The 107,752-nt window shown below is 44.7% G+C and overlaps 1 protein-coding gene, 4 long non-coding RNA genes, 1 other non-coding gene and 3 pseudogenes across 14 annotated transcripts; 4 read left to right on the top strand and 5 right to left on the bottom strand.

Moving 5' to 3' along the window:
• Positions 1 to 4,384: 4,384 nt before the first annotated feature.
• LOC122208237 lies at positions 4,385 to 6,242 on the bottom strand (annotated as a pseudogene).
• A 9,820-nt stretch (positions 6,243 to 16,062) lies between these two features.
• Positions 16,063 to 16,192, bottom strand: LOC122209244 (annotated as a pseudogene).
• A 9,343-nt stretch (positions 16,193 to 25,535) lies between these two features.
• On the top strand, positions 25,536 to 26,638 carry LOC122208240 (annotated as a pseudogene).
• Positions 26,639 to 28,488: 1,850 nt separating this feature from the next.
• Positions 28,489 to 32,932, bottom strand: LOC122208275. Its single transcript, XR_006197169.1, has 3 exons — positions 32,104 to 32,932; positions 29,975 to 30,215; positions 28,489 to 28,887 (listed from the first exon to the last, which is right to left on the bottom strand). It is a non-coding gene; the product is annotated as an uncharacterized LOC122208275 (long non-coding RNA).
• A 1,500-nt stretch (positions 32,933 to 34,432) lies between these two features.
• Positions 34,433 to 39,397, top strand: LOC122208289. Its single transcript, XR_006197185.1, has 3 exons — positions 34,433 to 34,567; positions 34,690 to 34,807; positions 37,420 to 39,397. It is a non-coding gene; the product is annotated as an uncharacterized LOC122208289 (long non-coding RNA).
• Positions 39,398 to 49,666: 10,269 nt separating this feature from the next.
• Positions 49,667 to 49,830, bottom strand: LOC122209242. Its single transcript, XR_006197522.1, has one exon. It is a non-coding gene; the product is annotated as a U1 spliceosomal RNA (small nuclear RNA).
• Positions 49,831 to 54,210: 4,380 nt separating this feature from the next.
• Positions 54,211 to 85,488, top strand: ZNF599 (zinc finger protein 599). Of its 7 annotated transcripts, none has more exons than XR_006197154.1 (6): positions 54,211 to 54,536; positions 57,214 to 57,340; positions 57,691 to 57,786; positions 65,887 to 65,995; positions 74,503 to 74,629; positions 85,352 to 85,488. XR_006197154.1 is itself a non-coding variant. In XM_042919061.1 (5 exons), the coding sequence occupies exons 1-5, from the start codon at positions 54,519 to 54,521 to the stop codon at positions 74,510 to 74,512; spliced, it is 360 nt and encodes a 119-aa protein (XP_042774995.1). In that variant the 5' UTR covers positions 54,211 to 54,518; the 3' UTR covers positions 74,513 to 74,635. The 7 variants fall into 7 exon arrangements, 5 of the variants coding, with proteins under 5 accessions (XP_042774995.1, XP_042774991.1, XP_042774992.1 ...); XR_006197155.1 differs by lacking the exon at positions 85,352 to 85,488 and adding an exon at positions 75,048 to 75,309; XM_042919061.1 differs by lacking the exon at positions 85,352 to 85,488 and having other exon boundaries at positions 74,503 to 74,635.
• Positions 71,240 to 89,042, bottom strand: LOC122208277. 2 transcript variants are annotated; one of them, XR_006197171.1, is made up of 5 exons: positions 88,857 to 89,042; positions 88,220 to 88,545; positions 86,490 to 86,614; positions 84,490 to 84,570; positions 71,240 to 74,606 (listed from the first exon to the last, which is right to left on the bottom strand). It is a non-coding gene; the product is annotated as an uncharacterized LOC122208277 (long non-coding RNA). The 2 variants fall into 2 exon arrangements; XR_006197172.1 differs by lacking the exon at positions 84,490 to 84,570.
• A 6,307-nt stretch (positions 89,043 to 95,349) lies between these two features.
• On the top strand, positions 95,350 to 100,246 carry LOC122208287. 2 transcript variants are annotated; one of them, XR_006197183.1, is made up of 4 exons: positions 95,350 to 95,626; positions 97,530 to 97,680; positions 98,903 to 99,029; positions 100,081 to 100,246. It is a non-coding gene; the product is annotated as an uncharacterized LOC122208287 (long non-coding RNA). The 2 variants fall into 2 exon arrangements; XR_006197182.1 differs by having other exon boundaries at positions 97,502 to 97,680.
• The last annotated feature ends 7,506 nt before the right edge of the window (positions 100,247 to 107,752 follow it).

Below are 107,752 nucleotides of genomic sequence, written 5' to 3'. Positions count from 1 at the left end.
TTTATATTGAACAACTTCAAAAACACTACAAATAACATCATACTTAATGGTGAGCAGCTAGAAGCTTTCCTGCTAAGATCAGAAACAAGGTAAGAATATGCTTTCTCATCATTCCTTTTCAGCATAGTATGGGAAGTCCTAACTCAGGCAATAAGGGAAGGAAAGGAAATAGAAATATTTAGGTTGGGAAGGAAGAAATGAAAATCTTTGTTTGTAGGTGACTATATTGTCTGTATAGAAAATCCTAAATAATCAAGAAAAAAAGAACTCCTGGAATTAATAAGTGATTATAGCAAAGTTTCAGAATATAAGTTAATATTCAAAAGTGTTAACTGCTTTCGTATATACCAGCAATGAACAATTGGAATTTAAAATTAAAAATAAAACCATTTATATTAGCTTCCCCCAAAATGAAATACTTGAGTGTAAATGTAACTATATATATAGATATATATAAGATGTTTGTGAGTAAAACTACAAAACCAATGAATGGAATTAAAGAACTAAATAAATGTAGAGATACTCCATGTTCATGGATAGGAAGATTCAGTATAGTCAAGATGTCAGTTCTTCCCAACTTGATCTATAGATTAAATGCAATCACAGTGTAAATCCTAACAAGTCATTTTGTGGATATTGGCAAACTGATCCTTAAGTTTAAGTTTGTATGAAGAGGCAAAGGATCTGGAATACCCAGCATAATATTGAAGGAGAACAGAGGACTGACAATACGTAGTATAAAGCTATAGTAATCGAGACAGTAGGGTATTGGTGAAAAAATAGACAGATAAATGGAACAGAAAAGAAAGCCCAGAAGTAGACCCACATAAATATTGTCAACTGATTTTTGGCAAAGAAGCAAAGGTAATTCAGTGGGAAAAAGATAGTCTTTTGTATAGTTGCTGCTGGACAATTGAACATCCACATCTAAAAAAAAAGTAATCTGGACACAGACCTTATACCCTTCACAAAAATTAACTCAGAATGGTCACAAACCTAAATGCAGGAAACCAAACCAAACAAAAAACCCACAAAAACTCCTAGAAGATGGAGAATTAAAGTGACCTTGGGTTTGGTGATGATTATTTATTTATTTATTTATATTTATTTATTTAAAAAAATTTTTTTACATTTACTTATTTTTGATAGAGACAGAGCACAAGTGGGGGCGGGGCAGAGAGAGAAGGAGACACAGAATCCGAAGCAGGCTCCAGGCTCCGAGCTGTCAGCACAGAGCCCGACCTGGGGCTCGAACTCACAAACCGCAGATCACGACCTGAGCTGAAGTCGGACGTTTAACCGACTGGGCCACCCAGGTGCCCCTGGTGATGACTTTTTAGACATAACATCAAATGCACAGTTTGTGAAAGAAAACATTATTTAAACTTTATTCAAATTGAAAACTCAGGATTTGCAAAACATGGTGTTAAAAGAATGGGAAGACAAGCCACAGACTGGGAGAAAAATCTTTGCAAAACACATATATGATAAAGGACTGGTATCAAAAATATGGAAATTTCTTGGGGCGCCTGGGTGGCTCAGTCGGTTAAGCGTCCGACTTCGGCTCAGGTCATGATCTCACAGTCCGTGAGTTCGAGCCCCGCGTCGGGCTCTGTGCTGACAGCTCAGAGCCTGGAGCCTGTTTCAGATTCTGTGTCTCCCTCTCTCTCTGCCCCTCCCCTGTTCATGCTCTGTCTCTCTCTGTCTCAAAAATAAATAAACGTTAAATTAAAAAAAAAAAAAAAAAAAAATGGAAATTTCTTAAAACCCAACAATAATAACACGAAAAACTCAATTAAAAAGGGTATAATAGGTCAGAATAGACATGGTCCCAGAGAATATATACAGATGCAAATAACCTCTGAAAAGATACTCAACTTCACGTGTTATTAGGAAATTACAAATTAAAAAACAATGAGATACCACTACACAACAATTAGAATGGCCAATATTCAAAACAGAAACACCAAACAAAGGAAGTGTGTGGAACAAGAGGAATCCTTCATTGTTGTTGGGAATGCAAAACAGTACAGTCACTCTGGAGACTGTTTGGCAGTTTTTTTTACAAAACTAAATACACTATTACCATCCGATCCAGCTGATATTTACCCAAATGAGTTGAAACATATGTCCCCATACAATACTTCCCATGAATAATTTCCCAAACCTGGAAGCAAGAAAGATGCCCTTCAGTAGATGAGTGGAAAAACAAACTGATACAACTATAACATGGAATATTATTCAGTGATAAAAAGAAATGAGCTACCAAGCTACTAAAAGACATGGAAGAAACCCTTAATGGATATTGCTAAGTGAAGGAAGCCAATCTAAAAAGCTGCACACTGTATGGTTCCCGCTACATGACATTCTAGAAAGGAAAACCATGGAGACAGTAAAAAGATCAGTGTTTGCCATGGGATCAGAAAGAGGGAGGGAGGGATGAATACACAGGTGGAGCACAGAGGATTTTTAGGGCAGGTAAAACTATCCTGTATGATACTATAATGGTGAATACATGTCATTATACATTTGTCAAAAGCTAGAGAATATACAAAGAATGAAACCTAGCGGAAATTGTGGAAGTTAATTAATGATAATATATTCACATTGGCTTCTCATTTGTAACAAATATACTAATGCAAAGGATTAATTATAAGAGAAATGGTATAGAGAGGGAGAAGGGGAGTTGGCTATGGAAAATCCCATGTTCTGTCACTTTTTTTTTTTTTTTTTTTTTTTTGTAAATCAAGAACTGCTTTAAAAAAAAAAGTCAAGTGGGTGATGGGCATTGAGGAGGGCACCTGTTGGGATGAGCACTGGTTGTCATATGGAAACCAATTTGACAATAAATTATATTTAATATATATATATATATATATATATATATATATATATATACACACACACACACACACACATCTATATCTATATCTATATCTATATCTATATCTATATCTATATCTATATCTATATCTATCTATATCTATATATGAGAAAAGTGTATTTAAAAAAATGTAGGAAACCAGAAATTAGACTGTGTTTCATTTTCAGCTAGGTGGAAGGGCCGAGAAGTGCCCCTTGAGGCCTCTGGCTGGACAGAGGTCTGAAAGGATGGAGAGGCCAGTTCTGGGACACTCTCTCACTCTGGAGTTCAGGGTAGACCGTGGACCAGGAAGGGAAGACCTGGACTGCAGGACCTGCTCTGCAGCCACAGCTGACAGTCAGGCTTCTGTGATCCTATGAGAATATTTTCATCTTGGGGCACCTGGGTGTCTCAGTCAGTTAAGCATCCAACTCGTGACTTCGGCTCAGGGCATGATCTTGTGGCTCCTGAGTTTGAGCCCCGTGTCAGGCTCCCCACTGATAGTGCGGATTCTGCTTGAGATTCTCTGTCTCTGTCTCTGTCTCTCTCTCTCTCTCTCTCTCCCTCCCCTGCTCATGCTCTCTCTCAAAAATAAACAAACTTAAAAAATTTTTTTTCATCTTGCACTGAGAGGAAAACATTTTTCCTGAATTATTCTTGTGTAGAAATAAGTTGATCAGTGTTGACACAGAAAAACATACAACTTGAGAATCAGAGCCTTTAACAGTTGGAAAGGGCCCTGAAATTAGTAAAGTTTGCTGCCAACAGAAGAGAAATAAATGTTGCTCCTGTGCAACTTGCCTCTGCCCTTTGTGTATGAGGGGAGAAGCAGGACCAAGGGGGATGCCAGATTTCATGACACATAAGAGCCTTGTTGAAGGACACCAATATCACTTTAAAGTAAAAACAACAGGTTCTCATGAAAATTAAAAACTTCCTATTATCATCTACACATAGGTTTACTTCAGCTAAGAGGACACTGGCAAATCACTAGTAAATTGAAACTGACACAGAAGCAGTCAGCAGGGGAAGGGGAGGCAGAGAGATCTATTTGTCTCTCGGACAGCTGGCAGTGTTTGGGGATAGACAAGAAGCCAAGCACCGGGAAAGGATGTCTTTTTTGGTGTCACTTTCTTCTTTTAGTTTTAACAAGGAAACTAAATGGAAGGCTTGGGGGCATCTGCTTGGCCAAGGCCAGAGCAGGCCCGTGTGTGACTTTGTGCCACAAGAGACAGGAGACTTTGTGTCTAGGAACCTCTTCCTTGTTTTGGAAAAGATCTTATCTCCGATCCCTGATATGTTAGGACAAGGTGAGACCACCCACCTCCTCCATCCTGAAAAGCATTGGGAGCACACAGTGAGAATTTAAAGTTGATGGCAACTCAGGAACCATGCTTGAATTCTGGAATCAGGCCTGCCTAAGAGTGTGTGTTTGGTGTATGGTGGTAGGGGAGGACAGTACAAGGAGTGCCTACATTTGGGGAGATGGTGGGAGGCATTAGCAATTTTTCTCAACCAGACAGGAAAAGGAAGAGGGGTTATACCGTTTCTGGGTAAAACTGGTTTTAATTTAATGCCAGGAAGAAGATGAGGGCTGCCTTACCATCACCTCAGTCCTTTCTAGAAGCTTCCTTTGATAAGTCTTGATTTCCTGGTGCTTCTTCCATAGTCACAAATCCAATGCACTTTATGTTGGAAGACAAGTTTACTACCTGCTGATCCCAGGTATTCTGCAGCATGTTGTGATTCCACAGGTACTCAGGACCTTGGAGGGTTTGTGGTAAAGCAGATACTCGTTCCGGTGGCTCTCACCATGCCTCGCGGCCTTGACGTGGTTGGCTTGGTTGGCTATTTGTGCCTCGTGGCGGGCCTTGCTGAGCCTGTAAACCTCTGGCACTGACCCCCCAAAAAGGCCCCTGTGTAATGAAAGTCCCCCTCATCTTCAGGAACATGGGCTTGTGACTGAGGCCAACGTTCATAGGGGAAGTGGGTCCGACTGAGCCCACGGTAGCCAGGATGCAGGGTGCGGAACAAGGAGGAGAAGATCTCCACATGGTCGCTGAACTTCATGTCCGCATCCACACACACAAGGTAATCCGCTTCCTGGTGGAAGCGCTGCTGGGGAAAATTATCTCCGTGCGGTGAGTGGAGATGTCCTCCCAGCAGGCATGGCTCTGGACCTTGAGGATGATTGTCTGCCTTCCTTTTTGGATGTTAATGTGAGGAACGTGGTCTGGCCGGTCAGTGAAGACGTAGTAGTTCACCCTGTGTCCCGCCATGAAGTACATCTCTGCAGTTCCAGCAATATCTTCAGGTGGGTTTGGGGTCTTTTAGCAGGAAACGTGATGAATCCAATGGTGGCATTCTGGAGCCGGAACTGCTCATTCAGGATGTCAGTTTTGAAAGTCCCCTCCCAGAGGATGGGAGCCAGCCGAGGGGTCATGACAAGGACATTTTCCCAGAGGGTGTCAGAACATCTGGCTGGAGATACGTCATCTTTGATGATTTTATACTTTCCAGGCCATGGATTTTGCTAATAACCTTTCTTGTCCCAGCTGAGCTGCTTCCTAGCATCTGGTTTCTTGGATTCAGGTAGTAGCAGCCAAAGAAGGCCAAGGCAAGAGCTATTAAAAGAAGGAAGCTCACTCAATGAGGCGAGTAACATTTTACGTCCTCTGAGAATATCCTCAGCAGCTGAGCCATGACCCCACTTTCAATATTGCACCCTAAGTCTCCTGGATGCTGCTAAGGACCTGCACCTCCTCAAGGCTCCACTCACAGCAGCCTCCCCTGGGCAAAGTGAGGTGGAGCGCATTGACTATGAGGTGCTCATGCCCTCTGCTTCTCCTGAGGTCCCACCTCCATGCAAAGGGCCCCTGGAAGCTGGGAGTTCAGGGTCACCGAGCGAAGTAAGATTCCTAGACTGGCAGAACATTGATAAATTCAGTTCTGATTTGAGGTTGTATCAGATAACCAGGTAGCAGGACTCAGTCAATGGGCCACTAGAACCTCCGGGCCAGCATGTAGGAGGGCAGTCCAGACTCCTGAAACTGGCTCATGGAGGCCACTGAGCAGGTAAAAGGCAGAGATTGTGATGAAAGCAGGGCAGGGCAGTAGCCACCAGAGAGCCTGAACAGGAGGGTAGAGGGCTTGTGCTCCAGCCTTCCCTTGACACTTACTGGCTGTGAGGTCTTTACATAAGCACAAAATTTCCTGAAAGTCAATAAAATTGAGAACAGAATGTCTTCAAGTTCACATCCAGGCAGGCTCATGTGGGCCATCATTCAAGAGGCCTGATTTGGTAACCATGCTGCAAGAGAGAGGATCTACAGATCAAGGATTGTTTTCCTTTATTCCTCTAAATAATCACTTAAAATTCCACTGAGCCCTTACTCTGCAGATTCCAGGCCTTATACTGTGGTCAGGATTAGGCTGCTAAACCTTATGGGCATTATGTTGCTGACTCCTCAAATCAAGGCCAGGGGCTGGATGGTACACTACCCTCAAGGTCTAAGTGGAGAGACACGCTCAGAGAGATGGGTGAACAGCCCATGACCGCATGGCCAGCTGGCAAGTGTCAACTAAGCAGCCAGACTCCAGGACTGGGTTCTTGGCCACCCTGTACTCTGATTCTCTGCCTTGCCTGTGTAGACTTTGAAGTTTCCTTTTTCCGGGCTCTTTCCCCCATCACGTTCCTTTGGTTTTCCCCCTTATGCTTGTCATGTCCGTTGACCCTAGGCAGGGCCCACAAGGTGGAGAAGGGAACTTGATCCAGGGCGATTTTAGACTCAGGGCTTATTGTACTCTGCCCACACCTGTATCCCCCTCTGTGGTCCTAGGAGTTCCAAGCTTATGTCTCTTGGAAAATAAAACGTCTGGCACAGACTTCTGCAGCGCACTGTGGGACTAACAGTTGGTATAAAAGAGTCCCATGGCGGGTAGGGAGCACTTGCCATCTGCACCCTGAAGCTGGCTGGCGTTCTTGTGTTGCTCTGCGACACCTTGTTTCTGCCTCCCACAGAAGTAGGTGGCTGAAGACATGGTTTTTCCAGGCTTTCTGAAATCTTCTTAGGGTAGTTCTGAGCATGTTAGGAGGAAGGAATGAGTGACTTTTGGTGAGTGTCTTAAGGGTCTGACACTTCGCCCTTGTGGTCCAGATAGTGACATTTGCCTAGCTGTGCATAAGAACGTTTGTGTAATCTTTTTTAAAAAGATTTTATTTTTAAGTAATCTCTGTACCCAACGTGGGGCCTGAACTCACAACCCCGAGATCAAGAGTTAGATGCTCTACTGACTAAGCCAGCCAGGCGCCCCAAGAATGTTTGTGTAATCCTGATTGTCACCCCTAGTCAATGATGCTAATGTAGTGGAAAAATATCAAGACAACCCTGTGATGTTGCAAATGCCAGAAAACTGAAACACTGCTTTGAGGAAAAAATGGCACCAGAGGATAAGGAGCATGTGCTTGACATGCTTGTGGGTCTAGCCGTATGTGTCTGTGGCTCTGGTGCCTATCTGGGGACTCTGCTCATCCCAGGGCAGGCTCAACCCATTGCCCTGCTCACCATGGCATTTCCCTGGGAACCTTGGAGATTCAAGAACCTCACAGAATAAAGAGGTAGAAGGGATGGGGCAGACACTGGCGATGTAGGAAAAGACCAGAAAGAGACCAGTGTAGCCTCTGACCACTCGGGCAAGCTCTGACTGCTCGGCAATGCCAGGCCACTGGCCCGAGAACCTCCAGGCTCGCCTGTCTCCATGGCACCACCTGGCCAGTGTGTCAGGCCCTGGGCTCTGGCCTTCCTGACTCCAGCCTCAGCAACACAAGTGCCTGGATCCTCTTTAGACTGTCACCACTGCCACTGGCCACTTACACTGTCCAGACTTTATCCTAGCACCCCCAACCCTTTGTCCATGCTTCCCTAATATCCTCATTTTACCTCTTTCTGTAGAATCCAGGGGGTTATTCTGTGGCTTACATGCCAGGACACATTCTCCAAAGGGCCCCCTGCTCCCTAGACCTGTTACACACCAAGACAAGGACTAGAACATATCCTCTCTCAATTGCTGTCATACCCGATGGGGACAGGGCCCTGCTTCAAGCTGCTAGTCCCTGGAAAAACAGCAGGAGGAAGCTGACCTGGAACAATAAATTGCTGCAGGTTCATTGCAGCCCCCATCCTCTCCCAGATGAGTCCCATAGACTCATCTGGAATACTGGCAAGACCTCCTCAGCAACTTCATTCTGTCCTGCCCCAGAATACCCACTCCTATCCCTCCAGATGGGACAAGTTACCCCTTCCTCCTCTTTTTGCTATATTGGAGGGAGCCTTAAGAGAGCTTTTCAGGCATACCTTTGGATACTCTTATGCACGAGATTGAGAGGAATCCACCTTTACTTGCTCAGATCCAAAAGCCACACTCCAAACAAGGTGTCAGGCCCCTTTCCGTAAGTGTCCAATGATTTTGCCATGCAACTTGGTGTCTCTTTCTCCTTGAGGCCTCATCGGGTTGTAGGACCTTTTCTTTTTAGGATGCAGCGTACTCATGTCCTTTGTGTTACTGGAGCCATCCTGGCCGGGAGCCCTAAATAAGCCATTTGCCTGATATAGGTAGTCTCAGCAACCCACCACGTCCAGATGTCTGACTGGAGGATTCCCATAAAGCCTTGCAACTCTGCCGGCAAGTGCTTACCCCCTGGGCTAGAGGTTGGGCTCTTTGGGGGGATACTGCACGGACCACACCTGTGACTTCTGGCTGGGGCTGGATGTGGATGCCCTCAGGATGCGGTTCCTCAACTGAACTTGTTATAGGGTTGGGAAGGTGGGGAAGACGGCAATCACAGCAGCTAGAGTGTCTGAGCACTTCTGTGGACCAGGACCCACAGGTCACATGCATTATCTACCAAAGTTCAGCCTCTCAGCCACCTTGAGAAATGGGAGTAATCCTCACAGTCTTACAAGTGAGGAAATGGAGGCTCAGAGAGAGAAAGTGTGTGAAGAAATGTTGATGGCTCCTGAGGAGCAGAATCTGCTCCTACCGCCCCCTGTTGGAGAGACAGGCTCGGTGAACTCACTTGTGTCTGCATATATTATAGTCCTCTGGGCCTCTGATATACATCTAAAAAGTGGGAAAAAGTACCTCCCATTTCCATGGCTGTGGTGAGTGGAAAGTAAAATCATTGGTACGAAGGGGCTCCTGTGTCCCAAGCAACTGACACGGAGAAAAAGAACAAAGATGCGGTTCTTGGTTGCAGGATAAGTGCTGAGCCTGGCCAGGACCAAGAAACCGCCTCTTACATTTCAGTTTTTTTTCTGTGGTGGACTGAGCTGCCTCCACATACTCTTACTACAAAGTGGGTCTTATATACAGAGCTGGGTTCCTGGGTCCCAGGGCTTCAGAACTCCTCCTGTGGCTCTGCTCCGTAGGCGTGATTCTGGAGCTCTCTCATGTCTAACTGCCCCACTCTCGCCTAGTTCAGTGGTGGCCCACTGAGAGCTGCCTGAGGGAAGAGCCTGCGAGGCCTTCACCACCGGGACCTTCTCAGGATGAGTGTTCCTATGATCCTCGTGGCAAGGAGCCTATGGGATCCTCCCTAAACTGGATACACTGGCAGTCACTCATCTTCTTGTGATGTGTGCTCTGTTGGTGGCAATGGAAGGCCACCTTGCTCAGGATGAGATGTGGCCCTGGGGCTGCCTTCACCCCTCAACACCACTCCACATCATGGGTAGAGGCTGCTTCTAAAATGGGGTACGAGCCTCTGTCTCTGTGGAAGCTAAGGGGAAAGAAGGTGACACAGGGAGGTTGTGGGCAGAGAATCTACACTCCAGCCAAGTGTATGTGAACCAGGAGTTAGGTTCCACTGCTCACCCATTCCGGGGGCTTACTGGAACGGTGCTAGCCATCCAGATGAGTTGGACGGGTGCAAGGTCTCAGATAAGTACTCTCACCTATAGATGAGCGTACAGGTATGATGGGTGCCTTGTCTAAAGACGAGGAGAGATGATGAAGGGTAGTTTGTTCTCACAACACAGACAATATCTTGGCTGTTGCCCAACTTCCACAGAACTGCCTGAGGACTACTAGGCATCAGTAGCACGGGTGCTTTCCATGTGCTGCCTCCCCTCTCACTTCCCTCTTCCAAACTACAGAATCTTTATCTAATCTGGTGTTGGGGAAATTGTCATGACAGGACATCCTTCTAAATCTCTGATACCAAAATTTAGGATTTGGAGGTGAAAGCCACAATTTGTCTTTTCATGTCTGCTGCTGACATGTCATTTCCTCCATTAATCATGAAGCCCCCCCCCCCGCCCCATTTTCACCTGCCCGAGTTCACGTGCAGCGATAGTGGACAGCTTCCCCCGCCCCCCAGCAGACATGGTGCCTCCTCAAATACTTGTATGTCTTCTTACTGCTTGGCAGCTTTCTCCGCCACGTGGGAGCTTGGCGGGCCATTGTCAGGCTCACTCTGAAAGTGCAGGGGTACTTAATATCCATAGAGCAGCCTTTAAAAAAATACACACCTCCTTGATCTCTAGCGGATCAATTCTGAGATACGTCGCATACTGTCTCTGAGAGGGCTGGCCGCAGGTTTGAGACCTAGTTGCTAATAGCGGCGGCTTTTCCCCCTCCCAGTTTCATACCTGTTCACCCTGAAATCACACCCCAAATAAACATCCTGTCCCCAGAACTTTGTCTCAGAATCTGCTTTGGCAAGAACGCAACTAACATAGTGAACCAGGTACAGCTTCTTAAGCAGGAAGGGAAGGCAACCAAATAGAAGGCCAGTGAAGAGTGGGGGTGAAGGGTGGGGGCAGGGCATGGCTGTTGATCTTCCGAGGGAACCTTGGTTGGGTAGAGAGGTTTTCTCTTCTCTTTTATTTATCTAGGGGCCATGCATTGTAGATGCCCAAACTGTCCTGGCAACATGTTCTTATGGCACCCTCCTTGCCTCAGCCCACGGGAATCCTTGGGATTCCAGGCAGAAGGATGCACTAGCCACTTGCTCAGGGCCTACGACCCCAGCAGAGAGAGAATACACGGAAAAAACTCTGGGTGCCTCCCATTACAGAGGCAACAGAATTGAGATATGTCCCTCAGAAGAGAAAAATCCTAGATCCATTACCCCAGTTATACACAGTACTCGTGCCAGGTCTTGTGATGAAGATTGGCATTGGCAAATGCACATTGGCATTGGGTTTGCCGTTATCTTACCGGAAGATTCTCTTTGATGTCTTTTTTCTTTTCAAAGTATAAAAGAAGGATAAACTTATTATTCAACAGAATTCTTTTTGAGGTCACCTGAGGAATGCCCAGAAATCCTTCATCCTTACCCAGAACACTTCCCCAATTACCCTCTGATGCAAAAAAAAGCAAACTTTATGTTTTCACTCTTGGTCTGTGCATCCGTTTTGTTACTGTGTAAACATTCAGGTATGGGAGACACTTGAGGCTTCAGGCATCGTTTTATTCATTGTAGTAAAATATTCAGAACACAAAGTTTGCACTCTATTTTTAAGAGACAATTCATTGACATTAAGTGTATTAACATAAATGTAACCATCACCACCATCCATCTCCAGAACTTTTTTCATCTTCCCAAACTGAAACTCTACCCATTAAACAATAACTCCCCATCCCCTTTATCCCCTGCCCCTGACAAGCACCAGTCCACTTTCCGTCTCTATGAATTCAACTGCTCTCTAGTTACCTCATATAAGTGGAATCATACAGTATTCGTCCTTTTATCACTGGCATTACACTTAGCATAATGTCTTCAAGTTTCATCCATGTTGAAACGTGGCAGAATTTCCTCGCATTTTAAGGCTGAATATATAAGCCACATTTTGCTAATCCTGTCATCCTTCAGCAGGCACTTGGCTCACTTGCACCTTTTGGCTATTGCGAATAATGCTACTATGAACATGGGTGTACAAATAACTTCCAAGTCCCTACTTCTTTGGGTTAGTACCCGGAAGTGGAATTTCTGGATCATGATGGTAATTATATTTTCAATTTGGGGGGAGGGGGAGGTACCATACTACTTTTCATAGTTCTGTCCCGTTTTACATTCCCGCCAGCATTATACAAGGCTTGCAGTTCCTCCATGTCCTCACCAAAAATTTTTTTTAAGTTTTTATTTAAATTCCAGTTAGTGGGGGCGCCCGGGGGGCTCGGTCGGTTAAGGGTCTGACTCTTGATGACGGCTTGGGTTATGATCTCACGGTTCACAAGTTTGAGTCCCGCATCAGGCTCTGTGCTGACAGTGCGGAGTCTGCTTGGGATTCTCTCCTTCTCCCTCTCTTTCTCTGCCCCTCCCCTGCTCGTGCTGTCTCTCTCTCTCAAAAATAAATAAATAGCCTTAAAAAAATAAATTCCTGGTAGTTAACACGCAGTGTAATAGTAGTTTCAGGGTTAGAATTCAGTGATTCAGCTCTTCCATACAACCCTTGGTGCTTGTCACATGTGTCCCCTTAATCCCCGCCACCTATTTATCTGTCTCCACCCATGTCCTTTCTCATAACCATCAGTTTGTTCTTTGTAGTTAAGAGTCTATTTCTTGGTTTGCTTCTCTCTTTTTCCCCCCTTTCTCATTTGATTTGCTTCTTAAGTCCCACCTGTGAGTAAAATCATATGGTATTTGTCCTTCTCTAACTGACTAATTTCACTTAGCATAATACTCTCTAGCTCCACCCACATCATTGCAGATGGCAACATTTCATTCTTTTTTATGGCTGAATAACATTCCATTATATATATATAATATATTATATATATATATATATAATATTCCTATATATGTGTGTGTGTGTGTGTGTGTGTGTGTGTATATATATATATATATATATATATATATATATATATATATAGACACCACATTTTCTTTATCCAAAATTTTTATTTTCTGTTTTTGGTAGTAGCTGTCCTAAGGGTAGTGAAGTAGTATTTTTCACTGTGTTTTTGATTTGCAATTCCCTAATGTTGAACATCTTTTCATGTCCTTACTGGCCATTTGTATATCTTCTTGGAGAAGTGTTTATTCAAGACTTTTGCCTATTTTTTAGTTGCCTTGTTTTGTTGTTGTTGTTGTTGTTGTTGTTGTTGAGTTATAATTCTTTATATGTCCTGGGTGTGAACCCCCCTTTTTAATGTTTGTTTGTTTGTTTATTCATTTATTTATTTATTTTTGAGAGAGAGAAAGAGGGAGAGAGAAATCCCAAATAGGTTCCACGCTGTAAGCACAGAGCCTGACTGCATTGTATTATATTATTATACAGAATATTTAACTGTTCTCAAAATCTGTGCTTTGCTAATTTATTCCTCCTCCAAACCCTGGAAACCACTTTTTTTTTTTTTAACTATCTCCACAATTTTGCCTTTTCCTGAATGTTAGACCATTGGAACCATACAAGGTGCAGCCTTTTTTACTATGAAAACTAATTGAATTTTATCTTCTTTTCAACTTGATTGAGATATCATTGACGTATACTATTTTGTCAGCTTAAAGTGTGCGACCTGTTGAATTGGTACTTATATATTGCAACATGATTGCCAACATAGCGTGAGCCAAAACCTCCAACTCATCACATAAGTTACCATTTCTTTTTTTGAGGTGAGAACATTTAAAATCTGTCTTAGTAACTGCCAAGTATATAATATAGTATTATTAACTATAACCACCGTGCTGTACATTAGATTGCCAGAACTAATTCATCTTCTAATGGAAAGTTTTTACTTTTTGACCAACATCTCTTCATCTCCATTTCTCCCACCCCCAAGCCCCGGGAAAGCCACCATTCTTTTCTCTGTTTCCATGAGTTTGACTTTTTTAGATTCTACATATAAGTGATATCATACAGTATTTATCTTTCTTTGCCTGACATGTTTCATTTAGCACAATGTCCTCAAGGTGAAATCCACATTGTGGCAAATGGCAAGATTTTCTTCTTACTTACTGCTGAATTAAATATATTGAATTAAATACATATTTAGAATTCCTGTATATATATTCACATCTTCATCTCTTCATCCATTGATGGACACTTAGGTTGTTTCTACATTGTGGCAATTGTGAATAATGCTGCAGTGAACATGAGAGTAGAAATGGCTCTTCAAGATCCTATTTGTATTTTCTTTAGATATATACCCAGAAATGGTAGTTCTGTTTATAATTTTTGAGGAATCTCTATAATGTTTTGCATAGTGGCTACACCAACTTAAACACCCACCAGCAGTGCACAAAGATTCCCTTTTCTCCACATTCTCACCAATACTTGTTAATCTCTTATCTTTTTGATGACAGTCGTTCTGACAGGTGTGAAGTGATATCTCATTGTGATTTTGATTTGCATTCTCCTGATGATTACTGACTTTGTACCTTTTTGTGTACCTTTTGGCCATCTATACATCATCCTTTGAAAAATACCTATTCAGACCTTCTGCCCATTTTTTAATTGAATTGTTTGGTTTTTGTACTATTGAGTTGTGTATATAGTTATATATTCTTTATATTTTGGGCTCTTTATATATTTTGGATATTAACCTCTTACCTGTTACAAGTTTGCAAATATTTTCTCCCATTTGGCCTTTTCATTTTATTGATGATTTCCTTTGCTGTACAGAGTGTTTGTTTGATGTAGTTCCACTCGTTTATTTTACTTTTTGCTGCCTTTGATTTTTTATTTTTTTAAGTTATTTTATTTTTTTTAATTTTGAGAGGAGAGAGAGAGAGGGAAAAAAACACAAGTGGGGGAGGGGCAGAGAGAAGAAGAGACAGAATCCCAAGCTAGGTGCTGTACTGTCAGCACAGAGCCTGATGTGGGACTTGAACTCACCAACTGTGAGATCATGACCTGAGCCAAGATCAAGAGTCAGGGGCTTAATGGACTGCGCCACCCAGGTGCCCCTGCTGCTTTTGCTTTTGATGTCAAATACAAAAATTATTGCCTAGGGGCGCCTGGGTGGCGCAGTCAGTTAAGCGTCCGACTTCAGCCAGGTCACGATCTCACGGTCCGTGAGTTCGAGCCCCGCGTCGGGCTCTGGGCTGATGGCTCGGAGCCTGGAGCCTATTTCCGATTCTGTGTCTCCCTCTCTCTCTGCCCCTCCCCCGTTCATGCTCTGTTTCTCTCTGTCCCAAAAATAAATAAAAAACGTTGAAAAAAAATTAAAAAAAAAAAATTATTGCCTAGACTGATGTCAAGGAGCTTACCCCCTATGTTTTCCAGGAGTTTTATGTTTTCAAGTCTTATAGTCAAATCTTTAATGCATTTTGAATTGATTTTTGTGCATGGTGTAATAGAGGGGTCTAGTTTCATTCTTTTGCATGTAGTTTTCTGCTTATCCTAGAACCATTTATTGAAGAGAATATCCTTTCTCCATTGTATATTCTTGGCCCCTTTGTTGTAAATTAATTGACCATGTATGAATGGGTTTATTTCTGGGCTCTTTATTCTATTACATTGGTCTCTGTGTCTTCTTTTATGCCAATACCATACTGTTTTGATTACCATGGCTTCATAATATAGTTTGAAATTAGGAAGTGTTTATTTCTTTTTTTTCCAAGTTTTTATTTTTATTAAAAATTTTTTTTAATGTTTATTTTTATTTTTGAGACAGAGACAGTGTGAGCAGGGGAGATGCAGAGAAAGAGGGAGACACAGAATCTGAAGCAGACTTCAGGCTCTGAGCTGTCAGCACAGAGCCTGATGCAGGGCTCAAACTCACGAATCATGAAATCACGACCTGAGCCGAAGTTGGAGGCTTAACCAACTGAGCCACCCAGGTGCCCTTTAATGTTTATTTATTTTTGAGAGAGAGAGAGAGTGAGAGAGAGGGAGAGAGAGCAGGGGAGGGGTGAAGAGAGAGGGAGACACAGAACTCAAAGTAGGCTCCAGGCCCTGAGCTGTCAGTACACAGCCCAATGTGGGCTCGAACTCATGGACTGTGAGATAGTGACCTGAGCTGAAGTCAGAAGCTTAACTGACTGAGCCACCCAGGTGCCCCTCCAAGTTTTTATTTGAATTCCAGTTAGTTAAAATACAGTGTGATATTCGTTTCAGGTGTAGAATTTAGTGATTCATCACTTACATACAACACCCAGTGTTCATTACAAGTGCCCTCCTTAATACCCATCACCTATTTAACCCATACCCCTGCCCACCTCCCCTCTAGTAACCATCAGTTTGTTTTCTATAGTTAAGAGTCTGTTTCATTTCCCACATTTGGGAAAATCACAGAGATCAGTACATTCAGAGTGCAATGGGTAAGCCTTGCCCCAGGAAAACCACCTTCATGATCATGGTATCTCTCCTGCCAGGTAAGTACAGCTTTGTTATTCCTCAAGATTGCCTTGACTGTTTGGGGTCTTTTGTGATTCTGTACAAATTTTAGGATTTTTTTTTTCTGTGAAAAATGCCATTGGAATTTTGATAGGAATTGCGCTGAATTTGTAAATCACATTGGGTAATACAGACATTTTCATGACATTAATTATTCCACTCTATAAGCACATAATATCTTATTAAGCACATAAGCACATAATATCACTTATTTGTGACTTCTTCAGTTTCGTTCATCAATTTTGTGTAGTTTTCAGCATATAGATCTTTTACCTTCTTGGTTAAATTTATTCCTAAATATTTTAGTCTTTGTGATGCTTTTGTGAATGGGATTTTTCATAATTACTCTTTTTGTTAGTCTATAAAAATGCAGCCAATTTTTATATATTGATTTTATGTTCTGCAACATTACTGAATTTATTTTAATGGTTTTTTGATGGACTCTTTTCTGTATTTAATATGTCATCTGTAAATAGAGAAAATTTTATTCCTTCCTTTCTTATTTAGGTGTCTTTCATTTCTATTTTTTATCTAATGATTGATCTAGGACCTTCTACTATGTTGAATAAAGTGGAGACAATCGGCATCCTTGACTTGTTTCTGATCTTACAGGAAAAGCTTTTAGCTTTTCACCATGCAGTGTAATGTTACTTGTGGTCTTATCATACGTGGCCTTTATAACGTTGAGGTACATTCCTCTGTACCCAGTTGGTTGAGAATTTTTTCACAAAAGGATGTTAAATATTTTCAAATGTTTTTTCTACATCTATTGAGATGATTTATGATTTTTATCCTTCATTTTGTTAATATGGTGTATCACATTGATTAATTTGTGGATGTTGAATCATTCTTTTTTTTTTTTTTAAGTATTTTGAGAGTGAGAGAGCATGCAAACAAGTGGGGGAGGGGCAGGGAAAGAAGGAGAGAGAGAATCCCAAGGAGGTTCCACACTGATCGTGCCAAGCCAGATGTGGGGCTTAAACTCACAAACCATGAGATCATGACCTGAGCAGAAACCAAAAGTTGGATGCTTAACCAGTTGACCCATCCAGGCACCCCACGTTGAATCAGTCTTTTTTTAAAAAAGATTTTTTTTAACATTTATTTAATTTTTGAGACAGAGAGAGACAGAGCATGAACGGGGGAGGGTCAGAGAGAGAGGGAGACACGGAATCCGAAACAGGCTCCAGGCTCCAAGCTGTCAGCACAGGGCCCGACACGGGGCTTGAACTCACGGACCACGAGATCATGACCTGAGCCGAAGTCGGACGCTCAACTGACTGAGCCACCCAGGCGCCCCAAATCATTCTTGAATCCATGGAATAAATCTCACTTGATCATGGTATATAATCCTTATGATGTACTGTTGAATTTGTTGTCCTAATATTTTGATGAGAGTTTTTGAATCCATGTTCATCAGGGTTTTGGCCTGTTTTTCTTTTCTTGTAGTGTCCTTGTCTGGTTTTCTTATCAGGGTAATGCTGGCCTTGTAAAATGAATGTGGAGGTGTTTCCTCCTCTCCTGTTTTTTGGGAAGTTTGAGAAGGATTTGTATTATGTCTGACCCTTGAACAATGTGGGGGATGGGGCACTGACACACCATGGGGGGTGGGGCTATGCATAAAACTGGGGGAGGAAAGAAGTGGGGGATCCAATGAGATTGGCTCTCCAGGAATAGCATTTCTAGGACTTCTGAAATGAATTACTGCATGTCCTCTTTGCTCTGTGATGTAAGCTTTGGAAGGAACCTAACCTAACCTAGAAGATTAGGGAACGAACTTTCCTCCTTTCATTTCAGAAGGATCACTAATCTCATGATGCTTATTTTTCAGATCTCTCATTACTGAGGAGTGGCCCTTTTTAAATGTAGGGAAACCCTGGGGGATCCTGAGATCTTTTCTCTGTAAGACCCATCTGCAAAATAATGTATCTTTTGACTCATCTACTGTTGACTGGAAGCCTTACTGATAATGCAAACAGTTGATTAACATGTATTTTGTAATATGTGTTATGTACTGTATTCCTACAGTAAAGTAGCTAGAGAAAAGAAAATGGTATTAAGAAAACAATAAGGAAAAGTGGCTGCACCAGTTTGCATTCCCACCAACAGTGCATGACGGTTCCCCTTTCTCCACATCCTCACCAACACCTGTTGTTTTAGCCATTCTGACTGGTGTGAGGTGATATTTCAGTATGGTTTTATTTATGTTTCCTTGGATGATGGGTGGTGTTGAGCCTCTCTTCATGTGTCTGTTGGCCTCATGTGTCATTATGTCGTCTTTGGAAAAATGTCTATTCATGTCTTCAGCCCATTTTTTAATTGGATTATTCATTTTTTTGAGTGTTGAGTTTTATAAGATCTTTATATATTTTGTTTGGATACGAGCCCTTTATCAGATTTGTTATTTGCAAATATCTTCTCCCATTCCGTAGGTTACTTTTTAGTTTTGTTGATTGTTGCCTTTGCTGTGCAGAAACTTTTTATTTTGATTAAGTCCCAATAGTTTGTTTTTGCTTTTGTTTCCCTTGCCTCAGGAAATACATCTAGTAAGAAGTTGTTATGGCCGATGTCAAAGAGGTGTTCTTCTCTAGGATTTTGATGGTTTCCTGTCTCACATTTAGGTCTTTAATCCATTTCGAATTTATTTTTGTGTGTGATGTAAGAAAGTGGTCCAGTTTGATTCTTTTGCATGTTGCTGTTCTGTTTTCCCAACACCGTTTGTTGAGGAGACTGTCTTTTTTCATTTGGATATTCTTTCCTGCCTTGTCCAAGATTAATGGACCATATAGTTGTGGGTTCATTTCTGGGTTTTCTATTCTGTTCCATTGATCTATGTATCTGTTTTTGTGCCAGTACCATACTGTCATGATCACTACAGCTTTGTAATATAACTTGAACTTCAGAATAACGATGCCTCTGGTTTTGCATTTCTTCTTCAAGGTTGCTTTAGCTATTTTAGGGTCTTTTGTGGTTCCAAACAAATTTTAGAATTGATGGGAAAAAAAGAATTGTTTATTCTAGCTCTGTGAAAAATGCTGTTCATATTTTTGATAAGGGATTACATTAAATGTACAAATTGCTTTGCGTAATATAGACATTTTAACAATATTTGTTCTCCCAATCCATGAACATGGAATGTTTTTCTATTTCTTTGTGTTATCTTCAATTTTTTTCATCAATAGATTTCTATACGTTGATATTGTATCCTGCAACATTACTGAATTCGTGTATCTGTTCTCATTGATTTTGTATCCTGCAACATTACTGAATTCGTGTATCTGTTCTAGCAGTTTTTTGGTGGAGTCTTTCAGGTTTTCTATATAGATTATCATATCATATCAAAATAGTGAAAATTTGACTTTTTCCTTGCCAATTTGGATGGCTTTTATTGTTTGTTTGTTTGTTTTTTTTGTCTAATTGCTGTGGCTAGGACTTCCCATAAACTGTTAAATAACAGTGGTGAGAGTGAATGTCCCTGTCTTGTTCCTGACTGTAGAGGATGGAACTGTGTTTTTCCCCATTGAGGATGATATTAACTGTGGGTTTTTCATATATGGCTTTTATCATGTTGAGGTATGTTCCCTCTAACCCTACTTTGTTGAGGGTTTTTATCATGAATGGATGTTGTATTTTGTCAAATGCTTTTTTGTGCATCCATTGAAAGGATCATATGGTTCTTTTCTTTTTTTTAATGTGGTGTATCACATTGATTGATTTGTGAATATTAAACCACCCTTGCAGCCCAGGAATAAATCCCACGTGAAGGTGGCGAATGATTCTTTTAATGTATTGTTGGATTCAGTTTCCTAGTGTTTGGATTGAGAATTTTTGCATCCATGTTCATCAGGAATATTGGCCTGCAGTTCTCTTTTACAAGTGGAGTCTGTATCTGTCTGGTCTTGGAATCAGGGTAATGCTGGCATCATAGAATGAATTTGGAAGTTCTCCTTCCTCTTCTATTTTTTGGAATGGTTTGAGAAGAACAGGTATTAACTCTTCTTCAAATGTTTGATAAAATACGCCTGTGAAGCCATCTGGTCCTGGACTTTTGTTTGCTGGGAGGTTTTTGATTGCTGGTTCAGTTTCTTTCCTGGTTATTGGTCTGTTCAGGTTTTCTTCCTGTTTCAGTTTTGGTTGTTTATATGTTTCTAGGAATTTATCCATTTCTTCCAGGTTGTCCAATTTGTTGACATATAGTTTTGTATAATATTCTCTTATAATTGTATTTCTGTGATGTTGGTTGTTATTTCTCCTCTCTCATTTGTGATTTTATTTATCTGGGTTCTTTCTCTTTTCTTTTTAATAAATCTAGGAAGGGGATTATCATTTTTATTCATTTTTTTAAATAACCAAATCAGCTCCTGGTTTCATTGATCTGTCTTTTTTTATTAAAAAAAATATTTTTTAACGTTCATTTATTTTTGACAGAGAGAGAGAAAGAGAGAGAGAGACAGAGCATGAGCGGGGAGGGGCAGAGAGGGAGACACAGAATCTGAAGCAGGCTGCAGGCTCTGAGTTGTCAGCACAGAGCCCAACGCGGGGCTCTAACTCACAGACCGCGAGATCATGACCTGAGCCACAGTCGGACGCTCAACTGACTGAGCCACCCAGGCGCCCCTCATTGATCTGTTCTATTGTTATTTTCATTTCTATATAATTTATTTTCTGCATCCTAAAGATTTTGGACCATTGTGTTTTCATTTCTTTTGTTTCCATGTACTTTTTTAAAAAACTTTTTTTTAATGTTTATTTATTCTTGAGAGAGAGAGAGAGAGAGAGAGAGAGAGAGACAGAGTGTGAGCAGGGGAAGGGCAGAGAGAGAGGGAGACACAGAATCCAAAGCAGGCTCCAGCTCTGAGCTGTCAGCACAGAGCCTGACGCGGGGCTCGAACTCCCCATTCACATGAACTGTGAGATCATGACCTGAGCTAAAGTCGGACGCTTAACTGGCTGAGCCACCCAGGTGCCTCTGTTTCCATGTACTTTTTAATTTCCTCTTTGATTTCCTGGTTGACCCATTCATTTTTTAGTAGCAAGTTATTTAACCTGCATGTATTTGTGGTCTTTCCAGATTTTTTTTTTCTTGTGGTTAACTTCATAGCATTGTGGTCAGGAAAGATGCATAGTATGAATTCTATCTTGAATTTGCTGAGGTTTGTTTTGTGGCCTAATATATGATCTATTCTAGAGAATGTTCCACGTGTACTTGAAAAGAATGTGTATTTTGTTGTTTTAGGGTGGAATGCTCTGAATATATCTGTTAAATCGATCTGGTCCAGTGGGTCATTCAGTGCCATTGTTTCCTTGTTGATTTTTGTTTAGATGATCTGTCCGTTGATGTAAGTAGGGTGTTAAAGTCCCCTACCATTCTTATACTGTTATTGATTAGTTCCTTTATGTTTGTTATTAACTGCTGGATGTATTTGGATGCCCCTATGTTGAGTGAATACATATTTACAATTGTTATATCTTCTCACTGGATTGTCCCCTTTAATATTATATGGAGTTCTTCTTTGGCTCTTGTCACAGTCTCTGTTTTAAAGTCTATTTTGTTCAAAGTAAGTATTGCTGCGCCAGCTTTCTTTTGACATCCATTTGCATGATGGATGTTTCTCTGTCCTCTTACCTTCATTCTACAGGTGTGTTTAGGTCTAAGATGGGTCTCTTGTGGGCAGAATATAGATGGGTCTTGTTTTTTTTTATCCATTTTGTCACCCTTCTTTTGATTGGAATTTTTAGTCCAATTATATTCAAAGTAATTATTGATAGTATATGTATTTATTTCCATTTTATTACACGTTTTGTGGTTGTTTCTAAAGATTTTGTCTGATCCTTTCTTGTCTCTCTTTCATGTTTTGCTGATTTTCTTTAGTCATATATTTGGATTTCTTTCTCTTTATTCTTTGCATATTTATTAGTGGTTTTTGATATATGATTACCATTAAATTTGTATATAATCTCTTCTGCGTATAGCAGTCTATATGAAGTTGATGGTCATTTAAGTTTGAACCCATTGTTTTCTCCTCTCCTCCCCATGTGTTAGATATATGTTATTATACTCTATGTTCTTTTTTTGGTGAGTTCCTTTACTGATTTTTTACAGAAATATTCATTTATACTGCTTTTGTGTTTCCTACCTTCATACTGTCACTTTTGGTCTCTCCTTTCCCCTCAAAGTGTCCCTTATAATATTTCTTGAAGAGCTGGTTTAGTGGTTATGACTCCTTTAGTTGTTTGTCTGGGAAAATCTTAATCTCTCTTTATATTCTGAATGATAGTCTTGCTGGATAAAGTATTCTTGGCTACAGATTTTTCCCATTCAGCACTTTGAATATATCATGCCATTCCCTTCTGGCTTACCAAATTTCTGCTGAAAAACCTTCTGCTAGCCTTATTGGTTTTCCCTTGTAAGTTAATGACTTCTTTTGTCTTGCTGCTCTAAAAATGTTTTCTTCATCACTGTATTTTGCAAGTTTCATTGCAATATGTCTTGGTGTGTGTTTGTTCTTGTCAATTTTGTTGGGGGTTCTCTGTGCCTCCTGGATCTGGTGTACTGTTTCCTTAACCAGATTAGGAAAGTTTGCCGCTATTATTTCTTCAAATAAAATTTCTATCCCTTTTCTCTCTCTTTCTCTGGGATTCCTACAACATGAATGTTATTGTGTAATGGAGTTACTGAGTTCCCTAAGTCTATTCTCATTCTACATAAGCCTTTTCTCTTTTTTGTTCAGCTTCATTCCATTCCATTAGTCTATCTCTAGGTCACTAATTCATTCCTCCACTTCTTCCATCCAGCTGTTCATTCCATCAAGTACATTTCTCATTTGGTTTAACTGTGCCCTTTATCTCTTCTGTGTTATTCCTTCTCTGTGTTAAGGATCTCACTCATGCCTTCCATTCTTTTCTCAAGTCCGTGAGTATCCTATGATCATTGCTTTAAATTCTCTATCAGGCATGTTACATATATCTGTTTCACTTAGATCTCTGGCTGCGGCCTTGTCCTGTTATTTCATTTGGGGTAAATTTCTCTGTCTCCTTATTTTGTCTGCCTCTGTGTGTCTCTTTCTCTGTGTTAAGAAAGTTAGCGGTGTCTTCTGCTATCGAAGGTTGTGATTTTATGAAGAAGAGGTCCTACAGCACCTTGCAGTGCAGTATCCCTTGTCCACCCAGACCTGGCACATCAGGAGAGTATCCTTTGGGTGTTGATTATGCCCTGCTGTTGTGTCTGAGTCACTTTTCCTTTCACTGCAGTCATCTGCATGGACTCTCTGCCTGTTATGGGCTATGCTTGTTCTCTGTGGTGTTAGTGGGACCCAGGCAGGTTATCTCCGAGGAGGCAGGCCTGCTGGGGGACTGTGAGCAGGTCAGAGATGTTGGAAAAAATTACGCTGGGCCACTAATGCTATGCTGGACCCCCTGAAGTGCTGTGGCGGAAGGGTCGTGAGGCTGGCGGTACACTGTCATTCTTATGCACACCCAGGCAAATGTCATGATCCACACCACAAAGAGAAGATGACTGCAGTAAAAGACACTCAGAACACTCTTCCCTCCCTCTTCCAACACAATAAGAACTGTTCTAAGAAGACTTTTTAACCCCTGAAAACCCACATCTCCAGCCAGCACTTCTTTTTTTTTTTTAACGTTTATTTATTTTTGAGACAGAGAGAGACAGAGCATGAACGGGGGAGGGTCAGAGAGAGAGGGAGACACAGAATCTGAAACAGGCTCCAGGTTCTGAGCTGTCAGCACAGAGCCCGACGTGGGGCTCGAACTCACGGACCGCGAGATCATGACCCGAGCCGAAGTCGGCCGCTTAACCGACTGAGCCACCCAGGCGCCCCAAGCCAGCACTTCTGCATGAAAGCAGGAGCAAGGTGTCACAGAGAGAGCAAGGTGTCCTGAGAGCACCAGCCCACTTCGTGGTGCAGGTGGCAGGTGCTCCTTCTCCACCAAGGGGCCCTTTTTCACCTGCTGTTGGCTCCCCAGTGTGGCATCAGAAGTCTGTGTCTGAGGCTTCATTTTCTAGGAGGCACATGTTTGGAGTTTCCCAGGACATCAGCGGGAGGAGGTGTATGAAGTGGCAATAGAATAAGCCCTGCGTCAACAAAGGGTTGTGTCTTGAGGCCTCTGTCTGAGGAACAGCTGACATGTGAAGGCTCAGCGAGAAAACCAAAGAACCTGACTTTAGAAAGAACCCAATAAGGGAAACCTTGAAGACACAAGTGAGACGAAGGGACAGAATACAGAATATTCTCAAATCGGGCTGCTAAGGCAGCTTCAGCACTTACCCGCCAGCCATGTACTTGTGGGCCAGTCACCCACCTGTACAACGTGGGTAACATAGCACCCATCCCCCAAGCTTATTGTAAGGATTGAACAAGATAATGCACATTAAGCTCAGCAGCCTAATCCTAACAATGGTGTGAGGTCTGTAGCATAAAAAGCAAATGCTAGTGGATTTTAAGTAATTATTAAGAGAATGAAGGAAAGCATTCCTAATCTGTAGGTTTTCTGTTCCCTCCACCATGGCTTCCAAATCAGGCCTCCGAGCAATTGCCCATGTTAGCTGTATGGATATGATCTTGAAAACAGTCTGATCTTGACCTTGAGGATTTTTTCAGGAAACTCGGTGCTTAGCTCTCAGCTGTTAACAAGGGAGGGCCACACCATAAGTCCTGACCAGGGCATCACTGGTGACTACTGCCCTGCCTTGCTTTCGTCACAGTCTCTGGCCTTTACCTGCTCAGTGGTCTACCTTGAGCCAGTCCCCTGAATCTGTTTCGGGGGCCCTGACTTGTCTTCTTCCTGCTCGTCCTTAAGTTCTAGCTGTCTGTTGGCTAAGTCCTGACACCTGGTTTCTTTGACAGCACTTCAGAAGGAACCTAAATTTATTAGGGTCTCCTCGGATCCTTCCTTTCTCCAAGGGCATCCAGGACATCCCTGTGCTCAGGTACTCACTTGCACTGGTTCAGGCCTCAGGGGAACGTGGGCTGCTGGAGTAGTGAGCAGGAAGTGGGAGTGTGGGTGCTTTAGGGTCGGGCGATCAGCTCCAACTTGCCTCAACCACCGAGAGGGGAAAGTTAGGAGAGACAAGTACCCTTGTATCTTGGAGGAGACAAGAGCTGCATCCTTGGGTCATGCAGACATGGCCCAGCTAATGCACATACTGGCTGCAACACAGAAATGCCATTCACTTCATCGAGTGACCTTTCTTCTTCTCCTAGCTCTTATCATCATTATCTTCAGGTCTAAGGGTTACCTGAACCCAAGAAGCCAGAAGCTGGCTTCTGGTCAGGTTGATGCAAGCATCGCTGTTAGAGACCAGAATGGTCTGAAAAGTGTAAAATTTACCAAGGATGGTGTATCAACAGCCACAGGTGCTAACACCCTCTAGGAAGGATGTCCTTGTCATGACCCCTCGGCTGGCTCCCATCCTCTGGGAGGGGACTTTCAAAACTGACATCCTGAATGAGCAGTTCCAGCTCCAGAATGCCACCATCGGATTCATCACGTTTCCTGCTAAAAGACCCAAAACCCACCTGAAGATATTGCTGGAACTGCAGAGATGTACTTCATGGCGGGACACAGGGTGAACTACTACGTCTTCACTGACCGGCCAGACTACGTTCCTCATATTAACATCCAAAAAGGAGGCAGACAATCATCCTCAAGGTCCAGAGCCATGCCCGCTGGGAGGACATCTCCACGCTCCGCACATCAATTTTCCCCGGCACGCTTCCACCAGGAAGCGGATTACCTTGTGTGTGTGGATGCGGACATGAAGTTCAGCGACCACACGGGCGTGGAGATCCTCTCCTCCTTGTTCCGCACCCTGCATCCTGGCTACCGTGGGCTCAGTCGGACCCACTTCCCCTATGAACGTTGGCCTCAGTCACAAGCCCATGTTCCTGAAGATGAAGGGGACTTTTATTACACAGGGGCCTTTTGGGGGAGGGGGGTCAGTGCCAGAGGTTTACAGGCTCAGCAAGGCCCCGCCACGAGGCACTAATGGCCAACCAAGCCAACCACGTCAAGGCCGCGAGGCATGGTGAGAGCCACCGGAACGAGTATCTGCTTTACCACAAACCCTCCAAGGTCCTCTCCCCCGAGTACCTGTGGAATCAGCAGCTAACGTATTATTTTAAACCACAAAAATTTAACTTGTCCAAAATCATAAAGTGGAGAAGATTTAAGGTCTTAGAGATGAATTACCAACTGAAAGACTGATGAGCAGAACTTCTAGGAAGGGCTCGGAGAGAGGTAATGCTTAGCTAGCCTGGGTCTTCCTTCCTTCTGGCATGGTATTCTTCATTAAACCAGTTTTAGCACAAAGGGTGTGACTCTGCTTTTCCTACCTGATGGAGGCCTAGAACCACCTCTCCTAACGTAGGCCTAATACCATCCCCTCCCCACCCCTCCTGCAACCACCGAAAGCACACACGTTTAGGCTGGCCTGATTCTTGGATTCAGGCACAAATTCCCAGGGTTTCCACCACCTCTAGCTTCTCACTGTGTGATACCACCACCCCTCAGGATGGAGGAGGTGGGTGGTCTGAGTCTGTCCTGACAAAGGATCAGAGGTGAGATCTTTTCCAGAACAAGGTAGGAAGCCTTCAGACACACAGATCACCACAATAAGGTTGGTCAACATCCCTCACCATACATAGTTACAAAAATTTTTTTTTCATTTTTTTCTTGGGGTGAAGATTTTTAAGATCTACTCTTTTAGCAACTTTCAAATATGCAATACAATACAAATTATAGTCATATGCTGTGCATTATATCCCCATGAATAATTTCTAACTGGATGTTTATAGTTTTTGACCCCTTTAACCGGTTTTGCACACCCTCCAATTCCCCCTATGGCAATCACCAATGTGTTCTCGGTCTCTGTGAGTTTGATTTGTTGTTGGTGTTTGTTTTGTTTTTTAGATTCCTGATGTACGTGATATCATACAGTATTTACCTTTCTGTCTGACTTCATTTAATTTAGCATCATGCCCTCAAGGTCCATCCCTGTTGTTGCAAATGGCAAGATTTCATTCCTTTTAATGGCTGAGGCATAGTCCTGTGTGTGTGTGTGTGTGTGTGTGTGTGTGTGTGTGTGTGTGTGTGTGTAGATATACCAAATCTTTATCCATTCATCTATGGATGGACACTTAAGTTGTTTCCAAATCTTGGCTATTGTAAATGATACTGCAGTGAAGCAGGGTAGAGCTGTCTTTTGGAGTTTGTGTTTTCATTTTCTTCGGTAAATACCTAGAAGTGGAATTGCCAAATCATATGATAGTTCTGTTTTCAATATTTTGAGAAATCTCCGTATGGTTTTCCTTACTGGCTGTACCTGATGGAGGTAAATACCCACCAACAATGCCCAAGCGTTCCCTTTTCTGCAGAGCCTGGTCAACATTTATTATTTCTTGTCCTTTTCATAACAGCCATTCTGACAGATGTGAGGTGATATCTCATTGTGTTTTGATTTGCATTTCCCTGATACTGAGTAATGTTGAGGAGCTTTTCATGTGTCTGTTGGCCATCTGTATGTCTTCTTTGGAAAAATGTCTGTTAAGATCCTCTGCCTATTTTTTATTCGGATTGTTTGTTTGTTTGTTTTGCTATTGGGTTGTAAGAGTTCCTTATATGTTTTGGATATTAACCCTTTTCAAATATTTTCTCTGAGCAGTAGGTAAAAGTCTTCGGCTTTAAGCCAAATTATCACCTCATTTCAGAAGCTGAAAACAACCTGTGAAGTTGAAGAGTCCCTTTAGGGTACAGACGGGAGGGGACCACGAAGCCACACCAAGGTCCCCTTTCCTCACGTTTGGTTTCTTCATTCCACAGCGCTGCTGTTTGTCCAGTGGAGCAAAGCAGGTCTCTCCTGGCTTCCCCCACCCCCTCCCTGCTTGCCTTGCCCCACACTCAAGATAGCAATTTAGTAACTTTTGGGGACTTGCCAGTTCCCTATTTTCTGAAAACATATGTACTTTTAGATGATAATTGTCATGGAAACCTCTCTTATTTAGAAGGGATTTCACTGCCCTTCATCCAGAGCCTGAAATCCTGCATTTCCCTGACCTGCTTTTTCCTTCTCACATGCAAAACACAGAGGGAAGTCACCACTAGCAATCTTTATTTCTCTTCTGTGGTTGTTCAGTTTTCCTAATGTTAGTGGCTCTTTCTTGCTTTTATTTTTTATTTTTATATTTTTATTATTTTTTAATTTTTTTATCTTTATCTTGCTTTTAAACTCTAATTCTAAATTGTATGTTTTTCTGTGCCACTGCTGAGTAACCAATTTTCCATAAGAACATTCGGGAACGTATTTTGTCCCTGTTGTAGGTCGCGATCACTTATGAACTCCGGACAGCAAAAACAGGATCAAAACAAGTTTATTACGGCCAGGCCAGACAGGGAAATACAACAGGTCCTGAAAATCTGGCCGGAACAAGCTTTGGGAATGTCTTATAAAACCTGTATCCACCAATCGGGTTGCAAAGGGTGGCAGTTTGAAAGGGCAGGCACCAATCACACAATGTTGTAGGTTTTTAAAATATAAGGCGGGCACCAATCACACAGTCCTGAAGAATTTTAAAATATAACTTGATGACTCTAGCTAGTTGAATGCTGAATCATGTGGTTTACAATATTAGTCTTCTATCTAGTTCGAACAGGATGCCCTGCCTGAAAATGGGGAAGGGTGATTACGCCGAGCAGGTTTACAGAAGCTCAAACAAGCAGTTAAGAGGAAGTTTTATTTCTCAGTAACTCAGCAAATGTGGTTTTAAGCAGAACTAATATTTAGGGAACAGGAACTGCACTTCTATGAAAGCCCAAAACAAACACTGGTTCAGCATCTCATACTCGGGGGTCCTTCTAAACTTACAGAGGTCATAGTTAGACACCTAAGATACGGTGGGGCAGTGATTTCATGACTTTTTACATGTTGGTCTTGCCTAGGCCAGATCTTGGTAGAAGGGGTGGGGGGAGCGTTTTGCAACCTAAGTTATCTATTTAGCAAGCAGGCGAAGTTACAGAAGGGAAATAGGGGAGATAGGGCTGTTAGTAATTTCCGATAACCCTAATAGGGAACCACATAAGCTTTTATCTCAATTATTCATGAAAGGTGAGTTTAAGCCGAACTTATATACAATAAGCTTTCTGATATCTCATAAGTTGACCTATTACAGTCCCTAATGCAAACTTGCGGTGTCCCTGTGGGGCTAGTGGAGCTTCAGACCCTGTGGCAGCAGAAGGAAATCCTGCTCTCAGGCCTTCCTGTCCCCTTCCTCCCTCTGCCCTGCAGCCACATCTTCAGAGTGGAGGGGGTTCCCAGAGCTGGCCTCTCAGACCTTTCAAGCCCTGTCTACCCCCAGAGGCCTCATGCCCACCTCTGACCTCGCAACTCAGCTGCAAAGGAACAGGGTTGTGGCTCTATCCCTTCTCATTGCTCATGTTGGGCTTTAGCCAAGACATCGGTTGCTTTTGTAAAGTGTGACCATCTCCCGTTGAAAGCCATCTATTGTTTACAATGTAGACTCTACCGGAGCGCCTGGGTGGCTCAGTCGGTTAAGCATCCGACTTAGGCTCAGATCATGATCTCACGATCCGTGTGATTGAGCCCCGCGTGAGGCTCTGTGCTGACAGCTTGGAGCCTGGAGCCTGCTTCAGATTCTGTGTCTCCCTCTCTCTGACCCGCCCCCGTTCATGCTCTGTCTCTCTGTCTCAAAAACAAATAAACAAAAAAAATTTTTTTTAATGTGGACTCTACCTGGAATGATCTGCCTTCACCATGTTTTAAGTTTGAAGAAAGCAGGTCTAATGTTCTGTGTACCTTGGCCATTGTTCCGTTGTGCCAAAGGCAAACTAGCTCTGAGGAACAGGAGAGAAGGGGGTCTATCGGGGGGCTGTGGTTGCTCCTCTGAGGGGATTGGGAAGCCCTGCCCAGGGCCCAGGGGACGCTCACGAAGCACCTCTTCCTCCTCCTGTTTCCAGCTTCCAGGCCACATTTACTGATGTGGAAAACAAAGGCAGAAGAAAAACAATTGAACAGCCTTACGACTTACAGCCCATTGACAAGTCCTTGAGACGACAGACAGTGACCTTCTAGGAACTCAGCTGCCTGCATGTTAGTAGTTTGCTAAGGGCAAAAAGCAGTCTTAGCTTAACATTAGTCCAACCTCCTAGATCCTGTAAGTCTCTTTTAACATAATAAAAATTCCCTTGGAAACTTCCTTTATCTCTACCCACCCTCCCCCAGATGTATGTTAGCAATCATCCTCCAAGCATATGGTCCACTGACATACATCTGAAGTATCTCATGACTGAGGTGTTTCTAGAAAGTAATAAATGACCTTTTCCTAACACCAGTGAGCACCTGGAGGACCTGGAAACTTTCCTTCCCAATTCGTTACACTTCTGCTATCCCTAACCCCCTCCCGACTTGAAAGTATATAATGGGCCACTTCACACAACCCAGTGCAGCTCTTTCTGCCCAACGGTCCTGTCCCTGTGCTTTCCTAAAACCTCCCTTTTTGCACCGAAAACCCTGCAAGAATTCTTTGTTGACCATTTGCTCCGGACCTGAACATTTCACATCATTACCACCAGCAAGGAAAGCATCTTCATGACAATGATGGCCACTTCCTAAATAAAGCCCGAGAATGTAATCTAACTCAGCAAAAAAAGAAAGCCACTTAAAGGTGAAATGAGAGGGGCGCCTGGGTGGCTCAGTCGGTTGGGCGTCCGACTTCGGCTCAGGTCATGATCTCTCGGTCCGTGAGTCCGAGCCCCGCATCCGGCTCTGTGCTGACAGCTCAGAGCCTGGAGCCTGTTTCGGATTCTGTGTCTCCCTCTCTCTGACCCTCCCCTGTTCATGCTCTGTCTCTCTCTGTCTCAAAAATAAATAAACGTTAAAAAAATTAAAAAAAAAAAAGTGAAATGAGAATGGTGGAATATTGAAAATGTTTTTAAGAGCATTTAAAGACGTTATACATATAAAATGAAAGGTAAATTTTAAAAAAGAATGTGAATTTCTTATTGTTCTTGTAATTTGTCTAAAAAGGAATATATATATATATATATATATATATATATATATATGAGAATATATATGAGATGGGGGAGCATAAGGCAGGATGAGGGCAACATACAAGCTAGCACACCCCTCCCCCACAGGTGGGATCTGTGTGATATCCCTTAGTCACTCCTGGCTGCCCAAGACCAAAGGAAAGGAAAGAAAACAAATGGTTAACTGATAGAGATCACGGTCCTGCAGGACGGGGCGGGGCGGGGGGGGGGCAGTCTTCATTAGTTTACACATATCTTAGTAAATTACAAGAAAAAGGCAATCTTAGCAACGGCCAGCCAGCCGGATCTCCAGAGCCCTATAGACTCAGTTTCCTGGAGCCCCAACCTCACCCTCCCCTCCAGAGTGATGTAGGGAACAAAGGCAAGAAGGGAATGGCAGACAGTGTTGAATTTCCTTATAACCTGGGGCCCACTGACAAACACTTGAGGCTGGCAGAGGAAACCATTTCTCCAGGGACTCCCTACCTACTTGATGTTAATGCTTTGCTAGAGGAAAAACAACCTTAGCTTGGCAACAGCAGGCCTGCAGTGATCTCTGAGTCTTTAGCATATGAAAGTCCTTGGAAACTTCCCTTTTGACTTTACCTCCCTCAAGTCCATGGGACATAACCAGCCTTTCTACACAATCCCACTGCAGCCCTTCCTGCCAACACGGGCCCGGTCCCGTGCTTTAATAAAATCACCTTTTGCACCAAAGGTGTCTTCTAGAATTCTTCCTTGGCTGTCATCTCCGGACATGTGATGAGGTTTTGGAGTGTCCGGAGATGACACATATACCTGACCCATGGTCTGGAATTCATCTACCCTTACCACAGAGTATTCTTAGAAATGGAGGTTTCCCTTGGAATCCAGGAGTTCACCAGAAAGATGTGGTCTCCAAGGACTTAGACGTGGATGGAATGCGCTCCAGCTCTGGTGTGGCCCGTCTCTCATCATCCTGCCACTGCCACTGCCACTTTTCATCCTCGTCCTCACCCTTCCAGGTGTCTCTCAGGTCAGCCTCCTTTGGACGAGGGTCTGGGAGAGTGACTGGGACAGCAGAGCTTCATAGAAGTTCCTCTCCCCCGGTGGGGCAGGAGGGCTGGCCGAGGAGAGTATTTGCGCCCTTGGGGAAGGATCTTTATCCTTCCTGAGCGGCCAACACACTGGAGGTGCCAGCAGACACAGTGGCTTCTCTCTGGGAGTCCCGCCTGCAGAGTCCCCACAGAGCAGGCACCCCGAGGGGAGCCGCGGGGCCAGATACGTCCCCTGGGGGGCGACCCAACAGCGAGGGGTGCAGGCCCAGGAGGCTGCAAGCATCCGAGGTGAGGGGCGGGGCAGGGGTGACCCAGGATCCATGGGGACACTGGGGGGCACCGGCGGGCGGGGGAGCTGCCTGCACAAGGTGGCACGAAGAGCTGTCCGCTTGCGGGCGAATCCCTGGACTCTGTAGAAAAGTCAGCGGGTGTCCTAGCTTGCGACCCCTCGGCGGCCAGCGCGCCCTTCGTCCCAGGCTCGCGAGGGCCACCGGGCCGGGTGACAGAGAACGGGCGCGCAGCGGGCCACGCACGGGCTCCAGAATAGTCGACGAGGGCAAAGGGCGAGGCCAACGGTCTGGCCCCGCGGGACTCGCTAGCCTCTGGCCGCGCGCACCGGGCTGCAGTTGCAGGGACCAGGCGTCGCCTCGCTCGGTGGGACCGGCCACGACCGCGGCGTGGGCGCGCAACCGCCGCCTCAGCGCCCTGGGTCCTCCGCCCTTTCCCTTGGGTCCCCGAGGGCGGCGCCTGTCGCACGCGAGTCCCGGCAGCCGGGACCCTCCGATGGGGGACCGGGCTCAGCGGCGGGGCCAGCCAGGTTCGGCCGGATGCGGGGGACGTGGGGGAGCTGGCCCCGGGAGGGAGAGCCCCAGGTCGCCGGGCAGGCGGCAGCGGGGCCAGCGTCCAGGTGCTGAGCGACACGGGACAGAGCGGCCCCGGGCGCCAGAGCCCCCGGGCGCGTCTCTCCAAGCGCCGCCGCAGAGGACAGCAGTTAGGCCGGCGCCCCGCCGCCGCGTGCGGGTAGCCCAGGGCCCGGGACAGCCACCTGCAGATGCTTCACGGGGTGGCCCGGCATCCCGGAGCCGGCGGCGGCGCGGCCGCCCGGGGAAGCTGAGCCCGCGGCACCCGCGGCCGGGCCGCCGGGATCCTGAGGTGGCACCCAGGTGCCCCGACCTGCCCGCCCGCCGCCCCCACGTCAGCCGGTCCCGGAGGGCAGGGCCTCTTCACTTAGCTCTACGCATGTGGGCGAACGGTCTTCAAGGCCCAGAACTTGCCTCGGCTCGCCCAGGTGGTGGCGGCCCTGCCAGGGCTTGACCCGGGCTGCCTGGCGCTCCTGGAACCATCAGATCCTGGCGAGTCCTCGTCATGCACACGTCACGAATTACTTCGTGGTGTTCTGTTTCGATGGTCCTTAGGGCGCTCGGCGCCGGGGCACACGAGTGATGGATGAGCGCCCCGGAGGGCCAACTCGGGGGCACTTGCAAGTGCGCCTTGGGCACACCGGGCCTCCGTCTCTCAGAAGATGAGGGCGGGGGCCACGCGTGGTCAGAACATCTCGGTGGCAGATTGCTCCCGAACTGAGTCGCGCAGCAAACCCCGCGGCTGTCAGTGAGGCGTCTTCTCCCAGGTGCAGGGACAGGGGTGCACATGGGGGAGGGGGAGGGGCCCAGGGTCCCCTGCCCCGGGAACTCCTGCCCGGAAGGCACCGACAGTTCTTAGAATCAGTCCATAGACCAGGCTTCGGAATCCTAGTCCAACTCGGCAGTTTACTCACGCTAACTTATCCAGGCGGCAAAGATGCTGTGTATCTCCATCTCTTCAGGGCTTTGGAATTTTCTCTCGGCAATATTTGGTACTAGGATAACAGTGAGGCCTGTGGGCTAGATTCCACACATGGCCTGTGTTTGTAAGACCCCAGAGCTAAGAACCGTGCTGGCAACTTTAGTTGTAACACCCCTGCACGCACGCACACACACACACACACACACACACACACACAGAGAAATATGTGACAGAGATCTGTCATCCACAAAACTATAATATATATGTATTATCGGGCTTTTTTCGAGAAAGTTTGAAGACACTGCTCTATGGTTTGGGGACTGTAGGTCTTCCAGGGCTTTTGCCAATTTGTAAGTACTCGATGGGGTTTGTGAATTTCATTTTTCAATAGTCCATTGGTGGTTTTCAGGAAATACTCTCTATGATCTTGTGGCCTGGGACCTTGCGAAAATCACCTCACTTCTGGTAGTTTCTCTGTAGGTTCCTTAAGATTTTCTACAATGTTTCCTATGAATCATGATTTTATGAATAGAGCTAGTTTTCCTTCCGTTTCAATCTGCACGCCTGGTATTTCTTTTTCTTACTTTTACCTTTGCAGAGAGCAACAGCTGTCAGCACGGCACCGTCAGGCTTTTCTTTCCAATGAAGACACACCGCCGACCACACAGCTGTCTGTGAATGGCCCCGCGGGTACAAGGACAGGCGATACACGGCAGGTGGGTGCAGGGTCTCAAGCCTTACCCAAGGGCACCCACATCACTTACAGTAATTCCATAGACCGGCTGTCAGGGTCCTGACTGAAAATGACAACTTACCAATATTTCCCAGTGACAAGTGTGATGTGTGCATATACACATATATTGTGCAATGGGCCATATACACGTGGTGGTCTTGGCTGGTACACAGACAAAACAATTGCCTGTTGTGTATTGGCCTTTCTACTGGAAACTCAATTCATTGCTCAATTCATTGCGTGCTTCTTGATAGTTTCTTTGTACGTGCCATTGGATTTTCTACATGGGCAATCGTGTGTTCTATGCCCAAAGGCACTTTTCCTTCTTTTTTTTTTTTTTTTTTTGAGTTTATAGATTTAATCTGAGAGAGAGAGAGAGAGAGAGCAAGTGGGGAGGGGCAGAGAGAGAATCCCAAGCAGGCTGTGCACTATTGGCACAGAATTTGATGCGGGGCTGGATCCCACGACTGTGGCATCATGACCTGGGCCCACATCAACTGTCTGATGCTTAACGGACTGAGCCACTCAGGTGCCCCTGTAATTTTCTTCTCTTTTGCGATTTGGACCTAGAATGACTTAGCAAACTTTCCTTCTCTCCTTTCTGAAAGGATTTGTGTCACATTGGTAAAATAATGTCATTTTAGGTTGTATAGAGTTCATCCGGGGGGAAAGAAAACCCTTGGAGGTGGAAATTTCTTCCTTGAAAGGTGTTTATCATCTCTTGTTATCATTTTCCTGTCTTGCAGATGGCCAGTCGGACCCCCTTTTATATTGGTAGTATTGCTAATTTGAATTTTCTGATTTCTTCTGCAGTCTAAGTAGGTGTTTATAAATTTTCATCAACCTTTTAAAAATTCCTCCTTTAGCTCAGTTTTAGGGGCTGTGTAATCTCTATTTCTACTCTTAATTTTATTATTTCTTCATTTCCACTTCGTTTGGATTTAATATACACTAGCTCCTCTTAGGACGGAATCTTGAACCATTGTTTTTGATTATTCTTGTTTTTTAATATAGACACTTAAAGCTGCAAAATTCTCTGAAGCATTCTGCTTAGCTGTGTTATTTATTTCACACAGTTTTATTTCGTCTCCTTTAATTATCATTCAGTTAAAAATATTTCCTGGGGCACCTGGGTGGCTCAGTGGGTTGTGTCCGACTTCGGCTCAGGTCATGATCTCACGGTCTTGAGTCCCAGCCCCATGCTGGGCTCTGTGCTGACAGCTCAGAGCCTGGAGCCTGCTTCAGATTCTGTGTCTCCCTCTCTCTCTGCCCCTCCCCAGCTCACACTCTGTCTCTGTCTCTTTCTCTCTCTCTCTCAAAAATGAATAAACATTAAAAAAAATGAAAAAATTTTTTCCAATTTTCCTTATTTTTCTTTGACACATTCGTTGTGAAAAAGTGTGTTTTGTATTCTTTCTGAATATTTGAGAATTCTTACTCATATTATTATTGATTCTACTTTAATTATATTGTAGTCGCAGAAAACATTCTACCTGGTGTCCACTGGGTCATGATTGCTCTTCCTTCCCTGACTTTTCATGTGGTATTTCCCCGACCTGATAGTAATCCGTGTCTACCTGGCCACTTCCTTCTTCTTCTTGAGGGTGTAACTGATGTCCCATCCGTCCCAGACTTCGTTTTACGTCCTTCCTACCTGCTCCGAAAACCCCACCACTGCCCCCTCCCGTGTGATATTTGGTTGATTCATTCGACTCTCACCATATTGTACATTCCTGTGCAGCAAGGGACACCTGTAAACTCTGTATCACTAGGGCCAACCGCGATGTGTAGGACAGAGTCACCACCAGACAAATGTTTAATAACATATACGTAAGAGACTGAGGGACGTGCCGGCGTTTTTTCTTTCCCCCATCTTAAGCTGGTTTCCGTGGGTTGGAAATGTGTTAGAAAAGATTCTGTTTTCAGCAGTAAAGTCTAGTGGCCACACAGCATGACTCTAAGGTGAGCCAAGCTTGAGTGACTTTGTATATCTTGCAGTTTGATATTTCCGTGGGTCAGAGGAGGGGAAGACTTGTCGGTTTTCCAAATAGAACTTATGCAGTTGTTTAACCTGAAAAGACAACCATTTCTGATTCTTTAAAGCAGCACGAGCGCAATGTCTGTATGTTGACCCCCGACTTAAATTTTACAAAATTATAAAGCAGGCATGAGTCTTCCTTTTTCCCGCCAAGCCCGTACTCACTGTGCAAAGTGTGAACGCGTGGGGATTATTGGCAGAGTCAAAATTTAAGGAAGACTCATGTCTAAGTGAGTCTAAGATTCTAAATGCTTCCAAGACTATTTCTAAATGACTAAAGTTGAACAGGGTGGTTTGTTTGATGAGAGTGACATGGCCTCCAGTGGGGGCAGGTATTCGGAGAAGCACAGGAGGAAGAGGAGAGAGAGAGAGTTACGCCCTATCTCCCCCGTCTGCACCTGGCTTTCTCCTGGGCTGCTGTCCCTCACACTCACCGCGCAGACTTCGGAGGGCAGCTCATGCTGTCAGTAGTGGGGCACCTCCACCCCCTGTTTCCTGGGCCCCGGAGCTTTGCAGACTCACCCCATCGCCACCTCAACCCATCGCCACCTCTACAGGTCAATTCTTCCTCCCTCGTTGAGTTAAAGCCGCCAAATACATAAGCGGAGGACAAATGGACAAGAACGACATATGTGTAAGGATATTATATCTGGGAAAGAAGGTAAGGACCCGTTGAAGCCAATGGGTAAGAGGAGAGGGACAGCTGTAGGCAGCAGTGGGTGTCCTGCCAGTTTTGAGACTAGAGGAAAACTGGCCTAGAGCTGGATTCTTCCAAGCCAACAGTCAAAACCAGAGTGTTGCACGCTTGATATTCATAGATCTCTCCCTTCTCTCCACAGTGTTGACCTCTGGTCACTCTCAGCGGAATCCACAATCTTCGATACCTACACAAACACTGAGCTGGTGGGGCTCCCGCTTGCTCTAGGGAAATGAAACACAGGTTAAGATTGTTTGACATAACTAGTTGGGCCTGAGACTGTTCCCAGCACAGAAAATCCATTAGGCGGGGACGGTGGTTGCCCGCCATTTGGAGAGGAGGATTTTGCTTCTTGGTTGCCGAGATCCTATTCTTGCCCGAGAAGACAATGATTGGGTTGCTGCCCCCACGCTTGTGTCCCCAAGGAATCCCTGGGCAGGTGACAAGGATACCCCAAAGCAAGGCTGCTCCTGGCTGGACCCACTGAAGAGGCACATATGACCTGCTCAAAAGTTCGTAAAAAAGTGCCCGAAGCACAGGTGTTTTCTCCGTGGTGGTGGCTTCTACGAAGTCAAGGAGGGGGATCCTGGCTGGGAAGGCCCAGGTGTTCCGACTGAGGGCGAGACTGCAAATGTCTTCCTAAAAGTGATGTTGTCCCATCTGACTGCAACAGATGTGCTCTGGCCATGAGCCAGCTGCTCTGAGCGATGTTGGAAACAGAAGTGTCCCCAAACCCTACGGTCGTCCTGTCCCACTACTACACTCCCCGTCCTGTGGACCTGTGGACCCCAGGCGCCCTGACTGTATTCATGGACAACAGTTCCTCCAGCCACACACGTGGTGCCCTGGCCAGCCGGTCCTGAGGAGTGACAGAGGGCAGGGACAGAAGTATCTCCAGACATGTGTTTCTTCTCAGTGGTGCAGGCTTCTCCAATAGTGACTGGTTTGCTGTGGTCATATGGGGCCCGAGGGTGCTGGCCGGCCGCAGGAAGGATGACTGATTCTCCACCACAGTTCTTGTCCCCGCCCCCCTCACTGGAAGTGTCCCTGTGCTCCGGCCAGGTGGAACCCAAGTGCTCTGATTCCACGTGGGACTAGGAGAACCTCCACACGCAGGTGCGGCGCTGCCCTCTTACTGCAGTGATGCGTTTGCACCAGATGGTGGTCGGGTGCCTGGAACACAGGAAGGAACAGAAGTGTCGTCAGGCACGTGTGTTGTCAATGATGGCGTCTCCTCCAGTAGGAACAGGTGTGGGTGCCTGGGGGTTCCAGGTGGTCTGACGTGGGGCAAGAAGGAACGTGTCTCCCAGGGGAGCCTTATTCTCTGCAGATGAAACAGAGGTGCTACCGGCTGGCAGGACTCTGATGTTCGGGCCTCGGACTCCCCGGCAAGGCTTGAGGTGCCCGCTGTCGCCCTCAGGCGTTTCCTAAAGCTGAGCGCTTCAGACATGGAGCTGGGGCGGGTGGCGGACACGCTGGCCCCAGAGCGTCCTTACCCAAAGGAGCTGCGGGTCCCTTGCAAAGAAAGGGGCCTGGAGTGATGTTAGCCAAAGCTGAGCCGTGCCTAGTGCTGGGCGTCCTGATGATGGCTCCAGGTCACGGGGAGCATGACCTGCTGGGTCATGTGCTGGGGAGCAGCAGCTGTGCAAATGGAGACAACCCCGGAGGTGCCACCAAAGCCCGGCTGACAGATGCCAAAGGGGGAACGTGGGCGTGTCAGGCGTGCAGAAGCTGACCGAGCTGTGCTCCCACTGGGTGCCTGTGCGTCAGTAGAGGTTAAGTCTGGAGCTTGTGCTGGGACTGCCAGATTGCCCATAGGGTGAGAGCTAGCAAATCTATCGGCGGGGAGGGGGGGGGGGGGCGGGGCATGTCACATGGACCCTGGGAGGGGTTTGTGGCCATATCAGTTTCATCAGAGGCAAAGGCAGGCTTGCTTGGAAGCCCGGGTGGCTGAGGTCCTGACAGCTGGAAAGCAGGTAACTGCGAAACCAGTTACGGATCGACTGGTAAAGATAGACACTGGGGAGAGTGCCTCTCTGCTACTGCCCATCAGGGCCTCCGAATGTGACCGAGGGGTGGCTCCTAGGCTCAAGGAAAGGCTCAGAATTGGGGGTAGGGCTCCTGGTCGTAAATGCAGTGGACTAGTAGAGACTGGATGTGTTGCACACTGAATTTTCCTGCATCAGGAGGAGATAACTCACAGCGGATCCCGGGGGAATCAGGAGGTGAATGCCTGGAAATGGGGAGCCGAGCCCGTGTTGGTTACGGCCAATTGCAAAAGAGGCTGGAGGTCATGTTTGAGGATGCACTGACTGCTTCAGTGGAAGTGACAGGGAATCTGTGATGGACTGGCCAGTGAAAACTGAGGTATCGGTAGAAGTGAGGCAGGAACACCGGGACTGGACGAATGGGTGGGTGCCAGCTGGTCAGGGGACAGGAGCTGGGTTGCGGAAGGGCAGAAGCTTGCTTTAACAAATTGCCCACCTAGAGCAGCATGTTCACGTCTGCTCCCGTGAACGAATATACGTAATTTGACGTGTCTCCCAACTACCGCCTCTCCCGAGGCAAACCATGCACTGTTCAGCCTGATGCTGGTGACTCCTCCCTGGAATGTGTGACAGAGAAAAGACTGGCCAGGATGAGTGGAAGAAAGGGCACCGGAGAGCAAAAAGGCAGGGCCGGTGTCCCTTCTGCAGTCCCTTTGGGATATCCGCACCTGGTTGCAGGTGTTGGGGACCAGATGTGCCCCTGCACTCTGCGGGCACAGCTCAGGACTGCAGATGCTCCTTGCCAGCGGCCCGGGGACCGCCGGGGCTTGGGGTCTACAGCCCCCTCGGCACCTGGCCCAGGGCCGTAGCTGTGGCCATCCCTGCCTCTGGGTCCACTGGCCATTTGTCCCGGGGTCAGAGGAAGCAGAGCCTGCTCAGAGCCCAGCACTGGGGCAAGCTGCGTCTTGCTGCGGTGGGGGCCTGGCTCGCTCTAGGTCAGTGTAAGAGAGAACCTGACGGAGGGAGGGTATGAGGTTGGCTCTTTCCTAAGGAGACTGGTGCAAGTCCTGGAGCAAGACAGACCTCCTTTGTGGCGGTCCTGGAAAAGCGTGAGTCCCAAGCATCACAGGCCGGGTTGCAAAATGTCCTGAGGTGGGGGCGGATGGAGTGCCCTAATGTGCCCAGATGCCGTACCCCACAATATCCCTTCCATGCAGGCGGGTTCTCTTCACCTCTTTTTACAAATTTTACAAATTGCAAACAGCATTTAACCCTTAGAACCTTGCTCAGCTCCCCCATGTGGCAGTGCAGCCAGGATTTGAACCCAGGCTGCCTGATTGCAGAGCTCACGCATTCACCACCTGACTATGGTGCCCCCTCATCATGTAGGCATCACGGACGACCATTTTTATAGTCAGGCGCTCAGCACCTTGGCACTCCTCTAAGCATCATACACGCTGCCTACTAGGTCTGAATTGGTAGCACTCATAAGGCACCCACAGGCTACCCTGGGCTCCAGTGTCCTCAGAAGGTGTAGGACAGAGATCAGCGGTTGCCAGCATATCCAGTGGGGCATTTGTCTTAGCCTTGTGGCAAACCACACAGCTGACCGGGAACATTCTCTCCCGGGTGCAAGGACCCAAGCTGCACTGCAGTTGGGCGCAGAATCCACTCTGGCTTAAAAGTCTGTGTCCCAAGGCATAATCTCTTGTGGTAACTCCTTAACCCTGCTTTGCCTTGGGATGAAGGAAATTCCCTCCGATTCCTACCGTACCGAGGGATTTTTTTGAAAGCTATGTTAAGCCTCATCAATTACTTCCCCCACAGCTTTGAGATGTGCATATTCTCTCAATGTGGTGAATTACACTGATTGATTTTAAATATTAAACCAGCTTCGAATTCCTGCTACAAATTCCATTCGGCCATTCTTGGTTACCTTTTTGCATTTGACAAGTTTTGATTTCCTAAAAGATTAAAGATTGTCATATCTGTTTTCATGAGGTATATTAATCTGTACATTTCTTTATTATTATGTTTTGGTATGAAGGTGGTATTAACCTCATAGAATGAATTAGGAGAGTCTGTCCCCTCTCTATTTTCTGAGAGTTTGTGGAACACGGGTAAAATAGCTTATGTGTATGATGAGATTCACCAGGAAAACTATTTGCCTCTGCAATTTTCTTCCTGGAAAGGTGTCTATAATCACTTGTTATCCTTTTAACAATTCCTGGTCTGTAGCAATGCCTCCTTTTGCCCTGATATTGGTAGTAATTTGAATTTTCACTTCTGATGTTACGATTAGTCTCAGTAGACATTTATCAATCTTATCAGTCTCTTAAAAATCTAACTTTAATGTTGTTGATTTCCTGTGCTGTCTATTTTCTATTTCTGATTTCTGTCACTTCTATCTTGGGTTTAATTTGCTTTCTGTTTCTCTGGTTCTAGGATGGAAACTTGTTATATCTTATTGATTAATGTAAACAGTGGAAGCTGTAACATTCTCTTAGGCCCTGTTTAACCACATTCCATAAAGTTTAATTTGCTCCACTTTGATTACTATTCATTTCAGACTGTTTTCTAATTTTTTGGTTGTTTCTTCTTTGACGCATTGGTCACGCAACCATCTGTTTTATGTTATTTCTAAATAATTGCAGATTTTGTGGATACTTTATTAGTTCCTGCTTTAATTCCACTGTGTTCAGGAAAAAACCCTCCCTATATGTGTTCAATCCTTGGAAATTTGTTGATACTTAGTTTTTGGCCCCATATAGGCCAACTTTATGAACACTCCACGTTCACTACTATTTCAGCTACTGTTGGATATAGTGATTTACAAATGCCACTAAGTCAAGATAAATCTTCTGAACTCTTACTTGCTTTCTGTCTACTTGGTCTGACAACTAGTGAGAAAGAAGCGTTAACGTCCCCAGACACGATTGTAATTTGTGCGTTATCCTTTAGTTTGGTCAGTTTTGGCCTTACGTATTGAAAGCCTGCAATTAAGTTCCTGGACATCTTTATTTATATCTTTCCCATGAACATTTTTTTTTTTTTTTAATTTTTTTTTCCCAACGTTTTTTATTTATTTTGGGGACAGAGAGAGACAGAGCATGAGCGGGGGAGGGGCAGAGAGAGAGGGAGACACAGAATCGGAAACAGGCTCCAGGCTCCGAGCCGTCACCCCAGAGCCCGACGCGGGGCTCGAACTCACGGACCGCGAGATCGTGACCTGGCTGAAGTCGGACGCTCAACCGACTGCGCCACCCAGGCGCCCCCCGATTAACATTTTTAAGTGTGCAGACTACCGCGGTACAAAATGCACTTTGTGTGCATCAGAGCACATGGACTGAAGCTCACGGCAGCAGTGGTTATAACCAAATAACCAGTGGGTGTGTTACTGGTAACAGGGCGGTACAAAGGAGCATCAGCAGCGGAATGAATAAATCGCTAGCTCAACAGCAATGAACATGGATACTGCACATACACCCGAGATAACATGGGTGCATCTTATGTTTACTTTGACCAAAAAGAGCCCATAAATTATAATTCCCTTCACATAGAGGTCAGTAACAGCCACGACCAAACCATATTCTTGGGACTCCTACCCAATAGGAAAACCTATCCAACAAGGAAGGTAATACCGACGTTCCAAGTCAGGATATGGAAATCCTCTTGGTGTTGGGGGAGGAGCACACGGTGACTGGGATGGAGTTGTCAGGACTATGGACATGACTAATATTCTTTGCATTGCTTTTGGTGGTGGTTGCATAGGTATCAACTGTAAAAAGATTCATGAAAATCTACATAGATAGTTTTAAATTTCTTTTTTTTTTTTAATTTTTTTTTCAACGTTTTTAATTTATTTTTGGGACAGAGAGAGACAGAGCATGAACGGGGGAGGGGCAGAGAGAGAGGGAGACACAGAATCGGAAACAGGCTCCAGGCTCCGAGCCATCAGCCCAGAGCCTGACGCGGGGCTCGAACTCACAGACCGCGAGATCGTGACCTGGCTGAAGTCGGACGCTTAACCGACTGTGCCACCCAGGCGCCCCAATAGTTTTAAATTTCTGAGAGCTATGCCATAATTCACAACGTTACGGACTGAATCGTATTTCCTCAAAATAAGTTGAAGGCCTAGCCCCTATTACCTCAGAATGTGAGTCTATTTGGAGATAGAGTTTTTGAAAGGTAATGAAGGTAAAAGGAGCTCATATGGGTGGACCCTAATCCAATATGACTGGTGTCCTTATCAGAAGAGGAGATTAGGACACAGACAACACGGACTGAGGGACAACCCTGTGAAGACACAGTGACAAGGTAGCTTGTCTGCAAGCCAAGGAGAGAGACGTCAGAGGAACCCAAACCTGCCAACACTTTAATCTTGGAATTCTAGCCTCCAGCACTGTGAGAAAAGAAATCTCTGTTGTTTAAGCCACCCGATCTGTGATAGTTTGTCACGGCAACCCCAGCGAACTTATGCACATACTAAGAGTTTCTCTAAGAGAAACATGGGACAAATAGAAGTGTATTCTTACAGAAGTGCAACCGTATGGAATCCAACTTTTTCATTCACAAATATGTGAATTTTAATGCAGCTAAGAAAATACCTGACTGATTGCACGGAAACCAAGAACTAGAGTTACGTAAATGTAACACTTAAAAAAGAAAGCCTGGATATTGGGCTTCAATCCCAGGTCCTTTACAGATGAGATCTCTGTTGTCACGGACAGGGGTAAGACGTCAAGCCAGGATTCATTCCTCACAGACCCAGCATGTAAGCCTCCAGGTGACTATCAAGTGAAACAGAGAAAATACCCATATAGGTAAGTAAAAACGTCTCCAAAATGATTCACTTGCTTTCAAAAACCAGGGAAAATCTGCATTATTTAGAAGCAAAGTATTATGATTCAGGTCTTTGTTTGGAACTTAGACAAACCATAATGGGAGTCAAGCTGTGCTGTGTAAAGGTGCCTGGCATCTAGAGCCTGTAACAGTGACGTGAAGATACCCGTTAGCTGAGTTGTGTGGAAAATTATTACATACAAATAATTTCAGACCTGCTATTGGCTCCGGTCATGATCTCGTGGTTCGTGAGCTCGAGCCCCGCGTCGGGCTCTGTGCCGACAGCTCGGAGCCTGGAGCCTGCTTCGGATTCTGCGTCTCCCTCTCTCTCTGCTTCTCCCCCACTCACACTCTGTCTCTCTCTTTCAAAAATAAACGTTAAGGGGCGCCTGGGTGGCGCAGTCGGTTAAGCGTCCGACTTCAGCCAGGTCACGATCTCGCGGCCCGTGAGTTCGAGCCCCGCGTCAGGCTCTGGGCTGATGGCTCGGAGCCTGGAGCCTGTTTCCGATTCTGTGTCTCCCTCTCTCTCTGCCCCTCCCCCGTTCATGCTCTGTCTCTCTCTGTCCCAAAATAAATAAAAAAAAAAAACGTTGAAAAAAAAAAAATTTTTTTTAAAAATAAAAAAAAAAAACAAAAAAACAAAAATAAACGTTAAAGGGGCGCCTGGGTGGCTCAGTCGGTTGAGCATCTGACTTCGGCTCAGGTCACGATCTCGCAGTTCGTGAGTTCGAGCCCCGCGTCGGGCTCTGGGCTGATGGCTCAGAGCCTGGAGCCTGCTTCCGATTCTGTGTCTCCCTCTCTCTCTGCCCCTCCCCCGTTCATGCTCTGTCTCTCTCTGTCTCAAAAATAAATAAACGTTAAAAAAAAAAATTTAAAAAAAAAATAAAAAAAAATAAAATAAACGTTAAGAAAATAAATAAATAAGCATTAAAAAATTGATAAAAAATTTAAAAAATATATATATAAATCTGCTAAAGAAGCTGTAGATATATCTATATGTTTTGATATAAACAAATGTATACATCAAATGGAACATGTAGATTGAATTTTGAAACCCATGATATTTTGCCCCAGGTGTGACTCCCATGAATGCTGTGTTATGTGGCAAATGAGATTTTGTATATGTCAGTAAATTACTAATCAGTTGATCTTCAAATAAGATTTGCCTGGATTATCTGGGTGGACTTATTCTAATCTCAGGAGCCCTCAAAAGCAGAGTAGTTTCTTTGGCTGGTTGATCAAAAAGGAAGTAAGAGAGATTCAGAGCATGAGAGAAGCCCTCGACCCACTGTTGTGGCTTCAAAGTCAAGGAGGACGCATGGAAACCCTGAGCAGGACACGAATTCTGAAAATAAAAACAAAACCGTGATTGCGGAAGATGGCCCAGGGCCCCAGATGAAAACTGTAGCCCCTGCCAATACCTTGAGTTTGTCCCTGTGAATTTTTATTCAGAACGTCCAGCAGAGCCCTCGAACTTCTGATCAGGAGTTCAAGTGCTCAGAGACCGCAAGGTAATAAATCATGTGTTTTCAACCACAAAATTTGTGGTCATTTCTCTTTTAGAGCAGTGACCGAAAACAAATACAGGGATAGACCCGCGACAAGAGGAAAGAACTGAGACAGAAGAATGATATGAGGTGGGACCAACGTGGATAAGGAAACTGCTTCACTTTCTGTGGCAAAATACATTAGGTTAGGGTATAATTTACACAGGACGCCTCATTGCAAAATCACTCCTGTGTGAACCGGGCCAGCCACAGCAACTACAGAGAGCCAATAATCTCTACCATACCTGGCATTAAAAACGGTTTTGCGGGGCGCCTGGGTGGCTCACTCCCGCGTCGGGCTCTGGGCTGACGGCTCAGAGCCTGGAGCCTGCTTCCGATTCTGTGTCTCCCTCTCTCTCTGCCCCTCCCCCGTTCATGCTCGGTCTCTCTCTGTCTCAAAAATAAATAAAATGTTAAAAAAGAAAAAAAAAATTTTACAAAAAAAAAAAAACGGTTTTGCTTTCAGCTCCTATTTTTTTGGCTAGTGTATGGGTTTGCTGCAAACTTCCGCACCTGTCACGGAACACTGGGACTTCTGTCCCCAGGAAAGGCACTTCCAGTACATGGGACTTTCAGTGCTGAGATCAAGACAGTCTGGTCGAACGAGGGTGTTTGGTTAATGCATCTACACAAGGGGAGCGCGTGTCCAAATCTGCTCTGTTAAGGCAAAGTCTCTTTTTAAATTTTAGGCCAGTTATTTGCTCTGCATTGGTAGCTCTCTGATGGGTTTGAAAATATAGAGTCACAAATTTGATGTTCACCAAGCTTTTTTGTTGTAGAAATGTTCTCTTCCATCCTGGAGCAGAAGCCCGAATCTGCATCTTTTGTTGTCTGAGAGCTATATTCTCCCACAGATGTGTAATCAAATTTCTCTTTTATACAATAAAAGGACATAATTTTTCTGTGGGTAGAGGAAAAGTACTTATTGCAACGTGTTGTCATTTTAAAATTCTGCTTCATGTTATTATGACCCATTTTTACTTTTATTGTAGGTTAACTTTTTTTATTGTAGGGTAATTTTTGTTTGCTACATTTACCCAAGGCAAAAATTGTAAAACAATGTTGATTCCAAAAGGTTTGTCTCTCAAATGTGCCCCTTCACTATGTTCAGTATGTCCTCTCTCTTTCCCAATATATTAGGTTTTAATTTTATTTGTTTTTGAAATGTTTTCTTTTTATGTAAGGACACTCCCAAACACGTTATTTTCTGCTTCTTTAGAAGAGTAGTTGCAAAATTGAGAGACTGTACTGGAATATATTAACAACTCCTCCTCCCCCTCCTCCTCCTCCTCCTCCTCCTCCTTCCCCTCCTTCATCTTTTTCTTCTTCTTTCTCTTCTCCCCCTTCCCTTCTCCTCCTTTTGTAATGGCTTGAAGCTACTGTACTGAGTCATATACTGTGTGAATGAGGCTTTGTTTATTCAGCAAATTCCCTGTCATTGAACATTTCTGTGGTTTCCCGTTTATTTTACTTTTGAGATATTACTTCAATGAACAAGTATTTGTATGGTTATAGGACATATTATCAATGTTAATTTTAAATGGGAGATATGAGTTAACTATGAGGGGATAAGGAAGAAGTTAGTATGTCTATTTTGATTTTTCTCTAGATTTCAGTGAGTACAATTAAAACCCATATCCCCTAGATATTAATGTGATAGATTTGACCAACTTAGAAATGTGGATTATATTCCTCACTTGGGTGAAAGCTGGGGGGCACCTGGGTGGCTCAGTCAGTTACACGTCCCACTTTGGCTCCGGTCATGATCTCTCGGTTCATGAGTTCGAACCCTGCGTTGGGCTCTGTGCTGACAGCTTAGAGCCTGGAGCCTGCTTTGGAATCTCTGTCTCCCTTTCTCTCTGCCCCTCCCCTGCTCATGCTATGTCTCTCTGTCTCTCTGTCTTTCAAAAATAAACATTAAAAATTAAAAAAAAAAAAAAAGAAAGCTGGCATCCTAAAAACTCCACCCTCATTTTTTCTTTATAACATGAGTTTGCTCACTAGAGACAACCTCAGACCCATAGACCATATTCTTAACCAACGGGTCTTGGCTGTTCTCCATTAGGATCCTTCAGACAATGGAAACTTTGGGAATGAAACATTTTCTGGTTCATGTCAACTTGGCTTCTACTGACAGAGGGGGATGGGTGTTTTTCCTATGAAGGGGGCCATATGGATCCATTCTCAGAGAATTGTGGTTGTGCGTTTTGACCCAACTGCAGCTCTCTGAGGGTTCGACACAGGAGTTTATTTGCTTTTCTTTTGGCAGCCTTGGAATTTTCTCAAGGCTGGAGTAGTCTTCCAAGCAGCACTTGCCAAAAACAACTAAAAGCATATACTAGCCACTGGTGCCAGGGGATTGGGATAACAGACACTGGAAGCAGTAGACAGACCAGAATGTCTAGAAGAAGCCTGTTGGAGGAGGTACGAGGAGGACTAAGGGCTTTGAAAAGCTCCCACATATACCAGAGAATCTAGAAGGCCATGTACATTCCCAGGGCAAGTATGTGCTTAGAAGACACCTGAAAAGACCCCAGGGTTTCACCTCTTGATGATCTTTAGGCTCCACATAAAGAAAATGAAGGCTAAGGCCGAAATGTAAAAGGCATGACTAAGCAGTGAAGGAGAGGCCCTACTCCAAGAAATTTATAAAGGATAGGAGAGTATATTTTTGTCTTTGTCTCCAGGCATTTAAAGAAGTCCCTATCAAATAGCTATCTGACCATTAAGCTAATAAAACAGAGACTTCAGTGACCACCCACAATAAATAATAGAATTAAAACTTCATCAGAGAGCTTCAACAGCAGATTTGAGGAGACACAAGAAATGATCCGTGAACTTAGAGATAGGTCCATTGAAATTAAGCTGTCTAAGGAGAAGAAAGTAAAAGGAACAAAGAAAAATGAACAGAGCCTTGTGTATCTGTGGGGCAACATGAAGGATACCAACATAATGGGAATCCTAGAAGGAGAGTAGAGAGAGTGAGAGAGGAGGCAGAAAGAATATCCTAAGAAAAAAGGCTGAATATTGGGGCACCTGGGTGGCTCAGTCAGTTAAATGTCCAACTCTCGGTTTTGGCTCAGGTCACGATCTCATGATTTTGTGGGTTCGAGCACCACGTTGGGCTCTGGGCTGACAGTGCACAGCCTGCTTCGGATTCTCTCTCTCCCCCCCTCTCTGCCCCTCTCCTGCTCACACTGTCTCTGTCTCTCTGAAAAATAAATCAATAAAAAGATTTTTTAAATGGGTGAATATTCCCCAGACTTTAGAAAGACAGGAATCTGAACACCAAAAAACTCAACAAATCTCCGAATGGGATAAACTCAAAGAGATCCACACCCAGTAACATTATAATGAAATTGTCATAAACCCAACACAGAAATTGTGAAAGCCAAGAGAGGAGTGGCTCATCATGTAGAAGGGATTCTTTTTTTTTTTTTTAATTTACACCCAAGTTAGCATATAGTGCAATAATGATTCCAGGAGTGGAAGCCAGTGATTCATCACCTACATATAACACCCTGTGCTCATTCCAGCGAGTGTCCTCTTTAATGTCCCTTGCCCATTGAGCCCATCTCCCCCACCCACAACCCCTCCAGCACCCTTAGTTTGTTATCTATTTTTTGGAGTCTCTTATGTTTTGCCCCCCCCCCCATTTTTATATTATTTTTGCTTCCCTTCCCTTATGTTCATCTGTTTTGTATCTTTAAAATAATTTTTTTTTTTTGTTTAGGGGAAAACACAAACACAGTCCCCAACTACCACAAGTTATGCAGTCGAGTGTCCCACATTTAGGAAAATCACAGGGGTCGGCACATTCTGAGTGCAATGGGTAGACCTCGCCCTGGGAAAACCACTTTCGTGATCATGGTATCTCCCCTGCCAGGTAAATGTTTTGTATCTTAAACTCTGGATATGATTGAAGTCATATGATATTTGTCTTTCTCTGACTGACTAATTTCACTTAGCATAATACCCTCCAGTTCCATCCACGTAGTTGCAAATGGCAAGATTTCATTCTTTTTGATTGCTGAGTAATACTCCATTGTGTGTGTGTGTGTGTGTGTGTGTGTGTGTGTGTGTGTGTACCACATCTTCTTTATCCATTCATTCATCAGTGGACATTTGGGCTCTTTCCATACTTTGGCTATGTTGATAGCTGCTATAAACACTGGGGTGCATGTGCCCCTTTGAAACAGCACACCTCTAACCCTTGGACAAATACCTAGTAGTGCAATTACTGGGTCGTAGCGTAGTTCTATTTTTTTTTTAAATTTTTTTGAGGAACCTCCATCCTGTTTTCCAGAGTGGCTGCACCAGTTTCCATTCCCACCAGCAGTGCAAAAGCTAGAAGGGATTCTCACTGAGACCAACAGCCAATTCCCATCAGAAATCATGGATACCACAAGGCAGTAGGATAACATCTTAAAAAACTGCTGAAATAAAGAAATCAACCCATAATCAACCAACTGATTTTGAGTGTTGGTAACACCAACAATGGACAACCCATAATGGATTTAAGAGAACAATTTCATTTATAAAATCATCAAAAAGGATAAAATACTTGGAAATAAATGTAACCAAAGCTTGTATATGGAAAGTCACATACATGCTGAAAGAAACTAAAGAAGACTTAAATAAATGGAAAGACATCCATGCTCATGTGACCATGTTGTTAAGAGGGCAATACTCCTTAAATTTATCTACAGATTCAACTATCAAAATCCCAGCTAGTTTCTTTGTAGAAATCGACAAACTGATTTTCAAATTCATATGGAAATTCAAGGAACCAAGAATGGCCAAAACAATCTTAGAAAAGGAAGAACAAAGTTGGAAGGCTCATACTTCCTGATTTCAGAACTTGTTACAAATGGGGGTTCCTGGGTGGCTCAGTCGGTTGAGCGTCCGACTTCGGCTCAGGTCATGATCTCCCGGCCTGTGAGTTTGAGCCCCGCGTCAGGCTCTGTGCTGGAAGCTCGAAGCTCACAGCTCGGAGCTTGGAGACTGCTTCGGATTCTGTTTCCCTCCCTCTCTGCCCCTCCCCTGCTCATGCTCTGTCTCTCTCTCTGTCTCTCTGTCAAAAATAAATAAACATTAAAAAAATTTTTTTTTTAAAAAAGAACTTGCTACAAATGTATAGTAATTAAAACAGTGTGGTACTGGCAGTAAAATAGGAGAGTCCAAGAATGAACCCATATATATACATATATATGTATATATATGATCAATTGCTTTTTGACGAGATGGCCAAGACCATTCCATGGGGAAAGAATAGTCTATTCAACAAATGGTGATGGGACAACTGGATATCTACATGAAGGATATAAAGTTGGAACTTTACCTGACTCCGTATAAAATGTTCAACTCAAAATGGAGCATAGATCTGATATATGAGGTAAAACTACAAAACTCTTAGAAGGAAGCATAGGGGTAAATCTTCAACCTCGGACCTGGCAATTCAGTTCTTTTCAGGAAGGGACGGCCCAGAGCTCAGATGGCATCCATCTCCCCCCTGCCTCTTGAGGCTGTGGGCTGGACACAGCGGTCAATATCACCATGATGAGAGAGTGGGCACCTCTCATGGGCCTGAGACGGCCTGAGTGCCTGGGCCTGAGTCGGCCCATGTTCCTGATTTGGGGATCTGGGCAGAAGCATGAGCAGTGGGTGCATGTGGAGGGTAGTACAGGGTTCCTCAGGAGAGAGGCTGACCACTGGCTTGCTAGTCTCCATCATGGCAGGACCATGTGATGTTTGAGGATGTGTTTGTGTCCCTCTCCTAGGAAGAGTGGGAGTTTCTTGATGAGGCTCAGAGACTCTTCTACCATGACATGATGCTGGAGAACTTTGCCCTTTTAGTCTCACCTGCTAAGGCCCTCACTTTCACCCCATCCTGGCCTGGGCTCTTCACTTCCCCTTTTACCCAGAGACTATTCTATCCTTCCCACAGTCAGACCATGGGAATGAGGACTGCTTCATTCCCAGATTCCCTATGTTAAGTGTTGTGTCAGGGATAGGCTATTTCCACTGTTTCCTCTCCCAAGCAGCCCTGCTGTCTGCTGCCTGGAAGCCCAGCAGAAGTTTTAGGAGTCAGAACTCTTCCAGTCTGCTCAATGATTCCCACCCAGCTTGGCCTCTCTCTAGTCAGGTGACTGTGTCCGGATGTGCGGCACCTCTCTACCCCAAGTTCTTCCCCCTCCCTCCGCCTGATATTTCTGAGGTCTGCCTGTGCCAAGAATTTGGGCACTGACGTGGTCAATGCTTGTAGGGACTGCCAGGCTATGCCTGAGAGATACTTCCTCAACAGTTCTCTATGTTAGTTGTAGTTCCCACGTTCTGTGTGTGCTAGGTTGTTCACCTTCCCTATGTTTCCTTAGGACTTGTGTGTCCTCCAGGTCCCGTTTAGTTTCCCGACTGGCGCAGGGTCAGGCGGAAGCCCCCAGCGCTTGGCCAGGCAGACACAAGTACAGCTGCAGCCAGGGAAGTTCACAGCGGGCCAGGTCCTGCTAAGTGGGGACCCGGGGAGGGTATAATGTTAAGGCTTAGTTCAAATGTACTGGCAAACTGCCCCATGTTTACCATTTGTTTCATATCAAAGTTGCAACGGACAGTGGTCTGGATCACTGGGCGGAAGAACCAAGCAGCACTCGGAGATCTTGGAAGGCAGGAGGTTTATTTTACACCGGTGGGCTCAGAGGAGATCATTCTCCAGAGGTGTGAGCCCAGAGCATCAGTAGCGGGGACAATTTATAGCCTGTTCCAGAGCGAGGCAAGCGGGGTAGGAAGAAAAACCCGGAACAGGAGTCTTCGGGCAGGGACTGGAATTCCCCTATCAGTCCTTGTTGGCCATCTCCTAACAGATTTTTCCCTATCAAAGTCACTAGCCACACCACATTTCTACCTTTGCTTCCCCATTTGCCAGCCTGTCATTTTTACTCTGACTTCTGGTCCCTGTTGAGTCCCCCACCTGTCTGGCCTCCATCTCTCACCTATTCTCCACTGTTCTCTCTGCAGCACTGTCCAACATTGGCCTACACATGATACGACGTACATTTGCATGTGCCCCTAAATAGTCCCTGGAAACCAGCTACAGTCTATTCGCATTTTCTGCCATAGCTTATGTTCTGTAAAGTCACCCCAAACACTGAATTAGTGAATATGGAATCACTGCTCCTAGGGGAACTGGAGGGTTAGGATCCTGTAAGCCCCTGCACAACATTTTCATCAATAGATCAATGTTTAATGTCATTTTATATATGTTTCTGTTTAGAGACACTTTATTTAATATATATTGTTGATTCATTAGCATTGAACTCATAGCTGACAGCTCTGTAACTCATGCCTGAACACAGTTTATCTAACACACGTGTTTTCTCCATGAGGCACATCACAGCCTTCTTGTGCTTTGGGACACCAGACAGCACTTGAGCACTGTGTCTACGGCCCATTTTAAACAGCAACATCGCCAACTAAAAGCTCAACCTCACTAAAAATGTGGCAGTAATTATATCATTCACAGGACTCTTATTTACAGCATTGAGCTGAAATTAGAAGGCAGAGTCTCATCTTCTTTGACCTCAGCTGGGAACATGCTTATGGAACCCCCAAGCCCAAGGTCCTGAGTTTATATGGAACAGTTCCTATGTCTGGCAACCAGTGGAAAGTTATCCCAGGCAAAGGTACCAGCGTGTCCAAATACCTGGTGAGGCTGAGCTGGGAATGTTCAGAGAATCACGGCTCTCTTTTCTTTCTGGCAGATCAGGAGAGTAAGAGTTGGGTGTGGAGTGGTAGCCTGAGAGGTAGGATGTGTTCCTGAATGTGATGGGAACAGTGAAGTTATGTGGCCTCTCTGGCTGCGGAGTGGAGAACAGATTCTGGGAGTAAGGAAGGAGGCAGGAAGGCAAGGGATGAGGCTATTACACTAGTCCAGGTAAGTTTTGGTGGTGGCTGGACTAGTATGGGGGCCATGGAAGTGGGAGAAGTGGTTGGATTCTGGATCTGTTTTTTATGTATGGCTGAAGGGCTGCTGAACTCTATGTGCTTCTCCTTCAACCTCTTAAAAGCCATAGCCCTGTCTTTGGAACTTAAACACCACGTTTCTCAGAGAATGGGAAGTACACTCCCCATCACTAAGAGTCAGTCAGAAACTACATTACCCAGCAGGGAGTGTTTCTGACGTCAGAGGCGGGCGCTCAGCCAATGACGGAGAGCGGAGAGGGGCGTTTCCTGCCCCAGAGTGGGCGGGACTTCTGGCGTCCTCTCTAGGACCTCATTTGGTTGTAACGGGTCTGTGCTTAACGGAGCTTGTCATTGGAACGCCGGGGGAGGCTGCTTCCCAGAAGGGGCTTCCAGACTGAGCTATTTGAGCCCTGACTCCACCTGTAACGGGGTTGCCCCCCCGCCTCGGCACCAGCCCTTCGTCCCTGCGGTACCCGCAGGCGGCCCCTTGGACCTTGTTGCGCGTTTACACAGCGGAGACCGAGGTGCCAGACCACCCGGCCCAGGGCTGGGGCGAGGGGTCGGCTGAGCCCGCTGGGACGGGCGTTAGTCGCAGCTTCGCGAAGTCTCGCTCGGCCGTGGGCCCCATGGCGGCGCCGGCGCTGGTGAGTGGTGGGTCCCACATGCCCACGCGCGCTGCGGTCGGTGTTCGCACGGTTCCACTCAATGTGATATAGATCCTGGGACTCCTGGCCGTTCCTTCTTAATGCTCTTGGATCTGGGAGTCTTGGAGGAATGGGGGCGGGAGAGGAGCAGATCTTACTTACGTCCAACCCCGGGTTCTGAATCCAGGCCAGGGGTTGTCAGGGGAGACCCCCATTTCTGCCTCTGACCTCAGCTTGCCTTTCACTGCCCTTGGCCTCCATTCCGTCGAATCTGAAATTGGAATACCGTGTATTAACGATTTTTCTCAGTTGAGGGAATCAGAGAGGGTGCACTTGTGACGTGTGCCCTTCAGTGCTCAGCATGACCCAGAGAACATCACTCTGGATGCGCTTCTGAGAGGGACTTCCCTGGCCCTGCTCTGCTCTTAGGCTCACTCCGGGGACAGTCTGGCCCATCCCTGCCACAGGTCTGTAGGGGATGGGAGCTCTAGAGCAGAGGTAAGGGGGGAGTCGCGTTTTTTGAATTGCTGCTTTTCTGATAGCAGTAGAAGGTCCCTGGACAGGTGGGAAGACAAGACAGTCACCGGATTGAACTCTGCAGGCGCCGTCTGTGTATTACAAGTGAGGTTGGTTTGCGGTGAATCCATTTTCCTGTTGAACACATTTTCTTATACAGGTTCCTACACTTTCCCAAGGTGTGGATTTTGCCACTGGCTTTTAGGAGAGACCTACAGTAGTAAGGTAAACACAAAAATCCTCTTTGGATTTCTTTTGGTTGGTGAAAAGAGTTGCGAATGTAAGTTTTTCTTAAAAGCAAAGTGGCAGTAAAGGGAACTTGCAGAAAGTGAGGGATACTCTTCACTTTACTGCCCTTTTGGCTTAGAAAAGTTTTCATGGGAACACTTTGCTTTCAGATCGTGGGGAAAACCTGTGCTTGTGAAGGGACTCTCATTAATGACGGTGTCCAGGAATGCTGTGTCTCTTGGGACGTAAACACACAACAGGCCCTAAGTTACTCTCTAGCACGTCACCCTGTTTACTGTCATCCTGCCTCTGACCACTTGGCTTAGTTATTCATCTTTTCTTACCTGGCCCGCTCCCCGACTTCACTTCAGCCTGTTCCAGTGACCCCTCAGGGAAGCCTTCCCCGGTTGCCCTGGGGGCCTTCCCGGGTTGCCCTGCCTTGGGGACATAAGTCCCCTAATGTTTTCAGTCACCTCACTGTCCTTTGTTGCTTCTTGGAGCCCTTAGGGCCGTGTGACTTGATCTGGCTCATTTATTTAGTTTCTTGTTGGGGACCTTTCCCCAGCCCTGGAGTGTGAGGTCCTGTTGTCTGTTCTGTCCCTAGGCCTAGAAAGTGCTGGGCCTGCACCGGTGCCCAATAAGTGATTGATGAGTGAAAGGTTTTTCCCTTGGGGCGCCTGGGAGGCTCAGTTGGGTAAGCCTCTGACTCATGATTCCTGTTCAAGTTATGATCTCACGGTTCATGAGACAGAGCCCCAATTTGGGCTCCGGGCTGACAGTGCAGAGCCTGCTTGGGATTCTCTCTCTCCCTTGCTCTCTGCCCATCACACTCACGCATGTGTGCTCTCTCTCTCTCTCTCTCAAAATACATAAATTAACTTAAAAAAAAGAAAGAAAGATTTTTCCCTCTGGGACTCTTTCATACTTAGATTAAATCTAACCTCCCCACCATGGCTGGACCAGAGGGACCTGGGTTCAAATCTTGCCCCGTCTCATTAGGCATGACAACTCTGGTTGACTTGGCTTGAGCCTCAGTTTGCTGGTTGAAAAACGGAGAAGATGGCGCTTACCTCGTGGGCTGTGAAACAGTTAAGAAATTCACAAATCCGTGGAGCACTGCATGTGCTGGACTCTTGCAGTGTTTGCTTTTAGAACATTCTAATTCCCACACCAGCCTGATGAAGCATAAACTATTACTGTATTGATAGAGAAATCGAGGCTGAAAGAAGTTAGCATGTGTTGGTTCACAAGACTGGATTTAAAAAAAAAAATTTTTTTTTAATGTTTATTTATTTTTGAGAGAGAGACAGAGACAGAGCGTGAGCAGGGGAGGAACAGAGAGAGAGGGAGACCCCAGGATCCGAAGCCGGCTCCAGGCTCCGAGCTGTCAGCACTGAGCCTGACACGGCGCTCGAACCCACGAACCGTGAGATCATGACCCGAGCCGAAGTCAGACGCCCAACTGACGGAGCCACCCAGGTGCCCCCAAGACTGGATTTAAACTCCAGGAGTCTAGCTCCAGACCCACGGGCTTTTGGTTGCTTTAACACAGCATCTGAAACCCTCAGATGCAGGCAAGCAGTGTGGACCAGAAAGGCTCCGCTGCTACTGTCATTATTTGAGTTATTTTTCCCCATTCTTCCAACATCTCAGAGCACTTTCGATCTGCTGCTCACAACCCATATGAGATTAGCATTGTTTGTGTCTTTCTCCAGTGGCTTCCTACACAGGAGGCTTTTCTCTCCCACACCTTTTATTCTGTCAGAGGCACCATCTGCCTCTCTCCTGAGCCCAGCACAGAACTAGGTTCTCAGGAATTACTCAGGGGTTCAGGCCTCAGGTCTTTCTGGACTTTTCGCTGGTGGCCAAGCAATTGGTTATCATCTCATTTATTAGATGGACAGCCACCCACCACCTCTCTTTGACGTTGCAGGCATTAGTGTCATTCGAAGACGTGGCTGTGACCTTCACTGGGGAGGAATGGAGACAACTGGATCTGGCCCAGAGGACCTTATACCAGGAGGTGATGCTGGAGACCTGTGGGCTCCTGGTCTCACTGGGTAAGACCTCATCACTCTCCTGAGTGACACCCATGGACTTTCATTCCATCCTCTTTCTCTAAGCATGGCTGATTGAGAAGGCCTCTGGGACCCAACTTCCTCTCTCCTCACAGCCTCACCATAATTCTGGTCTAACCTTTTGATTATTATCCCTGTGTCTATGACAGGGATTGTTGTATAAGAAGCATAGTTCTCCGGGGTGCTTGGGTGGCTCCGTCGGTTAAGGATGGACTCTTGATTTTGGCTCAGGTCATGATCTCATGGTTCATGAGATTGAACCCTGTATACTTGAGAATTTTTCTTTTGTCCTTACCTATATACCCATGCCCCATTTATTTTTCCATACACAGGACATCCTGTTCCCAAACCAGAACTGATCTACCCACTGGAGCCTGGGCAAGAACTCTGGACAGGGAAGAGAGGCATCTCCAAAAGCACCTATACAGGTAGGTGGCTGAGAATCTGGCAGGTGGGTGTCATGGCAGATGGGTTTCATGGCAACTGACAGATTACCGGGGGAATCTCTGTTTCTGAAATTCCATGGGTAGCTGCTTCTTGTGGCCTTCCTGGGGTCTTGGTTGATGATGGAGTACTCCAGCCGTATTTCCCCTGTCTTTCCTCCCCATCACACTCTGCCTTTATTAGGGTTAGAATGTAGTATACTGAGTAAGACACGGCTTTAAATGCTTAGCCACTCACCAGCCTCTGGTTTGACCCTGGGGAAGTTGCATGACCTCACTATACCTTTGATAGACAAGTTAGGCTAAGTTAATTCTCTGCTATAAAAGATAAACTCCCAAATCTAGGTGAGTCAACAGATAAAAGAGTTTTTTTCTCATTCATGCCATGGTTAATATGGATCAGCAGGGGAACTCTGTACCACGTATTCGGGGACCCAGGTGCATTCTGTTGTCGGTATGGGGCTATAAGGTTGCCCTGGCACCGTCCAACTCGCCAAGGGGAATAGGAAAGAAGGAGAGGACAGACGGCCTCCACCTTGCAGTGGTGCAAATTAGGATTTTTCCCCTTCAAAATGGTGTGAAAGTGGTACACATGCAGTAGAAACTGGACTTGGAATTTTGAGTTTGGATCTTTTCCTGGGCTGGTGATACTGCAGCAGGGTAGTGTCTCCCGATGCTGGGCAGTGCAGTGAGCTGCACCTCCCAGTTAGCCATGCAATCCTGCAGGTAAACAACCAGTACACTTACAGCCATTCTGGCTTAAAAATTTTTTTTTAATGTGTATCTATTCTTGAGAGAGAGAGAGCGCCAGAGTGTGAGCAGGGGAGGGGCAGAGAAAGAGGGAGACACAGAATCTGAAGCAGGCTCCAGGCTCTGAGGTGTCAGTACAGAGCCCAGCGTGGAGCTTGAACTCCTAAACCGCAAGATCGGGACCTGAGCTAGTCGGACACTTAACTGACTGAGCCATCCAGGCGCCCCACAACCATTCTGTTTTTCCCGTTCAGTATAATATTCAATAAATTGCACAAGATATTCAACGCTTTATTGGAAAACAGTCTTTCCTTTTGATGATTTTGCCCAACTGTAGGGTAATGTAAGTGTACCGAGCATGTTTAAGGTCGTCCAGGCTAAGCTATGATGTGTGGTAGGTTAGGTATATGAAAGGCATTTTGATGGGTTTATTGGGACATAACCCCATCCTAGGTTGAGGAAGATCTGTAGGCATATCCGCCTGCACACATACTTCACTTCCATTCACATTCCATTGACAAGAGCTGGGTATTAGGCTACATGTTGCATCAGACTGGGAAATGTGGTTCAGCTTTGTGCCCAAGAGGAAGGGGCCAGCAATATGATGAACATACACTCGGTCTGCTAAACTAGCCTACATTAGAAAACACAGTAATGATAGTTTCTGCATCACTGGATCGTTTGGAAATGTAATTAGATAGCGGGAAACTTGTAATTAACAAGTTTATTCACTGCCTGACCCAAAGTAAGTGACAAAGTAAGAAAGGTTACAGGTGAGTAATATTCGTGCATTATTAGTCATAATGAATAATGTTATCTCAGACTCCCTTCCGAATTCAGAAAAGATAGTCCTTTCTTTTGCTGCAGATTACTACCTCCAGCTGTACCTTGCATCCCTCCCTTTTCCACCTTCCCTATTCATTCATTTATTCCTCAGTGCATCCGTGCATGCATCCGTCCGTCCATTTGTGAAACATATTCAGAAACAATCCCTAGCCTTGTTGTCTTCTTGCCCTCCTGTCTTACAAAACTTCAGGGAGACATTCGCCTTGTCAGCCCCACATCTGAGCTGCTCAGGGCAGCTGGACCCATCACGTGGACAGAGAGGTGCCAATGCCGGTTCATGATCTCTCTCCTCTCGTGTTCCTTCTGGCTGCTCAGCCAGTGAGTATCTGGCCACCCCCCCCTCACCCCTAGAATCTATCTCACATCTTCACCCCCCTCTGCAGTTCCACATCTTCACTTGAATGTTCCAGAGGTACTTCACACTCTCATCCTAAAAGGGACCTCACGATTTGGCCCACGCCTCCCATCTCCCAATTTTCAATTAACAGTCTTACCGTCGAATAAGTCACGAAAGCCAGCAACAAAAGTAGACCCCGCGACACCTCTACCTTCTTCATACCCTCTATCCAGCCATTCCTGAATGTTGATCACGTTTCATCATCCATGTCTCCTGAATCTGTCACCTTCACCAACTCTGTCAGTTCTGCATCAGCACCCTAGTCCAAGCTGTAGTCGTCTCCTGCCTGCATGACTCTAACAGAAGTCTAACTGGTCTCCCCGGATCTGCTGTGTGCCTCTGGTCTGCTCTGTGTCTTCCGTCTGCTTCCAACCACTCCCCTTCTTCCAGATATCACCACCTGCCTCGTTACTGATAACTCAGCATTGTGGCCTACTTCACACTGAGAATAGAGGCTACGTGCTTGGTTTTCCTGCTCTTTCACCCTTACAGACTCACCTCTGCAGCAGAGTTCTTATCTACAGCGTGGATCTAGATCCCACCTTCACCTGCCTTTTCAGGTGTGTTATCTATGGCCATGTGGCAACATTACCACAAACATAGCAGGTTAAAATATCACTCATTTACTCTTTTCCTTCCGTGGGTCGGAGGTCCAGGCACAACTTGGGGTCGGCACAAGCCACAGTCATAGGCACCTCACAACATGTCAGCTTCCTTCTTCAGATCAAGTGATGGTGGGAGAGACTCCAGCAAGATGGATGGGACACAAAACCTCATCTCTTACATTCCGTCATTTTGCATATTCTCTTCTTTTTCATTTAAATTCAAGTTAGTTAACATATAGTGTAATATTGGTTTCAGGAATAGAATTTAGTGATTCATCACTTACATAGAACACCCAGTGCTCATCCCAAGAAAGGTCCTCATTAGTGTGGACCCATTTAGCCCATCCACCCACCCCCCAGCCTCAGATTGTTCTCTGTATTTAAGGGTCTCTTATGGTTTGCTTCCCTCTCTGTTTTTATCTTATTTTCCTTCCCTTCCCCTATGTTTATCTGTTTTGTTTCTTAAATTCCACATATGAGTGAAATCATATGATATTTGCCTTTCTCTGGCTGACTTATTTCTCTTGGCATAATACACTCTAGTTCCATCCACATTGTTACAAATGCCATATTCTGTTCTTTAGAAGCAAAATCAAGGCCCTGTAGCATTTAGCTAGAGGGATCGTAATAGGTTGTAAGCATCACAAGTTAGGAATTACAGGAAGCCAAACAAGAGTCTGCTGCATCAGGGACCTTGAGTCTTCAACTTATTTCTTGCCTCTTCTGTATCTTCGCCTTCTCACCTAATTCATCTTCTCTCAGAAAACACAGTGAAGTTTCTGACCCTGGGGGAAACATGAAAAAAAATTGCTCTTGGCTCTCCAACAGCATCTAAATGTTGATGACTCTCTTTCACCCGAACAACCAAGCTTCCGGGAGGAGTTTTCTCATTCTCTGAAGAGACATCTACACAGGATGTCTAGGCCTCCCCTTTACTATTTTTTACTATTTTCTTTAATTGCTGTACTAAAGTGTAACTTACACATAGTGAATGTACAAGTCTTAAAGGTTCATCTTCCTGAAGTTTTACTCATATAAACCCGAGTACCACCACACAGGTCAAAAAAATACAGTATTTCCAGTGCCTCACAGGCTTCTTGTGCTCCCTCCTTGTTAATATCTCCTTCTACAAAAATAATGGGCATTCAACCCAGTGACTGTAGATGAGTTTTGAAGACTTATAAATGGATCCCCACAATACATGATACTGTTCTGTGTGTCTTCTTTTGATAATCATTGTTGCTCCGAAGTCTGTCATACGGTTGCAAATTTGGAGTTATTTCTTACTGTGCCGTGTCTCAGTGAATGAATAGATTCCATTTACCCATTTTACCGTTATTTGGCTTGGGCTCCATTTTTTGGAATATTGTGAGGAACACAGCTACGAATATTCTTGATATTTTTGTTGGATATGGCACACGTTTCTGTTGGGAATATGCAAATGAGTGGACTGGCTGGATCATGGTCTAGGTGTATGATCAGCTTCAGTAGAAACCACCAAACAGTTTCAAAGGGACTGCACCACTTCACATTCCCAGTAGTCCTCACTGCTGTGCGTACTGGGGAGCAGGTGGCATCTTCCCCTTTACTCTTTGAGACTCAGTAGTGTTTCTCAGCACTGCAGTACTGAAAATGTTCTTGCATTACTGTTGACATTCTGACTGGCAAATGTAACACCTAGAATAATGATAATAAATGGTGGTCTACACCTTACTGAATATTTGCCATATACTGGGCTAGTTGATTTGTATGATTTTTCTCATGTAACACTGTTAGGAACATTTTATGTGTCCTCCCAGAATTCATATGATGGAACCCTAACCCCCAGAGTGATATTAGGAGGTCGGGATTTGGGGAGATGATTGGGTTTAGATGAGATCATGAGGGTGGAGCTCCCATGATGGGATTGGTATCCTCATAAGAAGACAAAGGGAGACCATAGTCTTTCCAGATGTGGTGTGTGTGCTGGGGATGGTTGGGAGAAGAGGGAGAATACTCTTGTGTCTCTTCTTATAAGGACACTAATGCTATCAGATCAGGGCCCTACGCTTATTACCTCATTTAACCTTAATTGCTTCTATCAAAGGCCCTATCTTCAAATTCACATTGGAGGTTAGGGCTTCAACACATGAATTTTGGGGGAACACAAACATTCAGTCCATAACAAGATTTGCTTTGAGGGTAAATATAGGGCTATTCATATATTCTGTTTTTTCTTGTGTCAGTTTTGGTAATTTGAATATTTCAAGGAATGTTTCCACTTCATCTAATTATTCTATTACATTTTAAGATTGTTTCGGGGCGCCTGGGTGGTTCAGTCGGTTAAGCAGCCGACTTCGGCTCAGGTCATGATCTCGCGGTCCGTGGGTTCAGGCCCCGCGTCGGGCTCTGTGCTGACAGCCCAGAGCCTGGAGCCTGTTTCAGATTCTGTGTCTCCCTCTCTCTGACCCTCCCCCGTTCATGCTCTGTCTCTGTCTCAAAAATAAAATAAATGTTAAAAAAAAAAATTAAAAAAAAAAGATTGTTTCATCTTAAAATGGTAAATTTTATATAAATTTTACCATAAATAAATAAATAAATGCAAGATATATACATATGTTTTTACACTCTTATCTTAATCATTTGGTGCTCATCACCACAAGTGCACTCCTTAATCCCAATCACCTATTTAACCCATCCCCCCACCCACCTCCCATCTGGTCACCATCAGTTTGTGCTCTATAGTTAAGAATCTGTCTCCTGGTTTGTCTCTGTCTGTCTCTTTTTTTCCCTTTGCTCGTTTGTTTCTACCATTCCACATATGGGCAAAATCATATGGTATATGTCTTTCTCTGAGTGACTTATTTCATTTAGCACTATACTCTCTAGTTCCATCCATGTTGTTGCAAATGGCAAGATTTCACTCTTTTTTATGGCTGAGTATTCCAGTGTGTGTGTGTGTGTGTGTGTGTGTGTGTATTTCATCTTCTTTATGTATTCATCAGTCGATGGATGCTTCCATACCTTGGCTATTGTAAACAATGCTGGTATAAACATAGGGGTCCGTGTATCCCATGCACACATTTTTATAATACCATTATAAACTGACATTCTCAAAACAAATTTAAAAATTACTTCATTGTACTCATGTATATTTTGCTTTTTTATTTGAACGTTATAAAAAGCATATCATAGTTTAATTGTCTTATGTGATTTGTACTTTTTATTCAACAGTATATTGCTAAGACTCACCCAGCACGTTGGTATAGTTCACTTATTTTTTCTTCTGTAGTCATTTGCATGAATATAACACAGTGTATTCATTTATCTTCATGGGCATTTTCTTGTTTCCAGTTTTTCACACCCACAGAGTGCTGCCATGAAAATTCACATACACTATATCCTCATGCATGTGTAGGAATTTCTCTTAGTAGTGTTCCCAAGGGCTAGAATTTTTCGATTATTATCAGGTAAGCAAAAGGAGAACGTTACTAGATGCTGCCCTGCTGTTTCTTTACCTGCATTATAATAACGATTTCATGGATCCACATCCTTTCCAACACCTGATATTGTCATGTTCTTATTTTCAGTCAGGTAAATATATGGTATCTCATTGTGGTCTTTTTGCCCTTTCCTCATATCCAAGAAAGTTGATCACCTCTTCATATTTTTTTTTCTTTAATGTGCATTCATCCATTTTTGAGAGAGAGAGGGGCAGAGTGTGCTCCAGGGAGGGGCACAGAGAGAGAGAGAGAGAGAGAGAGAGAGAGAATCCCAAGCAGGCTCTGTTTCAGCACAGAGCTCGACACGGGGCTCGATCCCATGAACCACAAGATCACGACGTGAGCCAAAATCAAGAGCTGGAGACCCAACCAACTGAGCCACCCAGGGGCCCCTCTTTATGTGTTCATTGGCCAATATGTATCTTCTGCGATGAAAAAGTGGAGTGTTGAATTTCCCACCTGTAATTGTGGTTTTGTTTATTTATCCTTTGAACTCAGTTTTTGGGTTGATTTGAGGCTCTGATATTTGTTGCATACATTTTAGGATTGTTACCTCTTCCTGGTGTTTTGATCTTTTTATCATTCTATAATGACCCTCTTCTTCTCATTTACTTTATCTGATATTTAGACACCCTTGTTTGCCTTTTAAAAAATTATATTTAGTCAATTTGACTAGTCTTGTCTTTTACAGTTAATGCTTTTGAATCTTATGAAATCTTTCACTTTCCCAAGATCTAAAAGATATTCATTTATACTATTTACTAAAAACTGCTAATGTTGAGCTTCTGACAGTAAGGTCTTAATCAGTCTGGAGTTAGTTTTTTATGCGGTGTGAGGTTAAGAATGCAATTTCATATGGCAAATGATTTCTCTAGATCCGTTTATTGAATAGTCCCTCCTTTTCCCATTGGCCCCTCTGCTACTTCTGTCATATATCAAAGTATATACGTACATTTCTGAGTTCTCAATTCTGTTTTTTCCTTTGATAGTTCGGCAGTTTATCTTAAATCTATGCCTACATCATACTGCCTTGATGCATCTAATCATCATAATCCTAATTCCTCAAAGGGCAAATGTCCCTGCTTTATTCTTCTGTGGAGATATCCTGGTGTGTTCGTTCTTTTATATAAATTCCTCAATGAGCTTGTCACTATCCTTGAAAAACTCTATAAGCTAAACGCTTAATCTGAAGTTGTATAGAATTTGTAGGTGAATTTAAGGAGAACTTTATATGACTAATCTCCCTTTTCACATAGATCTTCGTTAATGTGATACATTTATAATTCTCTTCATCTAGATGATATCTATTTGGGATCTGTTCACCTAGTCTTTACCCAGACAAAGTCGAGTCCGTATGCCCACCCGCTAGCTTCTCACCATCCCCCACTATCGCACAGCCCAGAACCGCGAGCTTTCGTGTCTCCTCTGTCCCCACCTGCCTCTCCATCCTCATCTTCATCGTGCTCTCATCCTCCTCACTTTGCCTGGCATTCAGCATTCTGTCAAGACACTGCACACTTGTGCTTTGTCATCCACTGCAGTCTCTCTCCTATTTCCGTCAGGGAGCCCCTGCTCTCCTCTGGAAATAAGCTCCCATAGAACCTTTTCTGGGTAGCCTCCACTGATCTCTTTCTGCCTCCCACGTGGGCCAAGTTATGTGTACCTTCCCTGTGCTGTCATACCATGACGTGCTAGGGCGCAGTCGTTACGCACAGTGTAGTCATTGCTCTGCCCACCCTCCTCCGTTCTGGGGAGTGAGGAGTCGTCTCCACTCCGCATTCTCTATGCCGTGCCCAAGTGTTTCTTCCTGGGTTAGCTTTTAAAGATGTCACGAGTGCGTGGGTTAGCAAAGAAAGAAATTGTAAACCTGAGCGCGATAGCTGTGTAAATGCTACAGGCGTCAGAAGGATTCGATTTCATCTTCATTCTTCCACTCAGATGGTGATTTTATTTGCTCTGCATCGACATCGCTAATAGACACCTTTCTGTATTGGATTTCCTTCAGGTGAAAAAGCAAAACCTGAGACCACAGAGTTTACTGCTTCTCAGCTGGCCTTCACTGAGGAAGCCCCTTTTGAGGACCAAATGACACAGGGAGCCTCGAGGGATTCCAGGTTGGGGCAAGCCAGGGATCGGGAAAAGCTATCAGAAATGCAGGAAGGAAACTTGAGGCCAGGAACAGACCCCCACGAGGAGACATGCCCTAGGAAGTTGAGCCATAAACATGATGATTTGGAGACAGATGATAGTTTGTGTTTAACCATTTTACAGGAGCGAGTCACTATACAAGATGATCTACATGAACATGATGGCCAAGGACCCAGAAAAGACCCTGTGACCGATGCAAGGAATAACCTGTATAAATGCAAAGAATGTGGGAAAGGGTTTAGCAAGAATTGGGCCCTTGTTCGGCATCAACAGATTCACGCTGGAGTGAAGCCCTATAAATGCAGTGAATGTGGGAAAGCCTGTCGTTATATGGCCGACTTCATTCGACATATGAGGTTTCATACGGGGGAAAAACCATACAAGTGTGTGGAGTGTGGGAAGGCCTTCAAACGCAGGTCTCACCTCACAGAGCACCAGCGCATTCACACTGGAGATAAGCCCTATGAGTGCAAAGAATGCGGTAAAGCTTTCACCCACCGCTCCTCTTTTATCCAGCATAATATGACGCACACTAGAGAAAAGCCCTTTTTGTGCAAAGAATGTGGGAAAGCTTTCTACTACAGCTCTTCCTTTGCTCAACACATGAGGATTCACACTGGAAAGAAACTCTATGAGTGCAGTGAATGTGGAAAGGCCTTTACTCACCGCTCCACTTTTATCCAGCATAATATGACCCACACAGGAGAAAAACCCTTTCTGTGCAAAGAATGTGGAAAAGCTTTTTGCCTCAACTCATCCTTTATTCAACACATGAGGATTCACACTGGAGAGAAACCCTATGCGTGCAGTGAATGTGGAAAGGCCTTCACTCACCGCTCCACTTTTGTCCGGCATAAGAGGACTCATACTGGAGAGAAGCCCTTTCAATGCAAGGAATGTGGGAAAGCCTTTTGTGACAGCTCTTCTTTAATTCAGCACATGAGGATTCACACTGGTGAGAGGCCCTATGAATGCAGTGAGTGTGGAAAGGCCTTTACACACCACTCGGTTTTTATCCGACATAATAGAACCCACACTGGAGAAAAACCCTTGGAGTGTAAACAGTGTGCAAAAGCTTTTTACTATAGTTCTTCCTTTACTCGACACATGAGGATTCACACTGGCGAAAAGCCCTATGTATGCAGAGAATGCGGGAAGGCCTTTACCCAACCGGCAAATTTTGTTCGTCATAATAGGATCCACACTGGAGAAAAACCATATGAATGCAAAGACTGTAACAAGGCCTTCTGTGACAACTTTGCCTTAACTCAACACACGAGAACTCACACTGGAGAGAAACCCTTTGAATGTGGTGTGTGTGGAAAAACCTTCAGCCATAGTTCATCCTTTACTCACCATCGAAAAATTCATACCAGAGTGTAAAGGCCTTTGCAAGTCATTTACTTCAATTTTAAGGAACTCGTACTGGTGAAATACCTTTTCTTTTGAATATAACTATTCAGGAAAACATTTTGGCCAGAGAAGTATTTTACTATCTGATAATTCATACTGAAGAGAAACATCATAATTGTCATCCCTGTGAAAGTTTCTTTGTGGCAGGTCCTCTCAAAGGTCGTCTTAGAAATTGACCAAGCCTAGAGCTTTAACTACCCCTGAGATTGATCCAGAAGAGAGACCCAGTGGTTATGCATTTAGGAAAAATGTCAAGAATTCTTCCCATGTTTATACTACAGAACCATGTCAAAAGTATCTTAAAAGTACAATGAGACATAGTGAAGGAGATGTAGAAAAGAAAGGAAAACAAAATGCGTGTATGGCTTCTAATTTCCCTGCCAAGCTTGTGATAATTTGTCATCGGGGGGGGGGGGGTGGTGGGGATATGGGGGGGATGAGAGATGAAAAATACCTCATCTCCTTTATGTGTTTATTATACACCCGTAGTCAGGAGAGTTGGACCATTGAAGGCAGCTCTGCTGCCAGCTTTTGTTTTTTTTTTTAATTTTCTTTATTTGAAAACATTGTGATTTTTACCCTTGAGCATAAATGTTTGTGAGAGATGTAGAGGCCTGGGTCGTGAAATACTTAAATACGCACACGCACACACACGCACAGAGTCAATTCTTGTTATTCATTGTAGTTGTATTCTATACATTGATCACAAACACTGAATTGGTGAATACTGAGCCATAGCTCCTAGGTTCCTATGAGCCTCTGTTCACATTTTCATCAACCAATCAATGCGTAACCCATTATGGAATTTTTTTTTTCTGTTTAAAAGACATTTATTTAATACATGTTCCCTAGAAATAAATTATATGCAGTATTTCCTTATAATAAAAATATTTCAATTACATCATTTTGTGTAACTTATTCTGTTACTATACTGCTTTAACTCAGTGATACACACAGAAAGTATACATAATTTAGTATTCACACACAATAAACACAGTAAACAGTAATGTGAACACATACACTGTGTTATACTGTACAGTCATGCGAAGAAAGTCCAGAAAAAAGGTTAAAATTAATCAAAGATTGACATTAAACTAAAACTAATTTTGATAGAGTTGTTGGATATGTGGTGATAGAGCAGTGCACTCTGAAGAAACCTCTTGACCTTGGCATAGTTGATGCTATTTATTCTGCAGAAGAGGAAGACTGAGTGTGGGGTGTCAGTTCTACCTCAGGAATTTGACTCTTGTCATTTGTTGACATCAGCAGTTTCCTTTTGTGAAGTGGCTTGAAAAAATTGCGTGAGGCTTCATTCAACCATTGGGTCACATTCTTTTAGGTCCTGGAACGTTTTTCCAAAGTAGAATTTCGGATACATGGCTGCTGCGAGAAAAGCGACTCATTCAGTGGTAGAGTGATTTTCGTCACCATCCTCATCATCACTGACTTCAGTGCCTTGTTTGGCTATCTCTTCTGGGTCTTTATTTGTGGGTTCTACCACCTTCTCTGTCAGTATTTCTTCCACATCTTCCCTCACGTCATTGGGAGTTTTTCCACTTACTTGTCATGTGATATGCATATGTACCTGACACAGTTCTTTATGTTTTATGTAACACCTTCAAAGCCTTGGAAAATTTCCAGGCAGTTTTGCCATTTTCCCAAGTTCCTCAAAGTAGTCTGCTTGACTGTGCCAACACAGTAACCAGTGACGGTTCGCATAGTGACTGACTGCAATAGTCCATCATGGTAACCACCATGTTTCTTTGTTGGTGTTGTAAGCTTTAGTATAAAGCTCCCTCATGTGGTGTACCATGAATCTTTTATGTCATGTCCTGATTGAGAGGTTGGATGACAGTGTTTAGGGGCATGAAAAGAACATCTAGGTTGGGGTGGGCATTTGCGAGTTCGTAACAATGGGCCAATGGGCATTCTCCAAAATTAACACAACCCTGGAGGCAAAGTATTTGCCCTGGAGATAGCAGTAAATATAGCTTCTTGGATGAGCAGTTGTGGAAGCATCCCAGAATGCTTCTGACCTCTCTCAAATTTTTTTTGTTCCACCTGCAGCGGACTGGTGTATGGCATATGCCGAACTCCTGAACCAGAGTTTCCTTTTGAGTTCTGGTGGATTTGAAGTTCTCTACACCTTTATGGGCTCGCACTTAGAGTTGGTTGCTGTTGGTATTGACACACAACTGCAAGATTGCACGATACTTGAATAATTTGAAGACTGGTGATTTGGAGGCCATTTGCATTATATACGTTCCTTTGCCAAAAGCCTAGTAAAACAAGCCAGTCTCGTTGGCATTGAAACCTACTCTTCCACCTAATGCTTTTCCTGTAACATTTCCTGATCTGCAGGACCTGCCTTAACACTGTTTATAATGTATTGCCTCTTGAAATGTGCAAGCCAACTAGCACTGGCGGATCAGGGTGTTAACATTTTCCCCATCTGGGTAACATGACTCTCAGTTTTGGCTTTCAGCTCACAATAATGCTCTCCTATCCTTTTTTTTTTTTTCTTCATCTCACAAATCCACAACTTCAGCTGCTTTCACATCTCATTGCTTCACCACACACTATACAAGTTACTATTAACACTTTCTTGAGTGGCTTCATCTACAGACCAGTGAGTTTCTTCCTCCTTTTGGATGTGCTAGACTGTTGATTCATTAACACTGAACTCAGAGTTAGTAGCAGTATGACTCATGACTGAATGAAGCCCATCTATCTAACATATGCATTTTCTTTCAGGCACGTCACAGCCTTCTCGGCAAGATCTAGGATGCTCCCCTGCTGTGGCCCTGAGCGGGCTCTGTCCTCTGGTGACCGTAGGGGAATGGGCTGGCTGACTCCCAACCACAGGTTGCCTCTGCCTCTGCCCTCCAGTTAGGCACCGAGGTGGCAGTCCTGTGGGCTCTTGGAATTTAGAGTCTTTAACAGTCTCGCCAAACTGCCAGGCCCGTCTGGAACCTGCACCCAGCGGTGGGAGGTCAGGAAATGCTAGAAAGTCCTGCCGGGATTCGGTCTCTGGGCCCTGCCCTTTGCCTTTGGCAACTTTTCCTCATGCCCTTTGCGGGTGTGGGCTTAGCCGGTGTGCTTTTCTGTCCCAGGTTCCAGTGCTGCGCCACAAGCCTCAGGCCGAACGGTGCACGTTTTGCCACGGAGGAGCGCGGAGCCAGGAGAGCCCTCCACATTTCATACCACGCTCCCAACAGCACACAAATCGTCCTTCATGGGCAACTGCCCCAGCAAGCTTCTCTCTTGCCCTGTGCCCCCACCCTCCCACACATGTGCTTCTCATCCGGCTGAGATCACCCTGCACCTCTCCTTGGCCCTTTCCCCAGGCATTTCTGCCTGGATCCGGGCCTTTGCCAAATGGGTGGTATCGGATCGGGCAGCCTCAGTGCTCCTCTCTGGTGGCCCCGGGGGGACTCTCCGAAGGAGCCGCTGCTCTCTGCGTGTGCCTCATAGTGTCTGTCCACTCGGGAATGCTAAAGATCCCTCCTCCTGGACACACACCGACTCTCTTCCTCCTTTGTCGTCTAATCAGGTAGTCACCTCTGTAAGGCCAGGGCCATCCAGTCACCCTCCAGAGCCTTGTTTAAAGGAGACTGAGCTAAAGGGGCGCCTCGGTGGCTCAGTCGGTTGAACATCCGACTCTCGATTTCAGCTCAGGTCATGATCTCACAGTTTGTGAGTTTGAGCCCCACATCGGGCTCCCCACTGCCAGTTCGGAGCCTGCTGGGGATTCTCTCTGTCTTGCTCTCTCTGCTGTTCCCACATGCTCCCTCTCTCAGAAGAAAGAAATTAAAATTTTTTTCACTTCAAGAAAAAAAAAAACTGAGCTGAAGTCACCAGGGGCGTGAAGGAAGGGGATATCAAAAGAAGACCATAGAAAAGCGTGCAAAAGTCGGGACTTCCAGAAAGGGGCCCCCTTAGGGGTGAGCACATACCATCAAGATCTAGGTCTCTGGCGACAGAAGAAGTTGTCGCACGTTTGGGAGCATCCTGAGCCTCAGAAGGGAAACTTCTATTCCAAGAAGGTGGCTTGGGCAAGACACCACAGACGCCTTCCATGAACTCCTTACCCAAAGGCGGTACAGCCCTGTTGGAGGCCTCCCGCTTGTCTGCAGGAGTGAGGCAGAGGGGCAGCAGGTGTGTCTAGCCCCGCCACTTCCTGCCCCTGCTACCAGAGAGGGTGAGGAAGGAAGAGCTTGATGAAGGCCACGGACTCAGCTCTCTAACCTTATGAAGTCAAAGAAAAAGACTCAAGAGAGAAAGGCTTTTAGGGAGTCTGTCAAGGAGAAATTCCCCAGCCACACCTGTTGGTTGCAGGTCCTAGAAACAAAATTCCAACGCCACGAGTTTTGCCACTGCTGCTGCTACTGCCGCCGCCGTGGGGTCGAAGTGAGAGGCTTCCGCCCCCCACCTTCCTTGCACGGTCATTGCTGAAGACATCAGCCTGGAGAAGACACAGCACCGCAAGGAAGATGCAGCCGCAGGGTTGGAGGATACAACGCAGACGACCTCAGACAGCGGTTCCCCTCGGCGCGCCCCCTCTCACAGGGAATGCACTTACTTCGCCATTGGCCACGTTCCCCTTGCAGATTCCAGAAACTACCAAATTAGCAGTCACTGACCTGCCCTACTTGTCTGTTTGGCCCCAATCCTACCTGCCCCTTTACCTACCCCCACACCAGATCTCCATCACGAAATGAGACGCAGAGTGTCTAACCGTCCTTTTGCTATTCCTACCATCGCTTTTTATAGATTCTGGCCCATCTTTGCGGTTCTGCTTAATAATGAGAATAGAGGCCCTTTGCGTTCCAGTTCCGCAGTCACAGTTGCAGGATCTTCTACTTCGCTTACCACCTCCTAGCACCTTCTCCTTCAGGCCTGCCCTCTGGAGAACTGAGTCACCTACATCTATGTGTGTGGATTCTCTTCCCTTTTTCTTACAGACTCCTCTTCAAGTCTCTCTCACTAGTGTCCCCTGTCTTTACCAGCCAGCTCATCACTGCTTCTGCGGTCACCCTCAATGGCCCAGTCAGCCCATCTGCGGACTGGACCTCAGAGGGTGCTTTGGACTTTGGTATGACGGCCACAGACAGCACTCTGCCTTGCCAGGCTTTCATCCCCAGGTCTCCACCAGGATCCAGCGTGAGCTCCCTCCCACGTGACCAGGCCGCTCTCAGCGTGGAGCAAATAACCCCTGCAAAGGCCACAGCTGCCACCAGCCCACCTGCTTAGATGGCCAGCGGCCCTACCGGAAACTTCCCCCTTCCTTTTGGGGCAGGGGTCACCCTTTAGCTGCAATTTGGGAGCCTATATGGGCAGCAATAGGAAGCTACTCTGTTCAACGCCCCTGTCTTTTCTGGCCCACCCACCACTGCCTCTGCAGTAGCCTCACTCCAGGACTCTTCAGACTCACCCTCCAAGCCTGCCTTGGACTATGATGAAGTCAATATAGGTAACATCCTCAATTCCCAGCCTGTTGATTCTGGTCTCTTCTTGACAGCTTTAACAGCTCTTTCCCTTTGGGAATCCTGGCAGCCCCAGCAGGACCTCCTTCCTTAGCCCGAACTGCGACCCTGGAACCCAACGGCAGTCAGCTCTGGGGAGTCCGACGCTCCCATATTCCAAATTTTACATCTCTGTCAACACCCAGCCAGCTTTTGGTGACACTTCAGTTGTTTTCCCCACTGGCACGGCCGCTCTGTCCTGCTCTGGAGCTGCCGCCGACACGCACAGCACTGAGAACTGCAGCTCACCTTCTGCCATAGCACTTCAGACCCACTTGGGGTTACGGGGCTTGCGCGCCCTTTGAGATCGTGGCAGCTTTGGGGTCAGTGTGTATGTCCCAGGCTGCAGCTCCTTGCCTGGAACACTCAGCTTTGGAGCAAGACCCTGTGGGACACCCAGCGCCATAGCTCGTGTTGGGGGACGCCGTCAGCCTATTGCATCCCTGTTGCAATCGGAGAGGCCAGCACTGTAGACGGCAAATCTGTCCTTGGAAACGCTTTCCTTCCTACCTATAATGAGGGCACCTAGAGCCAGCCCAGCCATGACATGCCTACTACTACTGGAGGAGAGAGCATCACTGAGGAGGTACATGTGCCATAAGACATTTGTGTTCAGATCACCTGGGACCCCTCCAACAGGGTACGTCTATTGCAGTCAGTTGGACTCCATAGCTCCGCCTGGGGGCCTTTACGTTCCTATCTGCAGTCAGGGCTCCTGGGTCCTACCTGAAGGAGTAGGTGTTTTGCAATGGGAGGGGCCAACCCCAACCCCATAACTGTGTTTGGATTGCTCTTCCTGCATCCTGTCTGAGCACCTGGAACCCATCTAATCACGGAACCCTGTTACTATTGGAGAAGGCTGCACCACTGAGAAGAAATGCATGCGTGCCACGAGACCCTTCTGTTCCCACCCTCCAGCAGACACCGAGCATCCACCTGGCCAGAGCACATACATCTACTGCTGTCTGAGGGGCTGGCATCATACCTGTGACTGGAAATGCAAATGTCAGAGCACCTGAGGCTCACGGTCCAAACACAGGTGACACGGTAGAAAAAGACAGTGTCATACCTGCACGTCTGGATATTTCTGTTCCCACTGTCACACTGAGTGGCTGGGGCACTCATGGTCAGAGTACATCTGTTGCAGTCTCAAGGGACAGCACCATAGAATTTTAAGAGGATTCTCTATTTTCCCCTTCATTCAGAACATCTGGGGTCTGCCTAGACAGAGTACTCTCTTTGATGTGGAGTATGAACACCACTAAGGAAGTAGCTAAACTTCAGCACTTTTGCTGCTGTCTTTTAGAGCACAGCACGCAGCTCTCTTGCCTTGGGGCACCTTCGTCACCTGTCCAGGTTTCTTTAGAGACAGAAGTATTGGATCACCAACCCATTCATTTTCTTCTCCTGAAAGAAACACTATCTCAGCAAAAGCTATCTAGAAATGGGGAGGGACCCCTAATTGCCACTAACGGGAAGAGGCTCGGCCCTTCCAGTTATGTCAAACAAACTTAACCCGCACTCTGTTCTTCTAGAGCAAGCTGAAGCCCGATAGCTCGGGGCATTCGTGTACGTGTAAAACGGCGTAGTCTCAGATGAGGCTGATCAGAAGTCAACACGCTGGCCACGAGAAGTTATGCTGTGGAAAGAAGAAAGAGATCAGTAAGTATCAACCATGTCCTCCCTGGTTGCAGCTGTTAGCCTGGCAGACTCAAGCTGCGGGCCAGTTTTCCTCTATTCTTGGATGGGCAGGACCTCTTGCTGCCTAAAGCTCTCTTCTTCTGCATTTGCCTCAATGAGCCCTTTCTTACCAAGATTAAATAGTATATAATATGACATGTTTTATATATATATATATATATATATATATATATATATGTATATATATACACACACACAGGTGTGTATAGTCATATGTAATATATGTATATTATCTATGGTGCAGGCTTCTCCAATACACATGTAGTATTTTATCTTATATAAGGATATACCACATCCTATTTGCTGAACCACAGAACTTTGAAAAGTTAAGCCTGGCTCAACACATCACCACTCATACAGGTCAATTTTTCCTCCACAGTTGAGTAAAAGAACAAAAATGTACGAGCAGCAGATTAATTAATGAGAACAAGAAAAAAAATATATATATGGATGTGGTATAGCCACACTTTACTATTGCATCTGCCAATGTCTGAAACAAGGAAGTGAAGTTCAGAGGAGACGTGGGTGCTGCTGTCCCATCACTCTGATTTCACTGTAGGTAGGGTCATCCCTAATGTACATTCAGAAAACACATTTAATAATTTATAAAAAGAATTAAGTGTCTCGTCGGCGTCTTTCTCTTTAATCTGGACTTGGGCGATCATTCCCACACATTCACTAACTCTACTAGAGAAGAAGGATGTGGCATCTGGGCTCTCACACCTAGAAGAACAAAGGAAGAAAAAGCTCACTACTGCTTTGTAATTATTGGAAATTTTAGGTCTAGAATGTCTCATATTGTATAGGAGTGTTTTCATGCTCCATAAAAATTCAGAGAAGAGTCTCTTTTCCAGGGAATAAGTCTTTTTGGAAGAAATAATTGGTCTGGCATTACTCTAAGTCCCTAAAATAGCAAATTACAATAGTTATAGTATCACCCAGTCCTAGCTGACTGTCGAGTCCTTGCTGTCTTCAGTAGACTTCATTCTTAAAAACGTAGTATTTTCTAAGACAATTCATACTATAAGAACTATCTAAAGCTGGGGAAAAAAGAAAAATACAAGTGTTTTCTTCATCTTTTACATATTATTTTATTAAATATTTATTCAGTGATGATTCTACACTAGACGTTGTGCTGCGAGAGCCTAATAACATAGAGTTTCCCCAAAGGAATTTACAATATAGTAGAAGCGACAGAAGAATAAGACTGGAGGGGTTGCTGATAGGGATTTGGGAGCAGGTAAGAAAGACATAAAACTAAGAATACCTATTCCTCAGAAACCCCACCCAAAAAAGAAGATGAGGGGACTTTCAATTCCACATTTAAGGAGTCGGGAAGTCATTACTCTATCCTAATAAGGAAAAAAGCTGAACAGACTAAAAAATCAACCACTTTTGGGGTGCCTGGGTGGCTCAGTCAGTTAAGCATGTGTTGATTTTGGCTCAGGTCATGATCTCGTGGTTTGTGAGTTCAGGCCCCCCGTCTGGCTCTACACTGACAGTATGGAACCTGCTTGGGATTCTCTCTCTCTCTCTCTCTCTCTCTCTCTCTCTGTCCTACCCCCACTCTCTCTCTCTCTCAAAATAAATAAATAAACTTAGAAAAAATCAACCACTCTTCTTCGATCTGTGAGAGAGGTGAGGACCCAGGGCAAACAGCTGTCCAAGGTTGGGGAGACAAGTGAATATGGGGAGTCGTGGTTTACCAGAGCAGAGATTCATGAGTGGGAACCACTGTGGGAACCAGTGCCAGGGTGGAAAACCTGAACCGTTGTTGACAAATTACTGGAAGCACAATGTGGACAAATCTGTAAGTTAAAAACTCCTGGAGAACCTCCACAGGGAGGCCCCTGCAGTGAGTAGTATTTCCAGGAACTTGACCAGGTCCCCAGAGTCAATAGCAGAGAAAAATCCCCTTGTACTCTGATGTGTGTGGGGTGAGGAGGGAATGAGGAGTTATTTTTGAAATATGCCAGAGCACTCTGTTCTTTTTTTGATATGTTTAAAAGTCTTTTTTAATGTTTTATTTTTGAGAGAGAGAGAGAGAAAGAGCGAGCAAGCAAGTGAGGGGCAGAGAGAGAGGGAGACACAGGATCCGAAGCAGGCTCCAGGCTCTGAGCTGTCAGCACAGAGCCTGACGTGGGGCTTGAACTCACAAACCGTGAGATTATGACTTGAGCCAAAGTCCGACACTCAACCGACTGAGCCACCCAGGCACCCCAGAGCACTCTGTTCTTAACAAGGCCCGCCCTCCAGAGAAACTAGTTAGCCAGAGCCTAAGTGATCTGAACAAGGAAAAGACATAACGCCAGTCGGCTCCAGCCTTCCACATTACTGGAGAAGAGAATACCCCGTTCCAGTCCACTCTAAGCCTTCCACGTGGGAGAAGGGAAATACCCAACTCCAGCCCATTCCAGCCATCCTGTCCCACCTGAGAGGGGAGAAAAAAGCTGAGGAACACTTGTGAAGTTCACCGGGCAGAAGCACGGGCTTCCTAAAATCCTGACAACTGAGGACTCTAAAACTCTCCTCTTCCCCCGACACGTTACCACCACATTACTAAAGGCCTACTTACAGCAGCACCGTGTTACCCAGTGCCTCATGTTCACCTATCAAGGAGACATTACAAGGATTACTAAAATAAGGCATTACAAGAAAACATTACTAAAAGGCCAAAACAAAACCAAAAGCACCCCCCACACACAGCCTGAAGATAGAAAGCAAGCAACTGAACCAGAACTGGTAAGGATGTTAGAATTATCAGATCCAATTATCAATAAAACAAGTATGATTAATATGCTAAGAGCTCTAATGGATCAAGTAGCCGGCATACAAGGACAGATGCGTGATGTGAGCCGACAGATGGAAATCCTAAGACAGAACCAAAACAAATGCTAGAGATAAAACACTGTAACACAAATGAAGAGTGCTTTTGCTAGGCTGACCGGCAGACCAGACACAACTGAAGACAGAAATCTCCGAGCTTGAGGATATCTCAATAAAAACATACAAAACTGAAAAGCAAAAAGAACAAAGACAAAAAAAAAAAACAAAAAAAAAAACAGAATAATCAAGAAAGTGGGACAACTAAAAAGGTGTACCATACACACAATGGGAGTACCAAAAGGAGACAGAAAGAGAGTAACTGAAGAAATATTTTAAACAGTAACTGAGAATTTCCCCAAATTAAAGTCAGACACCAAACCAGGGATCCAAGAAGCTCAGAAAACAACAGGCCATAAAATTACACTTAGACATATCATTTTCAAACTGCAGAAAATGAAAGATAAAGAAAAAATCTTGAGGGGCACCTGGGTGGCTGAGTAGGTTAAGTGTCTGACTCTTGGTTTCAGCTCACTGCTGGTAAGTTCAAGCCCCGCATCTGGCTCTGTGCTGACAGCTCAGAGCTTGGAGCCTGCTTCAGATTCTGTGTGTATCTCTCTCTCTCTGTCCCTCCGCTGCTTGTGCTCTCTCTCTCTCTCTCTCTGTCTCAAAAATAAATGAACATTTAAAAAAAAAAAAAAAAAGAAAAAATCTTGAAAGAGGCAGGGTGTGGGGAGAAAACACCTTACCTAGAGCAACAAGGAATTACATCTGAATCTCCACAGACACCGTGCAAACAGAAGAATGGAGTGAAAAATTTAGTGTTGAGAGGAAAAAAACACAAAAACCCACTAACCTGTAATTCTACATTCAGTGAAATTATGCTTCAAAAGTGAAGGAGAAATAAAGACTTTCTCAGAGAAAAATTGAGGGAATTTGTTTCCAGTAGACCTGCTTTGCAAATATATATATATATATATATATATATATATATATATATATATATATATATAAATACACACACACACACACATATATATATATAGAGAGAGAGAGAGAGAGAGAGAAGTTCTTTAGAGAGAAGTAAAATAATATAGGACAGAAACTCAGTTCTGCTCAAAGAAAGGATGAACATCAAAGAAGGAATGAGTGAAGGTAAAAAAAAAAAAAGGTTTTATTTTTCTCATTCTTAATTGTTCTAACAGATAACAGTTTGTTTAAAAATAATAATAATTTGATTATATGGGATTATGTTATCTATCTATCATTACACATGCTTGTATATAGATGAATGATGGGAGGGAGTAATTTGGATTATTTGTTATTACAAAATACACTACCTGTGAAGTGGTATAGTGTTACCTGAAGGTAGACTTGGGTCAGTTGTAAATGTATATTGCAAACTCTAGGGCAACCACTAAGAGGGAAAAAGAGAAATACACCTGTTATAAAAAAAAAAAAAAGAAGAAATGGAGTAATATAAAATGCTCAGTTGAGGCAGGAAGAGAGTAGAAGACAAAAAACAGGAACATAGAACGAGGGCAATAAATAGGAAATCAGTAACAAATAAAGTAAATGTTAATCTAACTGTATAAAAGGTGAAACAAAATGGAGTCATTTATGTCAAGGAGTTTTAAAAAGGAGCCTTTAACAAAATGGGCTTTAATGCAGGGCCTCACCAAGTGGAACCGTGAACTCTTGAACTGGGCCAAACTGCAAATATTCCAAGGACTCCGCACAAACACCTACAACTGGCTACAGAAACGACTTGTTTTTGCTTAGTGATAGCTTTAGCAAGCAATTACGTTTGGCCAAGATTAGTTTTCTGCTGCCAACACCAATAAAAACTCTTTGTAAACATGTACATGCATTCCTTTTGTCTTTCAAACACCCCTGTTTCTCCTTAGTGGGACACTGTTTGGGTTGCTACCCAAATCTGGGTACCCCAAATTGTAATTATTTGATCCCAAATGAAGGCTTTTGCTTAGTTATTGCCTCCTAACATTTTTCAGTTGACACAGGAGTAATCACTTTTAACATCAATGGTCTAAATTCACCAATTAAAAGACAGAGATTGTCAAAATGGATCAAAAACCATAACCCAAGTGGATGTTGTCTACAAGAAAAGCACTTTAAATGTAAAGACACATATAGATTAAAAGTCAATGTATGGAGAAAACTATACCATGCTAACACCAATCAAAAGAAAGCAGGCGTAGCTATATTAATTTCAGACAGAGCAGATGTCAAAGCAAGGAAAATTATCAGGGATAAGGGGCATTATATAATGATAAAGGGATCAATTCTCCAAGGGCACATAATACTCCTGAACATATATTCGCATAGCAGGAACATGCTATACCACAGGAGGCAAAAACTGGTAAAACAGTAAGAAGAAGGAAATGAATCCACTATCATAGTTGGAGGCTTTAACAAACCCCTCTATCGGAAGTGGACAAATCCAGCAGGCAGAAAACCTGTAAGGACAAAGTTGAACACAAATGACATAATAGATTCACTAGATATAATTGACATCTACAGACCACCTCATTCAACCACAGCAGAATACAAATTCTTCTCAAGCTCACATGGGACATTCAACAAGGTAGACCATATATTGGGCCATAAAATGAGCTTAATAAATTTAAAAGATTATAATTCCTACAATGCCTGCTCTTAAACCACACTGGAATTAAATTAGAAAATAATAACTGAAATGTAACTGGAAAATCCCAAAATACGAGGAGATTAAACAACACACTTGTAAATAACACATAGATCAAAGAAGAAATATCAAGATAGGTTAAACAATATTTTGAACTAAATGGAAATGAAAACACAGCTTATCAAAAATTTTGGGATATAGTGAAAGCAGTGCCTAGGGGGAAATTTATAGTATTGAGTGCCTATATTCAAAAAGATGAAAAGATCTAAAATCAATAATCTAAGTTTCAACCTTAGGAAGCTAGAAGGAAAAGAGAAAATTAAATCCAAAGTAAGCACAGGAAAAGAAATAATAAGAATTAGAGCAAAAATCAATGAAATTGAAAACAGGAAATAGAGAAAATCAGTGAATTCAAAAGATAGTTCTTTGAAATATCAATAAAATCAGTAAGCCTCTAACCAGACCAACTGAGAAAAAAAGAGAGAGAAAGAGAACACAAATTACTATTTGGCTGAATTTAAATTTCCTAAAATGTTGTGAAAGAATTTTTAATATCCGTTCAAGAGAGTTACTAATCCATTGTATTCTTTTCTTGTTAAATTCTGGTGTTAGAGTAATGCTGGCCACACAGAGCAAGCTAGGAAATATTCCTTTTTCTGTATTTTCTGAAAGAATGTGCAGAAGAAGAACACTGGCAAAATTTCTTCCTTATAGGTTTGATAGAATTTTCCAGTAGACCCATTTGAGCCTGCAGTTCTTTTCCTGGAAAGGTTTTTGTTTTTGTTCTTGTTTTTTTTTTAGTTTTTTTTTTTTAACATTTATTTATTTTTGAGAGACAGAGAGAGACAGAGCGTGAGTGGGGAGGGGCAGAGAGAGAGGGAGACACAGAATCCAAAGCAGGCTCCAGGCTCTGAGCTGTCAGCACAGAGCCTGACGTGGGGCTCGAACTCACAAACCGTGAGATCATGACCTGAGCTAAAGTCAGATGCTCAACCGACTAAGCCACCCAGGCACCCCCCAGAAAGGTTTTTTTTAGTCCCTTATTATCCTTTCAATATCTGTCAGATCTGTATTCATGCTGTAGTTTTATTCATATTTGTAGTTATTTGGGTTTTTAAAAAAAAAAAAAACTTTATTGAGATACAGTTCACATGCTCCTACAATTTACTCAATTAAAGTGTATATAGTTCAATGGTTTGCAGTAGAATCACAGATGTGTGCAACTGTAATGGATAAACTCATGCTCCTGTGTGTCTCTCTCCTACTTTTATTTACACTGCCACATTACTTCTGACACCAGATGGGTAGGTTTTCTACATACACATCAGGAAGTTCTCCAATTCTCAGCAGAGTCCTACAAATTTAGCTCAGTTGTGACACTATCCGCTAGGAGATAGTGTCAGATCCCTTAAGGGCTCAGTCCCACAAGACTGCCTCTGTTTCAGGTGCCAGTCACAAATCCCAGGTTGTTACCCGTGCTTCTGACTGACTGGCTATAAACTGGAGGTTCCCGTGACTTTCTCCAGAGGTTCTATTAATTTGCTAGAGCAACTCACAGAACTCAGGACACCAGTTTACTTACTACTAGATTACCACTTTACTATAGAGGATATTAAAGGATATGAATGAATCGCTAGATGAAGAGATACACAGGCCAAGGTCTGGAAAGGTCCCAAATACAGGAGTTTCTTTCCCTGTGGAATTTGGGTACACCACCCTCTAGGCACATAAATGCATTCTGATCACAAACAGGGAAGCTCGCTAAACCCTGTCCTTCTTGGGTTTTTAATGGAGGCTTTGTGACATAGGCATGGTTGATTTAATCATTGGTCATTGGTGATTGAACTTGATTTTCTCCAGGTCCTCTCCCCAGAGGCAGGTGGAGGGACTGAAAGTTTCAACTCTCTATTGACATACTTCCCCCCAATCCTGAGGTTACCTGGGGGTTTTCCAAAAGCCACATCATTAACATGACAAAAGTCGCCTTTATTACTCTCCTTACTTAGGAAATTCCAAGGGCCAGCAACCATCACCAAGATCAATTTTAGATTTTTTTATCACCTCAAAAAGAAACCTCCTACTGTTCAGCTACAACCCTCTCTCTCCCTACCCCTTCAAGTTCTAGGCAACCGCTAACCTACTTTTTGTGTCAAGAGAGTCCATGTTCTGGATACTTCATATGAATGAAATCATATAATATGTGGTTTTTTTGTGATGGCCTTCTTTCACTTAGCGTAATGTTTTCAAAGTGCATCCATGTTGTAGCATGTATCGATGCTTCGTTCCTTTTTATGACTGAATAATGTTCCATTGTATGAATACACCACATTCATTTACCCATTTAACAGTTGATGGACATTTACATTGTTGATACCTTTTGGCCATTATAAATAATGCTATAATCATTCATATACAGTTTCTGTGTGGACATATGTTTTCATTTCTCTTGTGTCCATGCCTTGGAGTAGAATTGCTGGGATATAGGATAACTCTTACGTTTAATATTTTGAGCAACTGACAGACTGTTTTCCAAAGTGTCTGCACCCTTTTACATTCCCACTAACAGTGTTTAAGGCTTCCAATTTCTCCATATTCTCCCCCACATTTGTTATCTTCCTTTCTGATTCTAGTCAACCTAGTTGGTATGAAATGGTATATCATTGTGGTTTTGATTTGCATTTCCCTGATGACTAATGCTGTTGAACATCTCATGTGCAAATTGGTCATGAGGGTACTTTGCCTATTTTTTGATTCTTCTTTTCGTCTGTTTTTTTTTTTTTTAATTGAGTTGTGTTTCTTACATGCATATGGAGACAAGTTCCTAATCAGATATATGATGTATAAATATTTTCTTCCATTCTGTGGTTTTTCTTCTCAATTTCTTGATTATATCCTTTAAAAAGCACAAGTTTTTAAATTTTGATGTAATCCATTTTATCTGTTTCTTTCGCTTGTGCTTTGATATCTTACCTAAGAATTCTTGGCCAAATACAACAAACAAAAGGTCTTGAAGATTTACTCCTATGTTTTCTCCTAAGAGTTTTATCTATAACGTTTTTAACTCATTTAGGTAGTTGATCCATTTTGAGTTAATTTTTGTATATGGTAAAAGATAATGGTAATGGTAAAGGACAATTTCATTCTTTTGCATGTGGCTGTACAGTTAGCTGTTCCACCACCATTTATTGAAAAAACTATTTTGCTCCTATTGAATGGTCTTAGCACCCTTATCAAAAAAAAGTTGACCATAGACATATGGGTTCATTTCTGGACTCCTAATTTATTCCATTATCTATCTATCTACCCTACACCAATACCACACTGTCTTGATTGCCACTGCATTGTAGTAGCTTTTGAAATAGAGAAGAGTCTATTGAGCTTTTGAAATAGAGAATAGAGTCTTACGCTGTGCTTCTTTTTCAAGATGTTTGGTTAATTGGGGTCCTTTGCAATTCCTTATGAATTTGAGAATCAGATTGTAAATCTCAACAAAAAAGACAACTGGAATTCTAACAGGGATCATGTTGAATCTGCAGATTGGTTTGGGAAGTCTCACCACCTTAAATCAAATCTTATTCATGAACAGGAGTTGTTTTTCATATTATTTATATCTTTCAAAATCTCTTTCAACAGTGTTTTTGCAGTCTTCAGAGTATAAACAGGAAACTTCTTGTTAAATTTATTCGTAAATATTTTTATGATGGTATTGAAAATGAAATGGTTTTCTTAATTTCATTTTTTTTTATTGGTTCAGCATAAGTATATAGAAAGATAATTGATTTTTGTATAGTGTTTTGTATCTGGTAATCTTGATGAAATTGTTTATTAGTTTTAATATTTTTTTAGTGTATTGGAGCACCTGGGTGGCTCAGTCAGTTAAGCGTCGAACTTTGGCTCAGGTCATGATCTCGTGGTTTGTGGGTTTGAGCCCTGCATCGGGCTCTGTGCTGACAGCTCAGAGCCCAGAGCCTGCTTTGGATTCTGTGTCTCCCTCTCTCTCTGCCCCTCCCCTGCTTGCACTCTGTCTGTCTCTCTCTCAAAAATAAATAATAAACATTAAACATTTTAAAAAATATTTTTAGTGTATTCCTTTAGATACTCTCTATATAAGATACATATCTCTGTGGATATAGTTTTACTTATGCTTTTTCAATTTGGATGGCATTTTTTTTTCTTTCTCTTGCTGAATTGCCTTGGCTAGAGACTCCAGTAAAATATTGAGTAAAAGGGGTGAGAGTGGACATTCTAATCTTGTTCCTCATCTTAGGGATAAAGCATCCATCTTCGACCATTACGTACACATTTGCTGTGGGTTTTTTTGTCCATGTCTTACCAGGTCGAGGAGATTCACTTTTATTCTTTGTTCTTTTCTAACGAAAGGATGTTGGAGTTTGTCACACGCTTTTTTCTGCATCTGTTGAGATGATCATGATTTTTTAAAAACTATTGATACGGTGTCTGGCAATGAATTAATTCTAATTGACATATAGCATTATATTAGTTTCAGATGTACAACATAATGATTTGATATTTATATATATTGCAAAGTGATAACCACAAGTCTAGGTGAGATCATCACCACACAGTTATAATTTTTTTTTGTTGTGACAAGGACTTTTAAGATATACTCTCTTAGAAAACTTCAAGTATACAATATAATATGATTAACTATAGTCATCATGCTGTACATTACATATCCAGGATTTATTTATTTTATAACTGGAAGTTTGTACCTTTTGACTACCTTCACCTTTACTTATTCTGCACACCCTCAACCCCTACCTCTGACAAACACCAGTCTGTTCTCTTTATATAGGAGTTCAGTGTTTTTTGGATTTCATGTAGAAGTGAGATCATAGTGGTGCCTGGGTGGCTCAGTCGGTTGGGCGTCCGACTTTGGCTCAGGTCATGATCTCGTGGTCCGTGAGTTCAAGCGCCGCGTTGGGCTCTGTGCTGACAGCTCAGAGCCTGGAGCCTGTTTCAGATTCTGTGTCTCCCTCTTTCTCTGACCCTCCCCTGTTCATGCTCTCTCTCTCTCTGTCTCAAAAATAAATAAACGTTAAAAAAAAAAAAGGAAGTGAGATCATAATGCTATTTGCCTTTTTCTGTCTGATTTATTTCATTTAGCATAATGGCCCCTCAAGGCCCATCCATGTTGTCACAAATGGCAAGATTTAATTCTTTTTTTTTTTTAGGGCTGAATAATATCCCTATCCATTCATCTTCTTTATCCATGAATACATTGACGGACACCTCGGTTGCTTCCATGGGTTGGCTACTGTGAATAATGCGGCAATGAACATGAGGTCAGATATCTCTTCAAGACAGTGTTTTCCGTCTCTTCGACAAATATCCAGAAGTGAAATTGCAGGATCACGTTGTAGTTCTGTTTTTTTTTTTTTTTTAAGTTTATTTATTTATCAGAGAGAGAGAGTGCGAGCACAAGTCGGGGAGGGGCAGAGATAGGGAGAATCCTAAGCAGGCTCTGCCCAGGCAGCGAGGAGCCCAACACAGGGCTCGAACTCACGAACTGTGAGATCATGAACTGAGCCAAAGTCAGACACTTAACCAACTGAGCCCCCCAGGCGCCCTTCTATTTTTTAATGTTTTGAGGAATGTCTATAATTGTTTCCATACTGGCTGCACTAATTACATGCTCACCAATTATGCACAAGTTCCCTTTTCTCTACATCCTCTCACCAACACTTGTTATTCCTTGTCTTTTGATGACAGCCATTCTGACAGGTGTCAGGCGGTTTTTTTTTTTTTTTTCTCATCGTGGTTTTGATGCATTTCTCTGATTAGTGATGTTGAGCACCTTTTCATGTACCTATTAAAAAAACGTCTATTCAGGTCCTCTGCTCATTTTAAATCATACTGTGTTTTTGGTATTGAGTTGTACAGGGTCTTTATATATTTTGTATATTAATCTTTTATCTGGAACACGATTTGCAAATACTTTTTCTCATTCAGCACGTTGGCTTTTCATTTCATTGCCTTCTTTCTTCGGTGCAGAAGCTTTTTGGTGTGATGTAGTCCTCCTTGTTTATTTTTGCTTTTGTTGCCTTTGCTTTTGGTGTCAGATGCAAAAAATCATTGCAAAGACCTTATCTTCATACAGATACAAACACAGATATTTATGTCTATATATCATCTGCATCTATGTCTCCATCTCTAGCTGTACCTATATCTCCGTATATCATATGAGTGGACTGGACCAGTTAATACTGGTAAGTAGTCATTTTCAGCCAGGCCCCTAAAAGCTGGTTATGCAATTATTACAAGATATATTGCAGTCCTTGGCTTTTAAGCCAGGGTGGATACTGTACCCACCTGAAATGCATCTCCTCTCCTTCTCCCAGAGGGGATAAGATCACTCATAGACAGCTGTGCTGTCAGCTACAAAGCTCAACTGGAAGAGAAACGCCCAGTATTGCTGTGCGGATAACTGTTGGTCTCTGCAAATGTAGGGCAAGAAAGAGAAACAAAAGACATGCAGATCATACAGAAATAAAGCTATGTTTATTCAGAGATACATGATTTACAGAAAATACTATGTGGATGTAGAAAACTCAAAGGAGTCTGCAAAGAAACCACCAGAAGTAAAAAGTAAATTTAGCAAGGTCTATATCCGGATGTATATGTATATGTATATGTATATGTATATGTATATGTATATGTATATGTATATGTATATATCATCCATATATCTATATAGTGTGTATATTTTACGTGTGAGTGTTGTGTAGATAAACAGATAAATGTATTTTCCATGTACTACCAATAACCTATTTAAAAGAAACCATTTGGGGGCCACTGGGTGGCTCAGTTGGTTGAACATCTCTTAATTTTGACTCAGGTCATAACCCCAGGGTTGTGGGAATCAGTCCCAATGTAGGCTCTGAGCTGAGCATGGAGCCTACCTAAGACTCTCTCTCTCTCTCTCTCTCTCTCTCTCTCTCTCTCTCTCTCAAATATAAATAAATAAATAAGAATAAAGAGATCATTTAAAATAACATTTACAGGGGGCCTGGCTGGCTCAGTCTGTGGAACATGCAACTCTTGATCCTGGGGTTGTGAGTTTGAGCCCCATGTTGGGTATGGAGATTACTCAAAAATAAAATTAAAAAAAAAACATTTACAGGGGCACCTGGATGGCTCAATCTGTTAAGCATCTGACTTCAGCTCAGGTCATGATCTCAGAGCTCGTGAGTTCAAGCCCTGCATCAGGCTCTGTGCTGACAGCTCAGAGCCTGGAGCCTGCTTCACATTCTGTGTCTCCCTCCCTCTCTGCACCTCCCCCTCTCGCACTCTGTCTCTCTCAAAAATAAACACGAGAAAAAAATAACGTTCACAAATCCCGTAAAATACCTAGGAATAAGTTAGCAAAAGCTGTTCAAGACCTGTGCACACAAAACTACGAAATAGTTGAAAAGTTTCTCTGTACAGGGCCAGATAGCAAATAATATAAATTCTGTGGCTCACATATAGTCTCTATCACATATTTTTCTTTGCAGCTCTTTAAAAATGTTAACACAATGCCTAGTGTGTTAACAGGCTTCAGCTTCACAGGCTATGAGCTGAATTTTGCCCACAGGCTGTAATTTGCTGACCCTTGCTTCAAAACATAGCCGGAGAGAAAATTCAAAACACCTAATTTTATACAGATCTGTCCCATGCAGTGAACTGCAGAAATTAATATTGTTAAATTGCCAGTTTCGACCAGGATCCTGAAAACTGGTCTATGGATATGGGTGCCCTTGGGGCACAAGGCTTTTTTAAGCCAGGATGGATCCTTTACTCATCTGATGTGTATCTCCTGTCCCTGCACAGACAGCGATGTGGTTGGCTACAAGGATCTGTAAGAAAAGAAATGCCCTATGGGGATATGCTGGCAATTGGGGTCTCTTCCCAGCATCTTCTCAAGAGCCTGGAGCCCAGTGTAGCCAAGGGTCCACTTAAGAGGTGAACCAATCCAGACGCCTAGTAGGCAGCCCATGGGCTCATTACAGGTGTCCTAAGTACCCCGAGGACTATAAGTAATGGTAATACATGACGCCTACCTGATAAGGAGGCACCACAATCCGGTGGCTAAATTAAGGAACTCTGGAATCAGACGGACTGGGTTCAAATGGGGGCTCCGCCACCTGTACAACCTGGGGAAAGTGCTGTTTTACCAAATTGACAAAAAGGCCGTGAAGAGGACCTGCCTGCTAGGAAGAGATGTGGAAAGCAGCATCCGGGCTGGCGGGGGCATCTTGTTTCCGCCTCAGAAAACCTCGCTGCCGGGCGGGGATGCTGTCGGCTCGTACTTTCCCCGGCTGCGGGACGCGGCGAGGCGCCAGAGCCGTTCGTTCCTGGAGGCCGCGGTGTCGGGAGCCTGAACTACCTGTATGGGGATGAGGGAGGGAAAGCGTGTGCTCCACGGCTGTTCTTGCGCCGCGGCTGCTCGGGTCTGTCCTCCCCCACTTAGCACTGGCCCGCTGCACCCCCCCGGCCCCCTCCACGGCGCAGTCGGTCACCCGGCGAGACGGCACCGCCCTAACCCTCCCTGTAAGCCGCAACCCCCCGTGGGAGGATCAGGCTTGCTCCCGCCTTGGGCTTTGAGGCCCTTCTGCCTCCAGGGACCCCAGGAGGAAGGGCTGGCGGGCTCACAGGCCTGGCTGCCGGTGCCCCGAGAGCCTCCTGAACAGCTCCCACCTGGCGGGGCCCTTTTGGTGCCCAACGTCTGGAGCTAGGTGAGGGAAGGCTCGAAGCCCAAGCGAGCCAGCCGGGCTCTGGCCGTTGGACCCCGCCCTTTGCCCTTAGCCGCTAGTTCTTCGCGCCCTTGGCTCGCGCACCCTTTCTCTGTCATCCGTTGCGGTGATGGAGCCCAACGTTCGCCGGGCAGCGCGGCCTTGGTGGTGGAGGGGCGGGAGCGAGGAGACCCCCTCGCCTGCGTCTCCCCGCGCTCCGAAGGTTCCGCAGCGCGCACCTGCTCTTCGCTGCCACCTCCTTCCTAAGGCTGACACCGCTCGCGCCTTCTGCCCCCACGCCGCACCGGCCACCAGCGCTTCCCCGGGCTGGCTGGGATCACAGCGCCGACCCTGCGCCCCTCCATTATTAATAAGGACAATAATGCTATAGACATTATAATAGACAAGCTATTCTTGTCTTTCTAGATAACTTCATGAGTCAACATTAATGATCTGCTGGGAATGGCTCACTTTTCAAATGTGTTTCAGAGACCATCTTAATTCTCTGAAATTATAGATGAACCACAACTGCAGCCACTGTCCTAGCAGGAAACACAATTTGATAAGTGGCTGTTCTTTTCAGACAAATATATGAACTTAGATGAAATAGAATATATTTCAGGAAACGCCATTAAAAAAAAAAACACCACGAGATAGACAAAAAGTTCTGCTTTCCTGGGTTAGAGAAAGACCAGAGAGCTTTCTGAGACACCCTGTGGGCTTTTCTACCTGCTTTCGGGCTTCTAGGCATCCTTCCTCCCTGACATAGCTTTGTCCAAAATCTGCATCTTACCCCTGACTAATCAAACACTTATAACATCACTATGCTCATGCTGAACTCTTTAAACACTAGTGAAGAACAATAAGATGATGACCATTCATTCTGGAGTAACGTTTACTTGGTGTCTGAGGGACATTTTCTGATATGTACATAAGTTTGTATGTATGTTGGGGGGAGGCTCCCCCCCCCCCCCCGTTGGGACTGTCATGGTTAAATGAGACTAACAATTGTTTCCCAAAAATGTTTGTGATTTTAAGCCCAGCGATTAATTTTATGACTATTATTCTAAATTCACTTTCTGTTATATTATTTAAATCCTTTTTGATCAGTTCATTAGCTGTTGTTATTTCCTGGAGATTCTTCTGAGGGGAATTCTTCCGTTTGGTCATTTCGGATAGTCCCTGGAGTGGTGAGGACCTGCAGGGCACTTCCCCTGTGCTGTGGTGTATACCTGGAGTTAGTGGGCGGGGCCGCAGTCCGACCCGATGTCTGCCCCCAGCCCACTGCTGGGGCCACAGTCAGACTGGTGTGTGCCTTCTCTTCCCCTCTCCTAGGGGCGGGATTCACTGTGGGGTGGCGTGTCCCGTCTGGGCTACTTGCACACTGCCAGGCTTGTGTTGCTGGGGATCTGGCGTATTAGCTGGGGTGGGTAGGCAAGGTGCACGGGGGCTGGAGGGGCAGGCTTAGCTCGCTTCTCCTTAGGTGATCCACTTCAGGAGGAGCCCTGTGGCAGCGGGAGGGAGTCAGATCCGCTGCCGGAGGTTTGGCTCCGCAGAAGCACAGAGTTGGGTGTTTGCGCGGAGCGAGCAAGTTCCCTGGCAGGAACTGGTTCCCTTTGGGATTTTGGCGGGGGGATGGGCGGGGGAGATGGCGCTGGCGCCTTTGTTCCCCGCCAAGCTGAGCTCTGCCGTCCGGGGGCTCAGCAGCTCTCCCTCCCTTTGTCCTCCAGCCTTCCCGCTTTCCGAGCAGAGCTGTTAACTTATGACCTCCCAGACGCTAAGTCGCGCTTGCTGTCGGAACACAGTCTGTCCGGCCCCTCCGCTTTTGCCAGCCAGACTCGGGGGCTCTGCTTGGCCGGCGAGCCGCCCCTCCGCCCCGGCTCCCTCCCGCCAGTCCGTGGAGCGCGCACCGCCTCGCCGCCCTTCCTACCCTCTTCCGTGGGCCTCTAGTCTGCGCTTGGCTCCGGAGACTCCGTTCTGCTAATCCTCTGGCGGTTTTCTGGGTTCTTTAGGCAAGTGTAGGTGGAATCTAAGTGATCGGCAGGACTGTGCCGGCTGTGAGCCCCGCGTCCTCCTACGCCGCCATCTTCCGGAACCCCCAAAAATGTTTGTGATTTTAAAATTTCTTTGATCTAAGAATTATCCTTCTAATTGACTGCATTTCTTCTCACCAAGGAACTCGCATTCCCCTCTGCAAAATACAAATTGCTAATGTACTCACCCCTTACCCCTGAACACATTAGTCTGACAGTTTGTTCTCATAAATAAAACTCTTGTCCTGATAAGTATTGATTGATATTTCCAGATCGCCACCTCAGGGAGCAAAATGTACACATGTAGGCTCTAACAGTCTCCAAGAAAAGTCCTGCGATCAGGGGAATGAATGCAACGGGTCTTTATTTGTCCTCGAATATCTCCAGTTCCCGCAGGGCAGGAGCAATCAGTGAAAACAGGTGGTTCTGGAATCACAGGCTTCTGCAAAGTTGTCTCTGATTTACATGAGCTGTGTGAGTTCTCACTCCAAGTCAGATGACTTCCTGTTTGTTATTTACCTACTCATCTTCAGAATGATTTCTGCTTCTTTCTCTTTGTCTTTTGGCTTACTTTGCTTCTTCTCTATTATTTTGAAATTTTCATTCTAATATTAATTGCTGTTATACAAAGTATATTCACAAGCATTTTTAACAAATCCACATGTTTACGAAGTTAATGTGAATACTCTATCTAAATTCCCTGTTCCTCTCTCCTATTTCAAGAATCCAAAGAGTAAACAGTGTCATTAACTGGTATATATTCTTTAAGAAGCGCTTTTCAATTAAAAAAAGAATATTGGCTTTTATTCATTTATTACTTCTCAGTGAAATCTCCCTTAAATCTCTACTTGACCTTCTCGTGGTAATTCATCTTGTACCCCTCTATGAGATGTATAAGATTGGTGTCCACAGAAGGCTGAAAGATCATTGCTGGTCAGCTCTGTGTCTCCATGGGGGGTTCCATGCCCCAAGATTTCGGTTCCAACCGAATCTTTCAGTTTTTTGTTTGTTTGTTTGTTTATAAAAAGTCTATTGTTTTCTACTAAAAACATTGATGTCATCCTTACATTTTAGTTAAATTACATAAGGCATTTAACATACCAGGAGCAACTTTGATATGGCTTTCAAAAAAAAGATAGTTCTTTATTTTTTTTTTTAAGTTTATTTATTTTGAAAGAGAGTGAGTGAGAGAGCAGGGGAGGGGTAGAGAGGGAGGGAGAGAGAGAATCCCAAGCAGGCTCTGCACTGTCAGCACAGAGCCCGATGTGGGGCTAAAACCCACGAACCCACGAACTCAGATCATGACCTGAGCCGAAATGGAGAGCTTAACCAACTGAGCCACCCAGGAGCCCCAAAAGAAAGACAGTCCTTTAAATTAATCTAATCACCAATGCTTTGGAATAAACTCCAAATTCTGGATTACTATAAAAATGGCTATTGTGTAAAATGTTTGATTATAATATGGTAATGTAATGGTAATAACTGTAAATTTTAATAAATAATATCATGTAAATCAATAAATATTTCCCTCCACATTCTGAGGGGGGACTTATAACTACTGGGTTGTACTTAGAACTTATCAGTGGAAAGGGCTAATATACCTATTTTTTAAAGATTATACTTCAAGTTTATGCTGATATTTTTGAACCAATTTAGAAATGCAGAGTTTCTACTCAATATTTATGGTTTTATATTTGCATCTACTATTACTTTAAGCTAATAACTTTTTTACAAATAAAAATTCTAATAATTTTGTTAATGTGATAATATACAACAATTTAAGATTTCTTTGAAGTTTTGGGGCACCTGGGTGGCTCAGTCGGTTGAGCGTCCGACTTCGGCTCAGGTCATGATCTCACAGTCCGTGAGTTCGAGCCCCACATCGGGCTCTGTGCTGACAGCTGGGAGCCTGGAGCCTGTCTCAGATTCTGTGTCTCCCTCTCTCTCTGAACCTCCCCCGTTCATGCTCTCTCTGTCTCAAAAATCAATAAAGGTTAAAAAAAAAAAGATTTCTTTGAAGTTTTAAAACCTTTTTATTTTAGTGGCACCCGGGTGGCTCCGTTGGTTAGGTCTGACTTCAGCTCAGGTCATGATCTCACGGTTCATGAGTTCGAGCCCTGTATCAGATTCTGTGCTCACAGCTCAGAGCCTGAAACCTGCCTCGGATTCTGTGTCTCCCTCTCTCTCTGCCCCTCCCCTGCTCACGCGTTGTCTCGCTCTCAAAAATAAGTAATAAACATTAAAAAAAATTTAATAAATAAAACCTTTTTATTTTGAAACATTTATTTTCAGAATAGTTTTAGTGATAATACAGAATGTTCCCTATACCTGTCACCCAGTATCTCCCATTGTCAACATCTTCTATAACCATGTACATTTATCCAAGCAGGAAATTAATATTGGCTTAATGCTATTTAATACATTGCAGACCTTATCTGGTTTTCTCCAGTTTTTCCACTAATATACTTTTCTGTTCCAGGATTGTCTTTCATGACCTGTATACTTTTGAGGAATAGTAATCTGTATCTATCTATCTACATACACATATATATTGTATGTATTATATGGATATGTATAATAATATATATTAGAGAGAGAGAAGGGGGCTATATAGAGGGTATATATTCTAATATATATATAGCCTCTATTATAGAATAATACTCGGGCATCTGTGTGGCTCAGTCAGTTAAACATCCAATTCGTGGTTTTCGGCTCAGGTCATGATCTCACAGTTTGTGGGATCAAGCCCCACATCAGGCTCTGGGCTGACAGCACAGAGCCTGCTTGGGATTCTCTCTCCCTCTCTCTCTGGCCCTCCCCTGCTCACACACACACACATACTCTCTCTCTCTCAAAATAAATAAAATAAACAGAAAAAATAGAATAATACTCAATTTGGGTTTGTCCAATGTTTTCTCATTATTATTTGATGTTATATATTTGGGGGAAGAACGCTACACAGGGGAAGTGTCTTCACCTCATTATATCAAGGAATGCGTAATATAAACATGATTTATGTCCAGTGATAACAAACCTTGATCACTTAGTTAAGGCAGTACCTGCCAGATTTCTCCACTGTAAAGTTAATGTTCTTCCCCTTTCATATTGTTTGTTACATACCAGTCACTATGCCCAATCCCCATGGGAGACAAATTAGTCTTTGCCACCTGGAAGAGAGAAGTATCACATGTTTAAACAACTGTAGTCTTATTAGTAAACATTTTGGGAGAGTTATTTTGAGACTAAAAATATTATAAGACCCTTTAATTTTTCCATTAATTTGCAGCTGGAAACCAATTCCTACAAGGCTAAAAATGTATTGTTGTTCATAAGTAAAATCCTAAGTATCCCATATGCAAACACTGTTGAAAGGATATTTAGCTTGATAGAACACTGAGCTAACACCAAAAATGAGTGTAATATAGGCTTACTAAGACCAGATCTACAAGTCAAAGCGAATTTTGTTTGATTGTATGCAGATTTACCACTACATTAAATAAAAGAATGCCATAAGGGCTACAGATTCAGACAAGTATTATTGGAAAAGGGAAAAGAGTAAAGATATCCTAATGTATAATGGTACAGAAACATTTCTTTTAAAGATATGTGTTTAATTAATCCTATTGTATTTCCATTTTCCATTTTAAAGTTCTTACATTTATGTATCTTAAGAATACATAATACAAAAATACACAATAATATAGCATACAAAGTTTAAATATCTAGTAAGAAGTTGCTGTATCAGAGGATGGAAACATTTTTCTCACACGTGTTTGTCTTTTTTTTTTTAATTTTTTAATGTTTATTTATTTTTGAGAGAGAGAGACAGTGCGGGAGGGGCAGAGAGAGGGAGGCAAAGCAGGCTCCAGTCTCTGAGCTGTCAGCACAGAGCCCGACATGGGGCTCGAACCCACGAACCGCGAGATCATGACCTGAGCCCAAGTGGGATGCCTAAGAGGTCGGATGCTTAACCGACTGAGCTACCCAGGTGCCCCTCACACGTGTTTGTCTTACCCTTATTAATTGCCACCAGTAGTAGTTTTAATGATGTTCTATTTAATAACATTTCTGTAATAGAAAAGTAAACAATACAGAAAGATAAATAATTTCAAACACCTATTTTTCATATTTTTATGTTAAACTAAAAACACAATTTAGAATACATTATTATGGTTTTGGGAGGTCTGGTATGGCAGTGCCCTGGCTTGGCGCTCTGCTTCTGGCCTCAAGCGTCCGCCCGATAGCGAACACCTGAATCCTCAACTCTGCCTTCCCAGGTGGGGTCAGGTACTTATTCGCGTCCTTTGCGCCGCGACGGCAGCCCATCAAACTCGCCCAGCCCCATAAAAGGTCGGGTCGTCAGCTCAGCGGGAGCCTGCGCCTGCGCCATCCGAGGACCGATGGGAACTCCCCAGGCTCCCGGGAGCGGGCTTGGGTGGTCCTTGTGGGCGGCGGGAACGCGTAGGTTTTACGATTTTAGCGCGCCAGACTACGTTGCCCGCAGGCTACTGCGCTCAGGCCAAAGAAGCCTGGGATTACACTTCCCGAAGGCCGCGGGGGCAACCTGGACCTCAGCCTCCCCCCCACCCGCACTGTTTCGTGATTGTTGGCGCGGCAGAAAACCGACACCCGGCCTCGTGGAGAGAGTTCTGCAGAGTCAGACCCGCCCACAGGGCAACGTGGACCTCTGTGAAGGGAGACAGTGAGTGTGGGGTGTGCGGGGAGCGGCAAGGGGTGGGGCCGAGGCTGCCCGCATCCCCGGCGTGCGTGAGCCTGAGCCGGAACAGCTGGGGGCGGGAGGGGGACTGTGTGGTTTGGACCAGGGGTGTGCGCCCGCCAAGGCTAGGAGGGGTATCATTGTGACCCGTGTTCCAGGTTCCTGCGGCCCCTCTCTCCTCTCAGCCACGTGGTCTGTCCTAGACTGGAGGCCCCCAGAGGGAGGTCGGTTAGGGAGCCCTTGAATGAAGCTTCCCAGCAGGACCCGCCGGAAAGCCCGGAGCTGATCTGGAGATGGGAATTTAATTATTTTATTTTATTTTTTAATTTTTTTAATATTTATTTTTGAGAGAGAGAGAGAGAGGGAGAGACAGCGTGAGCAGGAGAGGGGCAGAGAGAGAGAGAGGGAGACACAACTCGAAGCAGGCTCCAGGCTCTGCACTGTCAGCACAGAGCCCCATGCGGTGGCTGGAACTCATGAACCAGGAGATGTGCGGAAATCCGAAGTCGGAGGCTTAACCGACTGAGCCACCCAGGCGGCCCAAGAAAAATAGCTGAGATATGGGAGCAACTCAAGCATCCATCAATAGATGAATGGATAAAGAAGATGAAGTGTACATATACAATGGAATAGTATTCATAAAAAAGAATAAAATCTTGCCATTTGTGATAACATGGATGGACCTAGAGATGATTATGCTAAGTAAAATAAGTCAGAGAAAAACAAATACCATATGCTTTCACTTGTATGTTGAATATAAAAACAAGACAACAAGCAAACAAAACAGAAACAGACTCAAAAATAACAGAACAAACTAGTGGTTGGCTGGCAGTGGGGTGGGGTGGGGGGAGGATTGGTGACAGACATCAAAAGGTACAAACCTCCAGTCAAGTCACAGAGATGTGAAGTACAACATAGGAAATATACGCAATAATATTCTAATAACTTTGGTGGCAGGTGATAACCAGACTTATTGGGGTGATTGTTTCATAACGTGTAGAAATGTCAAGTCACCGTGTTGTTTACGTGAAACTGACATTATATGTCGACCACACTTCAATTACAAAAAAAAAATTCCAACCAAAAAAAAAAAAAAAAGAATGTAGGAGTGTCAGGAGGAGAATCTGTTCAAAGCAGAACTGTGTAGCCGGATATTAGCTCCAGATCAGCGTCCCCAGAACGAAGGCCTAGCCAGAAAGCGTCCTGCTGAAGGTCTAACTCTGTCTTCCTTGAAGAAGTGCTGTTGGCTCGGCATCCAGCTGTGTGCAGCTCGGTTCACTGGGGTTCGGCTTTATCCAGAATCCCTCTGTTCTCCAAAACTTTATGTGAGGGTGGCTGTAGCATAACGTGGAAGCTGAAATGGAGGGACAAGAAGGCTTACTGGCTGAAGCTATTGGGAACCCTAAAACCTCCTTTTCTTCTCTCAGCTCTGGGTTTTCTAGAGTTTGAACCTCTCTACTAGAGGAATCCCCGGGAAGACTGATCGGTTCTTACATTTCTAAAAGCATAGCCGTTTAAGTTGTTACTCCTTGAAATACTGGGATTTTTACACTACGTAGATATTTTCTTTTCTTTTTAAAAAATTTTTTGATGTTTATTTTTGAGAGAGAGAGAGAGAGAGGCAGAGGTAGGGACAGAATCCGAAGCAGGCTCCTGGCTCTGAGCTGTCAGCACAGATCCCGACGCGGGGCTCCCACTCACGAACCGTGAGATCATGACCTGAGCCGAAGTCGGACGCTTAACCGACTGAGCCACCCAGGCGCCCCTAGACTCCGTAGATATTTTCATCAATTAACCTGAGGCGTTCTTCCTAAGCGGGCACTATCTAATTACCTGCTTGGTTCCTTCTGTTTGAAACAGTGCCAAACGATTGCTTCCTCCTTGCAAGGTCGCCTTTTCTGACTGGTGTTCATTAATTCATCGAGCAAATTACGGAACAGGCCCTACGTGATGAGTCTTTGCTAAAGGACTGTGATGGAGCAGTGAAGATGTGAAGCCTCGTGAATTATTGGAGCTCCTCTGTGTCAGTCAGTGGTTTGGTGAGTTTGAGATACTGGCCTCATTTGGCCATACATCAGAAGGTTAAAAAATCTCCACAGACCTACGGATTTTGTACCAATTGGTCTCTTTTTTTTTTTTTTTTTTTTTTTAATGTTTATTTATTTTTGACAGAGAGAGAGACCGAGCATGAGCAGGGGAGGGGCAGAGAGAGAGGGAGACACAGAATCGAAAGCAGGCTCCAGGCTCTGAGCTGCCAGCACAGAGCCCGATGCGGGGCTCGAACTCACAGACCGCGAGACCATGACCTGAGCCGAAGTCGGACGCTCAACCGACTGAGCCACCCAGGTGCCCCCCAATTGGTCTCTTAATATGATGAGATCGCATGCTCTGGGAGGCTTTTAGGGACACAGCGGGGACATAACTATGACTTGGAAACATTGATACCGTTCCTGCGGGGCGATGCCCGAGAGCATGTACTAGGTCAGTTTTGTGGTGGCGGGGGACCTGCTAGACTTGGGTGGCATTCGTTTGATTTGAATCACCTTCGTCATAGTCCACTAACTGAGGAACAGCAGAAGTGTTGAGTGATGAGTGTTAAATGACACTATGAGCATATTATCATAAACAGTAGCTTAACATAGATTACCAGCATTGGGGAAATCTGAGACATTTGGTCCAGTCTTGTAAAAATATAAAATAATGCCTAACTCTGATATATATTCATGAAAGGTACTTCTATTTCATCATGAAAATGTTTCTATTAGTAAAGGAAAATGTTGATGATGTAATCTGACATGATAATCTTGCAGTTTCAGAAATTAGCAAATTTGTATAATACCTATTTTCTAAAATAAAGATTTTATGCTTGGGAAAAAAAAACTTCTCTTAAAGGGAAAATAGTGCAGAGATTAATATTTCTTGAGAATTTTTTGGGTTGGGTACTGAGCAGGCAGTGTCTTTGTGTCTGTGATTTACTTTAACAGAGAAACTTGGATTATTTTGTCAGTTTCTCAACAGGTCTGAAGTCCCGTGGTATCCTACAACATACAGAAAATTTTGTCCCTAGCAACAGGGTTCTTCCAGAACATGCAGATATTCTGATTCATAATACTTTTTAGGTCATAAGCTTTGAACCTACTTCATTGTTCTGATTGCTCCCTTGCCACATGGAAACTTTTTATTTCCTCTTCTTTCATCTTAAAAACTTTTTTTTTTTTTTTTTTTTAACTGCCCCAGAAATATGTGGGTTTGCCATTTCAGGGACCAGTGACATTCAGGGATGTGGCCGTAGCCTTCTCTCAGCAGAAGTGGGAGAGTCTGAATTCTGCTCACAGGGACTTATACAGAGATGTGATGTTGGAGAACTGTAGTAACTTGGTCTCACTGGGTGAGTTTTCCTCTTTCAAGTAAATTAGAGTCTTCTCCCTCAAACACTTTCTTCCTTGTACCTTTTAGGGCTATCTTAAGAAGTGAATGTACTTTCTTCTCTCTGTTCCCAAAGAAATGGTTTGACCTTTGTTGGGCTGGAAAGGATGAAATGGCAGGATTAGAACCGGGGGTGTTTATTGCATAAACATTGACAAAGGCCAAATTTCCTATTATGTTTATGCTCAAAATTGCTGTAAGTGCTCCGTTAATATCTGAGCCACCTGCCAGCAGAACAGCTGGACACAGGGTCCTGGTTTGTCCTATCTGAAGAGCCTGTGCAACCTACACAGTGGTCGGTTGGATAAACAAATAAATTTAAAACTGAAGTTACTGGACGCCTGGGTGGCTCAGTCAGCTGAGCAGCTGACTTCCACTCAGGTCATTGTAATAGGTCAACTTATAAGCTGTCAGAAAGCTTATTGTATATAAGTTCGGCTTAAACTCACCTTTCATGAATAATTGAGATAAAAGCTTATGTAGTTCCCTATTAGGGTTATCGGAAATTACTAATCGCCCTATCTCGCTTCTGTAACTTCGCCTGCTTGCTAAATAGATAACTTAGGTTGCAAAACGCTCCCCCCACCCCTTCTACCAAGATCTGGCCTAGTCAAGACCAACGTGTAAAAAGTCACGAACTCACTGCCCCACGGTATCTTAGGTGTCTAACTATGATTGGTCATTTTAAAATCCATTAGGACAAAGAACTTTAAATTGATAGGTTCCCGCCAAGACTAACGTCTGTGTGTTAGTCTGATGAAATGCTGTAAGTTGAAATTGGTTAACTAAATAATGACGTACTCTGACTTGCTAAAATCCACATAAGCTCACTGCTACCTTTGTTCGGGGGCCATTCTCTGCACTTTTCTCCTTAAGATCAGGAGATGAGATTTGGCCCGGCTGTGAATAAAATCTTGTGTTGCTTCTATTCAGCGTCTGATGTTGTTGTTGTTGTTTTTTGGTTTTTGGTTGTTTTTTTTTTTTTTTTTTTTTTTTTTTTGGTCTCTTGACAGCACCCTGTTTCATTTGGAGGTTCCACCGAGATTCTATGACCACCCAAGATTCGGAGGCTGAAGCGGAACAGCTAGGGAAGAGCTCTGAGAGACGTTCCTCGGCCCCGGCCTTCCGTTCTCAGACCTGGCTTAAAAGTAAGGTATGCGAGGTGGCGCCTGTTTTCTGTTACTGGCCAGATCTGATTCTAGGAGGGAAGGCTGGACGCGGCTTAACTTCGCCCTAGCTGGTGTCTGATGGAGACGTCCCCAGCACCATTTGGGTCTCCGGACCATCCAGGTCTTCGGACCGTCTGGGTTGGGCTTGATCACCCCAACCATTTGCTCTACGTTCAGTGCTCTGTGTGCCCTGTTAAACGTTTCCTGTTAACCTATCATTATCTCTGGTGTGACCCACTGTTTAACCTCCGTCATGGGTCAGTCTTTGTCCGAGCCTTGCTCCCCTTTAAATGCATGCTAAATAACTTCTCTGGTTTCAGAAAAAGAGGAAGGAACTATGGCTGTAACCTAAAGCCATCCTGGCTGCGGACATATTGCCAACTGGACTGGCTGACATTCTCTGGGGTTGACTGGCCCCCAGAGGGCTCCTAGAATCTTAACCTTGCTTATGCTGTCCGCAGGATTTGTCATGATGTTCATCCCCACCAGGAGCCATATGCTGTGACTTGGGTCGACCTCCTAGAAGACCCACCTTCCTGGCTGAGAGAGTGCCAGAAACAGGGCCAAAAGCTGTCATCCGGCATCTCCCTTTCCCACTCCCCTTCCTGTTCTCCTCCAAACTCCAAACCCTTGCTTCCCGTCACTTAGCCTCCAAAGAGGCTTTACCCGGTGCTTCAGGAGATACCCAAGGGAGGGACTTGTTATCCGATCCTTAGAGACCAGCTCCTTATCCCCAGACTCCACTAGCTCCCCAGGAACCAAAAGCCGCAGGTGACCCTTTGACTAGTCCCCCACACACCAGATCAGGAGCCCTCTGTAGAGGAGAACACCAGTCCTCTGATGCCCCAGTTCCCATCCTTCCTCTTAGGCAAATGGCTCCGGCTCCCGGTCCAGATGGGCAGCCAACACACCGGAAGCTTGTCTACACTCCTTTCTCCACCACGGACCTCTATAACTGGAAAACTCAGAACCCGCCTTTCTCTGAAAACCCCCAGGGCCTAATTGACTTATTGAGCTCTATTTTCACCACTCACTTACCTACTTGGGAAGATTGTCACCAACTCTTGCAGGTCTTCCTGACTTCCGAGGAAAGGGCCCGAGTGCTCCGGGAAGCAACGAGAGCAGTCCTTGGTCCGGATGGAATGCCTACCACAGACCTTCGCAGAATTGAGCATGTTTTCCCTTCCACACCGCCCCAACGGGACCCTAACACAGATAATGGTAGGGAGCGTCTACTTCAGTATCGCCAGATTGTAACAGGGGCTTCGCGCAGCAGCACAAAAGCCCACCCATCTGACAAAAACTCATGACACGGTCCAAGGACCGAATGAGTCGCCTGCAGCCTTCCTTGAAAGGCTTTACCAGGCTTACCGCTTATATTCTCCTATTGACCCCGAGGCAACAGAGAACCGAAAAACAATTAACATGGCTTTCGTTTCTCAGTCGGCCCCAGACATCCGTAAAAAGCTCCAAAAATTAGAAGGATTCGAAGGGAAGGTAATTTCAGAGTTGGTAGAAATAGCCCAGTGAGTTTTTCAGAGCAGGGACAGCCCTGCCATTATGCAGGGGAAGGAAATAGGGAAAGTCCTCGTACCAGCCTGGGGAAAACCCCCAGGCAACAGCAAAGGACAGGGAAGGCCTCAACCCTGCCAGAAAGGACCCCGAGCAACATTGGGAAAAAATCAATGTGCTTATTGTAAGGAAGAAGGACATTGGAAAGATAAATGCCCTAACAAAAAGCCTCCCATCCTGGTCGCCCAGGAACAATGATGCCACCACAGCTCCCCTCTTTCCCTGAATCCCCAGGAGCCTGTGGTTACCCTCAACGTAGAAGGGAAAGAACCTAGATTCCTGGTTGACACTGGGGCTATGTATTACGTTCTTAAAGAACCCTTAGGACCTGTGATTAAAGAAAAGGTATATATTCAGGGAGCCACCGGACGAACGCAAGGCTACCCATGGACTCGTGCCCGAATCACAAACCTAGCTCATTCCTTTGTGCTCATACCTGATTGCCCATATTCCCTTCTGGGGAGAGATCTGTTGCACATGCTTAAGGCCCAAATCTCCTTTACCGGAAATTCTATAGACTTGAACCTACCGCCACCTGCCATTCTAGTTCCCTGCCCTATATCAGAGGAGTATCTACTCTTAGAAAAACCAGAGTGGAAAGCCTCTCCATTAATAGCAAAGTGGAAAGAGACAATTCCTACAGTTTGGGCTGAAACTAACCCCCCTGGACTAGCCATTCGACAAGCGCCGCTAGTGATCCAGCTAGCTGCCACAGCCACCCCCATCCGGGTGAGGCAATATCCATCCCATCAGCCAGCAGGCGAGGGAGGGAATTGCCAAACACATCAACCGCTTGCGAGAAGCTGGGCTCCTAATGCCATGCCATTCCCCCTGGAATACTCCCTTGCTTCCTGTCCCAAAACCTGGGACTTCAGAATATAGGCCGGTACAAGACCTCAGAGAAGTTAACAAAAGGGTGGAGACAATTCATCCTACAGTTCCCAACCCCTACACTCTCCTGAGTGAACTCTCCGAATTACCGCCTTTACTCTGTCCTGGACTTAAAGGATGCATTCTTTGCTTTGCCGATTGCAAAGGTCAGTCAGCCTATTTTTGCCTTTGAATGGACAGACCCAGACGGAACCTACAACGGACAGTTAACCTGGACTCGACTGCCCCCAAGGGTTTAAAAACTCCCCTAGTCTTTTTGATGAGGCTCTTCGAAGGGATTTGGTCCCCTACTGGGAGAGCCACCCAGATGTTACGCTGTTACAATATGTAGATGACTTGCTCCTAGCCGCCGACTCCTGAGAGAACTGCGCAAAGGCTACGGAGGACCTGCTAAGGGAGTTAGATGTCCTGGGATATAAAGTTTCCGCAAAAAAAGGCGCAAATTTGCTTGGACTCTGTAATATACTTGGGCTACCAACTGCATGAAGGCAAGCGATCGCTGGGGCCGGAAAGAATCCAAGCTATCCTCAACATTCCTAAACCCACAACTAAAAGGCAGATCAGGGAGTTCCTAGGGGCCGCTGGGTATTGCCGCCTCTGGATACCGGGTTTCGCTGAAATGGCAAAACCCCTGTACTCCGCTACTGGGGGTGAAGGAACTGAGCTGGTCTGGGGAGAACAAGAAGATAGGGCTTTTGAGCAAATCAAGAGCACCCTTACCCAAGCCCCAGCCCTAGCTTTACCTGATATTACCAGACCCTTCCAACTATTTGTACATGAGATCCGGGGCGTTGCGAAAAGGGTCCTTACTCAAACTTTGGGCCCCTGGAAACGACCCGTAGCCTGCTTGTCCAAGCGGCTGGACTCTGTTGCCATCGGGTGGCCCAGTTGCCTCAGAGCTGTTGCCGCCACTGGTTAAAGAAGCTTCCAAACGAACGCTTGGGCAAGACCTTCAGATCACAGGACCTCACGCAGTAGCGTCCCTGCTGCGCTCCCCACCAGACCGATGGATCAACGCACGAATCCTCCAGGATCAGGTATTGCTACTGGACCCTCCACGCATCGCTTTCCTGAAGACAGAGGCTTTAAATCCAGCCACATCGCTGCCTGATGACGACTCAGAGGCCCCACTCCACGATTGCTCGGAAACTGGGAGTACTCTGACGGGACTGAGGAGGGACTTAAGAGGTCAACCTCTGCCAAAGGTGGATTTCGAGCTGTTCTCTGATGGCAGCCGTTTTGTCAAAGATGGACTCGGACACGCAGGTGCAGCTGTAGTGACTCAGGACCAGGTTATCTGGGCCCGAGCCCTTGAGCACGACACTTCTGCCCAAAGAGCAGAGCTGGTGGCTCTAGCCCAGGCCCTCAGATGGGCAAAGGGAAAAACGGCGAACGTCTTCACGGATAGCAGGTAGGCCTTCGCCACCGCCCATGTTCGTGGAGCTCTATATGAGGAAAGAGGACCGTTACCATCAGGAGGGAAGGAAATTAAAGATAAAAAAGAAATCCTGGCCCTACTGGGAGCCTTATGGCTTCCTAAATAGGTGGCCATTATACATTGCAAGAGCCACCAAAAGGCAGACTCGCCCCGAGCGAAAGGAAGCGCCTTTGCTGACACAATGGCAAAGGCCACAGCAGAAAGAGATGTTCTCCCGACTAAAATTTTGCCTCTGCTGCCTCTACGCTTTCTCCCCTCGGAACCGTTTTAGACCAAAGAAGAGCTATGCCTGAAAAAACCTGGAGGGCAAAAAGAGATGACCAGCATTGGTATCACCTCGAGGACGGACGCATCTTCATACCAGAAGCTGTAGGACGGACCTGGCTCCCGCAAGTCCACAGCTCCACGCATCTAGGGGCAACCAAGTTGTCTGAACTAGCCCAAGGAGACTATTTTATTGCAAACCTCAATAAAATCATAAAAAGCCTAGGAGACCGATGAAAAGCCTGTGCTCAGACTAACCCATCTCCCAAGTTAAATTTTTCAGGACAGAGACTACGTGGACAGACGCCTGGAGAAATATGGGAACTTGACTTCACTGAGATGAAACATGGACCCTTTGGCTATCATTATCTCCTCGTACTAGTGGACACCTTCTCTGGATGGGTAGAGGCTTTCCCCACTAGAACAGAGTCCGCTCAGATAGCGGCTAAGAAATTACTCAATGAATTGGTTCCCCGATTGGGCATCCCTATTGGTCTGGGATCAGATAATGGCCCGGCTTTCATAGCCCAGATATCTAAAATGTTGGCCAAAAGCTTACAAATAAATTGGAAATTACGTTGTGCCCACCACCCCCAGAGTTCAGGGCAGGTAGAAAGAATGAATACAACTCTAAAAGAAACCTTCGCTGAATTAATTCCAGAAACTGGCGAAAACTGGGTAGGCCTCCTTCCTTTTGCCCTCCTCAGAGGACGCTGTATACCTTACGTAAGAGGCATTCCCCCCTTTGAAATCCTATTTGGAAGACCACCTCCCTTGCTTCCAAGATTGGGAGATGAACAACGGGCAGAAATCTCAAACCAACATCTCCTTAAGTCCTTGCAGGCTCTACAACCTTCCAGCCATCCATAACCTAGTAAAAGAAAGCTGGAAAGAACCGCCCTCTACAGTCGAACCATCAGACCAAGGACTCGGACCTGGAGATTGGATCTGGGTGCAACGTCACACCTCCCCAAATTTAGAGGCACGCTGGGTTGGGCCCTATCCGATCATCCTGTGCACCCCATCCGCTGTGACAGTTGCTGGCCGGAGCCACAGGATGCATCGCTCTCAAAGTGGCACACCCCGACCACGTTCCTCTACAATGGACTGTCAAACGGACCGAAAATCCTTTGGAGGTCCGGCTGGTAAAAGAATCTGCTGGGTAATTTTGTTCTTAATAATTTCCCTGGCTGGAGGGACATTTTCTGACCATGCCCCTGTCCGGTACCGTTGGATAGTTAGCAAAACCACTACGGGACAGGTTTTAGCAAATTCTACCTCTTACGCTTCCCCTGCCTTGACCTTTAATCTGTGTCTTCTGTTCCCCATTGAGTGGAAACAACCATGATATCAAGGTGCTACCGGAGTTTTGCCTTACCAGAGAACCCCAGACTGCCTAAGTTTCAAAGGAGTACAGTTTTATGCTTGTCCCTCTGATACGCCCCCCGGCTGTGAAGGACGAGGCCAGTTTCACTGTGCCTCATGGGGTTGTGAAACCATAGCTGACTGGGTTACTGAAAAGGATCAGTTTATACTGTCTATAAGAGCAGTGTCTATGACCAAGAGCCAACACCTAGTCACTGTCATTAAAAATGGTTTAGATCCCCGATGGAATATGGGGAGAACATGGGGATTGAGACTATACGTTTCTGGTCTTGATCCCGGCACTGAGTTCACCATTCAGAGGTTTAGAGTCACCCCTAGAGCGCCCATTGGGCCCAATCCTGTAATTAACCCTCTCCCTGACCCTGGAAAACTGCCCCCCCCAGGCCTCTAGCCTGGTCATCAGCTAAGTCTACGGCCCGTTCACCCACCACTACTGCCTTTATGTTGACTCCTTCCCCCGCTAGGAACAAACCTGAAATAAGAGAGACTGATACCTTTAAAGCCTTGTACTATACCTTTAAGTTTTTAAATGCCACCAACCCTAACATCACTTGGGATTGTTGGCTATGTTTGAATCCTAGGCCCCCCTACTACATAGGAATAGGTGCTCCGGTCCCTTTGGGAACGAGGGAAGACCAAGTCAGGAATTTGAGCCATGGCCAGATAGAGGGTCATTGTACCTGGGGGCAGAACCCAAGTCTCACCTTAGGAGATCTAGAAGGAATGGGGACTTGTTTCTATGCTGGAAATTACCAGATAAAACGGTCCAGGTATTTGGCTTATTGTAACAGCACCATCCACTTGCCAAATAATACTCATGTGGGGGGTACCCTTTACTTCCTTGTACCGCCCTCTGGGACTTGGTTCGCTTGCTCCTTGGGTTTAACCCCTTGTTTAAACCTCCACCTTATAATCAAGAGGTCTGATTTCTGCATTCTAGTCCATCTCCTACCCCAGGTCTTCTACTTTTCAGGTGAAGGAGGAAAAGAACACCTAGGTTTCATTCCCCAGTCTCGATTTCCGAGGGAACCCATTTCTCCTATCCTAGTGCCCCTCTTTGTAGGACTGGGGGTTGCAGGATCCATTGGCGTAAGTACTGCCGCTTTCATCACCGGGGATCAGAACTTCAAATTACTAAGCAAACAAATTGATCAGGATATATCAGAATTAGAAAGGAATATTGATAAACTGTCTGAATTTGTAAACTCTTTAGCAGAGGTGGTACTTCAGAATCAGAGGGGCTTGGACCTGTTATTTTTACAGCAAGGAGGGCTTTGTATGGCCCTTGGGGAACAGTGCTGTTTTTATGTCAATAATTCAGGAATCATCAAGCAGACCTTGAGTCAGGTCAGACAACGATTAGAGGAAAGAGAAAGACAAAGACAAATTAATCCAAATTGGTATGAGTCTATATTTTCCTGGTCCCCTTGGCTAACAACTCTCCTAAGTGCCCTGCGGGACCCCTTATCTTTGTCTTTCTAGCTGTAACTATAGGACCCTGTTTGATAAAACTACTACTTCAGTTCATAAATCAAAAAATAGGATCTATAAAGCTTATGGTATTATGTAGCCCATATGTCCCACTAGCTCAAATGCCAGAATAAGGTTATTCAAAGGTTTGAATAACTAACAAACAGGAGTGCGGAATGTAATAGGTCAACTTATATCAGAAAGCTTATTGTATATAAGTTCGGCTTAAACTCACCTTTCATGAATAATTGAGATAAAAGCTTATGTGGTTCCCTATTAGGGTTATCGGAAATTACTAACCGCCCTATCTCGCTTCTGTAACTTCGCCTGCTTGCTAAATAGATAACTTAGGTTGCAAAACGCTCCCCCCACCCCTTCTACCAAGATCTGGCCTAGGCAAGACCAACATGTAAAAAGTCAGAACTCACTGCCCCATGGTATCTTAGGTGTCTAATTATGATTGGTCGTTTTAAAATCTATTAGGACAAAGAACTT

The sequence above is a fragment of the Panthera leo genome, chromosome E2 (assembly GCF_018350215.1).
Source record: "Panthera leo isolate Ple1 chromosome E2, P.leo_Ple1_pat1.1, whole genome shotgun sequence".
In the NCBI taxonomy this organism is placed as follows: domain Eukaryota; kingdom Metazoa; phylum Chordata; class Mammalia; order Carnivora; family Felidae; genus Panthera; species Panthera leo.
Note: the sequence above shows the minus strand (reverse complement) of the source record. Positions and strands in the feature narration are given on the sequence as shown.

Bases quoted from the DNA above. Each gene is read 5' to 3' on its own strand.
- ZNF599 (XM_042919057.1), top strand. The intron at 57,341-57,690 runs GTAAGACCTCAT...TTCCATACACAG, and splicing joins TGGGCTCCTGGTCTCACTGG to GACATCCTGTTCCCAAACCA. The intron at 57,787-65,886 runs GTAGGTGGCTGA...GATTTCCTTCAG, and splicing joins CTCCAAAAGCACCTATACAG to GTGAAAAAGCAAAACCTGAG.